Source organism: Manis javanica, chromosome 4 (assembly GCF_040802235.1).
Source record: "Manis javanica isolate MJ-LG chromosome 4, MJ_LKY, whole genome shotgun sequence".
In the NCBI taxonomy this organism is placed as follows: Eukaryota; Metazoa; Chordata; class Mammalia; order Pholidota; family Manidae; genus Manis; species Manis javanica.
The window spans coordinates 140684187-140825897 of NC_133159.1; the positions used below are offsets into that span (position 1 = coordinate 140684187).

The following is a 141711-nucleotide window of genomic DNA, read 5'->3' on the forward strand; positions in this document are numbered from 1 at the left end:
CCCGCCCAACCCTGCACAAGGGCCTGGCTTCCCTGGGTCTCCTAACTGAGGAGAGGCAGGGGTGGTGCAGGAGCTGAGCTCGGTCAGGCCAGGCACTTCTGGAGGGCCTGTAGGGGATGCAGTAGCTGAGAACCTGGCCCAGGCAATCAGACCATGTGGGCTCTAATCCCAGCTTGCTACCAGCTGGGTGACTCAGGCAAGTCCCTGAGCCTCAGTGCCCTCATCTGTGAAATGGGGGTAGTAATGGTACCTGCATCACAGGGTTGTTGTGGGACGAAATCAATTAATGCACATGAGAGCTAGGCCAGTGCCTGGAACAGAACATGCCCTTCAGTGTTGGTGGTGATTTCTGCCCTGGGCTGGGTCCTTGGTGTCCCAGTCTACCAAGTGTACAGACCACCTAGTGTGTGCAGGTCACTGGCTGGTGTGTGAAGGCTGTTAAGATCAGTCAGAGATCATCCCCGCCATGCCTTCCGGATGTGCAAACAAGTATACACAGAGGGCAGAGGGCAGGGCCGGGTTCGATGTTCTAGCTCTTCGGAGAGTCAGGGAAGGTCTAGTGGAGAGGGACAGAGATGGCCTTTGGGTCACTGGAGGATGAACAGAGTTCCTGGGTCTGGAGGGCACTGTAGGAGGGGACACTAGGATGAGCAAAGGTGTGGAGGAGGGAAAGCATGGGGTCTGGAGACAAGAGCATGAGAAAGGGTGCTGGAGCTGGTGCCATGGGTGGGGGCCTTGAATGCCTGGTGAGACTGCCTAGTCCTGTGGGCAACGGAGATCTGCAGGATCTGCAGGAGGGCAAGGTAATCAGAGCTGAGGTGTGTATCGTCTCTCTGGCTGTAATGTGATGGTGGGATTGGAGAGGGGTGAGGTGCAGAGGAGGCCCGGAGTGGCCCTGGGTCTGAGTGGGGTCATGCGGAATGGAAGGGACAGTGACCCCATGTCCTGCCAATGGGTCTCAGCCTCGGGCCAGTTCACTATGGATTCAGTGTGACCAAAGAAATGACAGTAGAATGTTCTTGGGGTGAAAGGGTTATACACAACTTTATTCTCACAGTGGCAGGTCAATCACTAAAATCCTGCTCACTCAGAGCGAGTCTGCATGCAGCAAGCCGCTCTCTGCCTCTGGGCCCCTCGGCCCGCACAGCCATCCTCTGGGCCTCTGTCCTCGGTGCTGCCACCACTCCAGCCTTTGCTCTGCTCTCCTGCAGCCTTGCAGCCCTGCCATCATGCCGTCCAGAGCACTGGGTGGAGCTCTTTATATAGAGTCAACAACAACGTATTGCCCGCACGTGTGCAGTGGGCTAGCCAACCGGAGCCAGGTGAGAATCCCGGCTATAGGAACCTTCATTTTATCCACACCCCCACATATGGCAAAGGGTGGGCCTGAGAACTGGTTTACACCACAAGGTAAAAGACAGTCCAGGCAATGAGGTGGGACACACCATGTCTCTTCTGGCAGTTCCTGTTTTCCCCTGGGGAAGGGGAACAGCTACCTCCACTCAGGAAATAGATTGTGACATTTGGAATAAAACCCTCATAAATACCCAGAATGTTAGAGTTGGACACACGCTGAGGGATCATCTAGTGCAACTTGTTTTTCATGATTGCCAACACGAGGGCCTGGCCTGGCTCCACACTGCCCTCACACACTTGTTCACAGTGGGATGGTTTTACGGGCACCTGGATGTGACTTCCTCGTGCCCCTTCCAACGCCAGCTGAGACCATGGTCCGGGAGCCGCTGGCTCCTGCCTTGAGAGCTCGAGCCCTCATCACTGATGATGCACATATGTGCCAGGCCTGTTAGAAGCTCTAGGGTCAGAGCAAGATGGACAAAACCCCTGCCTTCACAGAGCCTATGTGTGGCAAACAAATGCACACATACACCGGGACAAAGTATATGAGGTGGCCAGAGGTATTAAGGGGAACAGGCAAGAAAGTGGGGGTGAGGCCGTGGGGGGCTGACTTGCAATTCTCAGTCATGTTGCTGGGGCCACCTCTCTGAGAAGACGATATCTGAGCCAACGGTGTGATGTCCGGGGGAGGTGCCGGCAGGGGGACCCAACTGCCGAGGCCAGAGGTGGGCCTGGGCCTGCAGTGCATGGAGGCCTGGGGGCAGCAAGCACCAAGAACAAGGAGGATATGAGGTTGGGGCAGGGGTCACAGGGCCCAGGTCACTCAGGGCCCTGATGGTCATCTCAAGGTCGTGGGTTTTTGCTCTGGGCAAGTGGGCACTGGTCCCATGGAGAATCCTCCTGGGATCCAAGCTCTGAGGAGAGAGCAGCCTCATTGTTCTACCTGCCAGAGCTGCCTCCTCTCCCTCCCCCTCGTCCATCAGTTCAGGATGTTATGGACAGGGGGCGGGTTCTTTCACCGTCCTGGCCCAGTCTGCTTCCATCTAGTTCTACACTGATTCCCCCCTGCCCCCATTTCTGGGAGTGCACAGGTGTCTTGGCCTTGGAGGGGCTGCCCTGTCCACACCAGAAGGGCCAGCTCTTGGGGGAAGAGAAGAGAGGCCAGACCCCAGGTGTGTGTCTGATCTGCCAGGGCTGCTGGCTGGGTTCATGCTGGTTGGCACTGAAGGCCGTTGTCTGCTGGCTCGCATGGCCTCTGGCACTCCAGACAGACAGCATTGCTTTTTAAAGCATGAAATAATCCTGCAGACCTACTCTGACCCTTTCCAGCCTGTAGAATTTTAAAATATCGAATCCCAGGGCAGTACTGCAAAAAGCATGGGCTCTAGAGTCAGACAGCCCCCTAATCCAATGCTACCATATACCTGCTGTGTGACCTTCAACCAGCTGCTGAGTTCCTCTAGGCCTCAGTGTCCTCATATGTAGGGTGGGCATAGTGAAATGGTGCCAACCCCACAGGATTGTTGGGAAGGCTGGATGTGGTGATGCATGCAAAGGGCTTGGCCCAGAGCAAGCCCTCGACAACTCCTGGCTTCTATTCTGGCAGTAGCTAGAACAACGGGTAGAGCCTGGTCTCCCAGCCTCCCCTGGAGCGTCAGGAGGGCAGAGGCACCAGAGCCCCTGTTTCTCAGTGCTCAAGGCCCTGAATGGCACCCTGGAGGCTCTGGAGGTGGCTGTGGTTCTCATACTGCCCCCAGGCCCAGCCACCATCTCTGTTCACACAGGGACCATCCTCATCATTGTGCCAGTTGGTGCAGGAGCTGGTTTGGCTTCTGCCATCTCTCAGGTCATGCTGTTGTTCCATTACCTCCCATTTATCTCTTTAAGTGCATAGTTTCTGCAAGTCATAAAAAATGACCATCTACAGCAGAGTAAGGAAAGAAATCCAAATGAGGGGACTCAGAATACCTGGGTTCCTGTCCCACCTGTGCTGTGTGACCTTGAGCAGGTCACCTCTCCTCCCTGGGTCTGAACAATCAAGTCTGTAAAAGCTCCAGCTTGGCCCAGAGGATCCGGGGGTCCCACTGGCTGGGAAAAATCTATTCTGAGGATCAAAAAAATAAATCAAGCCCACGTTCTAGTGCCAAAGTTGAAAGCCTCTCATCTGTGAAAAGAAGGTTTAAATTACCCTGTGTTTAAAAAAGAAGAGAGAGGGGAAAAATTAATGGGGCTGAGAATGTAAAGTGCAAGGGAGACCCTGCTCTGTGGGCAAGGGGGTGAGAAGTGCAGGAATGCTGATTTCAGCATCTGAGCACTTTGAGTCTGTCGTCTCTGAAAGGTTTTGTGGGTGTGGGAGGGTGGGGCGTACCCCCAACCCTGAAAGCTTCAGATTAGGCATTAGGAAGGGTCAGGGGCAGCCTGGGGAATCTGGCCAGATAGGTCTGTCTGAGGTGGGGTTAGCTCAGTGGCTGGGCTGGTGAGGAGAAATCTCAGTCTGGAGATGGAGTGAGCTTGCTGCAGAGAAGGCTGGCATATGGTTTTTCCCAGTAAGGTTGCCTTATAGGCCTGACTGGGTCTTCAGAATTTGCATTTGCTTCTCCCCTCTTTAATTTGTTTGAACACTGGTGCTGGGCACTGGGCTCAACGTGGAGATAGACTGGTGTGAAGGATGTTGGACCCAGTGCAAGGCCGGGCAGGGCAGGATCAAACCAGGGTGTGTGGGGAAGGGCCTGGGGTGGTTCACTGCATGTGGCCCCCGTGCAAGAGATAGAGCAGGGGACCATCTCAAGGTGTTTGGGAAATGGGGCTTGTTACCCAATTAGGGGACTGGAGGAATCAAATAATTTGGTCTAGACACAGACGACAAAGATTTTTGAACAGGGTGTTCCAGGTGGAGGGGACAACATGAGCAAAGACTCAGAGGCTGGCAAGCAGAGGTCCATTTAGAACAGCAGATGGCTCAATGTCAGCCATTGCTTCTAGGCCCATCCCACTGCCCATTCTTAGAGACCCAGGATTTTTAACAGAATGGTCCTTTGTCCAAGGAACTCTGACTCTTGTTAACACAGCTGTTCGGACCAGGAGTGGACCCCTGACCTATTCTGAGCGAGTCAGAGCCCTGCTCCTGGGAATCTGGAATTTGGACCCTGAGAACTAGTTAGATGGATGGTGTGAGCTGATGAGAAGCTTATGGGAGTAGGAACTGGCATCAGACAAAGCAAAGCCAAGCCACCTGTCAGCCCTGTTCAAAGCACAACAGGTGCCCCCCCGACCTTCTTTGACACATAGTTAAAAATCCTTCCAGAGTATCCCATTAACAGAAAATCCAAACTCCCTACTTTAGCTGACAAAGTGTTTTCTGATCTGACCTCTGCTTTCCTCTCTGACCTCATCCTCCCTCCATGCTACCACCACTCACACACCAGGCTTCTGTCTGTCCCTCAAACATGACAAACTCATTCCCACCACAGGACCTTTGCACAGGCTGTGTTTTTTGCCTGGAGTAATCTTGCCCTGATTGTCACATTACTAGCTCCTCATTGCTTACATTTCAACAAAATGCCTCCTCCTTGGAGAAGTCTTGCAAGGCCATGTCATTTAAGGGTACTTTCTATTTTTGTTTCACAGCATGTATTATTATTTAAATTTACCAATGGCTGATTTACTCATTTATGATCCATCTTTCCCTCTGGAATGTAAGTCTCATGAGAGCTGGGCCTTACCTTTGTCACCACTCTGTTTCCTAGTAACTAGATGGGAAACAGGCACACAGAACTCTTCTATCTGTTGCAGGAATGAATCTTACCTTGTATGTATATGTATAGTGTACATTTACCCAAAGTGGGAACCTGCTGTAGGGTTTTTATTTTGTTTTGCTTTTCTAACTTGCTTTTCTCACTTGGGCATGTGGCAGGACCCTTTTCTACCTTCACGTTCACTGCTGGTTTACCTGTCTGTCACTACTCCAGCCTCTGTTCCTTAAGGCAGGGCTCAGCCCTGGAAAAGGGGAAAGGTCTGCTTCTTGCATGTGAGAGACCCAGCTTCCTTCCTGGCCCAGGCTGGCTCTGTGACCCCAGGCAAGTTCCCTAGGAACTGCTGCAGCCTCAGCTGGGACACTAAGGCTCCCGCTTAAAGGCTGCTGAGAGTAAGTGAGATAGCATGTGTCCCAGGCCAGGCCCAGGGCTCAGGAAGCGCTCTCTGAAGACAGGTGTTTAACTGGATTGGCGGCACCAGACTCTGGCTGTAAACACCGAGGGGGCCCTGCCCTTTGGCCTCTAAGGCGCTGGCCTGCGACTTAAAGTCGTGGCAGCCTCTGGCCTCTACCTCTATCCCCTGTAGGGTGACAGGTGGCCAGGGGCCCCAGTGGGGGAGGAAGGCTGTCTCTGAGGAGACCACACAACCTTGATCTGCCAGTCTGGCCCACTCTCTAGCATCTGACCCTCTTCTGGGAAATAAAAGAACAAAAATAAACCTTGCTGTCATCGAGCAATTAAGTGGAAATCAAATAATCCCAAGAACAGAAAAGCCAATTAATAAAGAAGCAAACAAAAACTAACAGAACGGCGGGGCCTGTGAGGAAATGCTAAGTAAGCAAACACAAATAGGGCCACTGATGCTAGAGGCTGCCAGGAGATGTCCAGGCGCGGGGCTACAGCCTCTGAGCCCGGAGGAGGCCCCTGCAGGCCCAGGCTCCCCAGCCTGAAGGTGATCTGTCGGGGGCTTCCCTAGGCTGAGGAGGGAGACACAGTCCAGCCTGAGGGAGTTCCTAGACTCACTGAAGAGACATGGTCTCTCTTCTGGAAGTTAGGGATTTACGTTCATTAAGCTGCTGTTACATAATCAGACCCGCTTCTACGTGTTTTTACAAAACATTAATCCCCGAAAAATTATTACTGTCAACTTGAACATGCTTGTTTGGCATAAAATACGAAGTGCTCCCTTGGCTCACAAGGCCCTACTTACTGCAGCCCGCATTGCCTCTCCAGAATTCTCACCTACAACTTGCTTCCTTCCACCAGCCTGGTCTCCCTGCTGCTCCTAAAAAACACTTCAGGCACACTCCTGCCTCAGGGCCTTTGCACTTACTGTTGCTGCCTTCCTGGAACACCCTTCCACAAGGTATGTGTAGGCCTTGATCCACTCACTCCTCTTCAGAGGGGTTTTCCATGACCATTTATTTGTTCCTAAACTAGCACCCTACCCCACCCTTCCAGCCTGGTATCCTTTCCCTGCTTATTTTTCTCCATAATAATTATTCCCACCACCTGACATTTTATATGTTGATTCCATGACCCTCCCACAGGAAATAATGTCCATGAGAGGAAGAGTCCTTGCTTTATCCCCCAACTTAGACCCCGCAGGAATTCCACACATAGTTGTGGAATGAATGAGACAAGTGAAACACAGAGAGGTTAAGTCACTTGCCCAGTCACCTCAGCATGAAGTGGCAGAGTAAGTGTGAGCTCAGGCCTCCTTACCCTTCCCTGGCCCATACTTTTCGCCCTCATTACACTGGCTTCTGTGGTGCCTGTGGTAGGCAGACAAGAGCTTCCCAAAGGTGTCCACACCTGAATCCCAGGAACCTGTGAATATATTAAGTGACAGGGCAAAGGGGAATTAAGGCCACAGATGGAAATGCCTGTTAATCAACAAACCCTAAGGCAGAATATCCTGTATTATCTGGGTGAGCCCAAATCCATCACAAGGATCCTTACATATGGAAGAGGGAGGCAGGAGAGTCAGACAGTGTGATGGCAAAAGCCAAGACCGAAATGCTGCAATGGGAGAATCTGCCTGCCCTTGCTGCCTTTGAAGGTAAGAGGGGCTGTGGGCTAAGGAGTGCAGGCAGCCGCTAGGTGCTGGAAAAACAAGCAAACTGATTCTCCCCTAGACTCCAGAAGGAGCCAGCCCTGCTGACACCTTGGTTGCAGCCCAGGGAGACCCATTTCAGACTGCTGACCTCCACAACTGTGGAACAATAATTAGGGATTATAGAAGCCACCATGTTTGTGTGATTTGTTACAGCATTAATAGGAAACTAATACATAATGCTGGGAAGCTGCCTGATCTCAGGGTGGGAGCCCTGCCACAGGACGGGGTAGAGGGCATGGTTGAACCTGAGGATAGTACAGCGCACAGGTCCTCAGTGAACCTGAGACCCTCAGAGCCTGGGGGAAGCAGCTGGGGGAGGGGCTGCCCCTTGCACTGCAGAGAGGCCCTCATACCTGCACCCTCGGCCTGGGGCTATGGGTGGGGGGACCCAGGTGAAGAGATTTTTTCCAGAGCACCCTGACCCACAGTCCCTCTGTCATTGCAGGGCATGCTGCCTAATGCTGCCCCTCCATGCCTCCCTTTGGCTCACGAACACACACTTACCCACGGGTACCAAGCCACATGGACCTTTGACCTTGACCTGAGTGAGGCCTAGGAGATGCACACTGTCCAAGGAAAGGGTCTGGGCTGGAATATGAGGCCAGCTAGAAAAGGAGGTGGGAAACAGCAAGGTCAGACTCCTGTACCCCTGCTAAAGTCATGCCCCATTCCGGGACTTTATGCTCTTTCACAGACCTTAAACCTTCCCAGTTTGGCCCTCAGGGGTTCGCAGGAGGGAAGGGGAGACCTGAGATGAAGGCACGGGGTAGGAAGCAAAAGGCAAAATCATCATGTGCCTGTGCCTCTGAGTGAGGGCTGGTGAGGGGTCAGGCCCTGCACGCAGCCAGGCCACAGTCCCACCTCTGACTCTACTCACACTCACTGGACATCCTTGGGCATGGTGCCTGAGCTCTCCCAGCTTCCATTGCTGTGCCCATAAAACGGGACAGGAACTCGAGTGAACTTCCCTTACCTGTCATTCAGGAAGCCAGCAATCCCTGAAAACCATAGTTTTTCAAATCTCATTTGGTGACAAGACTGAAAGACATGAGGCTGTGAACACAGTTTACTCATTTGTCTTTATGTGAACAGTCACGTGTTTCACTGCAGATACATTTATGTATTTGATTATGGGGTGCACCCCTGGAGGCTTTATGAAATAAACATTTTGTATTATAAATTACTTCTAAAAAAATCTGGTTCCAAGGGTTTTTGAAAATGGATTTGGGCCTACAGACTCCACTCCACGGGGCTGAAATGAGGCAGTCCTCCTGTGGCTCCTTGGACACTGTGGTCACTCAATAAATGCCCGGATGACCTCTGCTAGGAGGTGGCAGTTTTCTTATTTTCCACATCAGAAAACAGGCTCAGAGAGGATAAGTAACTTTCCCAGGGTCACCCAGCAGCTAAGTGGCAGAGCTGCATTCAAATACAAAATTCACAATCTTAGTCACTATATAAATCACTAAATTTGAATGTCCATTGTCAGGTGATTCCTTTTTCCCAGTCAATCCAGGATGAATTCTGTTCAGTGAATTGTGGCCTGGCCCCTCCTTACATCTGCTCACCCCACCTTGGCCCTTACCGCTAGTGGACACAGGACTCAGGGAAAGGCTGGCTGGGGTGCTGGGCTCCTTCTCTCTGCTCCGTTTGATGCAGGGGGAGTCTGGAAATCACAACCACTCTATACCTGTGGCCTGGAGCAGAGAGCTGCTAAATACTAGCACTGGGAAACCATCTGTCCCTATCACCTTTCCTTCCCTCCGGGCATTCTTACCAAGGCCCTGGGCATCAGAAGGGCAGGCCCTTGCTTAATCACAGCTGGAAAGGGGAGAGGGCAGTGCAGGTCCCTCTTTGGTTTCTGGAGCCTGTGTGGGTTCTAAGCGCATAGAGCCAGGGAACCGTGTGGTGCTCAGGGTCAGGGAGGGCGGCTGGAAGTGTTTGGGCCAAGTGGGGAGCATGTCTTGTGAAGCCAGGGTTCCTGGGGGGCTCTCTGACATGTCTAAGTGACTCCATGCAGCATGAATAGAGGGCTTGATGGCAGTGGGCAGTTCAGGAGCCAGAGCAGCCACACATGGGTCAACTCTTAAGAGGAAGGGGAGTTATGGGTGAATGACACCCAACAACACACAGATTGTCCCCAGTGCTGCTCCAGGCCCAGCACCCAGAGGCTGAAGAGAGACCAGAAGGGACTGTGAAGAAGTGGAATTACACAATCAGCATTCTGGAGGATCTCAGTTGTTTGGAGCCAAGACCAGAATCTGTCAAGATGGAGCTCCTTAGCAACCAAGGGGAGGTCCTGCTTTTGGGGGGCCTGAGCCAGGCTGCACCCAGCAGAAGTGATGATGACTTTGGGGGCTTTAGCAAATAGCCAGTGGCAGATACCCGGCAGCCGTGATTCTTTCTGGGGGAGGCATGGCCACCCAGTTTTCCTGGGTTCTTTAAATACAGGAACAGCAACCAAAACAGGGGGCAAGATGTTGTTTGGGCAAGTCCACTTCTTAGTGTAAGATTTAGGAAGGATAGTGACAAACGGGGGTGTCAATATCCAGGGGTGGGCTGGGAGGGTCCTTGTAAACTTTTAGGAAGGAGGGCCTGGGGCCAATACTGAACACTGGGGTTTAGAGTCAGGAATAGGAAACTGCCTACCTGAGAGGCTACCAGACAGCTGTAACCAAAGAAAACCTCAGGTCTAAACGCTGGAGGGTGTGAAAAAGCATGAGGAACTCAGGCTAGAGACAAAGAAGAACTTTCTGAATCCTTAGGAATTCAGTGCCAAGGTTTTGCCTCCCTCAGGCGAGTAAGACGCCCTCCACGTGGGGGTGGGCTGACTCAGGGCAGGGCAAGGGCTGAGGCGCCCACAGGGTGTCCCCCCCAGCCCCAGGCCGTGGCTGTGGGCCCCGGGGAGCCTGCAGGACCTCTCCTGCACGGTGGGGAGTGGGGTGAAGAGCCCGGGCACCTGCGCAGTCTGAGACAGCCTGGAGGCCTCAGGGCCGGGGAGGGGAGGAGGCCGGCAGGGGCTCTCCGCACACACTCTCCCTTCTAATTACCCCCCCCACGCCCCGCCCCGGCCTAATTGGTCTCCCAGCCTTCCCCCCTGGCTGTTAGGAAGAGCCTTTGTCGCTGCCTGCATGTTTACCAAGCAAATGGTTTTAAAAAGCTTTCACAGACACAGAGAACCCATTTAGGAGGCTCGGGGGATAAAATTATTTATAGAGATTAATGGTTATCGTTCTCATGCCTTTAGGAAATCAGGAGCCATATGCCCCAGCGTGGGGGTGGGGCGGCGGGCGCCCGCCGCCCTCCTCGCCTCCTCCCTCCCCGCAGCCCTCCCGCCCCCGTGCTTCCCCCTCTCTTCTGCATCTTCTTTCTGAGTTGCTTCGGCTTTCTTGGTCCCCTTCCCGCCAGCGCCTTCCCTTCCCTTCTTCCTCTTTCTGTAACTGTTGGTTCCCCTGTTTTCTCACTGTCCATCTTCCTCAAGGTCTGTATTTGAATTCGTAGCGGCAGCCCTCTCTGTGTGTGCTCTCCGTCGGGGGGAATCTCTCTATCTCTCTCCCTGTCGCCCCTTTTCTCTGCTTCTGTCTTCGTAAGTCTCCATCTCCCTGGCTGTCTCTGTGTCTCCTCTGCCGCCATCTTGCTTTGTCTCTTAAGTTCTCTCCCCATGTCTCCGTCTACCTTTCCCGCCGCCCTCGCTGTATCCTGTGCTCTGTCTGGACAGCGACACCGGCTGCCGGCAGCGGGCAGGCAGGCCCTCCCCACAGGCCTCTGACGCGGTCTCCTACTCCAGTGCCAAGCGCTGCGAGCAGTCGGTGCGGTGGGCTCCTCAGTGTCCCGCGCCTGGCTGCCTCTGCTGGGGCGGGTGCCGCGGTGGCTCCGGCTTGGGAGGGCGGGTCCCTCTGCTTCCCCTGCAGAACCAGGGCCCTTAGTGGAAGGGCCTGCGGCCCGAGGTCAGCCTGTGGAGGAGGACGGGAGCAGAGGGAGGCGATCCTGGGAGCCCGTGCACCCTTCAAGCCCTCACGTGTCCTCAGGCTGGCACTCCTGGGGACAGAGGATAGTTCCCAAGGGGTGCAGGAGGAGCTCTCAAGGGCTCCAGGGGGCGCTCTTGGGAACTGGGGGGAACTTTGAAATTTCTCTGAGGTCAGGTCCACTGGGGCTGTCCCACAACAGGCCCGCACCTGCCCAGTGAGCCTCCCAAGTGCACCCCGCTTCCCTCTGGTCCCTGATGCAGACCTAGGGGCAGCAGACTCCCTACCATGAGTCTGCTTTTAGACAGTTGTGCCTGAGGAAGCATCATCTCCACACTGAGCCACTCCCAACTGGGGACTCTGTGTGAAGGTCTGCAAGTGGAGAGGTGTCAAGCCTCTCGTCAGAAGGTGCCCGGTCTGAGGCGGAAGGCGGAGCTTCCCCATGTGCAGGAATGTGTGGTATCCCAGGAAACAGCGTCTGGAGTGTGGAGACAGGCTGGGCTCCCGGCCTGATAAATGTATCATTAGCTATGTGCCCTGGGCTAGTCACTTTGGCCCTTGGAGCCTGGTTTCTTCCTCTGGAAAATGGGGTTGGTGATTATGCAGTATAACATGATGATTAAGAGCCCAAACTTGGGGTGTGGGTGGCTAAAAAGCCCCTGTGTCATAAGTCATATTCCCAACTTCTTAGCTGTGTGCTCTTATGCATGGTACTTAACCTCTCTGAGCCATAGTTTCTTTTTCTATAAAATGGTTATAAAAATAGAGTTGTTGTGAAAATAATTCAATGAGGTCTTGCATGGGTGGTGCTTAACTTGGATAAATCACTTGACCTCTCTGTACCTTGGTTTCCTCATCTGCCAAACTCAGACAGTGATGGCTCATACTTCCAGTGGCGGTTGTGAAGACTGAGCGAAACAGCACATGTAAAGTGTTTAGCCCACTGCCTGGTAAGGAGGATGCCCCGCATGAGGGACGCCTCTCCTTACTAGCACAATAGGGTAATAGGCTCATAATGGGATGCGATCCCATCTAAGCCCTGCCCCCCACAGACCCTGGAATCCTTCACCTTTATCCCTCTCATATCCAGGAGAGGAGACAGTGGGAGTGGGCAGGAGGGGCTGGATTTTCCTGGGAACGTCCGTCTCCACTTCCTGTTCATCTATCCGGCTGTCTGCAGCTTGCAGTTGGAGCCTCCAAAGGCCCTTTAATGAGCCTTCATGAGGGCTTTTGGGTCACCTGCTTCCCAGACCTGCTTGCTGCTTCCTGCTGGCCAGTGTGGCCCAGAGCGGGGTGGGTGGGGGTGGGGTCGAGCACCCTGCGCAGAAGTCCCTGGTGGTCTCTTGCCTCCTGTGCTCGCTGGCAGGGGTGGCTGGAGCTCCAAGCTGCAGTGCAGTGCTACCTGTGTGGCCCCTTATCTATGCCAAGGTGGACACAGGACCCCTGAGGTTTTGGTGGCCCAGACCCTCTGGCTATTCTAATCCTCCTGCACCATCTGCTCATTAAATGGTCCTGTCCTTTTGCCTTCCTAGGGAATTGGTGAGGGGAATTCAAATCACAGGTAAGGGGAGTCCCTGGTTCTTGCTTCCTGGCTTTGTACTTGAACTTACATTTAGAGACATTTTGAATCTCTTTATCATCTGGACCTCAATTTGCCAGTTTATAGGATGGAATTAACAATCCTGACCCCACTTAGCCTTTTATGGGAGTGGGGGGTGGGAATATTAATAACCACAGTGATACCAGCCAGCATTTATTCAGAGCGTACTGTGTGCTGGGCACTGGGCTAAGACACTTTAGCATGGTCCTACTCAATGCTCATGAAGTGGAGGCTGTTACGGTCCTGTCTTCCATCCTGGTACAAGGTCACACAGCAAGTAATGAAGACTCGGGACTCATCTTCCCTGTCTGACACGCTGCCTGGTACTCTTGCACTGAGCCGCCCTGGGGGCTCTAAAGACCCAGGAGCTTTGGTGGGGACTGGTACTGATTTCCTGATTTCCTTTGGGGGTCAGAGGTTGAGAACTTGATGGGGTTCTTGTTTGTGGAGTCCAAGAATGAACTTAGCAAACACTCAAGGTAGGAGAGTGAGGGAGAGGCTTTTATTTAGACAAAGTGAGAGGACAGAGCTCCTGGCTCACACCAGGAGGGGATAAGAGAGCCAGTAGTTGTGCATTGTCTAGGGGTTTTATAGGCAGTTGAGGATTTGGGGGAATGTGATAAAGGGCTTAGGGGTGTGGACTTGTTAATTGGTCCCTGAATATTTAAAATTAATACAAGAAATTTACTGCTCCAATTTCTTCCTGAGATACTGGTGGCTTGGTCTGGGAGCATATCAAACAAGACCACCTGCCCATCCCCCAAGGTCAGCTGAGCTATTGTCTGTTTGCTAAAGAGTAAGTTAAGAATATTACTTCTTAACTTCCTGGGAATTAAAGTGCAATCTTATTTTTAAGATGTAATCCTTCTTAGGATGTTGTTTATGGCTGAGTTTGCTTGCCATTATTAATTGTCCAGATTTCAAATCACCTTATCAGGTCTGAAGGTGGAAAAACAGCACATAGGCCTGGGCCTTTTAGCATGCTAAAGTGAATCTTATACGTGATTACAAATGATCAGCATAATTTTAAAAATGGGGTACTTTTCTTTATCTGGGGAATATTAAGTGATCTCACTGAAGAATGACTCTAGAGCTTAATGTTTAACACAGAGTTTTGGTAGGAGGGTTTCCTTGCATGTAGTTACATTGCTCTGACTGTAATTATCCTGCCTTGTCTCTTCTGGAGGCCCCCACCCTACTCTGACTACACCCCTGGTCCCCTGCTCAAAGTCTTCCCCAGGGGGAGGGTGAGGCTGGGTGGGAACACAGGGCCTCTCTGGTTCCTTAAGGCCCCACCTGAAGCCAGGGCTAATTGGGACCTGAATGACAGCAGGGCTGAAGCCTAAGGAAGGTGTAAGTCCGGGGAGAGGAAATCCTGGTGCAAAATACCTCTAAAAACCGAAATCAGTCAAAGGGAGAAATAAAGTTTAAAATCCATTTTCCAGGCCCTTCTCTCTTTCCTGCTCCAGCAGAAGCAAAATTGGCCCTCCCCCTCACTTCTCAGGTACAGTTAAGCCCTCCTTGCCCAGGTAATTACCCAGTGATATGGAGATGAACTTCTCTGCACCTCTGAGGAATGATGCAAATGCACTAAAGCCATACTTCTCTCCACCTTTGAGTGCTTGTTGATATGCAGATGTACTAAACCCAGGCGAGATATTCTGGAAATACTACAATTTTACCCATAGGCCACCCCTCCAGAAATCTCGCCTTACAATTTACTCATTCCCCCTCTTCCGACCAATCTAATAACATACAATAGCAACAATAAAATATTGATAATCCTCAAGCCTGAGGATTCAGCCTATGCACATTAAGTAAATGTACTTTATAGCACAATCTCTCACTAAGCACAAAATATGTTTTTACACTTGTTTACTCATTCCTAACAACCATGATAGATTCCTCATAAAACTTTTACCAAACATTAGACAAAGTCAAGCCTCTCTTTAGGCAATTTTTTCTTGACAACAGCAGCACAATCATGATAATTCTCAAATCAGAGGATTCAGCTAGGTTCAAAGTCCCATGCAGATTAAGTCCAAAGCTTGTCCATTCCATCCATCACATGGAAGCTACAGCCAGGGGGTGCATCCAGGACACAAGTACTCTAGAAGCAAATAACTGATTGTGCAGGACCACTTTACTATTATTCCAGGAATACACAGGAGGCCAGCTTCCAGGCCTTTTCCCCAAGGTGCCAGAAGAGCCAGCCATTGCCGGTCCATGTGTCTAAATGTCCAATTGCTGCAATTGCTGCACCCATCCTTGCAACGCATGTCCAATAAAGGTGCTTTGATTGCTCTTAATGACCTGTGGCTGGCCATAGGCTGCAAAGAGACCCTCTAGGCCCCTCTTGGTGGTTAGCTGATCTGCACAAAGTGCAGAGCACTCCTTCCAGGCCCAGCTGACTTCTTCAAAGATCAATGGCAAGCCCCACCAATGCGCCCACATTGTCTTTGGCCCCATGTGCAACAAACGCTGATGTAGCCATTGGGCCACATCAGAGGCAGGCTTTCCTTTTAGCCAGTGCACCTGAGCCAATGTGTCTGCTGCATCATTCCCTGGGGATGCCAAAGGCAAATGGCCAGTCACATGATAGATGGTAGGTGTTGGTGCCACACCACTCTGTGGCCTTTGGGTTCAGTCTCTCACCCACCCTGTCATGGCATAGTTGGTTATTACCTTGGTCGGAGCTTTTCTGGTGATGGGCTCCGTAGCCAGCAAGGCGTGGTACACAGCAGCCAGTTGCTTCTCTATCAAGGTGACCCGGACATCTGCTCCTTTCCATAGTTGTTACAAAGCTCCAGCTGGCAGTAGGAGCAGCAGCAGTGGCAGAAGCAGTAGCCTTAGGCTTGGGCCACGGGCCAGGGTTGGCACAGCCAGCAGTGGTGGTGGTGCCTCCACTACCACATGTGTGTAGAAACACGTCCCTCAGCACGAGTGCCACTTCTCCCCATCGTTTCTAGGGGTGGCCCTCCCTAAGGTCGCACCCATTTTGACAGATTTGGGGTTCAGGGGAGTCCTGCTGACTATGCCAGATGTAAGTCCAGGGAGAGGAAATCCCGGGGCAAAATATCTCTAAAAACCAAAATCAGTCAAAGGGAGAAATAAAGTTTAAAACCCGTTTATTGCTTACAAACTGCAGTCTGGGGCCTTCTCTCTCTCCTGCTCCAGCAGAAGGAAAACTGGCCCTCCCCCCTCACTTCTCAGGTAACAATAAGGCCTTGGTTGCCCAAGTAATTATCCACTGATATGGAGATGAACTTCTCTCCACCTCTGAGGAATGATGCAAATGCACTAAAGCAGTACTTCTCTCCACCCTTGAGCGCCTGTTGATATGCAGATGTACTAAAGCCAGGTGAGATATTCTGGATATGATACAATTTTACCCACAGAAGGTAAGAGAGATCAGAAGGGGTGCCCTTTTGGTTCGCTCTCAGAGCACTTGGCACACAGTAGGTGCTCAGTTAATGCTGCTTGAATGAATGACTGATGGAGGAGCCCAGCAGAAGATCCTGAGCTCCCTGTTGTCCAGAGCCCTCCTCTGCGAGAGCCATGGACTGAGCATGCCTGGGAACAGGAAGGCTCCTTCCTGCTCAGAACATGGGCTGCGGCCTCCCTTTGGGAGGGAACAGTAAAGTCTTTCCAGGCTCCTGTTAGCAAAAGCTTAGTGCAACAGCTGGGAGCATTGGGAGTGATCACCTCAAGCCCCCCACCCCTTCAACCTTGTCCAATGGCACGGGAATAACTAGCCAGGGGCAGGAGTACTGGGTCAGTCAGACATTTGGGGGTGATCACTCCAGCCAGCAGAGGGTGGAGGGCTTGCCCTGAACCCCCCACTATCCTGATTTCCAGATAAGAAACTGGTAGGCATCTTGGGAGCATTAAAGGATAATTCATTTTGAAAAAGGACCATCATGACTCTCATATAGAAATAAAATGAACATGTGTCAAAGATTGTATTTAACTCATTAATTAGTGAGGGACCCCATGAGATGTTACAACCTGTTCAAAGGAGAATTCAAAGTGCCTCTCATATATAGTCAAATAAGGAATGCTGAAATGAATTTACAAATAGATGCAAAAACTGACAAATCTAGTCAGTACCCACAGAACAACAGTCAATTGGATTCTTCTGAAAGCAATTTGCATTTCTATGGGCAAGAAATATTTGCATTAGTATCAGTTGGAACATGAATGGCTACAGGGCAAGGGTCTAGGTGAGAGACCAGAAGGCCTGACTCTTCATGCTGGCACTGGGCAGCCTCCGTCCAGGCCTGGCTGGGCCACTCCTGAAACAGGGTGGCCCGCAGGTGCTGTATGGGGGGCACCTGTACACAACCTGGAAGCAAGCTGCCCTGGGCAGCTGATGGGAGACCTGCATCTTCCCTGTTGGTGAGTAGTCTGTGGCCTGAGCACTCTGTGCAGAATAATGAAATGACTCCTGTGACCTCTGCTCTAGGGACAAAGCACACTAGGTGGGATGGGGGCAGCAAATGGAGGTTTGGTCCCAGGCCAGGTCTGGGAGAGGGTGCAGAGGAAAAGGGAGAAGGAGGAGGAGCCCTGGTTGGGACAGAAGGGAGGGACGAGGGAAGGTTGCAGGGAGTGAGGGGGAGGCAGAGAGAAAGGGAGAAGCTGACAGGGAGCTTGATACGGGAGCAGAAGTCCCAGCCTGGACAGCGGCTGAGATCCATGCTCTGCCCGGGCTGCCTGGCCCTGGTAGGTGGAGCCCTTCCAGGCTTCAGCCTCTCAGTAGTTAAGAAGGGGTGACACACGAGGATACATGTGGCCCCATTTATTTGAATTTCTCTCTGGGTCTGACCATACTTATGAGCTCGATGTTCCCCTGTCATGTACTTCCATGCCTCTGCGCCTTGTCTGTGATGTTCCCTTTGCCTGTAATACCTTTTCTTCCTTGTCTGCATGGCAAAGTCCTATTCATCCTCCATGGGCCATCTTTGTCAGAAAGCCACCTCCCTTAGCATTTCGGACCCCCCAGGTATACCTACCTGGCTCCTCTCCTGTTGGCTGTGGTTGTGTCACAAGGTAGTAGGTGAAGAGCAAGGGAACTAAAGTCAGACAGACTGGGTCTAAACCCTGGCTCTGCCACTTTAGACATACTACCCTGAGCAAATATAGCCTCTCTACGCCTCAGTGTTCATGCCTCTAAAATGGCAATGAGACCATTTCATTCTGCTAATAGCATCCACCTCACAGTGCTGTGACGTTTCCAGGGGATAACGCTGGTGAATCCCTCAAGCCTGTCCCCGGCACCTGCTGTGCCCTCAGTGTCAGCTGTCACACACCTATGAGATGGCACATCATCCTCGAGTCCCTGGGCTCAGTTCTGCCCATAAGCCACTGAGCAGGGCTGGGCCTCTTTTACTTGTGTGTCCACATGCCAAGTCCAGTGCCTGGATTTCAGCAGGCTCACAGTGAATCCCTATGGGATGCAGTGATTTTGGAAAGAAGATGACAGAGTGGAGGGACAGGGGAAAGACTGGTAAGAAGGGAGAGACCAGCTAGGCAGGGTGGGGAGGTCTGAGCTGCTAGGGACCCAATACTTAGCTGGAGGGAGGGGCTGCTGGTGGGAAGGCTGGCATCTGGTCGGGGACTTATCTCTCAGGACAGGAGCCCTCTGGACTTCCTCCAGGACACAGGAACTCCCCCTGGACATCACTCCGGTGGGTGGACATGGGTATGTGTGAGAATGAAATTGCAGCTTTCTCCAGGGGAAAGAAAGACAAGTTGATGTGCATCCCAGGCTGCTCCCATTCAGAGATGCTGTCTCCTTCTCCTTGAGATGAGGATGTTGGGGGGTTGTGGGGGTGTGCTATGCTAGCTTCTTCTCCAGTCAGTCTCATGTAAACCGAGGCACAGAGGAGGGCAGCAACCTGGTCAGGATCACACAGCAAATTGACCCGTGTGTAAAAACGTGTAAATGCACTCTCTCACGTGGTCTTGTATCATAATCACAGGGTTGTGGGAGGTAGGAGGGAGCTTATTCTTTTCATTTCATAGAGGAGAAAATGGTCATTTAGAGAAGGGACGCAGAGCCAGGTCAAAGGATGAGTCAGTGATGGAGCAGTGAGTTCAAGACCAGGATTCCAGCCTTTTCTGTGTAGGGGAGTGGCTGTCTCTGGGTCTGGGGTGGGACTTGTTCTAGGAGAACTCATAATCTTTTTGGAGCCAGGGCTTGGTGATGGGATGTGTGGGGGCTGAACCCCCAGGGCTCAGGCAGGGACACTTTAGCTCACTAGAGGCTGGTTTGGCAAAGGGCCAGGTGCCCTGGCTGCTCTGGATTCAGAGGGGCAGGGGGCAGGAGACTTGAGAGGCAGCGTTGGGCGGTGTTTCCGCATCCTGGGTTTGCTCCTGGCAGTGCCCACCTGTATCTCAGCTGCTCTGGGCCTGTCTTGCCACCACACAGAGTCCACTCTGGATGCTGCCTAGAGAGGCCACCTGTTGCCTACCCGTAGCCTCACGTTACAGATGGGAATCATTCCTCCGATGGCTTTGCGGCCCAGGGAAGCAAGGGGCCCTGAGCCTGCAGGCTGCCTCTGCCCCTTCACTCTCCAGTCTGTCCTGACAGGCCTGGGTGCAGAGGCTACCTGGCCAGGTGTGAGAGTGGTTTACTCTTCCATGGGGTCCAGTGCCTCCCAAACAAGGTGGGAGGAATGTAGGGGTGTAAAGACTAACATTTACTCAGCATGTATGTGCCCATAGACATAATAAACCCTCAGAAAGACTCAATGAAATAACTGTTACTGTTCCCATTGTACAGACCAGGAAACAGACTCAGGCAATAATTCACCTGGACAAAATCATAGAGCTTGTAGGTGGTGGGACCAGGACTCATTTATGGCCCTCAAGCACATCACTTCTTCCTCCCAGACCCCGCCCCCCGCCCTCCGATTGCATGCACAGAAGTGAGAGGAAGCTGCCCTGGGAACTCAGGGGAAGGTCTGAAAATTCAGATGGGGGACACCAGGGAAGGTTTCTCATGGGGAGGATTTGGAGCCCTCTCTTGCTGAATGGGTAGCGACTTCTGTAGGTGGAACAGCAAGCGAGAAGGGCTTCTCCAGCAGAGAGAGCGGCAGGAATAAAGGCTTGAATGCTTGTCTGGAAAGTTTGGGCTGGATCCTGTAGGCTTGATTCCCTTGGGTGTGTGACTATTTGATTAAGATCTCTCCTACCAATTGGTAAGCTCCATGAGGGCAGAGGGGACGTCTCTTATTTATGTTTTCCCCATTAAAGCTCTAAAACCTAGTGCACAGTGGACGTACATTAGCTGCTCAGTAAGTATTGGTCGGTTGGATTCAGTTGAATGAATAGTGTCTGTTTCCACTTGGTACACCAGGACCCCTTGCTCTCCTTCTGCCTTCACTGGTCTCTGGCCTCCCCTGAGCTTTCCGACAGGGCCTCCTTTATAGGGGATTTCCCCGCTGGCTCCTAAGCAGCTGGCAGAGCCTCACCAAGGCAGCCTTGAGGTTGAGTCCCACCCCGAGCCCTCCCAGCCCTGGCAGCTCTCCTGCAGCCCTGGCCTGGATTCTCGCTCCTCCTTGGCCCTCCCATGCCTACCATCTGTGGGGCCCAAGGCAACAGCACAAATACTCCATGTCTGTGTACCTAAATGTCATTGATATCAGACTGGCAAATGAAATATGTTTTATCTCCCTTTCTTGGCAAATATACCTTCATAATGACAAAATTGAAAAGAATATATAAAGCTACGCTATGTACCAAAACATTTAATTATTACTGTGCATGTCCTGTTGGTGGGCTGCTGAAGTCTAGATGAGTAATAAAATAGACATGTAAAAGATGCCAGATGCAGAAGAGTAGATACTGCATATTCAATTTATGTGAAGTTCAAGGACAGGCAAAATGAATCTATGATAGAAATTAGAAAAAGAAAAAAAGAAATCAGAAATTCAGTTGCCTCTGGGAGGTGGGTTTAACTGAATAGGAGTACAAGGGACCTTTCTAGGGTAATGGAGTTGTCTTTTAGCTAGATCGGGTATTGTCAGAGCAGGTGTCTGCACTGATGGAAACCCATCCAGCTCTGTACTTAAAAATAAGGGCATTGCACTGTGTGTAAGCTATACCTCAAATACAACGACGAGAAACTTAACATCAGAGTCATGAGAAATTTAGAACAAATCAGTGTTAAAAATCACACAAAAATAGATGGGCATAATTCTTAAACTGTCACATACTCCTTAAAATATTATTTTCTTGCTGTCCTGTCAGCAAAATTATCAATTTTGTTATAGTAGGGTTTTCACATAATCTGTATCCTGTTTATAGGGAGGATCTAAAGCGACCCTGTCCAGTAGAAATACTTGAGACACAGATGTGAGTCCATATATGATTTTTGAGTTGTCACATTTTTAAAAAGTAAAAATAAACAGGTGAAATTAATTTTAACAATATATTTTATTCAATCCAAGATACCTAAAATGTTTTTTTAACAGGTAACCAATATAAAAAATTATTAATGACATATTTTATGTTCTGTTTTTCCTATTAGGTCCCTGGAATTCAGTGTGCATTTTACACTTAGAGTGTATCTCAACTCAAAATGGTCACATTTCAAGTGCTCAAGTGTCATATGAGTGGCTACTCTATAAGAATGATCAGCTAAAGGATTAAAAAACAAAATGCAATTTTATTCGAAGTATGCAAAATATAGTTTCAGTAAGCATTTAAGTTCAATTGATAGTAACATTTTGAGAACTACCCTTTTTTTATAATCCATTTTAAATAGTATTCTAAATGATCTATTAAAATTAAAGGTGTAATTCACATTATAATTAATGCATGTAAAAAATCTAAATCAATTATTTAAATAAAGCTGAAATTTTAGTTTAATTTTTTTGGAAAAGATATTTAAATATTTTTAAATATCTTTATAAAAAATAAAACTTCATAACTCTAGCATTCAATGTCTAATTTTTTGTTAATGTGATGAATCAGTATCATGCTGTTTACATCTAGACCTACATATATACCATATGATTAATATGCATTATTTAATGTAGCAAAATATTTCTTAGCTGTCAGTCAACTGTAGCCAATACTATGGATAATAATTAATAATTGTGAGTACTTCCAGACCCATCAATTGGAACAGTCAGACAGCTAGAAAAGGACACTTGACATTACTTGGAAGCTATACTTTGTTTTTCAAGAATCTATTACATTCATGCTATGTAAGAGCAAGGACTTGAAAAGATCATTAATTTATCTTCTTTCTTACCCAAGGGCTTCTGCTCCTCGTATGCGGTCCACGTTCTCCATTTCATCAGGTGGAGCCTGAGGTCAGCGGAAGCAACCTAGGAAACTTCTCGGCATTCTGACTCTGTTGTCTTTTATTCTGCAAACCTACAGCAAAAGATATGAAGACCTATTTCCTGGGGCCTGAATAGTGTTAATCATGAGAGCAGATGTTTAGGCTTACGGGTTATACTGTGCCAGGGCCGAGCATAATAACCCTGGGTGACAAGTGGTGCCCATGTGTTCTTTAAAGTGTGTATATGTGTGTGTGTGTGTGTGTGTGTGTGCATGATATTTGAATTCCAGCAGACAGCTGCTTGGTTTTGTACATAAAATTGCTTTGCGGCACATTACCCCCATTTGCTCAGGTATTTTCTGTGGCAGCTTTTGAGCTGTAAGAGCAGAGTAGTTTTAGCAGAGACAGCCCATGTAGCCTGCAAGCCTGAACTATTGCTATCTGGGGCTTTAAGAAAATGTGGCCACCAAGCACAGGGTTTTGCCTGGGTCTGAGTGGTTCTCCTCCTTGGGTCCCCTTGTGCTGGGACCTCACATTACAGTGAGTCCCGACTTCTGCAGTAGTTTCAAGCCCCTTAAAAAGAAGGAGATCTAGGAGCCTAGGAAGGTCTCTGAACTCAGGTTCTCCAAGTTCAATTCAGAGGGGTTTGGGTGTTTTCTGCAGTGAGTTTACTGTCCCCATGGCATTTAGGATAATATTTTCTCACTGTGAGGGCAAAGTAAGCAAGTGGTGAGGCTGACCAAGGGAATGGCCCTCTTCCCTTCCCCCATCCTTTATAAGAATAGCCATGAAGCAATTTCCCACAACCTTCCATTCTCTTGCCAAGGAACAGCTGGCACTAAGCTCTCTCTTCTGACCCCAGTGTCCTGGACACTGGTGGTAATGGCCAAGGGAGCTTGGCCAGCTGAGACCCTTTCTGTCTGGGGAGGCCTGACTCAGCTCAATGGAGTGCCGGTGTGGCCAGGTAAGTAATAAAGGGCATAGTGCTGGGGTGGGGATGGCTCACCCCTATTTTGGCAATGGCCACAGCAGCATTTCGTTTGATTTGCACCTGTCTCCTTTCCTATGTGTGTGGTTCTTGCTCAGCCCCTTTGGACCTACATGGCACTGGGCACATGGTGGACCCACAGTTGGCAGACGTGGTCAGCCATCTTGGCATGCGCTCTATGCTGGGCACAGTAGGGGTTACAAAGATGAATCCAAAGGGTTGTGCCCTTAAGTAGCACACTGCCCAGGGAGAGGGACAGAGAGGCTCGCAGCTCCAGCCCTCACCCTGAGCACAGAAGCCTCAAGGAAGCACTCGCAGGAAGCAGGACTCCATGATTCAGCCTGGAGGGATCAAAGGCTTCAGCAAAGAGGGGACAAATTGAACTACTCATTGAAGGAAAGCGTGAACAATGAGGTGCTGGGGCCTAATGCTGGGGCTGTGAACTTTAAAAATGTGGAAAGGGATTGCTTCTGAAGTTTTAAATTGAATCCATTTAAAATGTCCCTGGGCTGCAAGTGGGACAGGAGGAGAGGGCTACAGGGAGAGGCCGAGCAGAGCCCAGGCTGCTATGGGCAGGAGGCCGAGGCCAAGGCCAAGGAGATGAGCTCTCAGCCTCCTGTGCAGGCACCCACCCCCCAGCCCCCCAGTTGTCTCTGCTGGTGAGAGAGAGATGAGCTGTCTCAGCTCGAGGACAGATCCCTTTTAATTTTGCTCTTCAGAGGAAGGGATGGGATCGGGCCAGTGTTGGAGTGAGAGATGAGCCCAGTGAGCAATGGCATGCTGGGTCTACTAATAGCCCCAGTGAGGGGCGATGGGAGAAACGCCTCCTCTCCTTGCCTTTTCTGGGGTTTGCTGCCAGAGTTCAGGAGGGGCTGCTCCCTCCCAGCCTCTGCCTAGGTATGTGGAAACAGCATCTCAGAGCGCTAAAGTTGAAGTGTCCTTAGGGCCAGTCTTACAGGGCTTCCGATGTGGTCTCCGTGCGATTTGAAGGGGGAACACCTCCTGGATTCTGCCCTCTTGCCTAACAGATGGGGAGGGGCAGGGCCTTTGTCCAATGTCACATGCAGGTGTGTGGATCTGGGGGCTGGGCTGGGCCGTGTTGGTCTTCATCTCAGCACCGAGGCTGCAGAGACCGCGGGGAGGCCCTTCAGAGAGGGGCCCTGGGCGAGAGCACTCGGGTGTCCTGAGCCTCCCTTGCAGATGCTTCTTCCTTATAAACCAGAGGGGCTGACAGGCTGGGGATAAGATCTGGGGGTGAGACCAGGGGGTTCAAGCAAAATCTGCTGTGTGTAGCCATGTGGATGAGCTGCTCTCCCTGCTTCCCATGGGGAGGGGTTCTGGTGCTCAGGAGGCAGCCCAAGAGCACCCACAAGGAGCCCTTGCCTCGGGTAGCAGAGGCCTTTATCTGCACCCTGCCAAGGACACCTGCGCAGGGCAGGGGAAAGGAGTAGGGTGGCCCCACTGAGGGTGGTAGGTTCAGACACAGAGGCCAAAGGCAGCAGTGGGGGAATCTGGGCAGAGAGGCCAGGGGGCAGAGTATTTAGTGGCCCTGGTGAGAACTTGGGGGTGGGAGGACAGAGGGAAGGGGCACTGGAGTTGGTCCTGTCCCTGCTGGTGACAAAGGAGTCAGAGGGGGCTTCACTCTGTCCTGGAAGCCAAGGAAACAGATCCTGGTGCTTCCCTCAGCCCCCCAGCCCTGCGGGAAGCCTGCTGCACTGGGCTCCCAGCCAGGTTGTTCTCTGTGAGGCTCGCCTGTTTACCACTTTGCTGCAGAGCAGATGGATGACATGGAGGCCACATTTTTCTCCCCCAGCAGCAGGAAAATGAATCTCACCAAGTGTTGCCGACACCATCCTACCAGGTTCACATCTATCGCCAACCAGGCCGCTGGCAGCGCACAGGCCCATCCTTCAGCCCTACTCTAGGGCCTGGGGGAGAGAGTGAGACAAGAACATTTCAGACCTCTCCCTTCCTGTGCGGCTCCTACTCTGCCCCCACATCCACCCCGCCCCCCAACCCTGGGCGGCCCCTGCCCCGCCTCCCAGCCTGGGCCCTGATGGTACTCAGAAGCAGACACTCCCAAGACAGAGAGATGGGGCTGCGATCAGGGAGAGGCAGTGAGAATGCGTTGATTCAGACCTGATGATCTGGCACAATTTTCCAGCATGATGAAGGGTGGTCGTCGCTTGCCCAAAATGCCCAATCTCCAGTCAGCTCGGGAGAGAGGTGGCTGGGAAGTGCAACAGTGGTCAAGAGACTTGGGTTTGAATCCCAGCTCCTTCTGGATTCGAATCAGTGAAACTCTAGAACTTGGGGCAAATCATTCCGTGACTCTGGGTCTTGTTTTCTTCCCGAATTGGAATGGATTCCTTCTAGTGCTGGTGATGGGTGACATGCTGGGAGTTTAAAGATATGGTACTAATGGTCCTCCATTTACTGAGCACTTAACCAAGTGCCTAGGCTGTATGGAAAAGATCATTGACCTTCACAAGAACCTTGGGAAGAGGCCAGCATCAGCTCCGTTTTACAGATTGGGTAACTGAGATATGGATTTGAAGGGACTTATAAGAAGTAAATGGCAGAACCATGATTCAAACTCAGCCCCACTGACTCCAAGTCCTTTCTTACTAGATGATGTGACTGTCCTAGGGCACAGAGTCTCTTGGGGGCCTGGACCTTAGGGAAGCTCTTCTGTTCCTAGACTCAGGTAATGCGTAGCATAGCTCTGGGTCTCTTCAGAGCCCCATCCTCCCTGGTCCCCTGCATCACAGCCGTCTTTCTAAAACCTAACCCTCTCAGGTCACCCCGCGTCAGCTTCCACTGGGGCACACCGGTCTCAGGATCTAGGCCAGACACCCGCTCCACCTTGCCTACCCTCCCTGTTTGCTCACTGAGCTCGGGTGGGGTCGGGGGGAGCCCTTTGAGTCTCCAGAATCCCCAGGCCCTCTCTTGCTCCTGCGCCTTTGCTGGAGGCCGGCTTCCCTCCCTTGCCGAGGTGAATTCTCCTTATTTGTTTCCAGGAGAAAGTTTTGACCTTCCTAATGCCTTCTCTGTTTGGCCATTGGACTTCATTCTTTCTCGCACCCCCAGCCGTGGGGAAGCCATCCGTGTGAGAAGGTAAGAGCCTCTTTTTACAGGAGACTGAGCAATGGAGGGTAGGGGTGCTTCCAATCTGGTCTCTGAGTGCAGCTCCCTCCATGCCTGCCTGGTGGTTGTGAGTTGTGGGAGAGGGTCAGGAAATACAGGAGTCTTCTCCCGCGTCAGCTGGGGACCAGCGGGGGCTGCCTCCCAGCTCCGTGGCCTCTGTTGCCGCACATTCATTCCCTTCCAGCACAGGGACCCCGAGCACAGAGAAGCCCAGATGGAATTCTGCTGCAGTTCATACCCCTTTAGTCTGGGAATGCATTGTGGGCTAGTTGTGAGCAAGTTGGGCTGGAGATTTTGTTTCTTTTATTTTGGTCGTGGTTTCCACTCACTGACTATTGGAAAGAGCCCCCTTCTGGTGTGAACTGGGGAGGGGTCTCTGCTGGGACCCTGAGGAGGGAAGGAGGGATGAGCAGGGCCTGGATGGATGATTTAAACTCTTTCCCACACCCTTCCTCAAGTTCTTACCTGCTATTTCAGAAGGCTGCAGGCTCCCTGAAGCCCTCCCGCAAACCTCCAGCTAAGAAGTCCTGCTCTCAGTTTCCAATTCAGACCGCACACCTGGCCTGCCTCCCCTGAGCCGTGCCGTCCCCCACCCTGCATGCCCCACCCCTGCCCTGGCTGACCCCATTAAGATCCTCGGCCCTTCTGGTGCTGGGCCCTACCCACTTGGGAGTGTCCTCACCTGCCTCCCCTGTACAGGCCACCCCAGGGTGAAGCTGCCTCTGTGTGAAGCCGGGCGGCTGGATTGGAGGCTGTGAGGCCCCAAAACCTGCTATATTGGGTTCCCTTTCCGCCCTGTGAGGTGGACCCTGATGGTGCACACCAGCCACAGGAAAGCTCATGGGACCTTCTGCCTCCCTCTGTCTCAGTGGGAGGAGGCAGGGGCCCTGCACCTGCTCATGCCACAGCCAACCCAGTGTGGGCCTCATTCATCTCACGTCCTCATGTAACCCCTCCTGTGGGTCTGGCCCTGCTCCAGTTGGGGGGATCTGGTGTGAATACAGCACTGTCCCTGCCCTCATGGAGCCCTCCCTCTGGTGTGGCGACAGACAGGACACTGGCAGAATACAGGGTCTGGTGGTGGTGGTGCTGTGAAGAATACTGAAGCCATCTAGAGGGAGACAGGGTGGCCACAGTTGCTATTTTGGGTAGAGGGGTCAGAGAAGGCCCCTCTGAGGAGGTGACAGCTGAGCAGAAGCCACTGACTTCCCAGTGGGCCTGAGGTGCTGGAACAGCAACTCTAGGTGAGTTTTCACAGAACCGATGTCAGGGTTGTCTGGGTCTGAGGGGGGCAAGCAGAACACAGCTTGCTGGATCTGCCTTGGGATCTGGGGACCTGGGCCCAAGTCTGTACATCTCGTTGGACATACGGGTGGTTACCTCCAAGCCCGGAGGTCTCAGCCCAGCCAGGAGGCTCATGCCAAGAGAGCATTTGTGGATGAGGCTTGGCAAGGGAGACACTGGAGGACCTGGAGTGTCCCAGTGTTCGCTGGGCAGCTTCTCCTTCCTCCCCCGACTCTTGCCCTGACTGCCCCAGCTGCAAAAACTCATCTCCCAAGAAGGCCCAGGCCAATGTGCCCAAACCACTCCTCTCCTGGGGCACAGTCTCATCAGGGGGACTGACGGTCAGGCCTTGGAAGAAGGGAATGGGAGGAAGGAGCGGGGAGTGGTGGCAGCTGGCCAGCCAGCTCTGTCCTCACCAGCCTGTGAACGTAACCCAGAGCAAGGCTGGCGTGAGAGAAGCCCCCTCCTGTTGGGCTGGGCCTGATCTCCACCCTGCAGATAGACATCTGTACCTGGCTGGATGCTGACGGCCCACAGCGGGCCTGTGAGCCCTGCACCAGGTGGAGGAGTGGGGGCAGGGCTCTGAATGGCCTGGCACCCCCCTTCCTGGTCTGCCTTAGCTGAGGGCCTGCTCCTGGGAGCTGAGTGACCCTGGCCTCAGCACCAGGGCCCTGCCCTCTTGCAGCATTCCTGTCCCTTATGATGTCACCTAGATGAAGACCAGTTTCCTGCACACCTCCCCTCCCAGCACACAAAAAAATAATTCAGCTCAGGCCTCCTAATTTTAGAATGGCTCAAGGAACATCAGTAGAGGGTCTGTCTTGGAAAATGTTTTAAACGTAGGTATCACGACACCAGCTTGGATTCAGATCTCTTTTCGGTTGTCCAACTACTTGCTTGAGCCCTTCTTGCCCCAAATTAGCAAAACACCAAATATGTTTCTTTTAGAGACTACTAGCCTTGCCTCAAAATTGTTGTAGTATCCCAGAAGGCTGACGCAGAATAGAGGGAAGTCCCATAGCTGAACACCAAGCCAAAAAAAAGAACTTGGAGTATCAGATGGAGAATTAGCCCAGCTCTCCACGTCCTATCACTTTAGAAAAATTCATCTTTCCTTGGAAAATGACAGAATAATAGCTAGCATTTGCTAAGGTGAGTTCTGCCCTGGACATTTTCTGTTATTCACATGCAATAATTCATTTAGCCCTCCCAAGAACCTGACGAAGTGGTTGCTATTTTATTCCCATTTCATAGGGAACTGAGCTCAGGGAGAAATCAATTCCACTGCCTTCCACAGTGAGGCCAAATTAGCTAGAGTGACCCCCCAAGTCCCCTGGGGTGTCCTTTCCTTCCAGCCATACTCAACTGGGGCTCTCAGATCCATCCGTAGGAGAGGTTTTAATAACCTCTCCAGGATTTCTGTCCCTTTCCTCCCAGAAGTCTTCTTGGCTTCCAAGCAGAGAATGGCAGCCCAGAGAACCAGGTCATACCCCCTGGATGAGGCCTGGCCCCAGGTTCTGTCTCACTCGGCACCAGTCCAAAATAAATCATTTCATTAGAGTTAATAACATAGTCCCTTTAACAGCAAAGTGTTTCCAAATAGAGGGCCCTCCAGTCTGCTTTAATGAACAGATAAGAATCTTTGTAATTAACTCAGTGATGGCTTGCATGTAAATGGGTATTCTGAGTGCTGTGAGACTGTTTATTGTTTTAGGTGTGGGGTAAATATGCTCCTGACCATTCCCCTCTCCAGCAGGCTCCTATCCAATCAACCACCCCTGAAGGTTATTTATGCAGTCCGGCAGCAGCCCCCTCTGTAGAGACCCCAGTGGGTAGGCTAGAGTGTGCGCATGCATACATGTGTGCACTTAGAGAGTTTTTGTGAGTGTGCATGTGTGTGTGCAGGAGGTGCATGCCTCCGTTCGTGCATGCCTGTGAGGTTGGGCACCCACCAGAGCGACTTCTTTTGACAAAGGCAGTACTTTAACCACTGGGTACATTTGGTGATTTGTTTTGTTGTGTCTGTTCCTAGAGTGGCATTTCCTGGGGTGGAGGGTCATCTCGTGGCTCTGGCATCTCTGGAGATTTTCTCGAAAAGCTGCAGCTGCTGGAATGCGCTTTGCTCCCCTTCTCCCATGGCTCCCCTTCCTGGGGCATGTGGTCCCTGCCAGAGGGCTAACCACAGGCCAGCTCCTCTCCCCAGGGCCTGCCCCTTCCCTTGATAGACAGCCATCCCACAGCAGGTCTGGAATCTGGAACTGTGCCTGGAGTGGGAGGGGAACAGACTGCAGATGGAGGACCCACAGGCAAGTGTGTGTAAAAGAGGAGGCTGGAACAGTGACCTGGCTCCCCTAAGCCTTGATGAACTGCATCCCACCAGGGGAGGGGTGGGCTCCAGGGGCTGCCTCTTGGAGGGGTGGAGTGTATGTGGAGGTAGAGGTGAGGAGTAAATGATAAGAAGGGGCAGAGGGAGCTGTTAAGCAAGAAGGTGCTTCACTCGCCATCTCACTCAGCCAGCAGCTCTCCACCCTCTCTGCTCCCTGCAGGCCTGGGGTGTGGTCTGCAGGTGGAGTCCACTCTTAGGGCAGGTGCTGGGCCCAGAGGTCCTGGGCAGGGAGCTGCTCGCTTTCCCTTTGCTCCCTGTCAACTCTCCTCTCAGGCAGGGCCACCTGGTGGGAAGCTGCAGGGAGCAGCCCAGTGACCCTGACTGTGAGTGTCAGGGGGCCTGGTGTTGTTTGCAATGGAGAAGAAAATCATTCTTGAATTTCAGGGCGTCAGAAAGGAAGGGCACTTCTAGCTCCACAGTGGGGCTCAGCGGGCAGCCTAAGGTCACACAGGAAGGCCGCAGTGGAGCCGGGGCTCAGGCCCTGCCGGCCTCACTCTTCATGGGGCCCATTCTGCCCTCCAGCCCACCAAGCTATCAGAAGGGGGTTGTCAGAACCCCTGTGCTTGAATCCACACTGCGTGCATGGGGCACAGAGGGTCCGTCTGGGGGGACCCTCAGACAACATCTAGTTCAGACGCTCGTCACACAGAGGAGGCCCAGAGACTCATGCCAGGCCACACTGCAAGTGGGGGTGCCCCCAGGACTGGAAGCCAAGCCCCTTAGCCCCAATCCAGGCCCCCTCCCTGTGCTCCAGGCCCGTCTTCCTCCCTGAGAGGTGAGAAGGGTTGAGTCCCTCTCCCCCCTCTCCCACCTGCTCCATAGCAGTGCCTCCCCCGCAGCCCAGGGCTTCTCCAGGGTCCCCTGACAAGGGTCACTTCCTCCCCTCCCCACACCCGCTGGGCTAGGCCAGGCCCCTGCAGGGCTCCATCCCTCACAGGGACAAATCCATCCTATCTCCTAACCCTCAAGTGTTTGTTTTTGACTTCCCAGCCATGCTCTAGACCCTTCCTAATGGCTCTCCTCAACCCCACCTGCCACCCTGTCCGTGCTGGGTTTCCGGATCAACTGGCTTGCTCCCCCATTTACTTTATTCCACCTGCTCCATGGGCCAAGTGCCCGCGTAGATTACTTTGCACTTATTCGGACCTGTTTGTGTGCACGATGTTTCTCCGGGGTGTGCCGAGGCTCCCTCAGCAGACTAGGGTTTGTTAGGGGCAGGTAGCTTGCTCCCCTCAGCCAGGGAGCTGCTGGAGGACAGGTCTGCACCTCTGCTGTAAGGCTGGGGGTGCCCGTGGAACAGAATCTGGGTCTCTTCCATCAGGCTAGGAGCTCCCTGTGGGCAGGGGATGGGCAGCTTGAACTTCCAAGCCCTTCGCCAGGGACTCGCTGTCTCTCTGGCCACCCAGGGAGAGCTCCCGCTGACATCCCACTCCTGCCCCCTCACTGTGCTCCTCCCCGCGCACGGAGTGGCAAGTCCCGAGCCCAGGGCACCTGCCTGTGGCGGCAGCATGTCAGGTGGCAGAGCTGGCAAAGCTTTGCAGACAGCAGAGGGCCCCTGAAGCCTGGTACCGCCCCCCACCAGCAGCTCTAACAGGGTGGAGGGTGGGGGGTGTGAACTGGCAGGGCTGGGTGGTGCCCAGGGCTTCACACTTTAAGTCTTGAGAACCATCAAGACTGAAGGCACTAGAGAGACAGTCTGGCCCTGGATTCCAACGGAAGGTCCTGGCTTGTTCTAGGTACAGGCAGTGCCAGGCTCACGGCCACGCGGCAGAGGACCCCCACCAAGCCCCTGGACTCCCAGCTGGGTGCTCGTGCCACTCCTCCAGGTCCCCCTGAGGAGTGTAGTATGGGCAGTGAGAGGACATGGAACCAGGAGCCACTGCAACTTGAATTTGAATCCTGCCTCTGCTGTTGAGTTGCTGTGGGGCATGAGACAAATTATATAACTTGTCTGAGCCCCAACTTTGTTATCTGTAGAATAGATACAATAGTAGCACCTACCTTATGTGGTTATTGTGAAGAGTCCATGAATGATGGCTATAAAGTTGTTAGTACATAGTGAGCTCTTAATATTAGCGATTGTTACTTAATACTCTTACTTCCCCTGTGCTTGGCACTCTGTCACATTTTTGGCAAGGATGCAACTGACACTCACCAAGCTACTGTGGTAGGGGTGGGCGCTTAGTGGATGGCCTCAGCTTTCCAGTTTCTCTTGCTTAGGCCCCAGAGGCTGAAGGGAGAGGGCAGGTGCATGCTCACCCCCACCTTCCTCTGCTGGGCATCTGTCAATGTGCAGTGAGTTGTCCTTACAAGCCCAGCTCAGCGCCTTGCTCAGCAGAGCCCTGCTGCCTCTCTGCTTGCAGAGGGCCGGGTGGTGGTTGTGACAGTCAGCTGGGGGTGGAGTTCCCAGTAGAGGAGGGACTGGTCCCTCTAGCAATGGCAGAGAGGCCATAGTGTTCACGATATTCCATCTGCCCCTGCACACCGTCCATGATCTATGCCTTCAACAGGGGTCTCACAGCCTGTCCCCATCACTGAGCACATCAAATCTTTAGAGACCATTCTCCATTCCTCTCACCTCCAAATCTCTCCAACCTCATCCCCTTTGATGTCCAATGTTGCTTCAGGATGCAGCAAAAAGAGGGTAGATTTGTAGCTGCCCCCCAGGTCACTTCTAAGCCAGAGACCAAGGGCAAGTTACTTGCCTTCTCTGTGTTTCTGTCTCTTCATCTATAGAATGGGAGTAATATTTCTTATCTGTCTAGATTCTTGTTATCAATAAAGGTGTTTAAAACAGTAGGGCCTCTTCAGGAAAGTCAGTGGACACCACCTACTAGTGGTATTTCCATGCTTGTACAAATGGGGAAGCAAGGGCCCAGAGCTGGTGATGTACTGACTGAAGATCATACAGCTAATGCATTGTCAGACCCCAGAAGTTTCTGCCAACTTCTGAGGAAGGTTCATCTATCCAAGGATTTTCCTTTCTCTGGCCTATTTGTTATATTTTCCACTTTCTCTATTTTACTCCAAGACCTCTCCCTCTCATTCTGAAGACCTCCTTTAAGGGAAGCACAGTGCCTCCTTTAAGGGAAGCACATTGTCAATATTTGTTGAAGACAGGCATGGAGGTGCATCCAGGGCTGGTGTGGAGAGGGGAGCTGGTGGTGTGGGGGAGGGGCAGGGAGCTGAGTGCTGGGGTGGGGACAGATTCCAGGTGGTGTCTCTGTCTCTCTGGCTCTGCTGTCACCGGCCCTGGCTGAGAAATCTCATTTTGCTAGCAAGCTGATTCATGGGCCTGGTTCCATGGAGCTCCCTGAGCAGCTCTCTGTCAATAACTATTCTTTACAAGGTCCCTCGATCCATTTCCAGGGTTGAAGACAAATTTTTAAAGAGGAGTTCAGTGCCAGGGCCATTCCAGAAGGGCTGTTAACTTAATGTCCCGCCTCGTTCCCTCTGTACCTGCTCCCTCTTGAATGCATGGGGGTCAGGCTTGCAGTTCTAGCAATTGCCTCTGAGTTCTCCCATTTGGACTGGGGATGAAGAATGAAGAGAAAGGGATACAAATTACAGGGCAGGGCTCTGGCTCTGTTACCAGGTTTGCTGTGTGTTTTGGCCAACAGCTCCCCTTCTCTGGGTCCTAGTTTCCCTGTTGGTGATGGCACGGCTGCTGACAAGCACCATTACGATAGCTTCTGCCTCCTTTCCTGGAGGGGCCTGGTCTCTGAGGTCGTCTTGGGAAGGAAGTTGGTCTCAGGGTCAAGCAGTGGCTCATGTCTCCTGCCCCTCATCCCCATGCGGGATAATGCAGCTGGTAGATTCTGCAGGTGAATGCTGGCATACCCACCCAGCTCCCTGTTCCCTCTGGCCTGGCCCTCATGCTTTCTGCTCCAGCGTCCTTCTAACTGCTCCTCTTGTCCCTCTGATCCTTCCTTTCTTTACCCAGTGAGAGGAAATGATCTGAACCTCAAGTTTGAGCCTGACTCCCAAATCCATGCTGACCCCACCACCCTCCCCCTGGCCTGCACACCTTTGCGTATATATATTTTGTGTTTCCCTTATTACCAGGGACTCATATGCTGGGTGTAGAGAAAGCATGTGCAGAGACATAGTAGCAAAAGAAAGCATGAGGCGTTGGGTATGCAGCCTCAGGGCCTTTCTGCTCACTAGCCTCCCTGGAATGCCCCTGGCCCTGTCCTCAGCTGACTCAGATCAAGTATGTCTCTCCTCCTCCTTTGTGCCCCACCAGCCCAGGGTAAAACTATCACAGAGAGCATCAATCATCCTGTGGGGCTGGGGCTCCTCGGGGCAGGCTCATGGTTGTGCCTCCACACACCCTGGGAGGGCCCAGTGCAAAGTAGGAGCTTAATGTGTTGAATGAACAAATAGATCCATGTTCCAACTTTAGCACCCCCTTCCCACCCTCACACCCAAGCTGGGATATCTTCCCTGACTCACACCTATGTCCTCAAAACTTGTGATTTTCTGCACTGACAAGGTGGTAAGGGGGCAGAGTATATACAATCCCCAAACACGGGATAATGTGAAAGCCCTTTATAGTCGGCCTGGGGACTTAAGTCAGCAAACGTGTTGAGGCCTTGCCAGCTCCAGGCACCAGGGGTTAAGGAAAATGGAGCCGCCCCCCCCCACATTCTCCCCAGCCCTGAAGGAGGTCACTGTCAGGGCACATGGAAGAGCAGGTAGTTGGTGTTCTGGGGCTTCAGGAGAAGCCCTCACATAAGCCCGCCTGTGGTTCTGCCTTGGGCACAGCTTCTGGCGACTCCCCACTTGCTGCTGAGCGACACCTGTTCTTTGCTGCAGAGCACACCCTGGGTGGGGTTGGTCCATCTCTAGTCTTCCTTTTAGGCCCACACCTTACCTGAAAATTCAGACCTAGGTGCAACAAACTGCATTCGCTGAGACCTCAAAGCACCAGGGTCCGTGCTAGGAGCGCCGTCTGCTGCCGGGCACTGTACGCAGCGCTCCACATACATGATCTCATTAAATCCTCAAAACAACCCCAGGGCTGCTGCCTCTCAAGCAAGTGATCACAGAAGGCAGGCGTCTTCCCGAGGTGGGCAATGGCATGTCGGGGTGGGTGCCAGTGCAGCTCCAGTCCTGCCCCTGGTCCCTTTCAGGACAGATGCTTGTTGCTCTAGCGATCATCGGGGTATAGGAGGCTGGCCAGGCAGGCTTGGCCAATCTCCTGCTTCCCCTTGGACTACGCTCTCCTGTGCCCCCCAGGGCTGCTGCCTGGGCAGCTATGGGCCAGCCCACAGCACACAAGGGGGAGGAGCACACCTAATAACCTTTGCTCTCTTTCAACTAGCTCTCTGACCTGGGGCCCCCCTGACTTCCCCCATCAATCCATGGAGAAGGTAGGCCTCCCTGAGAGGTAGTGATGATAGTGGCAGGGTGGGGGTGCTGAGAGGTGGACTGAAGGCAGAGAAGGAAACTAGAGTGAACTCAGATGTGCACTCCAAGCCTCTCTCAGCTCTCTTCATATTTTCTGTGCCCTCCCAACCACCTAAGGCATTTCTCTGGAGGCCCTGAGGCTTGCCTCATCCTCCTCTGAGCCAATCATGGCAGACTCTTAGGAGGAGGCACTCTTTGTAAGGTTGCATTTCTGGGCCAGTGGATCCTTCATCCCTGATGGAGGCATGCCCCCAGCACCAGAGGGACTGAGGCGCTTGAATGCAGGAGGAGGAAAAGCAGGATGGCAGCCTGGTTCAGCCACATTTTGATCTTAGTGATTTAGTGTGTCCACAGTGTGCATGTGTGCACGTGCGCAAGTATGAGACACAGAGCCAGCCATCATGTACTGTCTGCTCTCTGGGGAGCTGCTACCCCCGCCCCCAGTCTGGTTGTCCCCATTTATTTAAGAAAAATCCAACACAGTGGTGGGTAGAACCCAAGAGAGAAGTGGCTATGGGGTGGGGGAGGGAGATTCCTGGCTCCCTTCTGCCTTTGCCTGTCCCAAGGTCCTTCACAGCATCCCTGTGCCCTCTCCCTCTTCCACCAGATTCTGTTCTGGGGCAGATGGGTGGCTGCCCCTGCAGAGGGGAAGGAGGGGTCGGCAGCACGGGAGGGGGGGCTAAGGCTTGGTGTTGACCTTGCAGTGGGCTAGGCAGGACGCAGCCAGGACTCCCTGGGCCCACCCAGACCACAGTGCTCTGGGGTGTGGCTTGGCTAGGGGTGGACCTGGGACTCCTGCCACTTTAGGTCCCTGCCCACAGCCTGAGGGGGCAGAGGAGGGAGTCCTGAGATCTCAGTCAGGTGCCCAGCTTGGTCCCAGGCCCCTCTATAGAGTCAGCTTCCAGGTCCTGGGAAGGGACTGGTGGAGCACCTGCAAGCCAGCAGGCACTACAAGTGTCCCCCCACTCCCCAAATGTTTTGTCCATAGCAAGCTCCTTGGCAGGGTAGGCAGCTGCTGCCACCCCCCACCCTGCAGGACAGAAATCCCTGAATAGTGGTTTGAGAGAAGTCTTTGTGCATCTGTGACACAAGACCCCCCAGGATCCCCCAGCTCCTGCACAAGGGGAAGACAGGGGGCATGGGGGGCAGGGGTGGGGCACAGTGTGGGCCCACCTCACCCCAAGCTTGGCCTCTGTGCCTCACTCTTGGGGCAGGGGGTTTGTCTAAGATGGGAGGAGGTTTGGAAGGGAAGAACTGCTTTCTCCCTAGCAAGGCGGAAGGAGCACCCCACCTGCAGGAGCAGAGGACGGTAAAGTGAGTGCTGCCTAGCAGGGAAGGACCGGCCAGGGGAGGCGACTGCCAGGCACAGAGCAAAGCTGCAGGGGCAGGGAGTATAAAATCCGTTTCAGCCCGCCTGCATCAGTGTGAGCAGGGGTCCCATCTGCGTCCCCTCTGCATAGAGGCAGACGGCGCCTCTATGCAATCTCTTTGATTCTGTGCATGTAATTGTGCAGGTCTGGGGGTGCACTGGGCCGCGTGGTGCTGGCCACATCGGGGCAGGCCCAACCCAGGTCCTCTTCATCCTCCTCATCCTCTTCCCCGGCGGGCACAGAGTCATAGGCCAGATCCTCTGTGGGCAGCGTGGTGAAGGTGGTAAATTTGACCCGCTTGCGCTTGGAAGTGGGCGAGCTGGCGGGGTCCTCAGCCTGGTCCCGGGCTGAGCCGCCAGAGGAGCCATCCCCCCGCCCGTGCACCTGGCTCTGGACGCTGGTCTGCGAGCTGCCGCTGCTGTGGTGGTCACCGTGGCAGCAGGCGGGCACGGTCTCCAGCGGGTTGCCAGTGGGCGGCGACAGCTCCCCCTGGACGCGCAGCGGCTGCCCGTTGCCCAGGAACACCCAGTGGTGAGAGTGGTCCATGCTGGTCTGGCCCTCGGGCGGGATGCGCTTGTGCCGGTAGCGCAGCACGAAGACGACGCAGTTGATGAGGAAGACGAGGATGGCGAGGCAGAAGACGCCCAGCAGCGCGTACATGCCGATCTCCAGGTCGGTCAGCCCCCGCGGCATCTGCAGGAAGCCGGTGGGCAGCGGCAGGAAATCTTCTGTGGGTGGCGCGGTGGGGCTGGCGGTGCCCGGGCGTGGGGCTCCTGGCGGGTACCCCGCAGTGCCTGGTGGGCCAGCTCCGCGGGCCTCATCCTCGCCCCCGCCGGGTCCTGGCTGGCTGGGGCCCGGATAGTCGTAAGTGGGGTCCTCCTCATCCCGCCCAAAGTGCACCCGCAGGCCCACGGGGGTTGTAGCCAACACACTCTTGCGCTTGGTTTTCTGGCAGCTTTCAGCGATGCTGAGCTCTGCACGGAGCAGGTCCCCTGCACCCTCGGCCTCAGCGACCACCAGCGGGAAAGAGCGGTCCTGGGTCACTGTGGCAACCCGATCATCCAGGCTGCTCACCAGCAGCCCGTAGTCCCGGGGGCTGTAGAGGGAGAGTGGGGCTGTGGTGCCATCACTGTAGGAGAGCCAGAGACTCAGGAGGGCTTCCTGGAGGAAGAGGAAAAGGGGACAGGACTCAGAGAGCTAGTCCTGCCTGGCTTCCCTGTTCGGTGCTGAGCTCTGTGAGACCAAAGCACTCTGGCTCCCCACTTTATTTCAGCGCTGGAACTGTGCCTGTCAGGTGGCCGTGCTCAGGGATGATCTGAACAGGAGTTCTTCTCTGGAGGTTATGGGGAGGCTGCAGAGCATGTTATGGCCTTCTACTGTCCTGAACAGGCTTGCTTCACCCTTCTCCCTTTGATGGGCTGAAGGTAAGGTCTGCCTTGGGTTTAACTCAAGTCCCTTTTGCTGCAGAAGTAACCCCTTATCTCCACGTCTGACCTTGGGGTCAGTACCATCGGACCCTTGGACTCTGAGAATACATACCTGACCCCCAGCCTTCTCCACTGTTTGTTAAAACCTTCTGAGAATTGCCCTCACTGCAGATGAGGAAGCAGGGCCCAGAGAGAAGGGATGGGTCAGGGGTCATGGAGCAAGTTAAGGGCGGACAGCTCCTGTATCCTAACGCCTGGCTCCATGCTCATTGCCCACCTTCTCACTCTGTGCTTCTGCCTGTTACCTTTCCACCTTTAACCTGTAGCCAGTGTCCTGGTGTGTCTGGGGGGCTACAGTTGGGTCTCCAGAGATGGTGGAGGGTAATTCCTAGGTTTGGAGGCAGACGCAATGGGCCCTCTGAGAAAATAGGAGGGCAACCCTCAGCAGGAACATCTCAGGGTGGCAGGGGCAGGAAGCAAGGTCTTGGCCAGACACTCTGAGGAAGGCAGGGGCATGTGGTGGGAGGCATGCAGGACATGAGGGGCAGATAGATCTTCCATCACTTAAAGTGCTAATTTGGGGGACTCATGGTACATGGGCAAGGCCACCTTCCATATCCTGAGCCCCCAGGTTGGCAGACTGGGCATCCAGTTACCTGCTTGAGGAAGCTGAGGGTCTGCTGGGCAGCCGTGGTGGCCAGGATGGTATGGCTACTCCCAGGGCTGGGCCGTAGGGAGAGGGTGAGGCTGGCCACCACCTGGGCCTGAAGCTGTGTGATGCTGACCTTCTCCTCTGTCACTGTCAGCAGCGTCTCCCCCAGCACAGACTCTGTCAGCGGGGACACCACCTGAGGAAGAGCAGGGCAGGGGTGGGAGAGGGCCAGGAAGGCAGCACTCCAAGGTCCACAACCAGAGAGGAATCCCAGAGCTGCTGGAAGAGAGGTGCGGGGGGCAGGCTGGGAGGCAGGGCTCTTGGGCTCTGCCTTAGGTCTGCACTGGGAATCAGGGTCTGGAGGCCAAGTGAGGGCCAGAGGCTCAAGGGAGACAGACAGGAGCACAGATAAGACAGGAGGGCAGATTTTAAAGAAAATAACAGCTCTGCATAATGATAAACAGCAATTGATATTTGGCCTCAGGGAAATAAAAGGGAATGGTGTGGACTATGGCAAATGGGAGAATTTACGCACTTGTGAAGGAGGTACCAGCACTGACTCCAGCTGATTGTTGCCAGGTGGGAATGCAGGCCAAATGATGCCAGATTCATTTTTTGTAAAACCAGAAATCTAGATTTTTTAAAAATGAGAAACCTCCCAATTTTTAAATGTTGGATCAATTGTTTTATGTCTGCAGACAGATTCTAGCCCTTAGATCACTACAATCTCTTAGGTAGATGATTTCTACCCAGGTACACAGTTATCAAGGAGAAAGGTCAGAGTTGAATCCTTAGGTCCCTGAACTCCCTTTCCTGGCCTCTAGGCTGGCTGAGCCTTCTCATCTGCTTCCTTTGTCATCCATACCTGCTCCCAGGGACCACACTAAGCTATGCCAGGTTGATAAAGGTTGATAAGGTTTGGAGGGGGATCCTTCATCAAGATGAAGCTAAAGGACCTTGACCTCAGATGGTAGAATTTCAGGCAGAGGAGCAGGTCGGGAAGAAAGTGTGTTCTGGGGACCAGCTGGGGTTGATCCCAGAGGCTGAGTTCCTGAAAATCCTGCCTTAGGAATGTCTATGTTCTCCACCCACAGGTCAACAAGGCTCCTGGCCCTGCCCTCATGCCTACCTTGAAGGGGGTTGTGCCCGGCTCCAGGCCAGCCAGCGTGCTGCTGTCTACCATGCGTGCCACACGGGGGTCACCCACTCGCATGAAGTCGCTGACCAGGTCGGTGACCTCCACCAGCCAGTCCGGACCCAGCATGGTGACCACCTGGTCGGTTCCCTCGGACGAGGTGGTGTGGAACTGGGTGAAGACCTGCAGAGTGGCGTGCTGGTACTGCAGGGCGCAGCCACGGCTCGTGCTCTGCCGCCGCGCCTCCTCCTCCTCCTCCTCACCCTCGCTCTCCCGGACTGACCTAGCGGGAGAGGCATGGGGTCAGGGTACCTCACCCCAGCCCTGACCTGCAGCAGTCACCCTGCTGGCTCCTCCCCAGCTCACATGGGTGGAAGCTGTGTACGTGGCAAGCCTCCTCCCTGGCTCACGTTTTCTCCCTGACGAGCTTGGGCCCAGGGGTCCCAGCCTTCTCTCTGCTAGAAGGGCACCTTCTTGGCTCTCCCTTATCCCTCTCTGCCTCTGCTTGGCATAGCTAGTGTCAAACTCTAACAAGCTGCTCTTTTTCAGTGCTCAGAGTGAGCCCGGCACTGTTCTCAGCTCCAAATGAAGCAAAGGCAGTCCTTGTTCCGGAGTGCCAGAAAGCCTGGCTGACTTGTGTCCATATGGCTGTGTGGCAAGCAGAACTTGTAAGTGATGAACTTGGATATTTAGTGGAAGAGATTTCCAAGCAAAGTGTGGAAAGTGTAGTCTGGGTTCCTCTTTCTGCTTCTAGTAAAATGAGAGATGAGAGAGACATTGAGGGAAGAACTAGGAAGCAAAAGGAAACCAGGACTTGATGATCTGCAAAATTCAGTCTAACCAGATCAGCAAAGGTGCCACAATCAGGAGACTCACTGATGGGGAAGCATGCTCTGGAGAGAAGGCAAAGGATATGCCTAGTGTTTCGCTAGTGCTCCAGACGGATCAAACAACCAGAATATTCATTGACACGGAGGGCTTTTACCTGTGTTAACTAATTTAATCCTCACAATCCTATGTGGGAAGTGTTACTGTGCCCATTTTATAGATGGGGAAACCGAGGCCCCCAGAAGTTATATAAGTAGCCCAAGGTTACCTGGCTAGTAAAGAGCAGAGTCAGGACTTAAACCTGGGAGCCAGTCCAAAACGCAGAACCACAGTCCCTACCCCAGAGTCTGCATTCTAACAGGATCCTCAGGCGCTTCATATGTACATTAAAGTTTGAAAGGCTTTGGTCCACACTGCCTTGCTTTTCCAAATCTGCACAGAAATGAACTGTGCTCAGCTCTCATTTGGGGGCTTATTTCTCTCCCCAGCCCAACCCTTCCAGCTCTAGCTGCCCACCACTCTCCTCTCTTCTCTTCCCCGCCGGCTTTTCTCTCCAGCAGCAATGAGTGGTGAGGAGGGTGTGCTGAGCATGCATGTACACGCCCCACGGATGGGCACTCAGGTGTGTGAGCTGCCCCCCAGTGAGGGAGTCCATGTGGTGGGTCACTGTGTGCTTGGGCTGAGGCACTCATGAATGTGTGGCATGCACAGTCTGGGGCATGTGTGTACAAGTGTGCCTGCTCCTGTGGCTGGTGAATCTGCTCCATTTGGTCTGCTGCCTGCCTGCTCTCTCACCCTGCCTTCCCAGCCAGCTCCTTTCCAGTCATCCTCTAAGATTTAACTCAAGAGTCACCTCTTCCAGGAAGCCTGCCTTGGCTTCTGGAGGAAGAGGAGGAAGAGGCGGTCGTCTCCTTGGTGCAGCATGATTCCCTGCACACAGAGCTTCCTGTGTCCCCAAAGCTCTGTGGCATGTACATGACAGCCTCCATGCTGGACCTAGAGCTTGGTGGGATCAGGCACGGGCCACAGTCACCCCACATCTTAAGCACCCTGTATGCCTGACATACAGTAGCTGCTCAATAAATTTTGTTGGTTGCATACCTGCCCTGTGGACTGTGTATACCTAGAGCCTTATCCACACATGCAGACCAGACTGTGTGCTGGGGTTTGTGTCCACCCACAATATCCCAGGTACCCACTGTGTGTGGAGGGGCTGTACCTCCGGTCGGGAAGGATGGGCACCCTCCAGCCCTTCACTTGGCTGAGGTGGGCGTCCGAGAGCTCGATGTGCAGGGGCAGCTTGGGGACCCAGACTGTCATTTCCAGGGGAGCACTGAGGATGTCATAACGGAAGGTGACCCTGGCGTTCATGGACCCACGAGACTCCTTTCCGCTCACAAACACATAGTCGCAGCTGCTGGATACCTGGGGGAGGGGAGGGGCATTGGTTGGCATTTCTTGCCCTATAGGTCATCCTGTGGGTGGTGCAGGTGACTTCAGTCTGACAGCAGGGCCAGAAGGCCATTGGAGAGTGGAAGTGCCAGTCACAAAGGCTAAGGGAGGGGCGAGGCAGGAGAAAGCACCACATTTAATTCCTCTGGGAGGCGTCAGCTTTGGGCACCCCTGATTCTACCCCATTTCTCCATAGACTATTAGTGGCTACCCTGGGAGGTTTTGGCTCCCCGCAAAAATCCCACTGCAAATTTTTTTACAAGGGGCTGCTTCTGATGTGGCAGCTCACACCTCAGAGGAGCCTTCAGGCTAACGGCTCCTCCACAGCCCCTGTGGCCAGGTGGTCCCAGGAAATGGGCAGCTGGTTAATTTCAGGTAAGGGGGCTGCTCTAGCCAAGGGTGGAGGTGACAGAGGGAGGACCTGAGCCCCAAACACAGACAGGATGTCGCTGTTGCCACTGGGTGCAGCTTTTGCAAACGCATTCCCGCCTGCATACTGACTTGCATTCCTGGAGGTTCCCTGGATGAGCTCATGCTGAACACATCTTGGTGGACGCTTGTGCCCACCCACAGAGGTGTTGCTGCCAGCAGTGCACGGCAGATGCAGACGGATGTAGTGTCAGAGGTGCCCACGCACACACCTCGCACACCCAGAGTGAATCCTGTGTGCAGTGCATGTAGGTGTTCCTGCTGGCCGTGCCTGTGGGTGCACAGCCATGAGTTTGCAGGAGGGTCTGTCGTTCAGCTTGTGTGCTGATGACACTCTGAAGGCCCTTTTGGTGGGGGGGGAGGTGCTGGGACTATGACTCATCTGTGGAGATGAGGCCCTGCACTGTCCCAAACCCCTATACCAAATCCCTTAATCATCACAAGGGAGGGTGGGGGGACAGCAGCCCTGCCAGAAAGGCTCATCTCCCACGTCAGAAGGCAGAGAATGCCATCTGAAGGCTGGCAAATTCCATTCAGAATGTTGGCAGCTCTATAATGAACCTGAGTGTGTTTCATTGAGGATGGAAATAAATTCCATTTAGAATCTTCACTAATTCTCTTTGGTATCTAATAAGCCATCACCACTTTGTTCTCTCTGCTCTGGGGCTGGGGTGGGGGTGTCTGGGTGACAGAGGAAGATGCTGGGTGGGGCTTGGGAACAGGCCTATCTCTTCTCAAGCCAGCCTGCTAAGGGAAAGCCCCACAGACCTGGGCAAGGTTTCTACTCAGCAGGAGGTGATGGGGGTGTGGTAGCAAGCCATCAGGTCTGGCTCACTTTGGGAGGCATTCTTCCTGGATGAGGGAATGGGGTGAGCCTTGGGCTCCCCAGACCCAGAGGGAGGCAGGGCAGAGGGTGGGGAGCGAGAGAGAACGTACGCTCCAGGCTAGCCCCAGGAGCCAGGAGGAGGGAGGAGGACACCCACAGCCCCACTCATCCCACTCTTCTTCAAGCTGAAGTATTTCCAGGAACAGGGAAAGCCTCAGCTCCCTAAACCATTTGATTTTGGCGCCTGTTGGAGGCTGGCATGGCAGATAGTCACCCACGCTGCAGGCAGGAGGGCTGGACACCTTCCTGCATCACTTCCTGCTCTGCTCCCTCTGCCTCCGTCCAAAGCCAGGGGAAGGGGCGGGTCTGGAGGACCCCCTGCAGAGGCAGCAAAGTGGGCCATCAGGGTAGCTCAGTGTCCTGCTTGCTGGGCTGTGGGGGCCCAGGGTCTGCGTGGGTCTCTGGGAGGGGCCTTCAGGAGCTGGGGGAGTTCGGCGTGTGTGCCTGGAGCAGGGCTTTCCTTACACAACCTTCACTCCAGGCCTGACTCGCATGCTGGGGGCTTCCTGCCTGAGGCGATGTCCTCCCCTTGGTCACCCACACCTGGGTTCGGGGTCTTTCCTTGAGGGGCCCTATGCCCTGCTACCTTTGCCCGTGTCATCACAAGTGGAGGCTCCACAACGACTTGCTTACTTAGATTGAGTTCAAGTTGCGGGAGCTGCCCCTCCCCTTGGCCTGCCCAGAGGTCTCTTCCACGTTCCTGTAGGGAGCCCTCCAGGACTGACAGAGCAGTACCCAGAGCCTTCCCTCACCACGCTCAGGGTAGACATGGGGTGCCCCACACCCCCCATTTGCCCTCCTCCTGACTAATAAGGGGACCTGTCTGTGATGGGAATTCTCTGGCTTGGGGTCCCACTCCCCTTGAAGGTCTGCGGCCTCTTTCCCAGGGGCCCCACCTCCAGGAAGCCCACCTTGATGATGTCCTCATTGTCAGACTCGCATTCGGCCAGGGCAGAGACATCCAGCACAAGGCCGGTCACTTCGACAGCGATGACCTTGACAGGGATAGCCACTGTCCGGCCAGTCAGGATGGCCGTGTTGATGATCTCTGTGTCCTGTGGGGAGGGTGGAGCCCTGCTGAGCAGGGGTGATTGGGGGCCTCTGCTCTTGCAGGACATGCCTGCCAAGTCCCCAGCTCCTGGCTACCCCCACCGCTCAGATGTCCATCCTGTCCCTGGGGGCACCTGTACATATGTGCAGAGAGGCGCATCCACCAGCCTCAGGTACCACCTCAGCGGCGCCGCTCGCTCCACCTGCCGCAGTGGTCTTCAGGTTCTGCCTCACGCTGCTGCTGGGAAACAACCCTTCCCCAGTCCCTGCTCTGCACTCTCACCTCCTACTTGCTCCTCAGGACCCACAGAGTCGCGTCCGACACATTGGCCTGGGCATCCAAGGTGCTCCTGGGCTGGTCCCCGCCTCCCCTTGGCTAGTTCCAGACATCATTCCAGACTCACCACCCCTGCATTCTTCCTGAGTCCATTGCTCCTTTGAACAAACTGCTCACATTCCCATCGCCACACCTTTGCCCACATGATCCCCTGCCTGGAGCACCCTCCTCATCTTCTCTGGCTGTATGAGCCTTTCCTCCCATGGGACCTTCAAGGTTCAACTGTGAGGTTACCTCCTCTAGGAAACCCCCCCGACCCCCCAAGGGGCCTGTTCATGGCTGACTTCTCCTACCTCTGGCCCCCTCGGTATCTGCTGTCTTACTCCAGCCCCAGAAACAGAGCCCCACCTGTCTCCTATGAATGCACACTTATATGCCTTTCCACGTGGGCACACCTGGGTGCAGGAGGCAGCCACACACACAGGTGCTGGCTCACACACACACACATGCATTGATCTATATGTACACTCAGTCATGCACATCCTGTTACACACATACAGCCATGATAGGCACATGTATCCACCAGCCTGGTCACCTGCCCTGCTCACCATGGCCAGGGGCAGGATGGCTTGCACATCCCGCTGGATGACTGTCAACTCAGTGACCGCCCGCTCCAGGTCAGGTAAGGCACTGTGGCCACGGTAGTCAATGTGCCACATGATCCTGCGCTTGACCGACTGGCTGGTGAAGTTCTCCATCTCAAAGTCCAGCTGCAGGATCTCCAGGGGCTCTTGGTCCTCCCTGCAGATGGAGGAAGGAAGGAGAGGCAAGAAGAACTCACTGGGAGCAGCTCAGGAGTTCTGAAACCCCCAGCTGGGACCCCAGCCCTCCTTGGCACCCTGCCCGCTGGGACCCACCGAGCCTTTTCCAGCCACCCAAGATATGCCAGCCAGGACCCCAGAGTCCCCTTAATCTAAGCTCCAGCCTTTCTACAGGCTTGGTCTCCTCCATCAAGAATCCCCCCACCCCTCCCAGGGACTGTCTTGAAAAGAGGCAGACAGAAGTGCCACCTCAGCTCACCAGGGGGGTAGGGGTGTGCCCTGGGCCCAGGCCACATCCACTGTGGCTGTTGAGTGCTTTGCCCCAGTCAGCAGCTCTGAGGTCACATGCCACTGGCCACTCCGTGACTTGGTGCCAAGAAGGGTCACACCCTTTTTGGCCTTCACCCTGGGATAAAAATGGGACGAAGAAGAGAAAGAAGGTGAGCCTAGGGCCCAGTGGCTGCCTACCTGGCCACCACTTCTAGGCTGGGGCTAGGAGCATGATGAGCAGGTGACTAAGTTACCCTGAGTCCTAGACTCAGTGTTTGAGACTAATTTGGGGAATCTGGTGTCATGTTTGCTGAAACTTCCGACCTGCAGTGGAAGCTGCAATCACTTCTACCATATCTCTGCCAAGTCTTTATCTAACCTCTACTTGTATATCTTAGTGACAGGGGACTCACTATTTCTGCACACATTCCATTCCATTTTCAGAAAGCCCCTAAGGACTACATACTTCTTCCCTGTGTTTAGCTGAAATATAACAGTCATGGGTTATTCTGGGGCAAGAAAGCATGAACAACTCTACTCCATCTTAATTATAACAGTTCTTCAGACAGCTGGGGGTTGAGTAGGTGTTCCCTGAGTCTTCTTGTCTCCAGGCCTAAAATTTCTAGTTCTTCCAATTATTACTTTTTACTATAGTTTCATGTCAGCCTAGTGACTAGGATTAGTCACCCTCCTCTAGACAATCTGAATACATAAGTCAGTAGTGTCCTACATTAAATACAGCACTTTAGCTGGGCTCTAATTAACACTGACTAAAGCAGAGAAATTATCACCTCCATAATTCTACATGTTGTACTCCTATTAATGCAGCCCGAAATATCTGATGGCTGATTTAACTCATGTTTACATTCAGATATCAGTCATTAAATCAGTTCTGACCTTTTCTAGAAATATCTGAGCTTAATGAAAGCACACTCAGGAGAGAGGGCAATGCTTAACTCAAAGAAGTTGGAGGTCCCGTGCATAGTGCTTGGGGTAGGAGGTACATTTTAGTAGGGCCTTTCCTATGTTCTTAGAATCACCCAGCACGGCTTAAACCACAGATTCTTACTGTGAGACATCCTTATATTTTGTGGGGATATGATCTAATTTAAGGCATTTCTGAATTTGTGGATTATATCCTGCTCCGGGTATAGAAAGAGTTGAGACTCCTGAAAATTTTTCTTCTAACTCCAGGATTGGGCAAACGTCCTGACACACAGACATACTGCTGTTCAACCTGGGGTGTGACACCTGTTTCTGCCCTTTGGTCTTGGTCTCCAAACCTGTAAAATAGAAGAGTGGCACCAGCTAATGTCTAAGAGCCCTTCCAGCCCCAATTCTATCATTCTGGATATCTATGCTTGGGAAAATAAGTATTTCTCCTTTATCATGACACTGTTTCTGTGAGATACAGAGGTAGGGGCAGAAATTTTTGTTGCCATAGGCAGATGAGAACACTGAGGCTCAGAGAGGTAAGGCGTTTTCCTGAGGTTGCTCAAGTGCTGAATGGAAGAGCTGGAATTAGGATGTTGTGCCGGCAGGTCTGGGCAAACCCCTACCACAGGCCAGCAGCACGTTTGACCTCGGAAGGGAAGCCAGACCCTCAGCTCACAGCCGCATACCTGAGCGTGAAATGCTGCACGCTGGGGCTGGACGGAGAGGAGGAGTTGGGCGCCAGGTAGAGCAGGATGCTGAGCACTTCCCCTGGTTTGAGGGGCCGGTCCGGCAGGCGGATCATCAGGTTGCTGTCCAGCCTGTGCTCCTGCAGCATCATCCTGGCGGGCGGGTGGAACAGGCTGATGCTCCCAATGCGCAGCAGGGGATGCTGAGTAGGGCTCTCGGCCCGGGTGCCCACACCCTGCCCGGCCCCCTGGCGGGTGCCCCCGCAGCCTCCCGACGCATCCGGGGCATGGAGAGTGTAGTAGAGCTCAGCCTGCTGACTCTCCCCCGCCGCCTCGGGCTCCAGCCCATCCGGGGACTTGCGGCGGGTGGCGGGTGGTGCTGCTGGGGCAGGGGTCCCAAACCAGGTCAGGGGCAGCTCAGCCCGCACGACACAGGTGGCCAGGCCTCCGCTAAGGCGGCAGGAGCTCTTGACCTCCTGGGCATCCCGGAAGGCATGCAGGCGGACACAGGGCAGCCGCTCCGTGACACCGAAGTCGTCCCAGTCCCGGCCGGCCACGTAGAACAGCACCTGGGCCACAGGCTGTGAGGCGGGTACGCGGGCGCGGACGATGAAGGCCCGCACCTTCCAGTTGACCGTCAGGCGCTCAGGGATGTCCAGGGTGCTGGACGGCTGCAGGAGCTCCCGGGCCACCACCTGGCTAGTGCTGAAGGGCCCCAGGGAGACGTTGAGGACAGGCAGCTCCTTGGTCTGGAACACCACGAAGGGCTCAGAGCGCTGCAGGGAGCCATTGGTGACCACCGGCGGAGGGGGCCGCGCCTCCCGCAGGAAGAAGGCCAGCCGCGTGTGGGACAGGCGGTAGCTGACTGGCAGCACCGGGCTGGCCTGCGGCCCTGGCGGGCTGGGGCTGGCTGGGTGGGAGCGGCTGGTGGCTGGGGACGGACAGATAAAAGTGGTCAGACAGAGTGGCAGGAGGGGCTGTGCTGGGACCCCAGGGCACCCAGCCTCTCACCCTCGCAGAAGGCCCTCCACTCCAAGTTAGGCAGTGCTCAGCCTGGTCCTCCATCCTTAGTGGGCCCTGGGGCCAGGATGTCGGGCCTCTGAGCCTTGCCCCACTAGTGCCGGTGTGTGAACTGCCCTCCCACAGCCACCGCATTTCTTTATTTGCAACGTAGGGGCAAAACTAACACCAGCACAAAGCGTTGTGAAGCTTTAAAGGGGTTTTATCCCATGGCATCCTCATCTGTGAAATGAGTATAAAAATTGTATCTGCCTCCAAGTGCCACCGTGAGGACTTACAGCGTAGTGTGCATAAAGGGCTGAGAATGGAGTGTGGCACTGAGGAATGCTAACTCTTACCATTATCACTGTGCTTGCCACTCAACAGCCATTAGCTTATTTGATCCTCAGATAGATCCTTTGAGCTAGGTATTATACTGTCCATTGATCCAACCAGTTTTCTATCAATAACTACTTACAGATAAAGGTGCAGAATTAAGTAACTTATCCAAGTCACATGAGCAAGAGGGGCCAACAGTGGCATTCAAACCTGGGGCCCCCTGACTCTCAAATCCAAGTCCTTTACTGATCCAGCTGCCTCAGATGGTGCAGCGCCCCCACAGATCCCTTATTTCCCCTACTCTCTCTTGCTGTATACTATATAAACAGGGAATTTGATGCTTAGCCTCCCAAACCCAAACGGGGACCTTGGATTTGACTTCTCCTCTTGTCCCCTCCCCACAGGATCCACCAAATTCTTGTAATTCCCCCTCTTGACTTGATGGTAAGTCCTGGGCTGCCCCCGTCCTCCTTCCCCAGGCCCCTGGCCCCATTCTGGCCTCACTCCATTGCCGCTAGCACAATGTAATACCACCTGACTTGGTCTCCCCTCTCCCCATCTCATCCCTCCCTGGCATCCCTCCCCTACATAGCAGCCACAGTGATTATTTCTCAGTCCCAGCTCAACACCTCCTGGACATTGCCAAGGGATAGGAAGGATCAAGATGTGGGAGTTAAGAGTTCTGGATCTTCCTGAGTCACATTCCTCACCTTTAAAATAAGGGCAATAATAATAATGCTGGTCTTGCTGGATGATGTATTGTCGTTTGTTTTGTTTTTGAGAATCAAAGAAGAGAGCGCTCTATAAAATGTGTAACAATGCAAATATGCATAAGTATTGTTAAAGGATCTCTCCTTTCTGCTTACAAAATAATATGCACCTCACCTTGTGCCTGAGCATCGCATTCAGGGCCCTCTGCAATGGGGTTCCAGGCTCCCTTTCCCCAGGACTCCTCTTCCCAAGCCCTTGCCACCAGCATAACTAGACAACTTCTGGCTTTAGCGCTTGCTGATGCTGCCTTATCTCTCCTCTTTTGCTCATGTTGTGCCTTTTAAGTCCATTTTTCTCCTTTCCTATCTGCCCATATCTAACTCTGAATCTTCCTCTAAAGTCCAGCACAAAGCCACCTCCTCCATGAAGTCCACCAGGATGTTACTTCAACTCCTGGGATGTTCCTCTGAGAGGCCCTCTCATCTTGCCTTGCATGGGATTAGTTATCTATGAGGCTTTGCACTGAGCAAGGCTTCAACAAATCACGGTTGATCTACATTGAGTGGCTCTTGGAGGCCTGTGTCCCAAGGAGGAGATTCCTAATCAGTGTTACAGTGATTCCTTGCAGTTTATGCTCATTTATCATTTTACTACCATCAATGAAACCTTGATGTTCTGCGAACATTCACACCCAATTCCTCACAAACAATGAACTAAAAATTCCCTGTTCTTGAAGTTCTGGTGTCTACTTTCTAAACCTATGGTCAAATTTTCTCATTCAAAAAATAAGACAGTGGGTTTGGGGTACACGAAGGCCTTTGGGGTGAGGTGTTCTAAGAGAAATGACACCTGGTCTCACTGCACCTCCTTAGGAGTCCTTCTGAGCAGCCCTTAGGGCCAGCTGGGAAACCACTAGTCGCCGGTCCTCTGGGCAGTCCATGCCGTAACCACCAGACCGCTTCCTCCATTCCCAGGAGAACTCAGTTCCCAGACCCCTGCCCCACCTGATGCTCTGCAGCCCTGCAGGGTATGCCAGCCATCCAGGGGGGCTGGAGGTGGGCAGCCAAGTCCAAGATGAGGATGGGAAAATGCATGGAGAGATGGTGCCTGGCATCCCTGCCCCAAAGTTACCCTGGAGTCCCTGCCACCCGGGGAGAGGCTGGCCCCAAGTCATGCATGTGGGAGTCCAGGATACCAGCCTGAGCCAGAGCACCAGAGCCAGCCAGTGCTTCGGAAGCAGCAGGAAGCAGGCAAACAGACAGGCTTCGGGACTCAAATTCAAGGCTTCTCCCTGTCATACTCACTGGATGAGTTGCTTCCCATTTTGGGCCTCAGTTTCCACCCTTAAAATTGAGGTGGTGACATCAGCTCCCTTATAGGGGTGTTGAGTGTAACTGAAAGACCAAGGGGAGGAGGGGGGCACTGTTGCATGTGGCCTGGGTCCTGGGTCAAGATGGGGAGGGGCCACTGTGCTTGTCCTCCTTGGTTGGAGAAGGGCAGCTGTGGTCAGCGAGCTGTACATGCTCACCATCCAGTCTGGGGTGGACAAGGTTGGGGCATGCACCCCAGCCTCACTTAGCACCCCCAGGAGAACCCAGAGGCTGCTAAGTGGCACTTAGTCCCCTTTGAGCCTCTCACTGTCCCAATCTCATGACTGACCATCTGGACCCCTGGGAGGCACACTGGGGGCAGGGCCATGAGTTGGGCAGCAGATTCAGTGGAAGAAGGGGTTGGAGAGAAGGTGTTTGCATGCACCTCCCACCATCTGTAGATTTTTGTTGAATGAATGGAATTCCTGAGCAAGCTGCCCAGTTGGGACTGGGATGCCATGTGGGGTTTGAGTACCCCTCAGTGAAGCAGCCAGGAGACTGGACACCCACTGAGGGGAGGGTCCCTGGCCCTGGCTGCAGGCCCATACCTCTCTCAGCAGCCCTGCAGGACTTCTGCAGGGGGAAGTATTAAGCCTGTACTAAAACAGGCTGCTTTCAGAAAGGGCAGCCAGAGAAGTTAGGGTACGACAATGCACTGACATCATCGTCATTAGCAGTACCCTCCCATCACCACCATGAATTGTTCTCTCCTCTGAAGCCAAGGCCTCCTCTATGGTGAAGTGGTGTGTGTGTGTGTTGGGGGGAGGGTTGGGGGGTGTCCCTGAGACCCTGGCACTAATCTCTGCCTTCCCACTCTGGAGCTGCTTGACCTCTGGGCCTCAGTTTCCCAGAGAGGTGGGCTAGGCCCTGGAAGCATTCTGCTTTGGCAGGGGCTGGAGGGGGGAAGGTGAGACCAGAGGCGTGGCCAGCAGATCACTTTCAGGGACATTGTGTGAGTGTGTGTGTGTGCACATGGGCGTGTGTGCTTGTGTGCACACTGGCCTGCATCTCAGCACGGAGCTCTGACCTCCAGATGTCGTGGAGCAGGGCAAGGGCTTGGGAAGGAAAAGCTGCTGGAAGGTTCCCCGAAGGAAGGCATGTGAGGCAGGGCAGGATCGCAGAGCCCAGGCAGGCCAGGCCCAGAGGAGACCAACCTTGCCGACACCTGGACCCTGGCCTTCCAGCCTCTGTGGCTGAGAAGTAAGGTTCTGTTGTTCAGCACCCTGTCTGTGGTGCTTTGCTGTGGCAGCCGAGCTAACGAATACATGGGGATCAGCTAGTTCTGCTCCTCGCACCTTAGTTTCTCCAGGAAGGTGTGGAGACACCACATCAGGGGAGGAAGACAGGCTTGATGATGCAGCTTGTGTACCTGGGTTTAACAGCAGCATTCCCGGTCCCTCTCCCAGACTATGCCTAGCATGTGACCCTTCCCAGCAGAGCTGAGGTGGCTCCTTCTTCAACCCTGGAAGGCACATCCAGTCTTCACAGCTTGGTAACCAAAGATGGAGTGTCTATAGATGGAATTTGCCTGAGCTCCCCCCTGCCCCCAAATCTCTCCTACTACCTTCCTTGGCACTGAACCTGCCCTGCCCCACGGACCCTTGATGGGCCACTTTGGGGCCATACTCAGCTGAGAAGTGGCAGCCTTCATTCTTCCCTTCTAGATCCAGAAAGAGACTAAGGCGTCAGTCAATAGAGGCATCACAAGCCCCGGGGAAGGACATGGGACACACCAGCACCCAAGAGAAGAAAGACTAGCACAGGGGGTGGGATGGGGTGTCCCGTCCCCCTCCCATGCCCAGTCCAGGCATTTCCTCTTCCCGGAAGCCTTCCCTGACAGCGCTGCCACCACTGGGGGGCGTTTTGCTGCTGCTGTGCTCTGCCCTGCCCTGGCTCTGGCTGATCCAGAGCTTGGCCCTGGTGTGAATGTGAGATGCGAATTACCAAGAAACTGTCCCATCAGTCAGTTCCGTGAACACTCCCATGTGCCCCTTCACCTGGGCAGAGGTCTCTCAGCCGTGTCCCAAACCGGAACGCATGCACTTGTTTAGGCTTTCGCCTTTCCAGGTGCACTGGGGTATGGGCAGACACTGGATTTGGACCAGCTCTGCCCACTGCAAGGTGTGGCACACAGTAGGTGCTTGATCAGTATCAATTCTACCCTCTTATGAGGCTTGAGACACCTGCTCAGGGTCAGTGGCTGGACAAAGGCCGTCTCTTTTCCTCTCAGGCTGGCCCTAAGTGTCTGGGAGCACAGCAGGGGCCTCTGGCCACCCCCAGACAACCTTTCCACCTCCTCCCCAGGCACAGAAGCCCATGCTGTCCCCCACCCCATGAATTGAATGTATAAATTAATCTACAACATGGAGGCTAGGGCCAGGCAGGTTGGGGGTGGGGGTGCCTCTGGCCATTTCCCTGCTTCTAATCAAAATCAGATGCCTCCTGCTTCTACCTCTAATTGTCCCCAAATTAAAACTAATCGCTTGCAAATCAGAAAAAAAGACTGTCATTAGGTTTGGTGAGTTCGAGGCTGAGGGGCACAGCAGGGCATACCAGCAGGGCCTGAGGGTGCTGTGCTGTGCTGTGGGAGGGCTTGACCTGCTCACCTGTGCATGTGTGTGTGCACGTGTGTGCGTAAGGGCCACACCAACTGTCAGCGCTTGGGGATCCTTCAGCATTCCCTCCTAAACTTGCGTGAATGTGAGAAACACCCAAAGCAAGCAAAGAAACATTATTGGAAAGAATCTCCGGCTAGGCCCAGCTTACACTATCAGAATTTCCAGGGGAGTGACCTAGCAATCCGAACAGTTATCTAGCCTCCCAGGTGTTGTTATCAAGGAAGTTTGGAAAACTTAGTGTGAAGCAGGAAGGGTTTGGCGACACTGAAGGGACTGTGTGTCACGTGGCATAAATGGCGATGCTGATAGTGAATGAGTAAGTCCCCAGAGCCTAGAGCAGTCCTAGCACACACGGGTGCCATATCGATGCGTGAATGATTGAATGAAAGAATGAGAGGGAGCGAGGGACAGGGGTGATGCAGGTGGCGAGGATCTTAGGGGCCGTGTGGTCCATGACCAAGGGGCCAGAGACGGGCATGCCTTGTGATCCCTCACAGCCCAGGCCTCCAGGCTAACAGGAGGGGTGTGGCGATGGGGAAACGCCCCACCCCTGGCCTGGGAGAGCTGCAGGGGAGGGAGGTCCCCATGGAGGGTGGGTGGAAGAGGGCTCTGACTGGGAGGACGATGCCTGGGGTCCAGTCCTGCTCTCCTTTGGCCAGTGGGTGGATCTGACCTAGGGTGATCATTTCATTTCTGATCTCTGGGGCCCTATTTCTCCATCAACAAAACAGGGAATTATCAACCAATATATCAGGCTGCTGAAGTGGGAAAAACCTATGTCTTGAGAAAGCTTTCTTGGAACTGTTCATGCTCCCTGCCCCTGTAACTCCCTCTGTGGGAATCCAATAAGCAGAAATCGGCTCAAAGATTTATGTAAAAAGATATTCACAGCAATGTTATGTTTATTAGTAAAAAATTAGGAACAACCTAATGTGTAAAAGCAGGGTATGGTTAAATAAAAGCAATGCCTATGAATGGATGTAGGCAGCCATTATAGATCACATTTTCAAAAAAATATATACTCAGATAGGAAAACGCTCACAAAGTAGTTTGAGCTAAACAAGCAGGGTGCAAAACTGGCTACACGGCATGATACCAATTTTATATAAAAATATGTAGACACTGGGCAAAAATGCATCAAAATGCTAATGGTGGTTATCTCTGGGGGATGGGGATTATGGGTGATTGTTGTATTTTTACTTTATGCTTTTATGTATTTTCTGGTTGCCTGCAAGGAATATGTATTGCTGGTAAAATTAGAAAGATAACAATAAATGCCATTAAAAATGAAGTAAAATATTTGAAGTTATTCCAAGAATAATAATAATAATAAAAAAAAGGACAAAAGAACCTGTGTGGTTGGGAACCACACAAACTCACATTCAAATCCCAGCTCTGACCTTGGGCAAGTTCCTGAACCTCTCTAAGCCTAGATTTCCACTACTATAAAAGGAGGCTAGTAGAAGGTACGTCATAGAATTATCATGACCAAATAAGCAAATTGTTTGGTGTAGTCCCTGGTACACAGTCAGTGTTCACTCATTCAATACTAATCGGTTATTTAATTCAGACAGGAGGTAAGGGCTGACCTGCTTTTCTCTAGCACTTGATGCATTGCTTAGCTCATAGCAGGTCCTCTTTCAACATCTGAGTTAAAGAGAACAGGCAGTCCCATGAAGCAGAATGTCTCAAGGACCTCAAAGGCTGCTCCAAGGCTGGAAAGAGTGGTAGTTGTTGGGGGTCCTGGCATCCGGTCCAAGAGGCTCTGCCATGACCTGCTGTGTGGCCTTGGACAGTCTCTGCCCTTCCCAGGGTCTCAGTGCTTCTGGGAGTGAGCAGGCAAGAGGGGCTTTAGGGCAGATGGAGAAGAGGCTAGTCTCTCCCTGCCTGCCATATGGGCAGCCTAGGGGTGGACGGGGGCCAGTGGGCCCAAACATTGCCCTCCCCTGCCTGCTAGGACAGGGCCTCTGTGACTGCTTCACAGTTTGGATGCCGCCCTATGATGTTGAGCCAGGGAGCAGCAGGGGCTAAAGCCCAGCCCCCGCCCTGCTCACCAAGCCAGGTGCTTACTGTGCAGTGGGGGCTCTCCACCCTGGGAAGGAGGAGTGCAGCAGGGGAATGGGTGCCTCCGTGAGTCCTGGAGCCTGACAGAGCTGTCCACCCCAACCCTGAGCCCCCCTGCACCTCCTTCTTCCTCCGTGCTCTGCCCCTTCCCTGAGCAGCTCCCTCGGGCAGGGCTGTGTCTCCCCTGTCAACCTGGAGGCTTCTCTTTTCTCTGGCTCCTGTGTCCCTAACACGGAAGACCCCTGTGTGCCTGGGCTGGGCTGGGAGGAGGACTGGCAGCTGGTGTATATGGGGGCGGTGGGTGGGGGGAACTGAAGCATCTGGTAGCCCAGAGTCCCCAGGCAGCTCTAGCTCACCTCCTGGGAGGCTGTAAACTCTGGGGAGGCAGCTTCCTGATGCTGTGGTCACCCCCACCTGGCTGGAACACAGTTGGAGTAAGTAAGCTGGGGGAGGGACCAGCAGGAGGAAGGGACACCTCTCCTCCATCTGCCCTAAAGTCCCTCTTGCCTGCTCACTCCCAGAAGCACTTGGTTAACCGTGTCATTTCCTGCCATCTGCCTGGGAACTCTCTCTTAGGTGAAGGGAAGGCAGGGTCCCTACCCCACATTTTATAGATGAGGAAGCTGAGGGCAGGGAAGGCTCCCATCAGTCGGCTGCACCATTTATTAGCTGTGTGACCTTGGGCAAGCAGCTTAGCATCCTTCTGCATCAATTTCCTAAACTGCAAAATAGGGTGATAGCAGCCCCTTTCACTGGGTTGCTTTGAAAAGGAAATGCAGATATTATAAGATTACCTGCAAAACACTTGAACCAAATGCCTGGCACACAGTTAGCCCTCTTTGAATGTTAGCTGTTATTTGGCATTGTTATCATCATCATTAAATGGATCCCCACACAGCCTCCTGAGACAGGGCCCAGAGACCCTCTGAAACCTAGTTACTGCCCCCAAGTACGGACCCAACCCCAGTCTTCTCATGCCTCGACTGGTGGTTGACTTGCTGGCCACTAAGGGCAGGGACCCTGTGGCTTTCTTTAGCCCTGGCACCCAGCACAGAGTCATGAATGAATGAAAGAACAATGGGGGTGACTCTGGGAGGTTGTGACTGCTCACACACACACACACACACACACACACACACACACACACACACACACTTCCTGGCACACGCATGCATGCTTGTCCCAGTCTTCCTCTTGCAGATGCCCTGCCCTACCTACCTAGGACAGCCATCCTGACCTGGCCACTCCTGCTCCCTCAGCCTAAAGTCTTTCCTGCTGCCTCTCAGCTGTCATCTCTTATTTCAAGAATAAGGGAAGAAATCAGAGCCGCAGGTTGGGAAATAGAGGAGGGAAGGATATTCACTGTATTGGCAAATGACAGAGGAAACAACTCAGCTAACTTGGGGGCTAAGAGTGCTTCCTGAGGGTCCCTAGGAGGGCCAGGGCTTGGGAAGGCCAGGCAGCTGCAGGCCCCAAGGAGCTGCTGCTGAGTAAGCCCCTGCATGGTGGGACTGCCCACCTAGTGCAGTCCTGGGTACCTGGGAGGCTACCTGAGGCCCTGGGAGGGAAGCCTCACTCCGGCACACAGCGAGGTAGACTGGAGACCCATGGGAATCACGGCTCTCGCTTCCTGGCTCCCTGCTAGTCTCACGGGCACCTTCTTGTCAGCTGTGGAGCCTCACCAGAGGGCAGCAATCCCAAGGGAGACAGGAAAGGCTTCCTGGCCCTGAGAGACTGGTGGGGCCAGTGTTACTGCCTTCCCTTCCAGCCTCAGCTATCATGGGCGCTCTAAGCTGCACATGGCACTGGGGTGCAGAGCCTTGGAGTCCATGACAGTGGAGGAGGGTGAGGGGGTGATGGTGGCAGGAACCTTAAGAGGTATGAGTGTGGATGGTGCTCCTGGGCTGGGGGTGTCCCTGGGCTGAGCATGGAGGCAGGGTTCCCGGGAGGGGTGAGGAAGAAGCCCAGGAGAGGGGTGGTGCCAGCTTTGGGACAGAGCCCTGCCCTTCCAGATGCACAGTGACCCTGGCCTCCCCCTGTGCCTGCTCCGTGAGCCTTCCCTCGTGAGTTGTGAGCACATGCCTGTCTGTTAATCTGTCTGCATCTGTGATATCAGGATGGGGACCAGAAGCCCGAACTGGTTTATGAGGACAAGGAGGCCTTCTATTTTTAGGTGAGCATTCCTCACTATATAGGGAAGAGCTCTTTTATTTATTTCTGAAAACCTGGAGGGGTGCCTAGCAACAATATCAGGGCCAGGGAAACCCTTGGCCCTAGAACTCAGTCTGCCTAGCTGTAATGGGCCAGTGAAAGGTCTCTTTTGGATTGGAAAGGGCTGGGATGGGGCTCAGGACTGGAGGAAGAGGGGTCAGGGGTTTCATTTGTGTCCAGGCCTGGAGTCTGCCAGTGGCTCTGGGATTCAGGACAAAAGGAAACTGTTAGAATAGCTCCTTGTTCCTGGTGGGCTAATGGACACTCCCAACCCAGGCCCTGTGAGGTGGAGGGCTCCAGACAGCCCTGGGGTAGCCCCCACCTTCACCCCCAAACACCAGCTCCTGGGTTCCTGGATTTTAGGAGTGAATGGGGTACTGGGGCAATGGAGTCACACTGATGTGCTCAGGGTTTTGGAGACAAAGGCCTGCCTTTGCTGGTAGAGACCTGGTCCAGTTCTTGGGCTAACATATGCTAGGGTCCTGGGGCAGGAAAGGGGGTGGACAGCAAGGCAGGCACCCTCCAAGGGGCAGGACTGAGGGAGGCACCCAGACGCTCCCTCCGTTGTCAGAAATGTGAGAACTCCTTCCCCCGCCCCGCCCCACCCCGGGCTGGAAACCAGGCTTGACCTCCTCTGCCGCCCTCCCTATCCCAGCGCTGGTTCAGGCTCCGAGGGAGGGGCTGTGGAGGGAGAGGAAAAAGCAGAAATAAGTCAAGAGTGAGGAGGCTGGGAGTAGGGAGTGCTGAGAAAAGGAGGGAGAAAGCTAGAACCAGGAAAGAAGAGGGGAGCGGGAGGGAGAGAAAGAGAGGACGGAGAGGAAGCAACCAGAGGAGGGAGAGAGACGCCAAGAGAGGGAGGCCCGGGAGCTGGGCAGGCTGGGCAGGCGGCGCAGCACAGCCCGGGAGCTGAGCGAGCTGCCGCAGGAGCAGTGGGGGAGGGGAGCGCGCGGACTGCTGCTCTCTGAGTTACACTAAATGACTAATGTGCATTATCCTAATTATAGCGGAGCAAGCTGAGCCTTCCCACTGGCGCAGCCGCCTGCATCTCCTAATAAACAATTAGCCACAAACAACAGAAAAAGAACGTGTGTGTGTTTGAGAGTGCTCGAGTGTGCACTTGTGGTGGGTGGGGTGGGTTTAGAGCTGGGCCTTGGGAGGGGAGGCTCTGGGGGGGATCAGGTGAACCACATCACCCCTCCAGTCATTATGCAGCAAACAGTAAGGGCCCCAGAGGTGTAGGGCGGGCCAGTGGGGGCCCAGCCCACATTCAGAGGCTGCTTATGGAATCTAGGCACAGGGCTCAGTGTCATGCCATCCTCCCTGTAACCCTACAAATAGCATCCCGGTTTTTTGCCAATGAAGGAACCAAAGCTCAGAGAGGTTAAGAGGCTTGCCCAAGGACACACAGCTGGGGCTAGGCCCCATTGGCCCTCCTGATTCCCCTGGCCCAGGGCCCATTGCCTGAGAGCACTGGAGCCTGAAAGTTGGGGACCAGGTGTCTGATCCACTGAACTGTGTTCCTAGACTTGTGCTGGAGGTTGGCATGATCACGAAGCACGGCTTTCTCACTGGTTCACGGTGCTCTTTCATGCGAAGCATTTCTGATGTTTTGACAAAAATCCTGAGAGGTGAGCCTTCTTCCAATCCCCCTTTTAAACTGAGACCCAGAGACAGAAAGATACCAGCTTGAGGTCCCAGAGGCTTAGTGGCAGAGCCTGGTTTGGAATTCAGATTCCTGACCGCTGAGATGGGATGGGGTGGGGTGTCCGCTGGGGCTGCACAGTGGGGTGCTGGGAGCCAACCCGCTAAGGAGCAGAGCGTGTTCCCAGCCTGCCTAGGCAGCCGGGCCTGGAGGAGGAGCCGCAGCCCCCCTAAGACTTTGAGGCTTGGCTTGGTTTCCCTGACTGAGTTATAAGCAGTCTAGCTTTTTCGCTGGAGTTCTCGGGGGCCGGGTCATAGGGAGCCTTGAGAACTGGGTGCTGGAAAAGCCCCCTGCCAGAGCTGGCATCCAGCCTGGAATGCTTGTGTGCGTTGGGGGTGGGCAAACTTGAGGACTTGCCACCTCTGGGAATGAGTACCTGTGGGAATGCACCACCTGTGCCATGAGTAGTGTGACCAGCTTGTCTTGGTTTGCTCAGGTCTTGGATTTAATACTGACAGTGCCTCAGTCCTGGGCAACCTGGCATAATGGTCGCCCCAGGAAGGAGGTTAACCCTCCCTCCTCTCTCTGGCCTGCAGGGCTGATGGGCTATGGGGTCTGGCCAGTTTCCCATGTAGGGGATGGGAGCCCCTGCAAGAGGAGATCTGCCTGCCATCTGGGGAGACACTCAGAGGATCATTTCCTGCTCTACAAAACGGGGCTAACAACACCCACCTACACATGGGCGTTGTGAAGAGTAGGTACGAGAATCCATGCAGAGTGCTTCCCACAGACCCTGGCTCACAGGTACCCCCTTCTCCCCCACAGAGCCCTCCCTACCAGCCCTGCCCTGCCCTAACCACCCTACTGCTCCTGGTTTTTCTTCTCACCATACTGACTGATTTACAGTTGTCCAGCTGATGCTCCACTGGCATTTTGGACTCAGATCTGGACAGGGATCTTCAAGACTCTGGTTCAAACTACCCCCTTTACAGACTGAGGTTCAGAAAGAAGAACCCTGCCAAAGGGCTCCCAGTTCCCTCCTGCCCCATGTACCACTCTGCCTCCTTGCAGTGCATTCCTGCTCCCTGAGGGATGCTTCTCTTCCTGCTCCCAGGCCAGCATTCCCAGGAGCGTTCCCTTCTTCCCACAGTGTTCGGCATTATCTGCCCCACCTGCTCCTGAGTTGCCTCCTCCCCCTCCCCAACCCACATACCTGGATCTGGGCCACTCCAGCCATGCTCTTTCTGCCTTCTGTGCCTTTCCCCACGCTGTTCCCTCTGCCTGCTGTGATGTTCCCACATACTCCTCCTGGTAGGTGTCATTGCCCTTTGACTTCCCCCAGGTTTCACCTCCTCTATGAAGCCTTCCTTAACCACCCCCAAGGATGGGTTAGGCAATGATTTCTGAGCTGCTTCTATCCATCATTCTGAACTTCCCTCTCTGTGCTGCCACTCTCGATTTACAGGTTTTGCTTTCTCTTAGATGGAAGCCTTGGAGGGCTGGGACTGGACCTTTCACCATGCAGCCTGGTACAATAGCAGAGCCTGTACCCAACACTCAGTAGAGCTATTCAACAAATAAATATTTATTCAGCCCCTTCTCTGCTCAAGACCCTGCTGGGAATTGTCAGGGAGACGGAGGTAAAGAAGATAGTTTCTGCCTTTAAGGAATTTGCCGGCTACCAGGGAGACCAGACAAGTACATAAATAACCATGCTAAAAGGTAGGAAGTGCTGCAGGGCTTTGCAGCCGCACAGAGCTCCCTGGGTGTTCTGAGAAGAGCCAGATGCCTACACGAGAGATGCTGGAAGAGGAGTGATTTGAGTAGTCGGGTCTTGAAGAATGGGTGGAGATTCAACAACTGCCTGGGTGTGATGGGCCATAGGTGGGGCACTGGGGCCTTTTAGGGGGAGAGAACGGGGTGGCATGTGGGGCCAGGGATTAAAGGCAGCTTTGGCCTGAGTGGCATGGAACAGGGAGGCTGGGACTGGTTGAGCAGGGGGTGCCAGGTGGCAAAGGACTTCTAATGCCAGGAGAAAGAGTCGGTATTCCATCCCAGGGGTTTTCTTTCAAACTGTATCCCTTGGAGCCTGGGGTTCTATGGAAGGGTCCCCAGCCCTAAGAGGGGAGGGTCCTCAGGGATCCTGACGTAGGCACAGATTTTCACATAGGTCTTTTACATGAATAATAGCTCATATGCCTTTAAAAGTTTGCCAATTATGTCATGGGCGATGGGGTGCCACTGGTGTTCTTGAGCAGGGCAGTGAAACCAGGAGGTGGTGCCTGGCCTTGCCCCCCTGCCCTCCTCCCAAGCACACATCACATACACTCAAGACAGCAGGGTAAAAGCAGGGGAGGTGGGTGACGCTGCCACTCTGAGGGGCTGACACATGTGAGGAGCAAGTGCTGTAATTACTTTCCAGAGCTATGTTATCTCAGCAACCTGGCTGGTGGGCCTAGCGCCAGCATCCAGAGGTAGAGGGACAGAGACCCCTGACAGGTACTGCCCACGACGGCCCTTTGTGCTCACAGCTGCCCTCAGCTCCGTCTGCCTCCCATCCCCATCCACTCCACTCGGGTCATCTGGTCTCCTCACACACACCGGCTCCTCTGGCCTTACCCAGGCACCTCCTGGGAGGGCAGGAGTGGGCAGGCGGGCGAGGGAGGAGGCTTTTCCCCCAGCCCACATGTACAGCTGAGCACGGCCCTCTCCAGACACCCCCAAACTCCACACGTGGAACATGCTCTCTCTACTTCTGCTTACTGTGGTTCACCCACCATTTCAAAATACCCAGAAATCCCAGCTCCTCTAGGAAGCCTGTTTGGGCCACTGTAAAGCAATGCTATACATGCCATGTAGTCTGAGCTGAGGATGGCTCTGGATCGGAGTCCACGCTCAGGGGGAAATAAGAGCCAGAACCCGTGAGTGATGTCTGCTGGGAGGGCCGCAGGGGGAGACGGGCTTCTGTGTCACATCTTCCCGTCCTTACCCTGATTCCAAGCATCAGAAGGGGCATTTAACAGGACATTTCTGAGTTTCCCTATAACCCTCAGATTCCGGAAGAGGCTGCACTAGAGTAGTTGCTATCCTTTTCAGTGCTAAGGCCCACCTGCTACCCGGTTTCTAATAAAGATATGCTCGAACCTTCTGGGATCTGGATGGTCACAGCTGGGTCTTGTTGCTGAGCGACTCAGTCCTCATTTCAGAGGAAGTGACAAGAAGGCCGGGAACAGAGTCACATCTCCGACAGTTCTGTGCTCACTCCAACTTGTGGACAAGTGTAAAGTCCCACCCAGAAGTTAAAAGTTTCAACTTCATGAGCACAGATGTGCTAACTGCTAATTCCGTGTTGGGCTGCATAATTAACAACAATAACAGCAATACCGGTCATGGAGCTCTTCCATGTGCCAAGGGCTTTCCATACTCCACCTTCCATTCTCCCATGAGAGCATGTATCCATTGTCCTGATTTTATACAGAAGGGTGCTGCAGCCTAGCTGTGCCCAAGGTCATAGCTACTAGGTGACAGATCGGGAATTCAAACCCAGGCTTGACTAGCATGCAAGCAGTTGCAAGCTGTCCTGGGGAGGAGATCTGTCTACTGCCCCAGGGCTGTTAGGTGGTCTCCCCAGGAGAGCCACAGTTCCCCTACCTGAGCACCTGTCACCTTGAACCTTGTCTCTCTCCCCTATGGTCTGTGGCCCCTTGAGCATGTGACAGTGACTCTCATTTCTGTATCCCCAGTCCCAGTTGACATACAGTAAGTTTTCCCTAAATACTGTTTGAACTAAAATTAGTGAATAGAATTTGGGGGGAAGCAGATTGGGAACTGAAAAAGAATTGGTAATTTCTTGGGGTCAGAGCTGCCAAGCACAAGCAATAGAAGGGGCTGCCTTGTGGGGCTAGTGAGCTCCCGGTCCCTGAGAGGATCCCAGCCACCTGAAGCTGGTGGTCTCCATTAGGGACGCTGCACAGAGGCTCCTGCACAGGCAGAGGGTTGGCCTGGATGACCTTCCAACCATGAGATTCTGTGGTTCTTAGGATCTGCTGTCAGCTGTCTAGAAGGTGGAGGAGGTAAGGAAGGAGTCAAGGAAAGGAGCCGAAAGGGCAGGGGTGAGTGGGAGATGCCGAGTGGGGAGAAGAGGGCCCCTCTGCTGTCCTCCAGGAAGGGCAGGTGCAGCCACAGTGGTCAGATGAGACAGAAGCTAGAAAAACTTAGATGGCCTTGACTCTGCCTGTTAGGAAGGTCAGGAGATTGGGGTGGCTCACCGCCAGCAGCCCCAGCCCACCTTCCTTTCACCGGGGAACACAAACACAGACTAAGGGTATGAGGCTGGGTTCCTTGCTTCCCCAGGCATGCTCCTCCCAGGGCCTGGGCCTCACTGAAGTTTCTGAGGTAAAGGCGATGCAGGGCTGTGAGGCAGGACTGATTTCAGGCCCTGAGCATGTGCTCTCCACACAGCTCTGCCCAGCCCTTGCTGGATGATGTGGGCATAACCTGTCTCCTCCCTGGGTCTCAGTTTCTGTGCCTGTAACCCCTCAGGCCCTTTCAGTTTTGACTCTGGACCACTCTCCCACTGTGTGGTACACAGAATTATTAGTCTCCATTTTCCATGGCCCTGCAGTAGTAGGACGCAGCCACACCCTGCCATGGACTGATGGGGGTGGGGTATATTTCCCTACCTCCTGATTGGGCACTTTGCCACGGGACTTGCTTCAGCTAATTTGAATCCAGCAAAGTTCCCTGTTTGATTTTTGCAAACATACAGAGGCTTTCAAGGCACTTGCCCAGCTGGGCCTCCTCACCCTGAGAAGAATAAGCCTCAAGCAGACCTGGTCCAAAGAGGATGTGAGAAACACAGACAGATCAGGACCCAACCAGCAGCTTGGAGTCCAGCCAGCCAAGCACAGTCCAGAACAGCAAAACCCCAGACACCCGGCAGTCTCATGAGAAGTATATGTACATTGCTTTGTGCCATGGAATTTTGGGACAGTTTGTTATGTGGTATAATCATAGCAATAGCTGACTAATAAATACTTCCTAGATGCACAGAATCCTGGTCTGATGAGGGGCTTTGAAGGCTCATTTCAGCCCTTCTGCCCATAGACAAGGGCACAGCTTACTGAAGGCACAGGGCAGTTCCCTGTCCATCTGCAGCCCAGGTGGGACAACAGGACAGGATCAGCTTGCTCTGAGGATGGCAGTGTATTTGGAGGAGGCTGGCTGAATGGGGTCTGTTTTGGATGACGAAGGAAGGACATCCTAGGAGCTGGCCTAGAAGGGGCAGCCCCTCCTGCCTGACCCCACCCACTGAGGTACACCTGACCCAGATTTTCCAAAAGGATACCCCTTTGCTGGGCCTGGCTTTGAAGAGTCAGGCGGCTACGGAGCTGTGCTGAGCCTCACTCATCATACGTTCATGCTCTGAGGTCCCCAATTGCCCGTGTGACAGTCAGGGATGGGGGACGTGAGTGGCTCACTTAGGACTTTATGGCTGATTACATACGGAAATACAAGTGGCTCTTTAGGTAGTGGAGGACAGGCATGTCCCTCTGTCCCCCTCAATGCCACCCACACCTCTGCTGGCCCTCCAGGTTTATCCCCTTATTCTGGGCAGTGGGGCTGTGGGGAGTGGAGGGCTATAGCTTAGACTCTGGACTCATAAACCGGGCTTTGAATTCCAGTCCTTCTTTCCAGTGGTGCGACCTTGAGCAAGCTGCTCAGCCTCACTGAGCCTCAGCCACCTCTTCCTTAAAGTGCTGACAACAGTTGTAGACCCTGGGGCTGTCGGGAAGATGAAACCCCAGTGCTGTGCATGGGGCCTGGCAGAGAGTATGTGCTCCATAATAAATGCCGGCAATTGCTAGTACTAATACATTGCTCTCATTAGGCTTAGGACTTTATCTTCCTCAAAATGCATTCATATCTTTATTCAGTCCCTGGAAGGCTCTCCATGTGTAGGTGGAGTACAGGGAGGTCACAGTTGGTCTCTGAGGGGGCAGACCCATGGGCAGCTAACTAAGAGGCTGTGGGCATGGGGCAGGGAGGGGTGGTGTCCACCTGGGGTGTTCGGCAGAGCCATCAGCTGGGAGAGGGAGGAGCTGCCTGGAAGAGCAGGGGGTGGGGGGCTCAGCAGGGCAACACGGGGGGCCTCCAGGGCTGGCACGTTCAGGTGATAAGGGCCATCTGGCTGGGGAGCACTCTGAGTGTGCGTGTTTGGAGCAGTGACACAGCAGAACAAGAAAGGCTAGCCCACAGGGGCCTCAGATGCCACTGGAGGAGCGTGGAGGACACACCCTATGCGTCGGCCGTGGGAGGCAGAAGCTCTTAAGGCTGGAAGCGTGGAGGTGATGTGGCCAGATTTTCACTGTGAAAGGTCTCCCGGAGGGTGGTCCCAGGATCGTCCGTGGGACCAGGCAGAGCACCGGATGCAGGTGCCGCAGTCAGGGGAGAGATTCAGGGGCCTGAGGGGGTGGTGACAGAGAGGAGAGACGTCATTCTGACAGGCAGACTCGAGGGTCTGTTGGCCTGCACCCTGTCCCGACTCCACACCCAGCAACCACTGTGTGGCTTTGGGCAAAGTTACCACCCTCTCTAGGCCTGCTTCCTTGTCTGCTAAGTGGAGACTGTGCTGGTACCTCGGTCAGAGGGTCCCTGTGGGGATTAAACGAGTTAGTAAGTGCAAAGCCTGTAGTGGGTGAAATGCTTGTAGTGGGTAGGCTCCAGGAGGCGACACCTGCTCTCGCTGTTGCTCTAAAGCAGCACAGCCACCTATGAGGCCAGGAGAGGGGGCAGGGTAGGAGGGGGAGAGGTCCAGAGGGGCAGGAGGGCAGCTCCAGAGAGGGAGGTCCCTTCCAGCCCTGACAGCCTCTGCCCCAGGGCCGTCTGTGAGTCTGTCAACCCCCACCCCCACCCATCCTCCACCCTCCCGGTACCCACAGGCTGGGCAAGCTGAGATCACACACAGCTGAGATGCAGCACTGGCTTATCCTTGAAGAGAATGACCAGGAGAAGATGAGTGGGGTGTAGGGGTCTCCTCCATTTGACCTATCCTGCACCCTGACCCTCACCCATCCCACTTTCTGTCAGCCAGGATGAGCCACAGAGATAAACTTAATACTAGGAAACTACCTCTGGGCCTGCACAGGCCATCAGGTCCAGCTGCATCCCACACAAGCCAGGCCTAGGCTAGGGGGCTCATCTCACAGGAAGTCCTCCTCAGGAGGCAATGCTACCCCCCGGTCCTGAGCAGCTGGCTCTGGTTTTTTTCACCAGCACTTCTGAGACCTCCTGAGAGGTGAGTCTCACGTCTCTCTGCAGACAGTTCTCTTTCTTCATCCCACTCAGACCTACTTCCCCCTCTTCTGTCCTGGGTGTAAATGCTGCTGGTCACAAGATGGGTTAAAGATGCCATCTGGTAGGGTCGGAGAGGAAAGCTCAGCTAATCCTACGGTGGACGCCACCCCGGCTCGTGCACAGCCCCTTGATTCTCTTCTCCCGCTGACCTTTCCCAGGAACCACTGCCCTGGGCAATGCCCTCCCTCTGCTCTGGGCGTTAGGCCCTGGTGGGTCTTTGGGGCTGAAACCTGAGCTTTGGCTGCCTCTGGGGACACCACAAAGCTCTGCATCTTCCTTGACCCTGCCAGCCTCTCGGTGTGGCCAAGGGTCTCACCTGCTCTCACGGGCTCAGAATGGAGATGGAGAGGGAGCACTCCATTTCCCAGGTGAGGGGGAGAGGAGAGCCCCTTCCCCACACCCGACCACCTGCAGGGCAGCTCATCCAATGGGAAAGCCCTAGGGTCCTAGCCCAGCTTCCTCCTCAGGCCCTGCCATGCTAGGGCTAGGCAAGCCGAGGGGCTTGTCTCAGCTCACACAAGAGCATAGACGTTGCTCTGTGCTCGTCTGGGGACTGGGACTCTGGCCCTGTGCTGTCCCTAAAATGCTGCTGGGCTCCGTTTGTGGGCAAGGCCTGCCAGGGCACAGCCTCCCTATGCTTTCTCTTGAGACAGACAGGCCCATGCCTCACATGGCCCAGCTTCCAGGCACTACCACTGCCCCTTCTAGAAGACGGCCCCTCTCCCACTGCGAGGCGAAGCAGAGGTAGCTGGCTCTTCTCTGCAGACGCCCATTTTTGTCTGCTCTCCCCTTTTCTTGTAGAAGGCGGAGCCTGATGGAGTGGGGAAGGGATTCCCACGCTGTGTTCCTTGGACCCCTCAGAGCTCAGGCAGCAGGGCACCTCTGGGGACCGACCACAGACCCAGCACCTTGAGGAGATCGTGGAGTTCAAATGGTGTGGCGCGAGGAGCCCCGGGCCAGGGCTCCTCCAAATGCCGGGTTTAGATCCCTCTTATTCTGCTGTCTTGCAGCCAGCATCTCCCCAGAGAACCCCTGATTGCTGTGAAATGGGGATTAACCCTGCCTGACCTGCCATACAGCACAGCTGCAGGGAAGATGGTGGTGGAGGCCCTCGGGCAGTGCCGTCAGAGGGGTCACAGGGCTCCCGAAGGTCCCAGAGCCTGGCCTCTGGGATGGGGGAGGGAGAGAGGCAGTCTTCTGGCCAGGACACTGCCTGCTCCCTCCTTCCTTCCTCAGAGGCCCCAGAGGGGCCAGAGCCATTACAGAGAAGGGACTTGAGTCGACAAAGACAAATTGGCTTAATTGACCCAAATTAGCAGCAGGGAGGGCTCCATTGGCCCAGCTGCTGATACACTTAATCACTGTCACCCTGTGTGGTCAGGGACAGCTCCCCTCCCCCAAGGCCATCGGGGTCATCTCCTCTTTGAATGGCCACCTCTCTGGAGTCTTCCATCAGCAGGAAGTAGGGTTGCAACACTAGGGACAAAGAGAGCTTTCGCCAGAGGTCAGAGTGCCTAGCAAAGCTGAGCATGGCTTCAGGAGAGACGGCCTGGTCTGGGAGGGGGACAGCCCTGAGAGCTGGAGGTCTTTCCCAAGCTCCTCATTTTGAGCTCCTTGGAGAGGGAGGCACTCACTCGGGCTGACTGGCCAGCTGGCTCACCATCGTTCCTTTTTGGAGATGCTGCCCAACTCCTTTACTTTACAGAGGCTTATGGAAGAGAAGATGGCATCTGGATGGGCTTCTGCCTCTCATCTTCCTATCACATTCCTTAACTGCTGGGGCAATGGTCAAATCAGGGTCTCCTGCAAACCTTCGAAGGCTACGAACCAGATCCCTCCTTGTCCCTGGCTGACACTCTCCCAGGATTCCTGCTGGCTGTTAGTGTGAAAGTCCTGCAGTTTGAGAAGGTAGGAAGGATGTTCTTCCCTACCCCAGTTGCCTCTTGGTTTCTGCTGCTCCCGGGTGGGATGGTCCCTTCTCCCTTCCCAGGCAAACAATGCCAGAGCGCCCACTGTGAGCTGGGCCCAGGAGCTCCAGGTCAGCTGGTCCCGTGACCTCAGGGCTCCCCCTCCCAGCTCCCCCCCCCACCAGCAGCATCTGTCCTTTTCCTGCTGGGAATCTTTGATCTGCCATTGCTTTCCTTGCACGCCCAGCTGGACACGACCATGTGAAAAGTGCCCTGACATTCCATGTACGTCCAAGATCCATCCTGGGCCCCAGCCCTGCCCCAGCCATACCCTAACTCCTGCCCCTCTGACCCAGGGTTCTGCTGCCCTAGATGCATCAGCCCTGCTCTGGCTTTTCTCTGCTGCTTCTCTCCTCAATCAACCAGCTCTCAGGCCCTCCTGCCTCTGACCACGTTCCTGTCTGCCATTTCCGTAAAAGCTCCACTGGGTTCAATCCAGGTGCCAATATTATACCTCAGTGAATATCCCCAAGGGTGGAGTCCAAGTAGAGTCACTGAGTGCAGAACGTTCTCTCTCTCTGTCTTACACACACACTCCAACCTATAAATGGGCTTGTTATTAAAAGTTCACTGGAAATTGGCCATTAGAGCCTGGAAACACTTTTCAATACCTTTCCCTATATAGACAAATTTTCAATAGCCGTTACATTTCCAGCCTAGCCCACCCAAGTGATTTTTATCTATAATTCATTCAGGAAATATTTATTGAGCACCTACTATGGATATGATGGGACTGAATGGTGGTTTAAGAGTGTTACCTTGAGTTCTGGTCCAGGAACAGAAGACTAAGTGAGAGAAAGAAAGAGCAAGAGATAGAAAATGAAAACAGCTTCTCTTCAACTCATTTAAAAACAGGACAGGGCTCATCAACAGTTTCTCTGTACTCTTCCTACCCAGGGCCCCTCTCCTCTGTCCCTGGGGGCTCCCAGTCTCCTTCCCCACCAGGACCCCCAGCATTGGGGAAGTTCCCCTAGGCTCATCCCAATTTTAGGAAGCTTTATAAAATGCAGGTTCCCAGGCCCCTGCCCATACTAATTCGGAAGGCCTGGGTGGGTCCTGAGAGGGTGACCTTGCCCTCCTCCCACCCCCTCGCCCACATTTGGGGACTCTTACTCTAGCAGTGGGTCTCAGTGACGGATTCCCCTTGATCACCCGGGAGCGTACGCCACACCCCAGACTGGTGCCTGCACAATCTCCAGGGCTGGGATCCAGGGCACTGGCATTAAAAAAGAAAAACTCCCGAACATGCAGCTGAGACGGAGAAGTGCTGCCTGAGTTGTTCTGTTTCTTACAGAAGTTTTCCCATCCCTACACCTGAATCCACAGACACGGAAACTCATACCTGCCCTCTACCCGACTCCCCTCCCCACCTTGTTTCTCCTTGGGACTCATGTCCGTACCTCCGCTGGGACGCTTATTTCCCCCCACCTGGATTCTGACCAAGCAAGTATCTGGGATGGCGAGTCCATTTTCGGGTCAGTCAAGTTTGGCTGACTGTGAATATTAGAAGCTGTGTTCCAGCAGCAGGGCCTGGACCAGCTCACACTGCATCTTTTGCAGCTGAGGGTGGTGGGGGGGCCAGTTTTGTAGATCATCACTTCCCCACCCTGAGGACACCCTAAACTTCTGGGCCAGGGCCAGGTCCCAGCCTGGGTCCCAAAGGCTCACGCTGAGTGCAAGCTCACATCCCCAAGCTGGTGGAAGGTGATTTCACATTTGTAACAATTATTCACTTAATTGGGTTCCAATTAAATCAGAGAGGATGCAGAGGGCTGTATCTGTGTTTATTCTCCTCCTTCCTCCTTCTGCACATCAAAGAGCATGCAAGCAGGGTGACAAAGGGGCTTTCTCTCCTTATCTCATCTGAAACAATCCCGCCTTCTGTCGAGGCCCTGCAGGGCTGTCCTAGGTCGGTCCCATCTGTGCTTCTGCATTTCTCAGGCCCACGTATCTAACTGGGGGTTGGATTCATTCGAGGTCCTAGCGGGTGCTGGGGCCCAGGCAGCAGACAATTCTTCTCATGGGCTTCAGCTCCACTAGGAAACTGAGTGGGTCCCAGCAGATCAGGAACAGAAAGGTGAAGGGACTGCACCCCTCCACCCCCACCGCGACAAACACCACTACTCAGACCTGCCAATGGCAGAGTGGAAGGGGCCTCGGGAAGGATTAAGTGGACCCAGGGCTTGCCAGCTGGGCTCATGGGGGTGTCTCCAGGGCTGCTTTGGGGCAACAGGGGAGGGTGGGACAGATGGGACTTTAGGGAGACCCCTCCACTCTCCATTCAACCAGCAGCTCTGCTTTGATCTGTGCCATACAGCAACTGGGTTATACATCATTTATGTATTATAGATAATAGATATCAGAATGTATTATGTATTATATGTTACATATTTTCCTGGCCAAAAAAAGAAAAAAAGAAAAGCACTGATTGAGTCCAGTCCCATCACATCCCCAGAAGGGAAAGTGAGGCCCAGAAGGCTCAAGACTGCTCCACCAGGAGGAGTTAGGGTGCTAGGATCCAGGTCTCCTGGCTCCGATCTCAGCCTCCAGTGGCCAGGAGATGCTGTTGCTCATGGGCAGGAAGTGAGGGGGTATGTGGGTGGAGATAGTGGATGGAAGGTAGACCAGGCCAGGGTCTCCTAGGAAGCACCTCATTCCCACCTCTGGCCTCCGCTCCCCAAGAGGGGTCCTTCTCTGATCCATCCTGAAAAGAGGCCAGGAGGTCATGGCAGTCACCAGGAACTGAGGCAGAGTTCATGTCCAGGGGCTATGTTGCCCCAGCGGCCCTTTGACCGGATGCATCTTCCCCCAGGAAAACCAAGCTCAGGTCTGGGGCCCTGGTCTTAGGAGCACCTCAAAGGGGCCAAATCTGCAGAAGGACACATGTCCAGTCAGTGTCTGGTGCACAGCAGCATTCAGGAAAGCTCTGTAGAAGGATGAAAGATTGATTGAATGAATGGGTGGATGGATGAATGCTTGACTGAATCAATGAAATAGACCATTCTAGGAATCAGGACCCCGATCTCTAATGTGGGGCGAAGGAAATGAGAAACAAGGAAAGCCCTGCACAGAGAGATGCCCCTGTCTGACGGGGCAGGCATAGCCTCTCCTGGGGAAACCCCTCGTCTGGTGGGAGAGGCACCATTTTCTCTGGAGGAGCCCCTGACTGATGAGGGAGGCACAGCTCTCCCCAGGGGGGCCCCCAGCCTGGGTGGGGGGCAGGGGAAAGGCAGGATGTTGCTGTACTGAGGAGCTCTCTGTCTGATGGCGGACGCACCGACTCGGGCAAGGCTCCCAGAGGCGATGCTCTCCCTTCCTGGGTCTGGAGCCGAGGGGCCATGTGCCTGGATGCCTGGATGCCTGGTGGAAGGGAGCTGGGAGCGGCGGCCAGGCAGGAGAGCCATCGACATTCCGGTCAGGCAGCCAGTCGCTGAGTTATTATTATTTCTTTTTTTTTGAGCTACTTAGAGCAATTTACAGAAATCATTTAGGGGCCGTTTAGGGAGAAGGGAAAAGATGAAGACTTTTAAAGGCAGGGCCTAGGGATGGTTTTATGCAGATCAGCTTTGCAGGGAAATGGAGAAGGAGAATCAGGATTCTGAGGGGTGTAGGGAGTTGGGGGAGGGCCTGCAGGATCTGGTCGGACGGACCTGGCCAGGACACCCAGAGGCAGCAGCCTGGGACCAAGGTAAAGGGATGGGTGGGGAGCATATGTTAGGCAGAGGGCATGAGGAGGGAGGCCGGCACCAGTGGATGAGCTGGCCACCCTGTGCCTCGGTTTCCCCTTTTACAATTGGGCACCTGCATGGGTGAGTTGGTGGCACTGGGACCAAGATGAATGGGTGTGACACTTCCTCTATGATATGGAGGGCCTGGGGGGCAGGCCTTGGACCTAGTGCCACAGTCAGGAGACAGGGCCCAGGGGGAGTGGAAGACAGTCTCTGGAGCCAGTCCCACTCTGCCTTTTCCTCTTCTGTGGCCTGGGCCAGTCACATCCCCTCTTTGAGCCTCAGTTTCTTCATCCATATAATGGGGATCATAAGTACCAGTTTCACAGATGAGGTTTACTTATGATAAGGCGGAAGTGTGTGGTAGCCACTTTTGAACACCAAGGGCTCCACACTCCTCGGTAGTGGTGGGGAGCAGTGGGGACTTCATGGGCGAGAACCTGACCTTCACATACCCCCTCCTCCTGCCCCACCCCGCTGACAGGAGGTATCACTCTTCTAGGGCTGGACAAGGACCTAACTGGACTTCACCAGGCTGGGATCACAGGCCTGAACCAGATGCCCAGGGAGTGCAGGTTGCATGCGTGCATGCGCCTGTGTGTGTGTGTGTGTGTGTGTGTGTGTGTGTGTGTGTGTGTGTATACCTGTGCATGTGTGGCAAGGAGAGAAGTAGGGGGTCCTAGGGAGGGGAGTAGAGGAAAAGTAAGAAAACCAGCCACACATTTAACAAAGCCTTCCTCACAGTTCATATTTCATGTTGTTTGTGATGTGATTATTGGAGGTGGAATCTTGTTGCTCTGTGTAAACATCATGCTTGCTGAGGCATGTCCCCCAGATACAGCTGGAGGTGGGGGAGGCGCCCTGGCCTGGAACCAACCTGCTGCCTCCAGCAGTTGGTGGGCAGGCTGTCCCCCACAACACCTTCATGCAAAACCCCTGAATATCCAGTAATAATCCCCCTGGGCAGGGTGGCAGGGACCTGGGTCTCAGGCCTGGCTTTGCTGTGCCCTACCACCGTGTGAGCTGGGGAACTATCCTTCTCCTCTCTGGACCTTAAGTCTTCTCACCCTTCCAACAAGGCTGGTTCAAGGATGAAAGGGGCCTGGAGCTCTCTTCTGGCTCCCCTGACCCAAGGCCTTTGACTTTAAGTATCTCACTCCACTGAAGGAGTCCTTTGTGCCACAGTCCAGAGAGGATTTCAGAGTGCCAATCAGCTTTTAGCGCCTTCAGCAAGCCCTGATGGAGAGCCAGCTGCAGGCAGCGCACCGTGCAGGGAGATTCACAGTGTCTCTCTTCCTTTTGGCCAGTATTATTACCGAGGGTAATAATAACACTAACTCCTCAAATCCCCATCATCTAACATGTAGATGATGTTTGATATTAGCCCTCTTTACAGATAAGAAGACTGAGGCTTAGGGACAGAAGCGACTCCCTCCAGGGTGGTGGCAGAGTGCAGGTTTCCTAACTGCTGGGCTGCACACTGCAGGGGCTGGGTGGGCAAAGCTCCGGGCAAAATGGTTACCCCATGTTGCTGCTGGAACTCAACTCACCAGATCGTGTAGATTTTGGTAATGGTTGCTGGAAAATGACAGGAAGCCGTACTTGCCCCTCTCCAAAGTCCAGGTGAGGACTTTGTACCTCTGCCACCCTGGCATCAATTACACTGCACTGAAATAGTTTGCATCCTTGTCCCACATCAGCCGGGAACCAGGTCTTCACTGCTGCGTGACCAGTGTTTGTTACAGCACTTGGCATGGAGGTGATCAAACACAAGTGCTGAATAAAAGTGTAGCTACTACCAGCCAGGCACCGCTCCAAGCATATTACGTGCATTAATTTGTTTACTTATTGCAACAACCCTATGAGGAAGGTGCTCTCAGTATCCCATTTTATAAATGTAGAAACTGAGTCCCAGGACAGTGTAGTAATTTTCCTAAGACCACAAAGCTAGGATATGGCAGATGAGTATGTAAAAGAAGGAAGGAATAAATGAGCCCCTCTGGTCCCTGTTACCCATTTAGCTCCAGATTTCTCTTTCCTAGGGCTCCCTGGGTAGAAAGGGTGAGGATGGAAAGGAGCAACATTTTCTTTCATTCATTCATTCATTCATCCATCCATTCATTCCACAAACATGTATTGAGCATCTCCTCTGGGCTGGTACCAATCTAGGTGTTGGGAACACAGCAATGAGCAAAACAGATGTGGCCCCTGTGGCCCCTGCTCTCAGGAGCTTCTGTTCTAAGGGCAGGTGTCAGTCTGTGAGCAAGCAGACACCTAACTATACAGCATGTCAGGTGAAGGAGAATGGAGCAGGGTGAGGGGGCAGAGTGAGGTGTGGGAGGAGCTCTTTTTGATAGGGGGTGGTCAGGGAGGGCCCTCTGGCAAGGTGCATTTGAGTGGAGACCTGAGGGAGGAAGTGGGGTGAGTCACTCTTATTTTCAGGAAAAGGCCAGGCGAGGGGCTGTCCCTGAGGCTCAGTGCAGGCATATGAGTGCAGCAAAGAGGACAGCGTGGCTGCAGCTGAGTGGGTGAGAAGAAGATACCGTCAGAGAGGTATTATCGGAAAAGGGACAGATCATGCTGGCCCTGTTAGGCCCGGACGGACTCTGGCATTCACTCTCAGTGCCGTGCAGGGTTCTGAGCAGGAGGGTGACTTGTCTGGCCTGTGGTTTACAGGATCTTACTGCAGAGGGGGAGAGAAAGTGGCCTGGGAGCATGAATGGGAGTCACAGTGGCCAGCATGAATCATGCCAGGGCTGGGGAGAGGCTGAGCAGGCTCCACGCAGGGCATGGAATCTCCTGCTGAAAGGACAGTGGACTGGTTCACTGGTACCCAGAGCTCCGACTCCAGGTCCCGGAAACATCTCTGAGGGGAGAACTTGGTTGGGAGGCACCTAGCCCTGCATTGTTCAGGATGACAGCCACTTGCCATGCCTGGCTATTGAGCAGCTGAACTGGGGCTAGCTGGAATTGTGTGATGTGCTGCTGTAAAAATAAAATGCACCAGGGATTTAAAAAATTTAACATAAATTTTAAAAAAAGTAAAATATCTCATTAATAATTTTCATAAGTTTGCATTTTGAAATGATCTGTTGGATATACTGGTTAAAATATATTAACATTGATTTCACCTGTTTCTTTTCACTTTTTCTCATGTGATAACTAGAAAAATTTAAATTACATATGTGGCTCATAGTGTATTTGCATTGGACAACACTGATCCAGGCAGTGACTCTGAGTTCAAAGACAGGGACACTGAGCTCCAGCAGGAGGGAGATGAGGAGCCCTGCGGGTGGATCGGGTTTTCTGCAGGGACTCCTAAGGGCTCCCAATGAATAATAAATGTTTGCAGAGAGCTGTACTGAGTTCTGACTGTGCCAGCAGGTTGCATGACCTCAGTTACTCTCCACAACACCCCTGCAGGATGGGGTTGCTTTTCTTCCTATTGTTTGCAGATGAGGAATCTGAGACGAAGAGTGAGAGGAGTCTGCTCTGGAACCAGCATTCTTTACGTGCTTTCAGGCTGCAGGACGCTTTGGAATAAGCGTTTCAGGGTTGTCTGGGCTCTGTGTCAGAAACTCCCTGTAATCCCAGACCTGATTTCCGGCAATGGCTAGGGCTGCCTATCCTGGCAGTGTATAAGCAGCTTTTAATAGCCTGCCTTGGGGGGCTGCTGTGGGGAGAGGCAAATATTGGGATGCACGGCCTCGCCAGCCAGGTGCAACCCTGGCATTGCAGTGGGGCCAGCTGCCAGCCCCAGCAATGCCTCGTCCACCCTGGTTGGAGAGGCACTGGGAAGGTGCTGATGCCTGTGGGTACTTTCCTGGGAAGGGAAGGAGGGAGGAAGGGAGGAGGGAGAGGTGCCAGCAGCTGGCCACTGCTGTTTTTAAAACAAGCAGCAAGTTGCTAGGAGGCATCAAGGGTAAGAAAAACAAGACCCCAAACAAAACAAAACAAGAAAACCGGGAAACAGCTCTCCGAGAAGTCCTTGGCTCTCTCTTAAGCGTGCTTCCCAGAAGCGAGGCCTGGTTCTGGACAAAAAAGGAAGGAAACAAACCTGAACCGAGCGCCTCCAGTAGGCTGATGGCTTTTGCTCTGGGCACTTCCGCGCACACTGTGGTGTCTCGTCCTTGCAGCAGCTCAGCCCAAGAGAAAGATGATGCCATTACTCCCATTCTACAGATGGGGAAGCTGAGGCTCAGGAAGTCAAGCAGGCAAGTGCTCCCGGGTCACTCACCACAATGAAGTGGGGCTGGGATTCACACCTACATTTGTGTGACTTGAGAACCCACCACTGTTCTCTGACATGACCTGCTTCTTTTGAGACTTTCTTGCAGCCCAGACACTGACAGTGAACCCTGGGCGGATCTGACTCTCAGCCTCTGGCTGCAGCGGGGATGAGCAATGAGGAGGGAGGCTTGGCCTCTATTAAAAACAGTAAGGGCGATATTATCTCTCTCAGTTCTCCTACTGACCACTTTGCCCAGGACTCTTGGCTGGACAGTAAAGATCCCGAGGGGGTCAGAACTGGCTGTGAGCCGTAAGTAAGACCCTTTTGCTGTCTAGGCTTTAGCTGCTGAAATATAAAGACAGATCCAAATGCTGAGCTTTATGCTGCAGGCCTGCACCTCACCTTTGCCACCCAATCGTACAGAGGCAGAACCAAGGGGTAGAAAAGAGAAGTGGGGCTGTGGGAAGGTGGCAGTGCCAGCATTCAGTCCATCTCCCTGGTTCTAAGGGTGGGCTCTTTGCCATGTGGTGGTGCCTCTGATGATTTCTAGTGGTCGTTTCTCATCCCAAGAGCTTGCACTCCCAGATCAGCCACAGCAGCAGCTTCCTTCAACATTGCTCCAATCTGCAAATCGCCCCCCGCCAAGTCATGGTTGAGACCCCTGCCCTGATGGCGCCACTCCCTCAATCCATAAAGCTCAATGGCTGCCCAGCACTCAATGGAACACAGGCCAGTTTGGAGAGGGCTTAAGAGATCATCCACGCCAATTACCAATGACGTGCCTTGCGTACAGCCCCCTATCCTGCTTCTCCTTCCCAGGCAGCCTTGGATTTCACCCAGTGGACTCAGAGTGGGTAGGTCAGTGGCCATTTTGGCACCATGTTTCTGTCCTTCCCAGGGTATCAGACCCCTAGCAGATGTTGAATGATTAGTCTTCAGAGGCAGAATTCTTGAACCTAGTTGAGGAAGGCCTCTTAAGGTGTTACCTCCTCTATGAAGCCTCCCCTGATTCCTCCAACAGTTGGTCCACAACACTCCATGCCTCCCAACACATCCATGATTGCATTTTATCACTATCTGTGCAGACATGGCTCATCTCCCCAGGACGCCACCTTAGAAGGTCCTGTGGGACAGGTACTGTGTTTTCTTCATTTTATATTTAAACACAGTGCCTGGCATGTATTAATATATTAATAGCAATAATATTGACAGCCATAATTTTTGGACACTGAGTACATGCCAGGCACTATTATCAATATTCGACATGGAACAATGATTTCAATTAATCATCACAACAGCCCTGTAAGTTGGGTACTTTTATAATCATTTGCAGATAAGGAAACTGAGGTACAGAGTGGTTAAGTAAAGTGCCCTAAATCACATAGGGAGTAATGAAGCCAGCCAGTTTAGTTTTAAAGCCAAGTGTAAGGAGAGGGTGAGGGTGAAGGATGAGGGTGATAAGCATCAGCACCAAGCCAAAACAGAACAGAGTCGACTGCTGGCTCCAAAGGTACATTTCCTGGTGCCTAGCATGGGGCACGGCACATAGTAGGTGCTCAGTTAATAGAAATGACTATTAGGATAACTAGATAATTTAAGAGCTGCTCAGACACAGGTGTGTGTTCGATGGGGCCTGGGATGGGGAGGGCTTCCCGGGAGGTAGGGCTGCAGTTCCTGAGTGGGGTGCCCAGCTCTCTGCACTATGCCAGACTCCCTGCTTCTCACCCCATCACCTATCCCAGCAATGGCCTCTTTCCCCAGCATTTCAGACCTCTCATGCAATGGGCTGGCGCTGGCAGTTTTTCTCCTGCTGGGAACAGCCACAGAAAATTGAGATCATTTCTCTGCTGTGTTGGCAGCTGAGAAATGGCAATTTTTCCTATTTCCAATCAAGAGTTCCTTCCTATTGGACAAAGGCCTGATATGCCTATTTTACCCCAGGAAGGACAGGGTAGGGTAGAGTGTGGGTTGCCCTGGGGTGGGCCACATCCTTGACTAGGAGGCATGGGCTGCAGTGGTCATGTGCTAATAGGGGGCCACCACCTGAGCACTTGCAGACATAAAAGAGGGACTAGTCAGAGGTCAAAGCAAGAGGTAAGCTGGAGTCACTGCAGGGCACTCAGGAACCCAGGAAGACTGGGTTTTACATTTCTGCACAAGAGTCTACAGACATCCTGGCTGCTATGTGCCCCAAATCAGTGGTGAAAGGCCACTGTCCAAACAAATGCATGCAACCCCCTCACTCCTGGAGTGCATTTTTTGTAAAGGTAGAAAAATTGGTTAAAAATCAGAATCTACGAGAGAAGGATTGCTTAGCACCCCAAGTGCCCCGGTGGTGATAAGAACACTAGCATCTTCCCTCATCATGGAGGTTTGAGTGGGAAGAGGTTGTGGAAGCAGCCGGGGCTGGTGCTGCAGACAGAGGCCCGGGCCCACAGAAGAGACCTGAACAGCCACATGGTTAGCTTGGCCAGGTGGGTCTGGACACTGGCCTTGCCAATCCTTGAGTGGTCTCTGCTGCAGTCTGCCCCCTGCACACCCTGGTCCTGCCCCCAGTAGGTGGCTATGGGGTGGCAGGAAAGCCAGCCACAGCCAGACCTGTGAGAGGCAGGAGGCTATAGAGAGCGGACAGGGTCCTTCCTGGGGCACTGGGGGTCAGTCCCCTCCCCACAGGGTCTGCATCTCTGCAAGCCTGTAGCTGTTGGTCAGCTCAGGTCACTCCTGCTCCAACCCTGTATGGCTCCCCATTTCACTCAGCCTACAAGTCAGTGTTCCTATAAGGGCCTCCCTCTCCCATCACGTCTCCCTAGAACCTCCGTACCCCACACTGTGCCCCGGCCCCTCTGGCTCCTCGCTGTACCTTGAACGATCAGGTCCCCTCCTGCCCTAGGGCTTGCCCTCCATAACAGTCAGATCCTCACCTAGTCTGCTCCCTCATCTCCTTCAAGCCTGCTTAACGCTTGAGCAAATGAGCATACATTTTAATACTGCACAACCCCTCCCAACACGTACATGCACACGCACACACTGGAGTTCCCAATTCCCCTAACCTTACCTTTTAAAGTTTTCCATAGCACCTTTGCTTTCTATCATATTATATAATTTACTTACTTAATATCTTTACTATCTACTGTCTGCCTTCTCCTGTCCCCATGAGAATATAGGCTCCGTGAGTGCAGGGATTTTTGTTGGATTCTTTGGTTAAGATCAAGTGCCTAGATCAGTGCCTGGCCCACAGTGAACACTGAATGCTTGTTGAGTGACAGAGGTGTATGGACACAGTACGCATTCACTGACTCCTCTGTTGAATCATGAAATGCCTACTTTCCTCCAGACATCCCAGGGGACCCTGAGAATACAGAGGCTTCCAGGCTCACTCGAGCTTAAGGCCAGCAGGGAGGCCAGACAGTGTTGCTATAAACAGGGCAAATTGGCAATGAGGTGCAGTGGGTAGTGAGTCTTTGTTCACCTGAGAATCAGGGTGGGCATCCTAGAAGAAGTGTGGTTGCAGTCCAGCCTAAAGTCTGAGTAGGAGACAGGGGTGCAAGAGTGCTCTGCTCAGACAGAGCAGCATGCACAGCGGCTCTGGCATGGAAAAGAGCATGACTCATTCAAAGGACTGGCAGAAGACTAGAGAGCAAGGGGGAGAGGGGCCCAAGATGATATGGAGAGATCAGGGGGCCAGATGCAGTGGGCCTCCCCCAGCTGTATGGGTCCATGAGGCTGTCTGTCCATGTCTGTGCTATTCCCTGTATGTGTGAGACAGAGAGGTAAGGCAAGAACAATTCTGTATCCAGGTCAGATAACCTGACCTCAACAGCTGGTGTGGCCAGGACCCCAGAGAGCCTCAGCTTTGCCCTCTGTCAAATTGGAGTTATGATCACTGCCTTCCCCTATCAGCTGCCTGAGGATCAAACGAGATACAGATCTGAACTCCAAAGGAGCATGAGACCCCACAAGTGTACTGGTGTGCCCGTGACTCTGTGGGTGCCCCTGTGGGCATGCATCTGTGTTGCCAGCGCCCCCCGACCCTGTACTCCTGCTGGCATGAGTCTGCGGCATCATCTGTACCAAGCCACCAAAAATACACTTGCTTCTGGCCCAGGGCCAGGCTCCCCAGCAGCCCCCAGGGCTGTGGTAAGGCCTGCAAGGTGAGTTCTACAACCTCTGGGCAGAAGTGGCCATCCTGCCTCTCACATCAGACCCTGGGGGAGTGTCTCCTTCCTCAGAAAGGGGCCACTGAAGGTGAGACTGCTCTCCCTTGTCATACAGGTCACTCCCCCAGGCGCTTCTCTCTGTCAGAAAAGCTGGGAGGTTGTCACTCAAAGTAACTGTGGTGGATTCTGTTTAAGGGTTGGCCACTTCTGAGGCTGTGTCCCTTGGGAGGGCCTGTGGTGAAGGGTGTCCTGGCTGCCTGTTCTCTTGCAGGTCCAGGGGCCTGTCCTGTAGGGTTTGATGCTGTTCAGACCTGGATTCTTAGATGGAATCTGGACCCTTTTGAGTGTCATACCATTTATCTGGGTGACCTTAGGCCTAACACTCTGTCAACCCTAAGGACCCTGAGAGATGTGCCCAGGAAACAGAGGTAAGCTGAGGAATTCTGCCAGCAAGCACACACCCTGCCCACTACCTCCCATGGGAACAGAACAGGAAAAGTCATTCAAGAGAAGAGAGTGACCAGTTTCCCATCCTCACAGGCCAAAAGGGTGGGCGAGAATGCAGATGCAGCAAGAAGGCTGTGAGTTTGAAAAGAAGCAGAACTTTCCAAAGGCAGATAATAATCTGGATAATTTAGTCAAAAAGGGATTTTCTTCAATTACCTTTTCTTCCCCTTTTCACATTGAATTATTCATTTTTGCCTTCATTCATTCGGACAACAAGCATTGAGTAATCCAGGTAATTGCTTCCATTTTCCACTTCATCCTGCTGGGTCGTCTGCCAGCCATCAGGGCCTGGGGTGGAGGGGTGTGTGTGTGTTGGGGCAGGGGAGGAATGAGAGGGGCAAACACCACAGGGACGGGAGATAACGACCTTGGGACTCTCAGCCTGTGTTCTGAGAGGGGCTTGTCCTGGCCTCACCTGTCTCAGCACCCCCTCCCCGAGGTCTGCTTGGTGCAGGGGCTAGCAGAGTGTTGGCACTCTCTGATTACACCACCCCATCCTTGGGGAATCCATGGCCAGCTGAATTGATGATAAGGAGGCCCATTTTTCATTTAAAAAGACAGAGAAGGAAAACAGAAAAAGAAATTAATTTTCTTTAAAAAAAAACCCACAACTGGTTCTTTAATCTCTTATTAAAATTCCGTACTGATTACTGGCAAGGAAGAAGTAAGGAGACTCTGGAGAGGGAGAATTGTATCCACTTGTTGGCATCTGCTGTGGGCATCGGTGAAGGGAGGCGTGGGGCGGAGAACATAAGGGAGGAACCCAGGGCTTCTCCATCATAAAACAGGAGAGCTGGAGGGGGCTTGGCGAGCATCACCGTCTCTCACTCGGCAGAGGAGGAAAAGACTTAGAGAGGGAGGTGGCATTACTGTGGCTGTGCAGCAAGCCAAAGACAAAGTCAGGATTTAGAGTCCCCAGGATACAGGAGATGGGAGTCCAAATCCTGCATCCTGGGGACTCTGATTCAAACTGCCTTGAATTTCAGAATCTGGGCCTTTTTCTCATCTCCTGAACTAGACTTGAGTACATGAGAGGGAGCTGAAGATCAGGTCCTGAACCCCCTCCACAGTCTCTCTGTAGTGCTTGGCAAGGTTTATTCGTGCTAGTGGTGATTGATTGTCTTGACAGCCAGGGACCCAAGGCTAGTGTTAAGCCAGAAGCACACTTCTGGATGAAGCCATAATGACAGCAGGTAACAGACCTGGTGAATCTCTGCCGAGGGCCCTGCAGCAGACTGCCAACCAGGAACCCCCTTTGGGCGCTGGTGCTGGTTCTGGCTCCAGAACCAAGTGGCAGGATGACCGTGGCCCATCCCTTTCCCTCTCTGAGTGTCCATTTCCTTCTCCCCACGAAGGCTGGATTTGGTGATCTGTGATCTCTTTCAGTTTCAGCACTGTGGGTGGACATCATTTTCTGTAAGGCAGCCAAGCAAGCACATTCCCGCAACACACAATCACCTTCCTGGTGATCGGAACTGGTGCCTCTCAGGGTCTCCATTTCTGCAGCATTGCCAGCACTCACTACCAGTCTCAAGCCTGGGGTCTGTCATTTCCAGACAGGCTCCCAGCAAGGGCCTTGGGGACACCCAGGTTCACCTCTGGTATTCCAAAGTGGCCTTATCTCCTACATGCAAGCATCGAGTGATCCTTTGAATGGATTCCAATAAAGCTCATTTGCTGCCACCAAGTTTATAACACATCCCCACCTACTGGTCTTAAACTTGAACAAGGCTGTGTTGTGGCGAAGGGCTCCATGTGGCCAGGAAGGAGATGGGTGTGTGTGTTGGGGGTGGATGGAAAGCACCACTGCTTGTTCCTAGCAGCGAGGGAGTCTCCTAAGGCCAGCTGTCCTCTTGTTCTTCTGCGCCCCTCTGCCTCTCCAAGGGAGCCCAGAGCTTGCATACTCAGTGGTGTGGGGGAGGGCATGGATACTGTCCAGAGGGGAAGCCCCAGGTTGTCAGGCTGGTGACCACAAAGGTGAGGACATGTGCATTTGAGAGTGCCATGGGACACTATATTCACATCCTATGGAGCTGTTCTCACTTGTTTCCCAGACACGTGTATCCTGTATGTGCCACTCAAAGGGTGTGGTATGCCCCATCCCCTTGCCCTCTTCCTGGGGGCTCTACCTGTTTACCCCATTCTGCCTCACATTCCAGAGCTCCCTTTCAATTGAAACTGAGAGGGCCCCCCCGCAATATAGAATTGCATTCCCACCCCATTCATTTCTCCTAAGCACTTATTATGTGTCAGGCAGTGAGGAGGGGGACAAAATCAAGAAGACATGGCTTTTGCCCTAAATGCAAGAAGGTGGGGATCAGGAGAGATGCACATATAAATGTGCCATGCAAACCCTTCATACACATACACTACAGACCATGAGGTGTGCTTGAAAGGCAGCATGAAGGGCCAAGGTAGCACCGAAAGGAAATCAATTACTTCTATCAGAGGCTGGAGGCTGGTGAGAGGCCAAGGGTTAATCTAGGCAGACTCCCTGGAGGAGGTGGTGTTTGGGTTGGGCTTTGAAGGCTGGGTAAGGATTTCTGGAGGCCAGCAATTCCAGATGGAGGGGCTGGTAGGTGCTGAAGCAGAAAGGCACGAAAATGAGACAAGCAGTACCTCACAAGATGCATGGAGGATGGAGGGAGGGCAGTACCACAGAAGTGAAGATACAGATTAAGACAAGATCATAAAGGGCCTTTGGCACTGGGGAGTAGAGGGTGCATCCTTGATCCTATAGGCAATGGGGAGCCAGTTGTGACCTAATAGGTGACTAGAGAGTTGACATAATCAACTCTCCAACAGATTAACCACCCACCTCTGAAACTCCTATATAAAATAAAAATGCAGCAGAAAGCCTCCCCAAAGATGACATGCAGGAAGGTGGTCTTCTGCAGTGTTCTCTGGCAGAAGCCTCAAGACTGGGAGCAGTGCAGGGGCTGCCATCCCACAGGCTGTGCTGGGACCTGCAGTGGAGTGGGGTTCTGTTCACACATGGTATCTGCTGGCAGTCTTGGCAGAAAGTGAGAAGGGGTGGGATGGGCCAGAGACCACACTGCTTGTGGAAGACAGGGAACAAGAGGGAGGGAGCCCAAGGTCACCCTGCCCGATGGCGCTGGAGTCAGATAGAAATCCAGGCTATTTGGCTTCCAGTCTGGCTGTGTGGTCGGAACCTGTGGCCTCAGGAGCCTGCCAGGCATAAAAAACGGCAACTGCTCCCCCATGCCAGCATCTTCAAAGAGCCCAGAAATCCCAACCAGGAGTTAGCTGGCAGTGGGCCTAAACCATGTACCCTTTCCTTGATAGAGGGAGGGTGGGTGTTGGCAGCTCTGAAGGAGGAAGGTCTAGGAGAGATGGGGCTTTGGGGGGAGGAATTTCTGTGATTCTGGCCTTATCCATCTTGGGGGTGGCAGGGGAGTGGTGGTTTCCTAAGTTTTGAGCATCTGTTGGTACCCTTTCCTGGAGAAGGGGAGACTGAGGCATGGGATGGGGGCTCAGGGAAGGATCCTGGAAAGGGTGCCAGAGGGACAATCAGGAGGGGAAATGCCTGCTCAGTGGGCATGATGACCTCAAATAGCTTCTTTCTGATCACCAGCCAACCCTGGGCCGTGCATGTACTGGGAGCTGTGCTAATCACAGGCTGTGTACAGGGACAGTGATGAATAAGCCCACGGTTCTGTCTCCACCACTCCAGGCCTAACAGGGCACAGAGAAGACACTGACATCTAAGAAGAGAAGGAGGCAGATTGCTAACCCTCTAGAGAAGCAGTGCCAGGACAGCAAGGCCTGACCAGAGCTGGGTCGTAGGAAGCAGGCAGGATTCTAGCAGGTGAAGGAGGAGAAAGGATGTTTAATACCAGGCTAAGGGGTCAGGAAGCTGGGCAGTGGAAAGCTAATGAGAGCATCTGAGCTGCCCGGAGGTGGGGCCATTGGGCTTTCAGAATGGAATTCTGGCAGCAAAGTGCAGGAGTGGCAGAACCCCGCCTAGACTCAGCCAGGCTGGGTTTCCTCCTGCTAGGTGCCCAAACTCCCTGCTCACCAGGGCTGGGTCACAAATGCAGAGACCCTGACGTTCCAGGGCACACATGTACACAGCTCATCTCCCCACACCCTCCCTGCCCTCAGTGCCCTTGCACAGGCAGGGGAGATTTCTGGTTCCCAGCGGCACTCCTCTGTCCCCCCACCACCCTGCCCTGTCCATTCTTCTGATAAAGAACAGAAAGCAAACAGACCCCTCCACCTTCTGCCCCTCGGGAGTCGCCCCCAGCTGGGAAGAACCAGTATACCCTAGAGGGAGGCCTGCCCATTTCCCACACCATCCTAGTCTCAGGACCCCCGATTCCCAGAGCAGATCCCTTTACTTATTCTTTCAACCTGGAGAAGGCGCCTTGGTCAGGGTGAGAGAGGCTTCTGGTTAGAGACCAAGGGTGCGCCCTTGGTGGGCCTGGGTAGGTCCCAGGGACTGTGCAGATGTGGGCAAAAGCTGAGCACGACACATCACGGGACCTCCACCCGTGCGGAGAGAGCAGCCGCCCCTCCACCTAAGCCCCTCACCAGACTGTCCAGGCTCACCCCTCAGTGTGGGACAACGAAGCCGACCCACCCTTTGCTGGGAAAATGTGTCCCAGGCCTGCGGGTTCCATGTTGTGCGCGGGGCAGAAGACCTCTCTTCTCCATTCTCCCCGCCACGCAGCTCTCTCCCATCCCCTCCATCAGGGCCCCTCGCCTCCTGGAGCTTGCGGGAGGCCTGCTGCAGCCTCCTTCAGTCGGATCTGATATCCCAGTCTGGGGGGCTGTTTAGAGACCCTCTGTCCACCGCCCCATCCCTGCTGTTGCACTGCCTAAGCGCGCCAGCCCGGGCCCCTCCCTCTCCTACCCTTTTTGCAGCGGAGCTCGGGGCGAGCCTAGGGAGCAGACGCAACAGATTGCAGAACGCTAGAGCGCGGAGCCCGCTTCCTCCGCTCGCCGCCCGTCGCCCGGCCTGCGCCCGCTGCCCAGACCCCCGCCCTCCGGGCTCGGCTAAGCCGGCCATTTAGATGCAGCTCACAGGACGGCGGGCGGGCGAGCCGCCGGCTCCCCAGGCCCCTGTCAGTCCACTTCCCTTCTGGAGGACCTCCTCAGGAAGCGAGGCAGCAGGCGGCGCGGCCCCGCACGGAATTGCGCGCCAGGGGCGGGGAAAGACCCGATCCCAGTGGACCCCAACAGCCCCCAGCCCCGCCGGTTACTGGGGTGGGAGTGGCAGAAGGAGCGGCCGGACGCGATCTAGGGGATCTCTCGTATCCTTATAGATTTCCTGGGTGGTTACGCCCCCAGACTGGGCTTTGGACCCTTTCTAACCAGGAGAGGATAGAAGCCCCCCCAACCTCCCCCACCCGTCGCCCTTTTCCTGGGCTGCTCTAGGTCCCCAGGGCGGGGCTCGCAGGCTCTGCCCCCTCCAAAGGGCTTGGGGGCTGGAGCTAACTCACGCTGCAGCCAGAGATGCCAAGCTGGGAGCGGGGGCTGCGAGTCGGGGGGTTGGGGGTTCGCCTTTCTTCAGTCTCCTCTGTGCCCCCTCCAGCGGCGCCCGCCGCATCTTCACTCTCGAGTCCGCGCCGCGACACTTACCGTGGGCGAACAGTGCTGAGAGGCAGAGCAGGACGGCGCCACCGCGGCCCGACATCCCGGGGGCCATGGCCGAGGCGCGAGCGGGTTGGGGCCGAGGGGCAACAGTCGACGTCGACTTGGCCCCAGGTTGGGCTTGGTCACATCCAACTCAGGGTGGCCGTGGCACCCGGCTTCTCTGCTGAGGCTCTGGGTGCCAGAGAGTGCAATTCGGGGACACTTTGAGGGGAGGGGGCGTCCCAGGCGTCGCCGGTTACACCCTCGGAGCTGGCGGGGGCGCAGCTCCGGGCGGGAGGAGCCTCCACCACCCCCGACTGGTGCCCCCTGCAGGATCTGTGCAGCCAGCGGGAGCCGCACGTGCGGTCCTGGGACCCGGCGGCCACCCGTGTCTCGGGGGCTGCCTAGAGCCAAGTGCTGTGTCTTCCAGCTACGGGGCCCAGCTCGAATCCGAACTCGCTCTAGGGTGCAGATTTCCAACACAAGCCTCAATTTCTTCGGTTTCGGTAGCAACCCCACAGGGACAGCGCGGCTTCGTTCTTGCAAGAGTCCTGCAGCAGCTCCAGCATAAAAGTCCCAGGTTCGGTGCAAATGAATAATTTCGTTTGCATAGAAAGAGAAAATCCAGGCAACTTTAATCCATCCAGAGTAGGAAAAGTTTCCGTGCAGTGCTGAAACCGGCGACGCGGGTCGCCACCACCCTAGGCGACGCCTGGACGGAATGCCCGAGGCGGGCGGCCCGCGGCTTGTCCCCTCGCAGAGCTGGCTGTTCGGCTCCAGTGCTCTCTCTCCAGTCTCGACCAGGGCCGGGGCTCCGCACAGGCCAGCTCAGCGCCGCTTGCCCGAGCAGCGGCTCTGCTGCTGGGGCTAGCACGGTGCGGCCGGCAGGGGCTGCCCCGTGCACATGGGGCTTGGAGAAGCAAGGTGACTGAAAAGCCGCTAATGCGCCTGACGCGAGCCTTTCCTGCCCCGGGCGTCGTCTCCAGCCTCCGGTCTTAAGCGTATAGGACGGAGAGGAGCTCGGCCAGCCTGCCGTGGCTCCGTGCTGGCCCCCTCTCTTACGAGGTCTCGCTGTCTCAGCAGAGGTGCCCGCTGTTCTGCCTCGCACCTCTCCTCCGGGGGGGCCCGCACAAACCTTGAACTTTCCCGGGGTTCAGTCTCCGACGTCTCCTTCTTCCAGCGGACCTGCGCCCTGCCCTCGGTGCAGCCGGGCATCGGCTCTCTCTGTCTCTCTGTCTCTGTCTCTCTCTCGGAGTCAGTTTGGGCGAGTGGAGCCCTGCGCCAGCCCGGGCTGCGGGCGGCGAGACCCGGGCGCCAAGCCAGGGGCCGCGGCACCCGGCGCCCGCGCAGCCCGCGGCCAGGGAGGCGGCAGCTGGTGCCTACGGGGCCGAGACGAGTGGAGGTGCCGGCAGGGGAGCCGGCTCCCCATGGGCATATGTGGAGGGAGAAGAATAATCCAAGAGCAAAAGGAAGAGGAGGTGGGGGGAGCCACAGTTGCACGAAGCAGCCGCCGCCGCTGCCGCCGCCTCCTCGGCGCTCGCGCCGGCTGCTCCGTCGTAAATGACTCGAGAAAGACACACACACACTCGCGCTCGCCCGCCCTCCTCCCCCGTCCGGGATTCAGCGCCCACCCCAGCAGTAGCGGGCTCTGAGCCTGGCGCGCTCACTCCCTTCCCCTCCCTTCCCAGTTTCCCCATGGTCACGTGGTCCCGGAGCGCGCGGCCCACGACTCGCGCGCCACGGAGACCCCTCGCCCCCGCCCAGCGCCCCAGCTCCACAGCATCCCTCTCCTGTCCACGTGTCCATTCCGCATTCCCAGCCTGGGGGCGCGCGTGGCTCCTTAATGAGACTCGGGCAAGGGCCGACCTCGCGATTCTGCTCGCCCGTGTTTTATGTTTTATTTTTCCATCCCAGTGCAGGCTAGCGCCGGGGCCCGAGTGCGGACGGCCCGGTGCAGCGGCTGCAGCGGCTGCATTTTCCTTGGGCAGACGCCACCGCAGCCACCGATATCCCTTTTCAAAGGATGCACGCTCCCCGCTGGGCTCTGCTTTACAACCGCTCTGCCAGAGGCGCGGGTAGGGGGTACCCTATTCCCAGACCCATAGTCTGCGGGGGGCTCTAGGGGAGGGGGGCACTGTGTGGGAATCAGCCTAGCCGGCGTACCCAGCCGCTCTCGCGCCGCGGCGAAGCTCGCCAGCTCAAGCTTCGTTTGGGGATTTGTCCTGGCGCTGCTGGGGTAAAACTCGCCTGCTGCTGAGGTTTGGGGATGGAGAGGAAGCGACTTTTCTTCCTACAGGTTGTTTTGTAAGCCTTTAAAGGGACCTGGGTGGGGGGTGGGGAACTGCCCCTCTTGCACACCCACCCAGGCACCTGCTGACGAGGGGGCGGGGTGGCTGGGCGGCGTTCTTCCCCACCGTCAGGCCGGTTCCATTAGAGCGCAACCTAGATCAGACCCGACAAGTCAACCGTCAGCCAGGCATTCGATCAATGGCAATGATTTTATAGCATTCTTGGGTAGGAATCACGCTCCAGCCCCCCTGGTATGGCTCTCAATCCCATTCTACTCTGGAGGGACAGGGTCTTCAATCCTATGGACATAGCTGTTATGGGGTGGGGTAGGGGCTATGGATCTGGAGGGCCACCCTGCACTGATACCTCTGTACTCAACCAGAGGGAAAGTGTGGGGGCAAGGTAGGTCAGAGCAAGGCCAGCTGGGGTGCTCAGTCTCCATCCCCCATTTGCCTGACTTGGTCCTAGACCTCTTGACCCTGTGGATTTCTATTTGTCCAGAAAAGTGACATTTTCTCCTTGGAAAATGGGTTTAGACCATTCCTGGAAGCCTCCCTTCCCCCATGGCTGCTGGCTGTAGCTGCCTCAGCTTGATGCTGGGGCCTGCAGAGAGTGGCTCTCACCCTTCCCCCACCGCCACATCTGTCTGGAGCTGGGAGGTGCAGTGGAGAGGGCTGGCCTAGCTGAGTTCTTGGAGGCCCTGGGGACGGAAGGTGCTGGAGTCGTCAAGGAAGATGATTCTCATTAGGCTTCTAATGCCTGATGGCAATTAATGTCACCCAAGGGCTTATTAACCATCCCATTGAGAGGCAAGCCAGCAATTAGGCCCTGTGTATGTGGGAGAAACGGGGCAGGGAAGAAGCCACCTCCCGAAACAGGAGGGATCCAAGAAGAGGAGGAAGGAAGTCTTCTACCCCTGTCCACCTCCCCAGATGGAAGGCACATAGGGCTTGTAAAGAGGTAAAGCCAGAGGAGAGACTCAGTTTGCTTTTCATAGCTGAGGACCCACTGCCCCAGTGATGTGGACCAAACTGCCCTGCTCCACAGATGTTTGCAGCTGACATGGACCAGCATCCCAGCCCACTCTCGGAGCCGTCTCTGGAAACTGAACATAGAATTCTAGTTCTTCTCCCACTGCCCTTCCCACTACCACCCCATTCCTCTTAAGTGGTAGGAAAATGAGCCTACCTTTGCCCATTCAGTTGTCCTCCTAACCCCCTTCCTCCTTCTCTCTCACACAAGTATAAGCCACTGCTCACAACAGTGAGCAAGACAGACCTCACCTGTCTTCATGGCACTTACATTCTAGAGAGGAAGACAGGCACTGAGCTTATGACTGACTACAGTTGTGATAGGTTATGTAGGATCACGTATTTTTGCTAATCTTATGGAGAAGATGGAGGTCCAGGTTCTGGAATGGGATATGGTCTGCTATCTTTAAAGAATGTCATTTCAGCCTCAGGTTCTTCTGGTACCTACCCTTCATGGACCCAGAGCCTTCCACTGGGTTGGCATGTCTGATCATCCTCTGCTCCTCCAAATGGCAGATCTCTCTCCATGCCCCAAGGAGGCAAAGGGCTGCTGATTAGGGAATAAAATGCCCAAGTTGCTCCAACTCCATTGCCCCATGGGCTTGTTCCTCTTGGCAGTACCAGTTCCAGGGCTTGGGGAGATAGCAAATGGCATGAGGTAGACAGCCAGCTGTTCCAACATTCCAATTCGCATGTCATTTACTGACATACGTTCCCTCGGGCCTTTCCTACCATACCCAAAGACTGCCCTGACCTCACCTGTGAGGCCTAGGCATGGACTCCAACTAGCAATGCGAGATGGGACCTGGCTATGAGGTCAGAGGAGCAAGCGCAGGGCCAGCCCGGACTGGAGAGAGGATCTGGCATGTGTATACTCTACTGCTCCAAACAGGCATCTTATTCACTAAAGTAGTGGCATCTCCTTTCTGTCATTTTCATTTTGTTTAGGACCAAGTGTCTTTCTAGGTAGGACACTGGCAATGGTTGGGGGTTCTTTTGATCTCCAGCTGGGTGATGCCTGGAATAGCCCATCCTCCTGCCAGGCAAAGTTGGGGGCAAGTTGGGCTCTGTTGCAGGCCCCTGTGCCCTACATGGATGCCCATAAAGGACACACACTTCTTCTGCCGGACCCTGCCACCATGGTGGACATGGTGACATCTGCTCTGTCAGCATGTCCCTGTTTTTCAGGATGCCTGTCAACAGGAGAAGATAGGACAGGCCAATGTGGGCTTCACTAAGGGGAGTTCACCGTTTGGGGGGCTCCTGGGATTCCCTTGGAATCCTAGTCTGGCTTGGCTGGAAGGGACTCAAGAGATATCCTAAGCTAGCCTTCTCATTTCACAGCTGTAAAAACTGAGGCCTATTAATTCAGCTATTTTATTAGGTACTTTGACTTTTTTTTTTAACTTTAATTTTTTTTAACTCTAATTACATGTAAAGCTAGGTACTAAAATACAGAGGTTTGAATAAGACAGACAAGACTCTGATGGGAAAGTTCAAGAGCTTAGTTCCTCAATCCCCTATTGAGTGCCTAGTAATATTAATAGCTGACATTTATTGAGTGCTTTTCATGTGCCAGGCACTGTGCTGGGCATTTTGCATGCCTTATCTGCATCCCCACTACATTCCTGTTAAATAGATACTATTATTATTACTATTTTCTAGATGAGAAAATTGAGGTTCAGAGAAAGTAAGTTTCTTGCCTAGGATCACATAGCTAGAAAGTAGCAGACCGCCACTCAGTGTCTAACCTACTTGACCACTTTTACTATGAGATGTAAGTTCTCAGGATTACACATGACAAAGCTACTGTCTCTGGCTGGAGAAGCTCATGGTCAGTGGGGGCACCAGGCATAAACAGGTCATTCAGTGCAGGGAGGGCAATGCTGTGGAGGCCAGTGCAGGGGACCTGGGGGCACAGGCCTCTGATGAGAGGGTAGTGTTTTCTCTGCAGCACCATCCTGAGCAGCTCAGTCTTTTGCCTCCCCTTCCTCAGCCTCCAGATTCACACCTACGTGATATTAGTTATACACCCAGACTAATACAGAGTTATGCATACATGCAGCTATTACAATAGCCACCAGTCTCCACCCTGAGCTGGACCACTTTGCTCCCCCTGCAGGCTGATCACCCAGCTCAGATTCCAGGATCAGTACTGCTTCTCAAGCCAGGAGAATGTCAGCAGTAAAGGGCAGGTGCTCAGGGCCTCACTTCTTCGAGCCTCAGTTGCTTCATCTGTTAAATGTGGATAATTGCACCAACCTCTTGGTCCCTTTTAAAATACCCATTAATGTATACTGATTGTCCAATAGTACTGGGCACAAATGCGTGCTTTGTAGTATTGATTGTTACTGTTATTGAAACCAAACTGCTCACTGTGATATACCAGGTCCTTACATGATTTGACCCCTAGCTGTATTTCCAAACTAATTTTTTTTTTATCATTTCCTTCTATTTGACTTCACTGGAGACACAAAGTCCTCTCTGTAGTAATATGTCAAACATGTCCCTACTTTTGGGCTTTTGTATTTGCTGTTCCCTCCACTTGGCGTGCTTTTCCCCTAGACTGTGAGTCTTGTTCCTTTACTTCATTCAGGTCACTGTACCACCTACCTGACCACCTGATTTAACTTAATACAACTATCCCTGCCCCATTGCCTAATTTAATTTCATTCATAGCAGTTGACGTTGAATTTTATAATTTCCGTTTAATCTGTCTCCATTGATAGAATGTAAGATTCCTAGAGGCCAGGATTCTTCTATATGAACCATTCCCCAGAGTGTCCTCAGTGCCCAGAATGGTGCCTGGCACATGTGCTCCATAAAATAGACTCACAGGATTATCTGTCCATATTCATTTAAGTCGGTGATTGGGTCATTGATTTTACCCAGTCCTTTATAATCAGGTCTTGAGTCTGAGTTCACATAAAGGCCCTACCTGGTACCTCACTGCCCTGAGCTCCCAGAGTCTGGGAGGCCACTGCTGAGGCCACCTTCACCCCTGATGCTTGTCTTGGTTGTCTCAGTTCTTACTGGGCCCTATTCCTCACGGAGGCTTGAGCTCCTTCAGCTGCCATGCCAACCTCACCCTAACTGGCAGGACTTGGGCTGGGACCCAACAGCCTGCAGGACAGAGCCACCAGTACTCTGACTCTTCCCTAGTGTGAATCCTCTGCACCAAGCAAGCCAGGCCAGCCACCCCATCCCTGGGGTGTCCCCCTTCATGCTAGGCTCATTCTTCTCCTGATACCTTTGCTCATATTCTACCCCTGCTTCATTAATGTTCTTCACCACCATTAAAATCCTGCTCAAGGAACTTCTCCATGAAGTCTTCCCAGGTCTCTTCAATATGATACGGTTACCTGGCCTCATGGAAGAAAAGACCCAGCTGAAATAAGGGAATAAGTCAGGGTTCACATGAGCCTCTTCTCAGTTTCTCTCTGCATCTTGAACATGCAGTCATCACTACACAGTAAATCCCCGCTGGGATGGGGTCATGTTCTCAATTAGGGTTACATATCAGAATCCATTCTATTCATATTGCATAGATAAGAAACCCAAGGCCCAGGGACAGCTAGAGACTGGCCCAGGGTCACACAGTCAGTTACTGGCACAGACAAGAATATAACCCCATGTAGTGATGGGCCTGGCTCCTGGCCCCACAGTATGCCCATCTCCAAAATTTCACCATCTGGCTCAGTCCTACAGTGAACTTGGAACCAATTTTCTCTTTGATGAAGGGAATGAGGCTCCCCAGGTCATCAATTTGGGGTTCAGCCCTAATTTGGTGTGCCAAGTGGTTCAGCTCAGACCTTGGACTTCAGTTTGAGTCCATTCACGCATGTACTTTATGTACTCATTCACTCATTCTGTTTCACTTTGGACACTTCTTCCTTTCTGAAGCCTTCCCCAACAGTGTCCGTACCCTGTCCCTGTCCTGTGCACCTGTAAGACCCTGTTTCCTGCATCTAAGAGTGCATCCAATTGTGATTTGCTGTCTCCTACTAAAAAGGGGAGATGCAGGAAGGCAGGCACTATCTGTGTTGTTCCCACTGTATGCCCCTTGCCTGACATCTGTTGGGTGCTCAGTTAATGGTTATTGAATAAATGAATTATTAATCACCTGCTATGTGTCTGGAGCTATGCTAGCACAATAAAATAGTTTCTGCCCTCAAGGAGCTCCTGATTGTGTGGAAGAGGTAAGTGGGCAGACACATGGAACTATGATATAGGGTGTGAGTGCTGACATAGAGGGGCTGTGGGGGATGGAAAGAGGGGCACCTAGTTCAGTCTAGGTCATGGGTGTTACAGGAAAAAGGAACACTTCCTGGAGGAGGTGAGCTTTGAGCTGCACAGAATGAAAGACAAGATGGTATGGGCCAGGGAAGTGTGGAGAAGAGAGAGGAGAGGATGCTGTTACAGGAAGAGGGAGCAGCTTTTAAAAAGGCCTGGAGCCAGCGGGGCTAGAGTGTGATCAGGAAAGAGTGTGGCTGGAGCCCCGAGAGCTGGGGTGGTGCTGGGAAGGGAGGCTGGAGAGGCCAGCAGGCATCTACCCCTACACACACACAGGTATATATGCCTGTGGTGACATCCGCTCCCAGGGTTATTATACTCAGTTACACACAGCTTCACATGTGCATGATCAAAGACACTGAGATTCTTATTAAGAATCTTATCAGTGTATGTGTATGCACAGTCACACACATGCACACACACGTGCACACACACACCTGCTCTCTGCAAAATGAGTTGCCCCCTGAACCATCTGTTTACCGTCTCCCCACTCTCATTTTCCTAGAGCAGTTCACCTTTAATTCCTCATCAGGCAGCACACTCCCTCCCACCCCCACCCTCTGCCAACCCTGACTCTAGCTGTTCTCCCTCCCTTCCTCCCTCTGGCACACCCCCAGAAGAGAGGAGAGTGAGCTAGGAACCTCCCCCCCCACCCCCTCCCGGCACCCAGCCAAGGGAGGATTTGGACTCGGGCCATGCAGGCTGGTGCTGGGCTCTACTCTCCAGTCTTTTCTTCCCCAGCCCCCACACAGCTTCACTTAATTCCAGGGCAAAGCTCTGGTCAAATGCAAAGCAAGGGAATAGAGAGCTAGAGCCAGGGAAATGCAGAGCAAACAAGGATGCTCCCATTGCCACAGCCCAGCGGCTCAGTGACAGTAAACTCTTGATCCTACGACTTACTCAACTTTTTTTTTGTTAGCCAGCTTGGCTCCCAGGTGCAGGTGGAGGGGAAGAGCTTGGAGCCCAACTTCTCCCCAGAGCCTCCCAGCTGCCGCCTGTGACCCCAGAGGTGTCCAGCCAGCTCTGCCTGGCTCCTGGGGTTGGCAATGCCTGGGATTCCCGCTTTGGGAAGATGGCGTGAGGGGTAAGCCAGGGATGCTAAGGCCCGGGAAGCCCTTACAACATGCACTTGTATGACCATAAGAGGCCATCTGGGAAATCCATGAGTGGTATAGGTGGGAATGCGAGACCCAGAGCAGCGGGCAATTTGACTGATTGCAAACAGGGAGCTCATTTCCCAGCTGGAATCAAAACCCATCTTCTCCTTCCTTAGTTTTCCACCCACCTCCCAAATCTGATTGTCAGCTTTCTGAGGTCTCACTCTTGCTATAAACCATCTATGGTGCCCCACTGCCTACAGGATTAATTCCAAATTTCCCAGACTGGCATTTAGTGCTTGACATACTTTCTCCCCCCACCTTAAGCCACTCTCCGCCTAACAGGCTGTACAATTCTCTGCCGTGGTGCCTTTTGCCTGCTGTTCTCTCTGCTTGCAAGACTTGTTCCTCTTTCCCCACCTCCATGTGAAGCCTTCTCTGCGAAACCTTATTCATCACTCTAGATGGAATCAATCACTGCCTGCCTTCTAGCTAGAATTCACCTGATCTTTTAGCTGCCCCTATTCACTTATAATCCTTAAGAACAAAGATTATATCTTATTCATCTTTAAATCTCCTTCAACACTGAACACAGTTCTGTATGTGCATTTTAGTGTTCAATAACCGTTAGTTGAACAAATGAATGAATGACTGAAGGACAGAGGAGGCCATTGTTTGGACACCAGGTCTCAAGTACTTCGTATCTATTACCTTTTTCAATCTTCACTATAATCCTGAGTGGTATTTACATATGATCTCCACTTAGTGATGTGGAAGCTGAGGCTCAGAGAGGCAAAGTAATTTGCTTTTAAGTTACACAGCTAGAAAGTGGTAGAGCTGGGATTCGACTCCAGGTCTGTCTGCCTCTAAAGCCTTCATTCATTTCACTTGCCCAGAGAACCTTTGAGTATACATTCCCTTTGAGACTGATCTTCCCAAGATTTCTCATGCCCACCTCCAAGTCCCTCAGCAGAGGATACTCAGAGAGTCTGGGGTGACTGCAGTGTCTTCCTCACCTGGAGATCCCTCTCCCCTCCTCACCATAAGTGGACACATCCTTGTTTCCACCTCACCACCTGTCTCTCAGACCCTCACAAGCAGTTACCAAGGGCTGTCCAGTGGGTGGTTTGGAATCTAATTCCTGGAGCCAGACTGCCTGAGTTCAAATCCCAGCTCTGCTATCTACTATCTGTGTGATCTTGGGCAGCTTACTTAACCTCTCTATGCCCAGTTCCTCTTGTGTAAAATGTGGCTACCAGTTGTACCTACCTCAAATTGTTGCAAAGCACTTTGGGGCAGTGACTGGTGCATGGTACATACCCTGTGTGAGTTTGCTCTCATTATCCACATCATGCTTCTCTTCTGACATGCAAGCCCCAAAGGGGTGGCCTTCCCCCTTCTCTCTCTGAGAAGGGTGGTCTCCAAGTTGTTCTGTTGGTTTCTGATGGGCCTTCTACCCTCTCTAGGCCTCCTGTGTAAGATAAGGAAGCAAAATTGGGCAGGGGGAACAGCTCCAAGGAAAGCTGAATCCAAGTTACTTCTGTGGTGACAAATGCTTAATAATAACTTTACAAATCCAGTTGAATTACTATGAATAACAGCACTCTTTTTTTCTTTTGGTATGGATACTGCTCCCATCTCCCAGAGAGCTCATAGCTACAACCCTGAAATCCACCCAGAAGAATCATTACTGGGAAAACAAGCTAAAAATAACCCCAAAGGAAGCAGTGCCCACTCAGAAGCAGTTCTTTGGAGGTGGGGGATCCAAGGAACCTCTTCTGTTGTTCTGGGGCCATTGATTATAGTTTTTAAAGTTGGAGTTGCTTTGGGAGGTGGGTCTCGTCCCCTGTCCCCACAGTCTAGGCCCCTAGTTCATCTGCAGTATGCCCCCTGCAGTATCTGGTCTGGTGCCATCTTCTGGTCACCCAAGAAGGGCTGGGGCAGCCTGAAGTGCCCCTCCTGGCCCCCCTGCCGGCTTGGTTATCACCCTGTGCGACCTGAGCTTCCTTTTGCCTCGTGAGGGCTAGGATCCCTGAGCTGGCGGGGCTACCCCTCTGCCCCATCCTGTGAGTCAGCCTGACTGGGAAGCCGCTGCCCTCCACTGGGGGTCTCTGTGTGCCAGACGCTCTGCTAGGTGCTTCACATGCATACCCTCACTGCTTCCTCCTTCAGGAAGGTCCCATTTTCCAGGTAAAGGAAGGAGGTGCCGAGAGACTAAGTCACTGGTTCAAGGACACTCAGGAAGAAAGCAAGCGCAGGAATTTGAACTCAGGTCAGGTCTGCCTGATACTCAAGGTTACAGACATTCCTTTAGGAAGCCCTGAGTTGAGGGGTCTTTCTTCCCCCAGGACTGGTATGGCGAGGGTGCGGGGGGGATGCTCAGCATGTGATGGAGGCCAGGGTCGCTCTTCAGATGACATTTCCCAAGGTGCGGTGTCTCTGCCGGCAGGGAGGGGCTGACTCCCCGTTAAGCCCTGGGGGTTAGGCAGGGACTGTGCCTCTCAGACTGGACTTCATCCAAGTCAGGGCTGTGTCTCCTCCATTAGAAAGGGGGTTCCCAAGGACAAGAACCCCCTCAGCCTGGGACTTTCCCCAAGTAAGACGACCTCTCCCCACAATCTGGAAGAGGCCCCTTTCTCTCCTCTAAGACTGGGGGCTTCCTCACAGAAGGGCTAACACTGTTCCACTAGACGAGGGCTTCCTCGACTAAGGCCCTCACCCTCCTCAGATCCAATCTCAGCAGACCCTGCCATTGATCTCCCTTTCCCCCTGCTTGCTGTTTCCCTGGGATTCCAGAGTTCCTGGCTGGCCACACAGCTGACTAATGGGAAGGGCAGAGGCATAAACAGGGGGCTCCCCTTGGCGGGACCAAGGCTGTGTTTCTCCTCCCGTGGAGATGAATGCTTGTCCCTGGGAAGGCTGATGGCTTTTCTTCCTGAGTGCCGCAGTTGCTCTTGATTGAAATGGGTCCCTGTAGTGAGGAGGCCGACTCGGGTGATGGGGGGCTTCTGGTCCCCCACCCACCTGGCCTGTAGGCTCCGTCCATCTGGGGAAGATAGATGACATTATTCCAAGCCCAGATGATGCAAGCAAGATCAGAAAAAGTGTTTAATTGGAATGTTCGGGGCTGGGGCCTGGCTCTGCTGGGGTGATTGATTCCCCCGTGGAGCTTGTCCAAGCACAGCCTGGTGGGGAGGAGGTGTGCGGGAGACGCTGAGTGACCCTGGGGAGGCCAGCGGATTGGAAGGCTGGCAGCCTTTGTCCACTTCTGCAGTGCGAGTACCCAACGGGCCTCTGTAGCTATCAGTGGCTATGCCTACTGCTGTGGAAACTGAGGCACAAGGAGGGAGAGTGCTGTGATGAGAGGCATTGCTGGGATGAGTTTGGGACGCCAGAGCCGTGTCTTCAATTCTGGCTGACAGCTCTGTTTCCCACCCGCTCTCAAACCCTTGGCTTCCTGTTACCAGCCCTGACTCCTCTCCATGTTGAGAGGAGGGCTGTGGAAGAGGGTGCGGTTGCCCCATGAAACAGACAGGAAATGGCCCAGGCTCTGGGCTCCCTTCTGCCTCCGGCTTTAGCCTGCTGAGGGCGGGCAAGTAGCAATATAGTTTAGAAGTCACTTACCCTTATCTGTGCTGAGCAGGAAACTTTTCCCATAGTCTCCAGTGCCTAAGAGGTCACTACCATGTGGGGGAAACTGAGGCAGAGAGCTATGCTTGGTGCCATGCCATGAGCAGCCCTCTTACCTTCCACAGTGGTCCTGTCCTAGGAGTTGAGGAAGACTGGGGGTGGGTGAGCAGGGAGGGCCCCATCCATCCTCCTGTTGTAGAAAGCCGACTGCAGCGCAGTGCTGGGTAGAAGGTGGCCAAGGCAGGGGAATGTGAGGTGTTCCTGGGTATACATCGCTCTGGTGAGTGTGCTCACGCTCCTTGCCTGGCTGTGGAGTGAGTTGAGGGAAAGAACAGGCTGGGAAGGTGGCTGGCAAAGGGAGCTAAGGATGCAGAGAGAGGTGTGACACATGGACTTGGGATAGGGTGACAGCTGCAGGGGAAGGGCTGGAGGAAATGGGGGGTCTGAAGCGTGGATCTGGGGTTTGGAGTAACTTGAAGGGGAAGGCTGGCAGAGGGGGGAGAGAAGTCCCCGGGGCCGCTGTCTCCAAGGTATATCCACTGTTCTACATCAGCCTCAGAAGGCTACACCCAGGGCTTTCCATTTTGCTACTGTGAACACAATCACAGCATCACCATCACCACCACTATCATCATTTTCATTACCATCATTGTCACCACTCTCACCACCAACAACAACACTGCCACCATCACCATCACCATCATCACCACTATCACCACCACCATAACCATCATCATCACCACCATCACCATCATCACCACTTTCACCATCGCTGTCATCACCACCATCACCAGCATTACCACCATAACCATCATCTTCACCACCATCACCATTACCATCATTACCACCATCACCACCACCATCAGTACCACCATCACCATCATCATCAAGGTCATCATTATCACCAGTCATCAGTCATTGTCCTCGTCCTGCCCTCCATTCCTGCCTGATGTCTTACAATTTATTCCAAAGCAGTTCCATATCCATTGTCTAATATATTAATCAGAGTCTTGTGAAGCAGGTGGGGTTGCTCTGATTATCTCCATTTCATAGCAGAGGAAACTGAGGCTCCACGATGGTAAGTGACAAGCCCTAGGTTAAACAGCTGCTCATGGACCAGCTATTACTACGGCTGAGCTTTTGTCCCCTGTCCCGAAGCTCTTCCTCCACAGCAGTCACCATTCCTCCCTGTCTCCTGCTTCTCTTCTTCCACTTGCCACCAGCATGAACTGGCTCTAGCTTTAATAAACCAAGGAGGCTTTAGCCATAGAAGTGCAAGCCTCGATGTATGCCCAGGGGCACATCCCTTCCCTTTGTTAGGCTCCAATCTCCTTATTTCCACAAGTACATTTTGGGCCTGATGCAATCTAAGGGTTCTTTCTAGTCTGTTAGTCTGTGATGCTGTCACAGTAAAAGTTATGGAAATGGAGGAGATAGAAAAAGATAGGACATGGAGACAGACACACACAGACTAAGAGAGAGACCCAGAGAGACCTAGGAAGACCTAGCTGAAAGTCTCAGGAAGATCCAGGAAGATACCAGAAATAGGGACAGAGACAGAAAGCAGAAAAGGGACTGAGAAAGTGTCAGAGGAGACTTAAGAGGCCAAAACCTGGTTGCAGAGCAGGATAAAGTGGCTACTGCTCTGCTGGTGGTCTCTCCCAGGGCCCCTGACCTGCATCAGAGGCACAGCTGCCTAAAGAAGAGACAGTCCGTGCAGCCTCGGCAGCTCCTGGGTGTTGTGTGTTTGTGTGTGTGTCTCGTTGCATTGAGTTGCAGGTTTCAGAATTCTTTTGTTTGGACACCGGGAAGGATGTTGGGACTCTTCTTGGGGCTTTCTACCTCCTTACAGTCTGGCCCTTGCGGCAGTAGGATTGCTGGTTTGGCTGCCTCTACCTGGCACAGAAAGCCCAGAAAAATGGATATGGTGGAAGTGGGGTTATAGGTTTAGCTTATGTTCATAAGGGAGCTGGGGTGGGGGCCTACTGGGGCTCCCCACTCCCTTGCAGAGAATTGGAGATGGCTTCTTTCCTCCTGCAAGGCTTCCATGTCAGCTCTCAGCCACAGAGGCTCTGCAGCAGTGGACTGGAGGTTGGGCTCAAGCACCAATCCACACAATGACCTCCAGCAAGACCCTGGCTCCTTATGTACATGAAGAGGTGGGAATGGGTGAGCTTTACCTCCTGTGAGTCTGGGAAATGGACCTCCTCAACAACTGGCTCCCATTGGTGCTCTCTGTGCCCCAAACCCCCTGCCTTATGTGCAGGTAGGCCAGGTTCGCCTCCCTGCTGGGTGTCCCAGCAGGCCCTGCAGGGCCAAGCGCTCAGGGTGCCATCACTCGCCTCCTCCAATCATCTGTTTAATTCACAAATCCAACATGATCACTTCCCTCTTTAGGGCCCTCTGTGGCTTCCCATTCCTCTGAATAGAGTCCAGGTGCTTCCACAAAGGCCCCATGGAGCTGCTTCAGCACTAGACCTGAAGGTGCTGGGCTACTCACATCACCCCCCACCCACCCGCAGCCCATATCCACCTCATCCCAGCAAAGTCCCTGCTGAAGAGGCAGCCACAGGCAACCCCCTAGGTTTCTGCTGGCTGAACCTGGGGTGGGCCTAACATAAGGGCAGACAAACCAAGGCTACAGAGGCCTAGAGTACATGAAAGAGTCCAGAAAAATGAGGCAGGGTCAGAGCCATAAGGGGTCATGGCAAGCACAAGCTACGAGGAAGCATGAAGCCAGGAGGGAGCAGAGGCTGCAGGTGGGAGGCCTGGTTGGACCCGGGCTCTGCTAGGGGAGCTCCCCAGATCTCTAGCTCCCAGGCAAGACAACCTGTCTCTCATGTTTTCCTACTAAGAACACCTCCATTGGTGGAGGGAGGGACCCAGCAGAGCAACTGTGAAACACATGTCCCCTGCTGGTTTTGCACCCTCGTTTCCCTCCCTCACTCCTTTCCTCCAGGTTTGACCTTATGCTTTATCCACAGAGGGCTGTGTTCTCTGAACACATCATGCTGTTTAACTGCTTTTCACTTGCTGCGCCCTTTGCCTGGAACGGCCCTTCCCAGCTATTCCCAGGGCACTCACCCCTCAAACTGCCTCCTCTGGGAAGTGTTCCTGACCACCCCCTGCCTCACTTGCAAAGCTGGTCACTCCCTCTTGTTTTCCTATGCCCCTGCAAATGCCTGGCAGTGCCTGGTTTCTGTTGCCTTCACCTTAGACAGAGAACTCGCCAAGGGTGAGACCAAGTCTTTCATCTCAGCATCCCTGGTTCCTGGCACAGGGCCTGGCGTGCGGGCAGCATTAAAGTTGGGTTGTATAAGTGAATGGCTTCAAAAGTTCCTGCATTGACCTAAGGAATATGAGAGGAAGACCAGGTTGGGGCGGACTGGGGAGAGAAGGGGAGTGAGGTTTGGCAGGCTGAACTTGGGCTGTCAGTGGATTTGGACATGGAAGTGCCCAGGATGAAAGGGGCCTGTGGGCCTGGAGCAGGTCAGGAGCAGTGAGAGACCTGGGAGCCGCACACTTACGGGCGGTAGCTGCACATATATGTGGGGTGCATGCAAGTGCTCCGGGATTAAGAATCGAGAAGCTGAGGAAGCCGAGCAAGGGCAGGCCTGAGGAGGACAGTCTCCCCCTTCTCTAGCTACCAGAGCTAGGGCCGCCTGCCAGTCCTTCCGGGGCCAGAGATAGCCATACTTTGTGGAGGACAGAGATGCTCAGGATGACAGTGTCTGTGCCATTGGAACATGTCTTTCTCACCCTCCAGCCCCTAGTTTCAGCTACTCATGAAGGAGCATGCAGATGAGCCCCTAAGATTTCGCTCTGCCAGGTAGCCAGCACCTCCCTTTTTCCATAGCGTGGGCACCACTGGCATGATGAGACTGCAGAAACCCAATGACAGCAGGAGGCAGACAGTGGGGGAAAGTCTAAGGAGGGATCATGGCCAGGCTCCAAGGCTGGAGCCCGGGTAGAGGATGGGTCTCTTCAGTGCCTTAGCCCACTGGGGGAAACAGTCCCTGTTTATGTAGTGCCCTCTGTGTGCCATGCATGGTAGCAGCACAATATAGGTACTTTCTCCATGACTTCTTTTCTGGCAGAGAGTTTACCCTGTTTTACAGATTAGGAAATTGAGGCTCAGAGAGGCTATGACTGTTCCATTGTTACACAGCATTGAGTTGCAGAGCTAAGTGGTCGAAACCAGGCTTCTGGGACTCCATACTCCATATCATTCTGGAAAGTCACACTGGGAGGGAATGTTCCACAGGACTGGACATGCCTGCCACAGAGGCTACAGCCTCCCAGGAGCTGTGGCTGCGGGGCGCAGTGCACTCTTGTGTCATGGCTGCCGCTTCATTCTTTTGTTCTGTGGTCATCATTAGTAGTGCAGTCCAGTTATTTCCAGCTGTCCCCACCTATTCTTTGCTATATGGAGGATTGCAATGCCTAGTCCCCTTAAGTGGGGCTGTGTTCATTCTGACTCCTGACTTGTGACCAAAATTGACACCTGTCATTTCCAGCCCAGGCACTTAATTGCCAAAGTGAGACTCTCCAGGGTAAAGTGACAGGCAACAGGAAAGATGTTAGTTGCTCCATCAGCCTGGGACCCAGTGATGGCTGGGAGCAGAGCTCTTGACTGGTGACGGATTTCAGTGTGAGCAAGAAGGAGCTGGTTTTCAGCCACTGAGATTTGGGGGTTATTTGCAACTGCAGTGTAATGTAGCTGATCCTGACTGAGACATACCTTTTCCTCATTGCTATAAAAAGGCATGTAGGCCAGTTTGCTTCCAAGGCTGTTCTCCTGCTGGCCCTGGGACCATCACTCCCTGAGCTCTTCTATAGAAGGGCCTCATGGTATGCGGCTATTCCCACCAAAGCTGTGGTCTTGATGCTGCTCTGAATGCAGAATCTGAGCGCCCAGGTTTCTGGGAGCTTCCTAGCTCCCTGCTGCTGCCATCATTGTTTGTAGATATTTCTGTAGTTTACAAAGACTATTCATGCTTATGAATATGCCCTCTCTCTCTGAGGACACACAGTTATTCCCATTTCACAGATGGGCAGACTGGAAACCCGAGAGGCTAAGGAGCTTGGCCAGGCCATGGCTTATTTGAGTCACAGACCTGGGAGTGGAATCCAGTTTCAGCTCCAGTGACCCCTGTGTTTCCCACACCCTAGTTAGACCAAGAGTAAGGCCTAGATTCCCAGGAGAGAGTGCAAACCAGAGAAGAGGTCTTAATAGTCAGTGAGGAAAGCCCCAACAGCTGGGGCAAGTTGGAATCACAGGGAGAAACCCAAATATCACTCAAGAGTCCTGGAGTTCAAGTAGAGGGTGGCTGGGGAGTAAGTGGGCCAAGATGGCAGGGCAGGGCCTACTTAACCTTGCAACAAATCTGTGCCTACCTCCTGCTTTACCCTTACTGTGTAACTTTTCGTGCCTCAGTTTCTTCAGCTGTAAAGTGGAGATGTAACAGGGCCTTTCTCATATGGTTGTTATGAGGGTTAAATGAGATAATATATAACAAAAAACACATACAACAGCACCTGACTTTCATAAGTGCAAAGTAAGTCTCTGATTTTATAGCACCATCATCACCCACACCACTGCTGTCTTTATGATCATTCTTATGACTTTGGACAAGTCACTTCCACTCTTTGGGCCTCAACTTCCATACTTATGAAATGGTGACAGTAAATATATGGAAACTGTGATAATTGTAGATAGTTTATTGAGGGTTTACCAAGTGTTTGCTACCATTCATTCTAAGTTCATCATCTCATTTAATTCTTACATGCCCTCTTCCCCCACCTGCAAAATCAGCTTGCAAATTGCAGAACTGGGACTCTAATCTAGGCCTTCTGACTCCAGAGTGAGTCTTTGACCAGCACCTGATAAACTTTATGCATACAGTATAAAGTCTCCTTTGTGGTGGTGAGTTGCCTATGCAAGACAGCATGTGGTGCTGCAGAAAGTATCTTGGGCCCTTAATAAATGAACTGCACTGTGCTGATGTGTGAGCTCTGTGAGTCCACAAGAGTTGATGCCTATGGGTTTATGCATGAAGCTCTGTCCTTGGCCCTGAACCCTCACACCTCCAAGGCCCTTTCCCCCCTCAATCTTGGGACATTGGTGGAAACTCTAATCCAAAAGTTTCAGGAATTCTGAACTGGCTGAAAATAGTCAGTAGTAGGAGAAATAAGGTGACTATTTGTATATGTGTGCACACAGACTATTTTTAAGAGGTAAGTGTAAATGACATGCTATTTAAAGTATAATTTGGTCCCTGTGAGAGACCATATATTTGTGGGTCCACCTGTGACATTGTTTTATCTATGATTATTGGTGTGTTTAAGTCATATGTACATTTGTGGGTGTGATGCCTTGTGAACCAAGTGTGTGAATATGTTATGTGTGAGTATATGGCCATTGTGGATGTTTTTGTAATGATATGTGAACAATGCTGTCTGATAGTATATGTGATACAGTATGCTGTGTGTGGTGTGTGTGTGTGCGCACTCACACATGCTTCCCATATGCAGAGTGCTGGTGTATACTAGCATGTGTGCCAGTGGGCTGAGTGCCCTGTGTGTGTCTCTGAGAGCCAGAAGGGCCGGTGCAACGTGGGTTGGGGAAGCTGTGCGTTAGAGGGTTTAAACAGGCTTCTGGCTGGCCTGGGTCCAGCTCTCCCCTCTCAGCCTTTGCTAACACTGCCTACCAGACAGGCTGAGTTTTTATACATGTGGAAACAGTCCTCTAAATATTTATTCACCAGCCTGGTGGAATGGCCAGCTTCCTTTTCCTGCCTTTCCTTCATAAGCAGAGCCCTGAGTGTGAGCTTGGTTCTGAGCATGAACTCAGCTCACCTGCCACTCCACCCCTCCCTGGGGCTGAGCCCCATGACCCCTGCTGCCTCCCAGGAAAAAATGAGGAGGGACACAGGAAGGCTGAAAGCAGCCCAGTTCTAATTCAGGCTTGCACCCATTTGCTCCTCCGTCACACCTGCCTTCACATCCACCCGAATGAACAGACATGCTTTTCCACTGTCTCACGGGCATCACGTCTCTGCTCACCTCACCCTTATGCTCGGGTACACCTGAACTCACAGCCCCACCCCTTTACACTCACTGCCACTGCCTATCATACGTCTGCCCTCCACCTCACTGTCCCTTTATCCTCGCTCTGCTCTCAGCCCCACACATTCCCACGGACTCAGGCTCCTCCTCTTCCGTCCACTGCAGCTCCAGGAGCTCCTTCCCATACTGCTCAGCCTCCTTCCCTCCTGCCCACCTTGACCCAGGACCCTGGGGGCAGCCAGCAGGGAACTCTGTCCTTGGCCCTGAGCCGTCACACCTCGAAGGCCCTTTCCCCACTCAATCTCGGGATGTTGGTGGAAACTCTTATTAAAAAATTTTCAGGAATTCTGAGCTGGCTGAAAAGAGTCAATAATAGAAGAAATAAGGTGGCTATTCATACATGTGTGCACACAGACTATCTCTGTATCTCTGAGAGATAAAAGAGAGAAAAAGAGGAACAGAGACAGAAAAGGACACTGGACAGAGAGGAACACACACACACACACACAGGCAGGCAGATAGCAGAAGCCACTGGAGAGTCAGAAATGCCAAAAGATTTCCAGAGAGGGAGAAAGGCTTTTGTTTTGACATTACTTTAAAATATTCCACTTAATAAGAAGTCATATTATTTTCCTTTGGGAAGTTGAGGGAATACATGCCTCCTGATGATGTAATTAAGGGCAACCCTCAGATACTGCAACTCCCTGCCATGGCTGAGATTCATTTAAAAGGAGAGGCTGCTATCATTTTGTGCCCAAATTTAGGACTCATTATGGGACCTCAGTGCCCTCCTTAATCCAGGACTGGCATTCTGGCAGGCACTGTGTTCACGTGCTGCCCAGGTCTGCTGGTCCCTTGCCTCTCCCACCTGCCCTGGCTAAACAGAATTTGAGGGTCAGACATCATCTGTGGAAACAGCTGGAAACAGGGAGAGCCTCTGCTTGCTACCTGTCCAGGTCTGAGTTCAAGGTGTGTCACTGGACTCATGTTCCTCCTCCCGATCATGCTGGCTTCTCCCCCACTCTGAGGGGGCTCTCTGGACCCCTGTCCTCCTGCCTTGATTCTCAGGCATCTTTCACGTGCTGGGCACTCTGCTAGGCATGGTGATCACATTTAAGCATTACAATCACATTGGGAGGTGGTGGTGATTCCCATTTTACGGAGGAGGCAGCAAAGGCATAGAGAGGTCAGGAATGTGCCCAAGGTCCCACAGTTAGCAAATGGCTGAGCCGGGAGGCTGGCATCCCCTTTGAAGAGGTTCTCCTTGAGGGCTGGGTGTAACATCCTCCCTTGGCAGTTCTCTAAGGGTGGTGCTGTGTGGTTGTGAGACAGCATGGGCTTCAAAGTTAGGTATCCTGGAGGTGACCTGGGGTCCCCACGTGTTCCGGTGGGTTCCAGGTAGGGTCTGGTCAGCATGGCGGCCCGGGCTGGGTCCTGGGGAAGTCAGGGCGGGGGTGGCAGTAACAGCCCAGCCTGGGGAGGCTGAGTGGGTTCTGCCAACCTCAAAATACCATAGCCTCCGGCTGCAGGCACGGATGCCTCTGTCCATAGCATCATAGCCTGCCCAGCAGGGCTGGAGCCCAGCTAATGGCCATGTTTATAGCTCAAAGCATTATTAGCTCTTAGGAGTGCTCAGCCCTCACTTGTTGTCAACAGCTGAGCTTATTGATTGAGCGACTTGATGTTTTTGCTTATTAAGTCCCTGAGAGTGTCGGCCGATTTGGGGCAGCTTTGACTGGGGGGAGGAAATGAGTAGCGGGAGGCCGTCTGCCAGTGGGCATCCACCAGCCTTGCTCACTCATTCAGGCGCATGTGCTGGGGTGATGGGTGCATATGTGCTCCTGCATGCTTGTGTTTCGGAGAGCAGTTTTAGGAGAAAGAACCTTGGTTTCTAAGTGCAGCAATCACAGAGCGGGGAGACATTGGGATTTGGATTTGCAAGTCCAGGCTTTGAATCCCGGCCTTATCTCTCCAAGCTGTGAGCTTGGACAAATCCCTTACCGTCTCTGAGTCTTGGCTTCCTTATCTGCAAAATGGGGATTAAAATAATACCAGCTTTGAGTACCTTTGAGATGGAGAGTAAATGAGATACAGCAGTTTGTAAACTGTAAAGTGCCTCAAACCTGCCAGGGAGTGTAACTATTACAACTATTGTTAGCTGAGCTGTGATGCCATAATTATGTTTGTGTTTAGGAGACAGTTTGGTGGAGTGGAAAATGAGCCAGAAGGGGGCCCTGGGGACTGTTGGGAACCCCAGCTCAGAAGGAACTGCACCAGCCTTAGTAGCTCATATTTTGGGAGAACACTGAAATTAGGCACCAGGAGACCTGAGTTCTAGGTCTAGCTCTGGCGTGAACATGCTGTGCAGCCTCAGGAAAGTTGCTTTCCTTCTCTGAGCTTTTCCCTTTATCAAAAGAGGGGCTGTAAGCTCAGTGGTCTCTAAGGCCTTTTTCAGCTCTGCCTTTTTGTGCATATAGGAATCACTGAGTCTTTTCCATCCACTGGTGAGATTCCCAATGCTCTGTGTTCAAAATACCCTGTGTGAGCTTCATTGTGCATGTCGACAGGGTTCAGATGCCCCTGAGCTAGTGCGTGTTGGCAAGTTAACAGCCCCCTGTGCCCTCCAATATCTCAACACATATGCACCAGCCAATTTGTTCCTTGTTAAGGCAGAGGGGCTGGGTAACCAGCTGCCTCTGTGGACTCCAGCAGCTAATGGGGAGAGCCCATTTTAATAACTGATAACAAGATGGGTCCATTAAAAGAACACATTAACTGCAAACCCAAAGGTTACTTCTCTTCTGCTGGTGAAGGGCTGTGGTATGTCAGCTCCATTCATTAAATGAGCTCTCCAGCCCCTTCCCCAGGCAGGGCTGCTGTGGGGACAAGCCTGCCTGGCTGTCCCCATCTCCTGTCTTCTCCTGGGAAAGTGCTTCACGCCCCCCACCCAGCGGGTCCTTCTGCCCCTGGCTGGAGGACACCTTGAGCCCCTCCCCACTTGCTCTGAGGGCCCCAGGGCTCGGAATGAGGCAGAGGCCAGCTTTCTCTGACTCACATGTCAGCTCTGAGTGTTTTCCTCTTTTGATTTGGCTGTTAGGACTGAGGGTTTTTTTTTGTTTTTTAAAAAAAATCACTTGGTTGTTCATTCATTCACATTTAACCAATGTGTTTGGAAGACCTACTGTGTGCCATATGGTGTGCTAGGCCCAGTCTCTGCCCTAGAAGAAAGGGAAGCTAGAGGGGAATCCCTCATGCTGTGCAGAGGGTCCTGCTGGGTGGGAGGAGAGCAGAGGAGGGTGTGATAAGTCCCACTCGGAGCGCTCACAGTAGTTGCATCCAAGGAGCATCTTGAAACATCCGTGGAGTTTTTCAGTTGGTGAAGAACTCTATGCAGCGGGACCAGCATGAGCATGATGTGTATAGAACTTATTTAAGACTAGGACCTGGCAGAGGGCCTTGTAAAAAGTAGATGCTCAATTAATGTTTATGGAAATTATGAAATGTTTAGTAAGTATCCATCACAGGCCATACATTTGCAGGTGCTGGAATGGTAGCCTCAGTTTCTTCATGTGTAAAATGCGAATAATTATGTTACCTCACAGGAGAGAAGATAACAGATGAGATGTGCTTGGCACAGTGCCTGGCACATAGTATTATTAAGAGGGAACCCGGACCTTCATCTTCTGCCCCCTGAGGAAAGCTGGTCCTCCCTTTCCAGAGCAGGAGGGAAGAAACCAATCTGTCTGAGGCGAGATAGCCGTGCTGGGTAGGCAGCGGATGGAATCTGCCACTATCTCCCAGGCTTCCTAGGATGCTAGAGGGAGTACCATGCCCCATAGGCTCAGCCTTTGAAGGCCAAGTGGAAGTAGGTCCTAGTAGCAAATAACTTGTAAGAAAGGAGAAAAAAAACATTTTTGTGATGTTTGGCTTCCAGATTCATCCTGTCCTGCTAAATCCATCTTGCTTTTCTGTGCGGTTTGATATGGGGTTCATGAGAGGCAGGAGGTAAGTACAGACTCCTCTGTGGCTATCATCTGCCTCCAAAACAATGTCCATATCCCCTAGAGGAGCAATTGAGGACCTTCCTAACTGGCCTCCCAGTCTCATCTCCCAAATCTTCCTCTCCAGGCAGAGCAGACTGTGGGGCCCTTGCAATGGACAAATACTGTTCCAGACCTCTGTGCCTTTGCACATTGCTGTTTTCTCTGCCTGGAATGCCCTTTCTACAATCTCACTGCAGAAAATGCTCACTCATTCCTTAAAGCTCTTCAGAATATGCTCTGCATGGGGAAGTTTCCACCAAGTCTCCTTGGGGAGGATAAATCCCTGCCTTTCTGAGTTCTTGTACATTTCCTCAACTGTAAGATGCCATCAATTGTGAGATGCAGCATCGATTTAATAATAGCTTTGGGGGGAAAATAAACTTTGCTTTAAATGTATATATCTACACTTCAGAATTGTGCAGATGTTCTTGAGAAATGCCTTTAAGAAACAGCGAAATGTAGTAGGTGTTTCTCTTATGGCACAAGGGCCTCAAGGATTTCATTCATTCATTCATTCATTCATTTATTCAATATTTATGGAGCTCTGTTCTAGGCACTGAGATGGAACAGTGACAAAAACCAAGACCCTAACCTCATGTAGCTCATGTTCCATTGAGAGAAACAAATAGTAAACAAATAAACAAATAAAAATCTAGTCTGAATAATATTAAAAGAGGGTCATGATAAGAGCTTTAAAGAAAAATAAGACAGGGTAAGAGAATAGGGAAGGATCAGGGATTGTTCTTTTAGGTAGGGTGATGGGGAAAGTCCTCCCTGAGGGGGGCCATATGTGCAGAGACTTGAATGAAGGGAGGAAGTGAAACATTTAAGTATCTGGGGAGAAGCATTCCAGGCAGAGGGAATGGCAGGTGCAAAGGCCGTGCAATGGGACCGTTCCTGGCATGTTCTTGAAGAAAAGGGGAGTGTGTGGGTGTCTGGAGTGGCGTGAGTGAGGAGCAGTGCTGGCACCTGTGGTCAATGTGGTCAACAGGGCCCCGAGACCAGGGAAGCTTTGGGCTTTTCCTCCTCAGTGTGATGGGAAGCATGATTTGTTTGCAGATGGGACCCTGTGCACCTCAGGCCTATCAGACTGTAAGTTCCCTAAGGGCACAGAGCCCAGCCGTTAGCATGATGCCTGGCATATAATAAAGAATTGTTGGATGAATGTTGTACAGCCTGTGAGCTCTCCCTCCCTGAGGATGATGGATCTGGTTGCAATCTCAGGGTCCTGTAGGGAGTGTGAGTGAGTCTGGGGCAGCAAGGGGGGCCCTGGCAGGAAGGACCCACCTGCGGAAATGTACCAGTCCCCAGAGCCCAGAGCCAGTGGAGAGGGCAGTTCCCACTGTTGACCCTTGTCTTTTTCGCCTCTGCATCCCCTGTGGTGTATAGAGGCAATCTAGAATTTATCAGGTACGAGATAAATATTTGTTAAAGTAATGGTGAAAAGACAAAGCTGCTATCTAACTGTGGTGCTGTATAGCTCAAAAGATCTTTCCCATGTGTGTTCTTATTCAAGCCATACCTCCAACCCATCTGGTTCTCTTCTTATAGCTGAGAAACTGAGGCTCAGAGAGGATCAGGAAGTTGCACAGCAAGAGGAGCAAACACTGTAAAACATCTCTGCTTAGAGTCAGAACTCAGAGCCTGGATTCTGTTCTTGGCTCTGCTGGGTGACTTTGGGCAAATCGCCAGCTTTCCTGGACCTCAGCTTCCAGGATTGTCGAATGAAGGGATTGTTCTAGATGTGGATCTAGATCTTGATCTGGATAGATGCCCACTCCAGTTTGGACACCATAGGATTCATGACTTTGCCCCCCAGGGAGGAACATGACAAATAATTGCAGCAGGCTGGACTTAAGGCAGACTTGCAGAAGCATGTCCTCCTTTTGAAGTTGCAGGCACTGTGGCAAGTGGCCTTAAGCTCTGGAATTAGCTTATGCTTCACTCACAAAGTCAGTGTGAATTCTTGCTCAGGGTGGTGGCCTTATGTTGAAGGCTCTCTTGGTCTGGGTGGCTCAGCTGTGTCCCAGCTTTCTTCCCAGAGGTTGCAGGCACTGGGACCAGTGGCTACTTTGTCCCTGAGAGAGCCATGTCTCGGTAGGCGCGCTGCCTGTCTGCCTGCAGTGCTGCTACCATCTGCCCACCCACCCAAATACCTGCGAGTCACCCCTGTGCCTCACCCCTGCATTCTGTTGCCATGGCCCTTTGCCTTCCTGCCCTGACTCTCCCCAGAGGATATGCCAGGACCCTCCGTTTCCCTGCTCCTGCCTAGTCCGGATGTCACTCTCCCTAGCCAGGATCACTGCAGCCACCTCCTAACGGGTCTGCCTGGCCCTGGGCTCCCTCACCTCTAATCCATTCTCCACACTTCAGCCAGAGTGATCCCTCCAAACTGCAGTTCTGGTCATGTCATCCACTGACTTAAAGCCCTTTAATAACTTGCCTTTGCCCTCAGAATAAAGTCCAAGCTCTTTAGCATGCATTCACAACCCTTCAGGACCTGACCCCTGCCAACAACCACCCTCGGCCCTCCCTCCCTCCTCATCTCCCAGCCCAGATTCTGTTCTCCAGTCTCACTGAGCTTCCCTCAGTTCCCTAAGTTTGCCACAGCCTCTTGCTCCCCCTCCTTTGCACATGCTGTTCCCTTTGTCTGAAATACTAGGTTAGTATCACCCCCTAATCTTGACACCGCCCCCCAGCAACCTTACCCTTAACACTTACTTGCCTTTCCAGACTCAGTTTCAAGAAACCTCCTCCTGGAAGCCCTAGTTAATCCTGCCTTTCACCCTGGTCTGGCCAACCCCTTCAGGCGTGCTCTTGCAGCAGGCATCACAGACGGGACTCATCTATCTGTTTATCTGTTTCTTTGGCAGGGACCTTATTCATCTCTGTTCCCAGGTCCTCAACAGATAGGTGCTCAACAGATATTTAAGGGGGAGAAAATTCGAAGAATGAATGAATGTGAAAGCATTCATTCACATTCATTCATTCATTCATTTAACAAATGTTGGCTGATCACATATTAGATGCCATTGGCTGGGGATACACAACTGAATATGACAGGTATGGTCCCTGCTTGTGTGCCTGCAGCAGGGGAATGGATATTGTCTCTTGCATGGCTCTGAGGTTTGGGAACTTAGGTATTTTCTCTGCCTGGACCACTGAAGAAATCCTCTGGGGTTAAACATGCGCTAAGGCTGAGGTTGATGCTGGGGCCAGGCCAGGACCTGCGTGGTTCCTTGCGGCCACCTCCCTGCCCCTCCGAGGGCATCCTTGCTCCCCTCCTGGCCCACCCTTCCTTCCTCCCTGTCCTCTCCCTCAGCTCTTCCTTCCCTAACTAGGCAGCTTAACTTAGGCCTCCCAGTTGGGCTTTTCATTTGGATTTATTGCTGGCCGTGATTGTATGTTAAACAAACTCCAGGCGATTATTAAAAACATGATTATCATGGTTTATTGTCTCACTAGGCCCTCGGTGGGTGTTCGGGTGTTGAGATCTGGCCAAGCCTCTCGGATAGGAGGCTGAAGACCCCCAGGGAGGGTCTGCTCTCATTTCTGGCCTTGCTGCACCTTCTAGAGGGTAAGGTGTCAGTAGGGGCTGATGGGCACTCTGGGGAGGGGAGTGACGTGGCAGAGGAGCACTGGCCCGGCCCCAGTGGGAGGACTGGTGTCCATGGGACCCATGACGGCTTTGGGTCTCAGCTTCTGCTCTTGGAAACTAGAAAGCAGGCCCGGATGACCCAGTGCTCGGAGGGCTGAACTCCATTATCATCTGGGGCTGCGGGGACTTCACTTTTTCCCACAGAAAGAATTCGTGCCAGGGACACTTAGAAGGCTTACCCCATCCAGGCCCTTCATCATGCATGTCCGATGAAGATCCACCCAACCCAGTCACGCTGCCCCAGGGGATGTCCTCCCGTGGTCAGCAAGCTGTCTGCTCCCTGCAAGTTCACGCCTGGTCTGGGAGACCAGGGCCACACCCGTACAGAGGCACTGGCAAGGTGAGGCCGGTGGAGAAGAGGGAAGGCTTCCGGCCTGGGTGCCAGGACCCTGGGCTCTAGTCCCAGCTCTGTCCCTGACTGGCTGAATGGCCTGGAGCAAGTCACTTGTCCATGCAGGGCCTTGGTTTCCTCTTCTGCAAAATGAAGGGGAAGACTGATCAATGCTTTGCAAACTTTAAAAAACTTGATGGTGACCACACCACCCCCTTTTTTTTTCTAAACAGAAGCCAAACAAGACAGATAAGGGAAGGAGCTTCTTGGAAGCTGGAGTAGAGAGCCTGGCCCACTGCCCACTCTCCTGCATCTACTCAGTCAGGAACACGAGACCATCCCAGGAGCTCTTAAATGCCTTCCTAATGCCCTTCCCATAGAGACTGGGACCTCACCCACTGCCTCAGTGATCCTCCCCACTTCCCATGAAATAGGAGGGCACACAGGCTGTGCTCCCACTTTGGGGAAGGTGAGGCTCAGACTGCTGGAGGGAGGTCTTCCAGAGCTGAGATCAAGCGTCTGCAGCCCCTTTCCACCCAGCAAGGGGGCAGACGCCCCAGGGCCCCCAGGGCAGCACTGGTGCTCACACGCTGCCTAGCGGGCTGACCTCCTGGCTTCCTCCCTCATTTCACCTCCACTTCTCTCCTCAGGCAAATGCCGGGGCCAATCCCAAGCCTGATGAATCTTTGATGAATTCTGAGTAAAGCACTTTTTAAAAATTCAGAAAGGTAGGGAGGTGTTGGGATGGAGGGAAGTGAGATGATTCTGCTCCCCTCCTGTCCTCCCCATGTCAGTTGGCTAAATAGGCCTGAGACTGGGTGCTTGGGGCTAGGGGAGAAGGTGGGACATAGCTGAGCCACCCAAACCCAGGGAATCTGCAAAACAAGGCCACCTCCTGGAGAAGACCTCCCATTATCCTTTCTGATTGAAGCAAAGGCAAATTCTAGAACCAAAGGATATTAGAGAAATGGCAAAATCTTAGAAATATCATCTAAGTTAATGTTCCTGCATTGTATGGAAGTAAGGAAACTGAGTCTCAGAAAGGGGAGACACATGGCCCAAGTCAGGCCCACGGCAGCCAAGGCAGGATTGGAATTCAGAGCCCTGCTTCCCAGTGTAGTGCTGAGCTCATGGGCTACTTCAGGATCCAAATGCCTGAGACAGGCTTCCTGATCCACATTCAGAGCTTTGCTTAGTAGAGTCATCTCCAGGATGAGCAGGACCCAGGGGACAGCCTGGTCATCCATCAGTGACAGCTGGAAAGGCAGAGACTCCAGGAAGTGGGGACAGAATGGGACAGCTCCCCCCCACTCCAGTTTTTACTGAAGCTGATAAACAGTCACCCCTGACTTTTGTACCCCAACCCCCAAGGCTTAGAGGTACTGGGTCTCTTCCTCACCCTGTTTGTCCCCAAACCCTTCTGGTTGCCTTTCTGTGGCTTAATTTCCTCTCTGCATCTGTGCCCAATGGCTCTTTTAGCCCAGCTTTGCCTACACAAATCCATGTCCAGGCTGGTTCTTAGTCTTCTCAGCTGCAGTTGGATAGTAAGGGGCTGATGTGGAATTACTGTTCTGGGTTCCAATTCCAGCTTTACCACTCACTAGCTGTGTGACCAATGGAAAGCTGTAGAACCTCTCTGAGCATCCTATCATTAAAATGGCAGATGCTGAGGATCAAATGAGGCACACTGGGTGAAAGCCTAGCATGGTGGCAGCACACAGTGGGTTCCATACAGGCTGCTGCTAAACCTCTCACCTACTAAAATCTGAGCTCTAAGTTCTAAGAAAGTTAGGACATTGCCCACATCTTCCATCACCATCCTCCTTGAATCACCACAGCATTTGATATCCTCAGAAATCCTCCTAACTTGGAGGCAGAGAGGGCTGCCCCAACTTAAGGGGGTGCCGTTCATATTATCAAATGTGCAGGCGGCACACTTGGACTTGTGCATGGTCTCTATGGCTCTAGGTGGTGGTGCTCTTGGCAGGGAGCAGGCAGGGAAAATCTGAGTCCTGGTCTCAGGTAGAGAATGCTATTCAGTTTGTTTTTCTCCTGCTGAAGCCCCACTCTCTTCTCTTGGCTGTGATACCTGTTATCTTGTCTGGTTCTCTGTATTTTGAACTTGACTCCCAGAACTGAGATTTCGACTTGATTCCCATAATTTAGACTTCAGCTTTTGGAACAACCTCTCCCTTCACCAGTGCATCCTGCTTTGATTTCCAGGCACACAAGATTCTAGAGACGCATTTTTTGGTCTATTTCAATGCACATTCATAGGACTTGTAAATATAAAAGAGGCCCATAAACTGAGAGATGTTGGGTAATGGCCTCAAAAACAATACATTTTATATCAGAACCTGAAGAGTAGGCCCTAAATCGGGCATCCAGGTTTTCACCCTCCAAGTTTTCAAACCCAAGGTGAGATTCTGCATGTGCTTCAAGGCGTATCTGGAGCATCACAGTGCATGGAACACAGCACTCAGTTTTGAACTCATACTTATATTTGGAACCCTACCCGTCTCTCCCCAGCTGTGTGACCTAGAACCCATCATACTACCTCTCTGAGTCTCAATTTCCTCTCCAGCAAAATGAGGCTAATGATTCCCACCCACCTCACAGGGTTGTGGAACCATGACTTGCGGGGACATCTGAAATGACTGCCTTGTCAACACCCGAGAAGTTAGTTCTTGCCCTCCCCCATCTCACAGAAGAGAACGTAGAGGATCAGACAGATCAAGTTATATTTGCCAGAGGTCCCTCAGACAGCTGGGATTCACGCCCAGACCTGTCTGACTCTGAAGTTCATGGTTCATCTAGCCTGGCTTTACAGTATAAGCATTTTGTTGTTGTGGAGCTAGAATGTACCTAACGTAAAATTCACCACTTGAACATTTTTAAGTGTACAGTTCAGTGGCATTAAGTCCATTCACATTGTTGTGCAGCCATCTTCCCAAACTGAAAGTCCGCACCCATGAAGCACTAACTCTCCATTCCCCCTCCCTCCAGCTCCTGGGAACCACCATCTGACTTTCTGTCCCTGTGAATCCAATGGCTCTAGGAACCTCACGAAAGCAGAATCATACAGTGTTTGCCCTTTTGTGTCTCACTTATTTCACTTAGCATAAGGTCTTCAAGGTTCATCCATACTGTAGCATGGGTCAACATGCTGAACACTGTTAAGGCTGAACACTATTCCACTCTATGCAATACCACATTATGTTTATATTAGGGTGTGTTTTAATGCATGTAATGAACTTGGTACAGGGGCTACAAGGACTGTGATATTATCATTGTTGCTACTTATTTTTCATTACTTGACAGTTATAAACACTTGCTAAAAAATTCTCCAATCATTTAGTAACAGTCATGACCATTATAAATACCTTCTTTTACCCCATCTCAAGATTTCCCTGGTCTAGTGGGCTCAAACTCTGGGGTGCATCAGAGCCCCCGGGGGAACTTGTTAGCCATCTTGGTGTCTGTATTGTCAACAGCCCCTGAGCTCTGCTGTGCACAGAAGTCTGAGCACTGTGATCCTGGCCTTTGCCTCTTTCGCTGGCAGTATCTGGAAACATGCCAGCACACCAGGGTCAGGAGGGGATGAAGGCCAAGGAGAGGGAGCCCTGGAGCTCCTGGGCAGCTTCTCCGAGACCACAGGCTCTGGCCTGTGACTGCCCTGTTCTGACTTTTCTGTGTTGGACAAGCATTCCAGCCCTTTCTGGGGAAATGCCCAACACAAGAAATGACCTATTCAGACCCGTGATTGGAACTCACACAGACAGCTGTGTCCCTGTCACCTCCATCCTGCCGTGGGGTGAGGATGAGATTTTGGGCTCGAGCCTGGCATAATGAAGAGCTTTGGCAAGTAGGCTGGAGGGTGCTCTTTTGTCTATAACTCCCTGCCATGGACTAATGTTTGTGTTTCCTCCCTCCTGCCCTCGCCGATTCATACGTCGAAGTCTGATCCCTGGTGTGATATAAGGAGGTGGGGCCTTTGAGAGGTAGTTAGGTCACAAGGGGAGAGGCCTTATGATGGAATTAGAGCCCTTAATGAGATGAGACAGATGACCGCGCTCTCTTGGCCGCATGAGGGTACTGTGCAAAGTTCAGGCAGTAGGTCAGTCCTGGCTGAGAAGGGAATAGCACTCTAGCATTTTCAGCATCTCCTTGGCCAAACTCAGTACAGCCAAGGGGCCCAGAGCAGTGGGGAGAGGGAGCATTTAAGGGGCAAATGAAGGTATCTGGTGCCCTGGCTTCTGCCTTTCCATTGGCCTGGAAGTCCTCCGCTCACTGACTCCCGTTGGATTGGCACCTTCCTATTGATCCCTGAAGACTCAGCTCAAAGTCACCTCTTCTGGGAAGGCTTCCCTGATCTCTGTAGGCAGAGCTCAATATCTCTGCTCTGGGAAGTTTGCTGTTGTAGTGATGCATCAATAGTGTATTGTGATTGAGACCTTTGTTATCCCATTATTCAGGGTCTTTTTCTTTTTTGCAAAGGGTGAGTGGGAGACTCTGGAAATCTCAGGTAAACATATTCATATAATAAAGATAGAGCTAAACAGTACACTGCAGCGTTTTTATAAAATGATTGCATTTTCATTCTGGGAATCATGTTCCGATTAAGAATGCTGCCATTTATTGTGAGGCACAGTCCCAGACTTAGGCTGTAGTTTGTTGAATTGCTCTAGAGATCAATGAGAGATTTTGAATGTAATAAGATTTCGAGAGACTAAAATAAGGCAGTCAGTATGTTACAAAATTCAGAATAGAGTGTAACATCTTTCCTATGGCCTCCTAATTTCCTTCTCACTATCTTGTTTTCCTTGTAGCCTTAAGGTCAGGTGTCCTGGGTAATGTTTTGGCCATTGGCAGCTATATTCTTACTGAAAAAATAGTTATTGTGTCACTTTAAAGTTAACAGTTTTGAAAAAGAGAAGAAAAAAGATCCAGTTGAAGTCCACTTTCTTATTCAAAATGATGGTTCTCCCAAATCTTGGCGTGTTCTGCTAGTCCCCTTCTAAATTCTACTCTGTGACTTTGTTACTGTCCAGGGACGTGACACAGACAGAAACCAATAAACATAGACCAAAAAATATTAAATTCCTGGTGCCTATTGATGTAGCTTAAAATGCCCCTGAAACACCTGGGATTATCTGTTGAGTACTCCCTCGTTTCAGGATCCATATGTTACAGATGATCGCTTCTAGATGCCCCTCGGATGCCCATTTTTACCACTCAAGTATTACTTCAGCAGACGCTTTATAGAGAACCCACCATGTGTCAGGCACTGCGTAGATGTGTGTGGCGCTCCTGGAGTTACAAACAGGAAGAGCACCGACTCCCATCCAAGTTGGCCTGCAGTGTGGAGGGAATTGGCAGCAACAGTTGGGCCCTACCTGTGGTCTTTTTTAAAAAATAAACTTTTAATTTTGGAATAATTTTAGATGTATGGGAAATTTGAAAATATTGTATAGAAAGTTCTCATATATTCTCCCCTAGTTTTAGGGACTCTTCTTGAGAACTACCCTGAGGGACAATTCTCTGAGGTCCCAGCATCAGGGCTGCTTATGCAGCTCCAAGTTATTCCCGGGCCTTAGGCCTGCACAGCTTGGAGGGTTTCTCCTTTTGCATTGACATTTGCCAGGCACAGGGGAAGCTCAGAGGCAAATACGTGACTCAGTTCTAGCAGGAGTGTGGTGCAACTTTCCCCTTGTTTTTCCTACGTTATTTTTCTTGCCTTGTTTACTTGATTTTCGCTTTGTTTTTCTGTCTTAAGTTTTGCTGGCCGCTTCAAATCAGTTTTGGAACAAGGCAGACGCATATGTAAGTGGGCAGACAGACCATTTCCTCTGTTTTCCCAAGGTGGCTGATGCAGGCTTCTCTTCCAGCATTTATCAGGTTTTATTATAATCATTCATGTGGTTGACTCCCCCACTGTATTTCTACTGCCACCTGGCTTCCCTGCAGCTGGATTCCTCTGCATGACTAAGAACTCTGGGATGGGCTGTTGACTGAATCGCTTTTCAGACCCTGAGCCTACCATGGCCATCCCACCCTGCCCTACATGGACTCCGCCACCCCCAGACATGCACACAGACTTAGAGCAGCCTTAACATTTCACAGCATCTCTTCTGCCCTGGCGGATATCCAGTATGTGCCACTTTGAGGCATGGGAAGACAGAGCCGGGCAATACCTGGAGGGAAAGAGAATCAAGAACCAGTGTGCGCCACGGTCAGAAGATTGTGGCCTGAGAAGATGGAGAGGGAGGGTAGGGTGTGGACCATTTCGCCCTCCTGCTTAGCCCTTGGATATCACCTCTTCCCTCCCCTCTCCCTTGGCCAGTCTGCTGATGGGGTGGAGAGGCCATGTGTTACCCGTAGAATCATAGGACCGCAAGGTTGTGGACACAGTGAATATTGGCCATGAAATTTCCATTTTTCCTACACCACCTCTTTTTTTTTTTTTTTTGTCAATGAAGTTTTATTGGAACACAGCCATGTGTTCCAGATTAGGTTCAGGATTATTCATGTCTCACCTAAGAACTCACCTTGGGCCACTCTCTTACCCAGTGTCCCCTTGTTGTCCCCTTTCCTTCATTGTGTGGAGGGACAGCTGAGGCCCAGAAAGGGAGAGTGATCTCTTCAAGTTCCCGCAGTGAACTGCAGACAGGCCTGTTCTCTCCCTGGGGAGTGAGCTTTGTGCTCTGTGAGCATCAGGCACAAACTGAGCTGGTGGGGAGCATTTCTGGGGTCAGAGGAGCTTCCCCTGTGCCCTGGAGGCAGCTGCCCAAGGAGCTAGGGTGCAGCCAATCTTTCTGCCCTTCTTTCTGTCCCCCTTCCCACTGCATAGTTCTTCCTGGAATTGGGTACACTCTGGAGATTTGTTTTGAAGGAGGAAAAAGAATGATAAAGGGGCAGTCTGGGGGTACATGGAGGCGGGAATGACTCAAGCGACTTCCTGTGTGAGGTGTGAGAGAGAAAATACAAAGTCTAGAGTAGGCACCACAAATTCTAATGCCTGCAGGGACTGTGCTGCAGGGGTGACCGTGTGTGTGTGGGGGTGCTGGGCACAGGGGAACACAGTCCTCATCCCAGGTGGGTGCTGGCTGCCCAGTGCAACTGCTGCCCCAGGAGGAGGCTGCCAAGTGGCAAATCTTTCCATTATTTTCCCAAGAGAAGTAGAAAATCTGATGTTTATGTGAAATTCAGATTTTCATATGTTGACAATTCAAAAATTTAAAAGCTGTGAGAATACAATGTGTAAACCTTACTTGGATCTTGAGTCAGACCAACCACCTGTAAAAAGACATTTTTGAGACGATTAGGGAAATTTAAATACACATGAGGTATTAGATGCTAATAAGGAATTATTCTTCATTCTGTTAGGGTGATAATGGTTGTGTGATTATGTTTCTAAAAAGTCCTTGTCTGCTGGAGAGATGTAGTGAAGTATTTATGGGTGAGATGTGATGTCTGGATTTGCTTTAAAATACTTCAGAAAATAAAATGTGTGTGGGGGGATAGATGACATGAGATTGGCAAAGCAGTGATAGCTGCTGAAGCTGGGCGTTGGGTTCATGTGGGTTCATTGTACTAGTCTCTGCTTTGGGGTATGTTTAAAATGTCCTTAATCTGTCTGGGATGAACAAAACCAGTTAGTGGGTGGATGTGGCTTAGAACTCCATTGTTCAACCTCTAGCCTGGGTCTTCCTCACATAAGCCACAGAATAGGTTATCAGGGTGTGAAAAAAACCCAAGAGAACACACAGGTGAGGGGTTGGCAAACTGCAACCTGGGGGCTATAGCTGGCTCACCACCCATAGCTCTGGGAGGAGGGGATTCCCAGCTCTGGGCAAGTTCACTATGAATTTGCTGAGACTGAATTACAACAGAACATTGCGGGTGAAAGGGGGCTCCTGTTAAGCTCTATTTTCATGGTGGTCACTCATTTGTCTACAAGTAGCAAGCCCATCTCTGCCTCTGGCCCTGGCTCTAGTCTCTGCCCCAGGCACTACTTCTGCTCCAGGCTCCCCAGTCCTTGCCCTCTTCTTCAGGCTTCTTTCTCTTTCTAGCACGGGGCCATGCCTCTTCCCTTTGCTCTAGGCTTGGCTTTCTTCTAGCACTGAGTTGGAACTGTTCTAAAAACAATATCGGCCATAAACTGCTTACTGCCAATAGGTATGCAAGTAGGCGCCTGTGCAGCAGGCTAAGTATACGGTGGGCAAGAGTAGGAGCAGGTGGGAATCCTAGCCATGAAATTTACATTTTTCCTGCACCTCCTCTTTTTTTTTTGTTGATAAAGTTTTATTGGAACACAGCCATCATCATTTGTTTTCATATTGTCTACTACCGCTTTGGTGCTGTGATAGCAGAGGTAAGTAAATGTCATGGAAACCACATATCTTGGACAGCCTAAAATATTTACTATTTTATACTTTATAGAAGAAGTCTGCTGATTCCTCTTCCAGACCAATAGTATCCATCTTTAACATGAGACACTTGTGCCACATTTTCTGAGTCCAGGGCTACCCTGGTACTGGAGGAAAAGTGGGTTCTGCTGATGGAGGGGAGAAGGAGACCCAGGAACAGGTCTCAGGGATGGAATGAGGGCAGTTGGGCCAAATGAGAATTTTCAGCACATGCACTGGCGTCATTGACATTCAGGGTGAAGCAAGGTCCACTCCTTGGTTCTGTGGGGCAGAGGCACTGTGGGGAAGGTAGGGAACTTGGACTTTGGAGCCACGAGGTCTCATGTCCAATCCCAACTCCATCACTTGGTGCCATGGCCCAGTCTATGCTTTTGTATCTTCTTCTGACAAATGGGACTAAAGAATAAACTTGTGTGGCAGATTAAAGGTATTGATGTAAAGCACACTGCAAATAGTAGGTGTTTAATAAATGATAGATATTATTGTTATTATAGCCCTGTGCTGCAGTCATGGAGCTTTTGGACCCTAATGTCTCAATGTTACTAAATTTTATTGTTAACCTTAGATGCATCCTCTTAATAAAGGGAAATGAATGAGGATTTTAGAGAATTCACACCACTTTCTTGCAGGCAAAATAAGATGTTCATTGATCTTTTAAGAGAAAATTTCATTCTTTGCACATATAAAAATGATGTGCCCCTTCTTGAGTGAGAAACTAGAAGTTAGCATCAGATGCCAACTGTAAATAAGGTTTTACATACAAGCATATGTATGAAACTCTGTTCTTAGTAGGAAGATTCAGGAAAGCTTCCAGATGTATGATAGGAAGTCCATGGTTTGGCATGGTCTTTCAGACTTTGCCCGTCTAAGCATCAGTAACCTACCACCTAGGGTTTTTTTTTTTTAGAGATAAATGAGTTAATCTATGCAGAGTGTCTAGCATGGTGCCCAGCATATGTCAGATGTTGGACAAACCCGAATTCCCCTGATCTTCCCATCCTGCCATCATCTGCTGGTAGGCTGTCTTCTGTGTTCCCCAACCCTAATGCCCTACATTTAGCCCATATGGTTAAGTTTGGTTTGCTGGCTATGTTTTCCCTATGCATATTTTTTCAGCTTTCCAACTTTAATATGTATACAGATTCTTATTCAGTAGACCTATGAAGTCTGCTCCCAGGTGATGCTGGATCTTAGTCACACTTCCTGTATCAAGAGTGAGGGTATGGGCAGGGTCTCAACCTTGGCACTGTTGACATTTTGAGCTGGGTACCTCTCTGTTATGGGGCTGTCCTGGGCATTATATGATGTCTAACAGCATCCCTGGCCTTTGCCCACTAGTTGTGACAAGCCCCCAGGTTGGGACAACCAAAAATGTCTCTAGACATTGCCAAATGTTCCCTGGGGGGCAATATCACCCCCAGTTGAGAATCATTGGCATAGAGAATAAATTTATCTCCAGGCAAGTGCAAGATTTACATAATTATCTACAAATAGTCCCATCAAATTGCACACAAATTTATCTATGCAATCAGATATTTACTCTCAATGTTTTGATGATGATGATGGTGATGAGAATGCCGATGATGATAGCTCCCACCGATGCCTGTGCCCAGAGCCTGGTCTTAGCTTTCCCACCTCCTTAGGACCCCAAAGCTCCTCCATCATGCTTCCCCTCTGCTGGTATTCCTACCAGGGCATCTTTGCGAACTATCATTTAGAGTGTACACAATGCCGTCGCTGCACAGAGCCCACACAGAAGGGCAGGTGTTTTTCCTTTGCTCTGCAGATAAGAAACCTGAAGCTCTTCAGAGTGAAGTGAGCTGTCTAGGATCGCAGGACATCTCAGAGCCAGTGCTGGGGTGCTGGCGAAGCTGGGAGAAGGCTGCTCTAATCATTCTCCCCCGGAGCATGAGAAGTTGCCATCCCTTCCCCTTCCTTCTTGTCTCCTCTGTCAAGGGTCACTACAATAGTCACATATGACATTTTTGGAGTACGGTTTAAAGCTTTCTACAAGTATTGTTCTACTAGTCCTTCATGACATTTCCTTGATGGTAATATTATGGACAAGGCAACTGAGGCACAAAGAAAGTTAAATAACTTCCCCAAGGTTATAGAGCTCATAAGCAGGAGAGTTAGGATTCAAATCCAGGTAGTCTGGCTCCAGAACCCACATGCTGTCTTGCCTGTTGAGACTTGGAAATAGAATCTGAAGTCCCTGCCTCCAAGGCCATCATTTTGTCAGCATAGAGTGTGAGGAGATGGTCACCAGTTGCTAGAGATGCCCAGGATGAGGCCTTCTGTGGGAGCATGGCTGCTGCTGCATCAGACAAGGACTGTCCACGTTGGAGCACCTCCTGTGCCCCTGCTCGGTGGCAGACAGCCTTCTGCACAGGTCCTCAGTGCTTACTCAGGGGCTGGGACTGGGTGCAGCTGTGCAGGCTGGTTAGCTCTGTCATGAATGTCCCAGCCTTCCTCCAGCCTGCCCACGGATGATGGGGAACAGAGAGAGGCAGAGCAGCTCCCTTCACAGGCCTTCAGTCATTGTCACAAAGTGAAGAGAACACACCTGTGCAGGCAGCTTGAGCATGGACGCCAGCTGGCCATGGGGCTGCCACTAAAGAGAGGGAACTTGGAGAGAGAGCGTTCGATTTGACGTAGAACTTGAATCCATCTCAACCACTTTCTGGCTGTGTGCCTTTGGGCAACTGACTTGACCTCTTTGAGCCTCAGTTCTTTGTCTGTAAGATGGGGGTGGGGGAAGCATTTACACCCAGTTGAAGAGCTGCTGTGAAGATTAGAGAAAGCCCATGGGAGGGGTCCTGGGCATTCAGAAAGAGGTTATAATCCCGTTTGAGCCTCAGGGTGGGCATATGCCTGCCTACAGAAAATGGCCAAGAGACTGGCATGTGGCTCAAGCTCCACCTACCAGAGTCCACTCCTGGGATTTTATATACTGACAGTAAGGGAGACTAGTTCTCTGTCCTCTGAGGTTACTAAACTGGGTTTATTTAAGCCTAGAAATATCTGAGGCATGGTACCTATTCCCACTTCTCTGTCCCACCCACCCAGCCCCGCAGACAAACCTGTTCCTGGTGAACAGGTCACACACAGAGACACACATATTTATATAAAAGAGAGAATGCCAACCTGTTGATCTCATTTAAGGTGCTCCCCCTGTCCCCCACCCAGACTTCTCCATTAAATGAGCCAATAAAGTCCCCTTTTAGCTTCAGTGATCTTGAGTTGGGTCTTCATAACTTTCAACTATAAGAAACCGAGCTATTACAAAGGAGGTATTCTAAGAGATTTAGGGTGAGCTGTAGTGGGCATCCAGCTAAAGGTGTAGGGGCTCAGAGTCAGGAAAGGCTATCTTGGGATAAATTTCCCATTTCATTGTTCTCTTGCTTGTATTGACTTCTCGCATCTTGCATGTCCTTTTTTCTTAGAGCATTTTACAGGCTCTGATTGTGTTGGAGGCAGCCTTAGATAGTCGGGGCTGGAATTCTGTACCTGGCCGGGCCTTGTTCAGTGTGCCTTATCTACAGATACGGGCTATTGGGCAGGAAACATGTAGTCTGAGTTGTAACCCCGGTACCAAGCAATCAGCAGATTCTTGATTTGGCTGTGGCTTCCAAGTGCTCCTGGGTAGGGCAGTTGCCCAAGATGCCAGAATGAACAGTAGTCACCAAGTGCTGCTAAGCCCAGGACCAGCCCCTCCCATTATGTTGGGCGGATGAGCGCGTGAGGAGCTGGGGCTCAGAGAATGCCCCCTGGGGGCATGGGGTGAATTTGGTTAGAACAACAGTTATCACACCAGTGTGGTATAAACTGGGGGGAGGAATTCTGCTTTGGATTCAGAACAGGATGGGTAAGGTGAGTTTAGATTAAGCTTCGCAAAAGTTGGAGGTGTTCAGGACACTGACACATTAATAAAGGGAAAAGAAATTAGGTCACGAAATATTTTTTTTCTACTATTTACCAGACACCACAGTTGATAATTTATAAACATCCCCTTAGTTCAACTTTATAAGAACAACAATGGGCCTCCTAACATTGCTCAGCATGGGTTTGTAAGGCAGTGCAACTGCTTTGGAGAACAGTCTGGCAGCTTTTCAAATGGTTAAAGAGAGAGGTACCATATGACCCAGCAATTCCACACCTAGCTTCTTACCCAAGGGAAATGAAATTATATGCCTAAAGACTTGTACACAAATGTTCATTCTGCAGTACTCATGATAGCTAAAAAATGGAAACAACCCAAATGTTCAACAATGGATGAATGGATAAATAAAAGGTGGTATGTCCATACAATGGAATATTATTAGGCAATGAAAGGAATGAAGTACTGACATATATCTACAGCATGGGCAGACCTTGAAAACATTATGCTAAGTGAAAAAAGACTGTCACAAAAGACCACATATTGTATGATGCCATTTATATGAAATATCCAGACAGGCAACTCTACAGAGACTCAAAGTAGATTGATCAGTGGGTGCCCAGGTCTGGGGCTGAGGAGTCAGAGTCGATTGATGGCTAAGAGGCATGGGGCTTTTGTGGGGAGGCAATGAAAATGTTCTAAAATTAAAAAGAATTAATGGTGGTGATGGATGCACAACTCAGAATACACTAAAAGCCATTGGTTGTACAAGATAAAAAGTTTTGTATAATGATTTAATGCTTTAACTATGAGCACATATTACTTAGAATAAAACAAAACTTAAATTAAAAATTACTAATCCTAAAAAAAGCGACAATCCTTAATGTATTGTTTTTATTTTACAGAGAAAGAAGCTGAGATTCAGGAAGGGATAAATAATTTACTTGTGGTTAAATTGCTAATAAGCGGAGGAGCCAGAATTAGAACTCATGCGATTTGATCCCTGCTGTTTACCCTTGGCTGGCGGCCAGCAGAAGTCAGGATGCTGCTCTTGAAAATCATCCTTTCTGGGGGATTCTGCATGGGCCATGGATGCGTGTGGATGAGCTCATCCCCTCTGCCAAGCCACATGAGCTAAGAAATGCCGCCTCTCTGGATAAAGGGCTCCACACTTCCAAGGCTGGGGTAGGAAAGAGGGGCTGACAAGGAAGCAGGCCCAACTGGGACTTCTGCTTCAATGCAGAAAGCTCCCCTTCCTGATTTCTGCTGCTGTCTTGGGGGTTGCTGAGCCTTTGGCGATACTGGCCAGAATGGACAAGCCGCCTTTCCCTTTATGCCCCATGGTAGAGCTGAGGAGAGAGCACATGATCTTTAGTAAAGGCTATAGAGGGCCTTGTGTCTAGAGGGTGGAAAGCAGGGGCAAAGAGGAGGCAGACACAGGTACCTGAACCCGAGCAAGTCACTCCACTGGTCCAAGCCTCAGTTTCTCATCTGTACAGGGGGGCTAAGAATGCCCAGATTATAGGATCACAAAGACTTAACAAAAGCTTAGGCAAAGCCCTGTAAGGTTGTGGGCACCTGATGTCCTTATGTCCTGTGCCTTCAGGGATGGATTCTGGGGGATAAGGGATGGATGTCAGGGCAGTTCCACATTTTGGTCCCTAAACTCATCCTCTTCCCATGTCTAATCTCACTTTTGGAGGAGTAACTCCTGTGTATCATTTCCCAGATATGGTTTGGATACCATCTTGCCTGGGCTTGAGAGAGGTCCCTCAGGACGCTTAGCTGGCTCCTGCCTGTAAGGACTGACCAGCTGCTGCTTTTAAGGGGGATACCACACTGCGTCTTCCATGCACCAAGACTGAGGTCTTGATGAGCAGGCATGGGGCTTACCCACCAGTCCATCCCTGCTGGTCAGCTTTGTGTCTACCTTGCAGTAGGCATTGAAGACATAGCTTCAAGGATGGGAAGGAGAATATCAAAACGGAAAGAAGCCTCAGAGGACATTCAATACCAGTAATTCTCAGTTTATTTTTAACCTCAAAACCATTTCTTCAAAGGGAAATTTTGCTATGCAGAGGCCAGTCTATCTATAGATAAAAGCTGAGATGATCTGACTGTGGTGAGGATAGGGCCAGCCCTCCCCCTTCTCTCCTTTCCAGCCAGCTTTGTGGAACCCTTACAGTTGCAGGGAGCAGAGTTTGAAAGCCACTGGTTTCACGTCAACTGCCCATTTTTCAGATGAGAAAACTATGGCTCAGAAAGGAGTGTGTTGTGACTTGCTTAACATCAAGGACGGCCCAGCGCTGGGTTTGCACGTGGGATTCTAGCTCTCAGGCTTATTCCCCTGCTATGCAAATCTCCAGGACCCTGGGCTTTGAGAGCTGCAGGTGTCTTTAAATGCCTTTTTCTTTCCAGCAGCGCTGACTGCCCTGGATTCACACAGAACAGTGTTGCTATCATGATCATGTTAATCATTAACGGGGGGAGGCACTGGGGTGGAGGAGAAAGGCAGAGGTTTGGGAACTTGCCAGAATAAGTCAGGCTTTATTATCATCATAATAAACTGACACAACTCCCACCTCCTCAAAGGAGCAATTTCTCCTGGGTGAAAGGGATCTATTCCTCCTGCATTTTCTTTAATCCCTTTCTCCTTTGCTCCCTTCCTTCTTACCTTTCTCCCTTTATTCAGCTGTTCACCAATGCAAGATGCAATGGGCCTTTGGTACTTAAGTTGTTTTCTTGATTTTAAAAGCAGCCCCTGTATCCCAGTCCCTGGGCACAGCCTTCCAGGAGTACCCGGCCTAGACCCAGAGGGAGACAGGTGAGCCCTCAGGGATGCTGTGCCGTGCTGGGTGCTCCAACCACGGCAGTGGGAGTGCCTGAGTACCCATCACTGTTACGGCAGCCACCTTCTCCTAACTCCAAACCAGGACACCTGCTCTGGCAAGAACTCATACCTATGGAGTCAACAGAATATAGAATATTTGAAATTGTGATGGTTATCAAAATCTGGGCTACTTGGGTGCCTTAATTATAGCATTGATCTAAGTTTACCTGCCATCAGAGGTATATATGTGGGGAGTATATTTCTAGGGGTATGCTCAGATATCTTTGATGCCTCTGCCTTTTAATCAGACTTCACTCAGTCTCTTTATTTATTTTCTTCTTTAATAAACATTTGGGAAATTTTAACCCTTTTCTAAAGCAAATAGAATTGGGTTTTAGTCTTTACAATACCCACAGCTGATTTCATGCATGGTAACAGTTGTTTTTATGTCATCCCCCTCTGGGGAGCAGAGCTCTCTATGGGTGTCTTGCTTCTTCGCACCGAAGACAGGAAGTTCCTTGAGAGTAAGAATGGAGTCTTATTTATCTTTATTTTTCTATCCCCTTCAGTGCCCAGTACAGCCCTTAGAATGAAGTAAGGCTTAACCAGGGCTTGTTGAATTGAATTATTGAACAGACAGGCTTACAATGGGAAATAAACAAATAAAAGAACCAACCCCCTCTGATTCAGTGTTGTTCAACCTGTCACTTGCAGACTAACCCTCAGCTCCTCAGATGGATGGGAAGGGGATGCACAGACAGACATGGGGAGAGAATGATGTGCCAGGCACTGCTCCGGGCACACATGACCTCACTTACCTTTCCCTGCAGCCCTCGGAGGGAAGTGCTCTTACTGTCTTGTCACAGATGAGGAAATGAGCTCAGGGAGGTGCAGGGCTCCCAGCGAGAGAGGACACGGAGAGCTGGCATGGGGCTCCTGGCCTGCCTGTCCCCAGTGTGTGCCTTGCCTACCAGACAGTGCTGTCCAGGTCAGTGTTGTCATGACTTCTCTCGTCCCCTGCCCCTCACAGTTCTTGGAAGCAGGCTGCAACCTCCTGACCTCGCTCATGTGAAAGCAGTGGCTATGGAAACAACAACCACTATGATCTCTGTAATTGTAATGGCTTTTATCTTCCCATTGGCTCAAGTTTCTGAAAGATGGTGTTGTAAAGATGTGACCCAGAGCCTTTCAGCCATCAAAACCTCTTTCATTGGAAAATGCTTTTGGTTACAGGAGGGGATTTTGTTTCTTTGGCCGTCTCTCTGTGTGTAGTGTCTGGCACATAGTGTGTCCTCAATTCCTGTGCGTTGAAAGATGAAGGAGGGAGTCCTGGACTTAATCTCTATTGTCTTGGCTTTTTCTCAGCTCTCTATTCTTTGGACAGTGGGGCTCCAGCCTGTGAAGGCCTGACTGCAAGTCAACCCTAAGGCCAAAAAGAAGGAGAGAAAGAGAAAGAGAGAAAGCAAGGAATGAAGGAAGGAAGGAAGAGGAAAAAATCCCCACCCCCACCTTTCTTCTGTCTTCCCTTCTATGTACATTTTCTAAGAATAAATGGTTACCTTGTGGGCTACACTTTGCTACTCAAAGTGTGACCCATGGACCAGCAGCATCGGCATCATGTGGGAGCCCTTTAGACATGCAGACTCTCAGGCCCTGCCTTACACCTACTGAAAACCAGAATTTGTACTTAGCAAGGTGTTCTGAAACTTTGTGTGCACATTAATGGTTGAGAAGTCTTGGGCTAGAGGACAAGGCTGCCTTTACAAGGGTAGTGAGGTTGCTTCCATATCATGGAGAAGATGCTGGAGAGGGTTTAAGTGCACACACTTTAGGAACAGAGAGAGAAAACATCTTGGGAGAAGACGGATAGTGATTATCATCACATCATCACTAAAGTTTAGTGAGCATTCACTATATGCCGGACACTTGACGTGCACCATGTCATTTTATCCCACATCAATTCCATCAAAGATCTATTATCATTATTCCCATTGCAGAGATGAGAACACTCAGGCCAGGGTAATGAAGCACCTTTGCAAGATCACTTAGGGAGATTTGAGTCCTGACTCTAACTCTGGCTTCCCTTTGTTCTGTGACCTTGGCCAAAGGACTCTGGTCTCCAGGCTAGGCTGCTCCCTGCTTGACTTCAAACCAGAAATCACAATGCATGGAGCCTCCGGGGAAGTAGGCAAGGAGAGGAATAGAAAACACACCATCTGTAAGGTGCTTTGGAGCTGAGATGTCCTATTTCTAATGCAATAGAGTCATTTAACCGATAAACATGGAAGCAATGTCAAGATGGCAGTAAATTGCCTCTCTGTCAAGCTAGGCCTTTGTGCAGTGTTCAAAAGAAACTAATTAAAAAAATTTTTCTTTTAAGTATATTTGACCCAGACATTTCCACATCAGCCTAAGAAACCAATCCAGTTTGAGAACTTGGTGTGAAGCTTGAATTATTAACATGCCCATGAAAAATGATATTGCATATTTGCCTTAGAACATTTTGAGAATGAGGGAGGATTAAATGTATCTCTTGAGGATTTGACCAGGGATGGGGGGTGGAGGATGAGGTAAAAAACAGAGGAGGCTGTGTGTATGCATGCTTGTAAAACATACATCATAAAACTTGGAGCTTTATCAGAACTCCAGCATTCAGATGACTGAGACAAATTCTAAAGAGAATTTTTCACAGCTAATACATAAAACATGATCCCCACAGTCTCCCCCTTTAAACAGCTTTGTTAAATAGTCAGTTGAATGACATCTCCCTTGCTGCCATGAATCTGTTAGGGAATCGTATTTATATAGGAAATTTCACCTGATCATCTCCAACTGCTTGGAAAACATCAGTCCGTTCAGCCGCTTGGTGCCCTTGTCGGATCTGTGTGGACACTCCTGGCTTGTCTCTCCTCCCTCGGCACTGTGACAGTGGCTCCATGAAAAGTGGACTTGGCAGAGCTAGTGTCCCAGGTAGTGCTTCCAGGACAGCTGGCACAAGGCTGCCCTGGCACTCCTGCTGGCCAAGTTGCTGGGTCCTAGGGGATGGGTGTGGGAATGGGGCTGCTGCAGCTCCTGCCACCACTCATACTCACCACTCAAGTGTATGCGGAGCTGATATGGAAAACTCCAAAAGGGTGAGAAGCTGACATCTAAATAACGGTGGTAATAATAGGAGTAGCTAGTGTGTGTTGCTTCATGTGTGACATGTGCCACGTGAAACATGTGGCATGGGGTAGCCTGGTAAATCCTGTGAGCTTTTGAGGTGTTTCCAGTGTTATAGCACTGAGGACATTGAGGTGTAGAGAGGTTAAAGGACAGGCTCAGCCCCACCTTTGCCTGGTTCAGTCCACACTGTGTTCATAATCATGATAGGCCAAATGACACCATACTTAGGGAGTTCATAGAGGCAAAGATGGAGTCTGAGAGGTTTTATATGTGCAGATACATATATGTATTCAACATGCGTATTCAGTAAATACCACCAGTCTTGCTCCCTTTCATTCAATCTCAACATGAAAGTGAAAAGAATGTTCATTTTTCCCTTAAAATAATCTGTATCTGGTCGTGTGAAGCAGCTGGCATGGCAGCCAGCCTGCGTTAGATGATCAGTGATGTTACTTCCCCTTGCCGCTTACAGTCTGCACACACATGCTGACACTCCTTGATTTCATGAATTAATATATTTCTTAAAATCATGCTTGAAGGAGAATCTGGAAAGCAAGGATTGAGCAGGACGATTGCAGTCATCAGTTTAGACGTGGTTAGCTGTATCAGCAGAAAACACTGAAAGCTGAGGGAAGGCATAACGGAAGGAAGTAGAGCGGCCCATTAGGGGGAGTGGAGCCGACAGTGGCGGGTGGGCAGCAGAGTGGCGAAAGTGAGGACTAATCTGATATTCTGCTGCGGGAATGCTGGCGAAGCTGATGCTAGGAAGAAAAATTACTCGTGGCCCCAGAGTGTCCATGTACTGCTGTGCAGGCTGCTCACTGCAGAACTCCAGGGGTGCTGTTCTCACCTACCCTCCTGCGAAGGGCAGCCCTCAGCAGCTTGCTGCTGTCAATATGGCTGCAGCCAAGGGCCTTGCAAACATCACTTACTGAACTCCAATAAGAGTAGAAGCATGTGTGGGGCAAAGCAGGGCAAACACAGGGCACATTGGGACCAGTTTAGGTTAAGGGGATAAAGGAGGGGTTTTTCAGCTTTGCATTGGAAAATAGGGAAGGGGAAGTGCAGGTGGATCCTCTTCATCCTGTAAGACTGAGCTCATACCTCTTGCTCTGGGGTGCCCCTGCTGTCCCCCTTTTTCTCCAACAGCACTGGGCTCACCGTATCCTAGCCATCACCACAATTCTTGGAAACGGTTCATTCATGAGTGTGTGGACTCCCATGGTGCCCACTACACTGTGAGCTCCCCAGAATCGGGAGCTCTGTCTTTCCCTCTGGTATGCAGGGCCTAGCATAGGTGGTGGCACACAGTAGATCCTGGCCCTAGCAGGCATTGAGTGAACCAAGTAAGAAATATATGAGTGAGTGAAGCTGGTGCAGAAGGGATGATAATGGAGGCAGGGTGGCCAGGTGTAGCTTAGATGCCAACATCCCCAGGAGGGGCAGTGGACCAGGGTAAGAATGGGCAGACCTTGGGGATGGCATAGCTGTGGGCAGCGGGGAGGATCAAGAGGAGACCAGTTGATGTCACTTACTCGGTGTGGAGCTGGGGCTTCTGCTCATGAACCTGACACAGTGTGGGGCTCAGATCCAGGTGACAAGCTCCCATCCTGTGCCCTGAGCCTCACTTGTAGGCTGCTGGTTTTTTAACAGCACTGGTTTCCCTGAGGGTCAGATTCAGATGTGCCCCTCTCCAGAAGGGCAGAAAAGTGGGAGACAAACAGCTTTGATCAGATTGTAAAATGAGTATATGAAGCAAAGGCAGGGCTGCATCACCAGATGTGTAGAGACCAGGGGCCTAATGATGTGGGATGATTGACTGGTAGGCACAGCAGGCGGTCCCCCAGGGCCAAAGGCAGGGGCCTCCCTGCTCTGCAGCTCCTGCCCGGTGGGGGGTGGGGGCTTTCCTGAGGCTGGAGAGGCGCTGACACCTGCATGCCTCTCTGCTCTGTGGGAACTCTGACCCTCAGGACCCTGCTCCTCCTAGGTCTCCCTTGCCTGTACCTAAATCTCATCCATCCTAGATCTGGACAGGATCTTGAATAGGTGCTTTGAGAAGCAGTGTAGGCAGTGGCATTGGGAGCAGACACACCTCTGTTTCAATCCCAGCTGGCCAGTTCCTAGCTGTGTGACCACAGGCAAGTCACTTAACCTCTCTGGGTGCCTGTCATAAAGGGATGATGAGTCCTTTTCATAGAGCTGTGTGGACACAGTGGGATACATTTCACTGGGCAAATGCCTGACACATTTGGTTCCCAATAAATTATAGCTGTTATAAACAGCTAATAGTCTCTCAGCCTAGTCCCCCCTGTTCACTGCCTGTGATTGCCTTTGCACCCCGCCCCACCCCAGGGGCTAGCCTGCACCCATACCTGCCTCATCCTCCCAGGCCTAGCCAGAGGGCTGCTTACTTCTGGAGCCCTGATCTGCCATCCCTCCGAGGTCTGACTGCTCCTGGTTCTCTCTGCCGGCCCAGTGATCTGCTCTGGAACCCTGGGTGACTAGTAGCTGAGAACATGAGCTCTGGAGTCACATGGACATTTTGATTTCTCCATGCCTCAGTTTCCTTAGTCTGTAGGAGGCAGAGAGCCATGTGGCTGGCAGCATGTCATGAACCCCCACTGAGTGCCCTCCTTTCTCTGAGACCCAGAGGTTCTAGGGGCTGTGCAGGCCCATGGGGTGAGCAAGAGGGGGCATGGGGCTGGGTCTGTGTGATGCCCCACTATGGTCCCTTCCTCCCCATGTCCCAGGTCCTCAGAAGGTCAGGACCCAGTCAGAGATGCCCAATTGGCAGGTGTTCTCCTGGTCTTACCTCCCCTCTGCTCTCACCCGCCCTCTGGGCCTCTCCACAGGAAGCCCCATTTGGAGCCCAAGGGCCCTATGGAGACATCAGGGGTAGCCCCACTTCTGCCCCCTCTGGGGTGGCTGGTGCTCTTGCCCCTGCTATCTGGGTAAAAGTCCTCCGGATGCTCTCTGTCCTCCTTTGCGGGCATTATCGCCCTTACCTGCTCTCTCCCTGGAAGGCTGGATGCTTTGCTGGGTCCTGCTTCCCTTGAAGTACAGATGATGCCTTATGTGGGCAGAATCCTCCGTTAATCCAGTGCTCCTCTGAGGAGCCCACGGTGCGTGGTGGGCTTTGTCTCAGCTCTCCCCACAGGGGTCTTCAGGGGAGGATGCGAGGGCAGGAGGAGCACCCTCACATTTCACAATGGAGAAACTGAGGCAAGAGGCACCTGGGCTCTCCTCCCCTGCCAGGTGGCAGGGCTCTCTCCAGGAGCCATGGGCCTGCTCCCCCAGCACCCACTCACTGGCCTCTCTTGCCCTCACTACAGCTTTAAGTCTCTGGCCAAAGACTTTTAACTCGTCCCCCAAGGCTTCTGCCCTGCCTTCAGGCCAACTTTGAATGAGTTTGCCCAGTCCCCGCACTCCTGCCAACCCTTATTTTGATGCTTTGCCATCTGTCCCACTGGATACTAGTGACCCTGGAATCAGGGGATCCCACACATCGTCCAAGGGGCTGCTTAATACTTTAGTACTTAACTGGGGGTGCGATGCGGGGAGCTCCTGAAGTTATAGTCAGTGTGTCAGTGCGTGTGCACATGGGAACATTTCAAAGGGAGGTCTGTACTCTAACAGAATCTCAGAGCAGTCTGTTACTGCAAAAAGTTTGAAGTTATTGTACCAGCCTGGGAGTGATGGAGGCCACCTTGGCCCTCTGAAGAACTGGTTCCCTGCATGCCAGTACAGACAGAGCAGCCTTGTCTTGTCTGAGGAGGGCGCTCCGTCAGGCCCTTCTATCTCTGGGGCTCCAGCTCCAGCATGAGTGCTGCTCCTCCCCTCCTCTAAGTAGCTGCCATCTGCATTCTCTCAGGGCCTAGATGCTGGCACACAGGTTGGCTTCTCCCCTATGAAGTCAACTTCTCCTTCTCTAGATGCCCTGGCACTGAGCTATTTCTGGGCCCTGGTCTTTCCTCTGAAACCAGTGCTACTCAAAGTGTGGGCCTTGGGCCAGCATGTGGAGCTGCACTGTTTTAGATTTTATTCAGGCCTTTTGTTTCCCTGACTGTCCTATCCCCTCTACATATATCTGTTGGAGTTCTGTCCATCCTGCTGGGCCCAGTGCCAGTGCCACTTCCTCCAGGAGGTCTCCCTGGATGGGAGCTGTCCTTCCAGCTGCCCTCGTACTGGCTTCCTCCTCAATCACAGGACTGGCCAGACTTACTGCATATCAGAGGTGCACGGGTGTTCTCGGCACTGGGCATGTTTGGTGTGTACGAGGGGCTCGGGAAAGACCTGGCGTGCACTTGGTCATTTGCAGTGGGGAAAAACTCATTCCTACCCTCCACTGTGCATTTCTTCAACAAGTATGCACCAGGCATTGTGCTGCCGACAAAATGGGGAAAGAGACTAAGTTGTTGCCCTTACAGGTCTCCAGGTGGAGGGAGGGGAACAGCCTTGGGGACAGGCACCCGCTAGAGAGCACAGACTGCCAGGGTGGGGGTGGAGGGTGTCCTGACAGCTCAGAAGGACTGCCTGAGGGAAATGGAGTGGGGCCCTGGCGGTGGAGCTAGCCAAGGGCGTCAGGAGGCACAGTGCTGGGCAAAGGGAGAGCACGTGGGGAGTGAGGGAGCAAGCCACGCTCCAGGGTCAAGGCACTGCCACCTGGCAGAAGCAACAGAGGCTGTGAGAGAAGGGGGAAGACTGAGTGGAGCAGGGTAAGAGGCTGGGCAGGTCGTGGAGGGCCACGTTACTGCAAAGAACCTGCACTTCATGAGAGCAGACAACGGGGAGCTGTTCTAGTTACTCCGCCTGTGTAACAAATTGCACCAAAGCGTAGTGGAGTCAAGCAACCATTTATTATGTCACAGATTCTGTGGATTAGGAGTTGGGTCAGGGCACAGTGGGGATGACTTCTCTCTGCTCCATGACATCTGGGCCTCAGCTGGAAACTCAAAAGCCGGGAGCTGAAATCTTTCTGACAGTTAATGCTGGCTGCTGCCTAGGGGGCCTCAGCTCCTCACCCCATGGGCTGGTGACTGAAATTGCTTGACAGGGTGGACTTGAACCCAGGCTACGGTCCTTTTGCATGGTCTTGGGTCTAACTGTGTCTGGGGTTCCCCTACTGTGGGTTATTGCCTGTCCTGACCTCCTCCTCCTGTAAATTCTGATAGTTGCCTCCCCTGGGAAGCCCTCCCTAATTTCTCTGGGTGAGGCTGACCACTGGCTGTCTGTGCCTGAAGTCATTTGTCTCCTTTCCTGTCTCCTCCCACTAGCCTGGGACCTCCTCAAGGACAGGATGACATCTTACTTATGTCTGATTCCCCGCTGCCTGGTATATAGAGGAAACTTGATCAAAGCTTGTTGAATTGTAAATGAAACCTGAGAAGGTTGGTCTAGCCACTTCTTGGCAGGATTGGAGTGCTGTTGGCTTTTTGGCTTTGCTGAATCTTCCTTTTCAAAGCCACATTCTACCTGCCTCCTTTTGAAGCTCATTTGGACTAAATATTCATATCAGGGGCCCCCTTCCTTACCAAGTGTTTCCATTCCTGTCTTCTCCAGCTTACCCTCTGCAAAGCAGCTAAAGGAACCTATATCCAATTTAAGTCAGATCATGGCCCTTCTCATCCCAGAACCTTCTAGTGCTTCCCATTATGAGGAAAATCCATACTCCTCTCCATGGTCCACAAGGCCCTGTGTGACCTGTCCTCTGCTTTCTCTAATTTCATTTCCTACCACCCCCATCGCTCACCCCCAGACCCATATTCCAACACGGGCTTCCTTTCTGCCTGAACATGCTAAGCTCCTTCCCACCTCAGGACTTTGCTTTTGCTGTTCCTTCTGCCTGGAATGCTTTTCCTCCTTAATTTGACTGCTCCTCTTTATCAGTGAGACCTCAGCTCACATGCTGCTTCCTCAGACTTCCCTGAAACCCTTAGCTTAAGTGGTGACCTCATCCCAGTCACTCTCTCTTCCAGCACCTTTCAATATTTTCTTCATAGCTGTTATTGTCTGAAATAACCTGTTTCTTGATGCATGTACCTTAATATTGCTGGTCTCCTTCACCAGAATGCAAGCTTATTCAGGGCAGGTCTTGTCTTACTGATAACTAGATGCATTGAAAACAAAACCTGACATGTAAATATTTGTTGAAAAAAATGAATGGAAACATACTGCACAGGTGGGAAAATCTAGGCACAAGCAAGCTGCCAGCTGAGGAGTCTGTGGCTCTGGGCCTCCACTCTTGCCCACCTCCTTGCTGGGCATCCCCTCCTTGCCTTCCTACCCACCCCCACAGCTTCCTGTCCTCAGCAGTCTGGGCTGGGAAGGCAGGAAGGGCTGATGAGCTGGAGAACACAGGCAGTCAGCCACTGAACTGCTCCAAGAAGCAAGGGAGGTCCTGGTCTAGGGGGAGAATTAAACTCCCAGCTTCAGGGGGAGGTGAAAAACAGGTGGGTGTCTCAGTCAGCGTGGAAGCTCCTCTCCTGGGGTTCCTGATGGCTCAGATGCAGAACTGCAGATTATGCTCCGCTGGGTCCCCCGTGCCAGCTGAGCGCAGAGCAGCTGGCCTGGGGGAAAGGCGCTCACCAGGGAGTGGTTGGCTCGCTTGCTTGCTCGTTCCCTCCCGGGGATTTATGGTGCTGCCCTTGAGCAGGAGTCTGACGGGAGATTTATCGGCCTGCTTATCTTCCAGGAGTGGGCCCTCCCGATGAATCTCAGCAGCTACTGTTGCAGCCACGCGCGGGAGGCAGCGGGAGATCTACAGTCCTCTTTCCTGGCCCAGATTCCTTTACTCTTCTGTCCCTGGGATGACAACGACTTAACTGGGAGAATAAGGCCCCAGCCTGCCTGGTCTCTCAGCAGTAACAACACTTGGTAGCTGAGAAGGAGGGCACTACCCAGTACTCCCCCACTGAGCTCCTGGGAAGACAGTTGGCTGCCATCAGTGGTGGCCCTGAGTGGCTGAACACTATCAATAGTCAGTCTTTTGATGGACCAAATGTAGAACTCCATGCCTGCAGAGGGTTGGGGTGGGCCTGGGGCCTCATGTCTAGAGGGCCCCTTGTAAGTGCCAGGCACGTGCCACATGCCCCACATGCCAATCTCCTTTGTGCCCTTGGCAACCTGGAGAAGTGGGCACTGCGAGCTGCCTTTCAGAGATGCAGACACTGAGATCAGAGGCAGGGAGGGAGCCCCACTTACTGATGCCCCCTGGATATCATTGCTGCCTCTTAGAGGTTAGGAGCTTGAGCCTCAAAGAGGGACAGTAATGAGAAGAAGACGGTGGCTGTCAGTTGCACCCCTCCCATGAGCAGACACTCAGTTAAATTTTTCACCTGGACCTGTCATCATCACAGCCAGCAGAGAAGGGAGGGAGAGAGATTCTGCTATTCCCACTGGATTAGTGAAATACTGGGGTCTGGGAAATGTGGGAACAGTGCGGACGACATGGGGTGCAAGTCCCTCATGTTTCAGACTGAAATGCATCTCTGGGGCCACACCGGAATCATTTCCTGGTTCAATATTGGAGATTGGCTTGTGGGGGCGGGGGCGAGGTCTTCATTTTAAAGATCATGAACCCAGCACCCTCGTCCCTACCCTTCCTTGCTGTGTCCTGCTGGCACCTCCTCCCTGCCGAGACCCCATCCCCTCAGCTAGGGCCTGAGCCGAGCCAGCAGTCAGCCTCTGGAAGGCCTCCCGGGGATTTCTCTCTCCCAAGCTGGAGCCTCAGACTGTCTCCGCCCCTCTTCCAGGCTGTGCCAGCCCTGTGAGCCTTACCGTAAAGGCACTTTGATCACAGAAGCCCTGGGAAGCTGAAGCAGGCAGGAAGGAGAGAGAGCATGTGTGTGAGATTTATATCCAAAGCCAGATCAGAGACCCCCGTTCTGCTGCAGTTATGTGGGACTTGTCCCTGGCAGGCAGCAGTGACCAAGCAGGTAAAGCCAGGACCAGCAGGTGTGAGAGTGTTGTTAGGAGAGGTGATGAGGCCGCCAGGTAGGCCTCTCATGGCCGGGTTGTCATCCTTCTGACATAGCCATTGCCTTTTGGGTAGAGAACGGTACCTTCCCTTCACTCCTACTCATTAGAATCAGAGGACATGAGAGCCAGATGGCTCTTAAGGGATCCCCCACCCCCTGTTATGGGTGGGGGCCTTGAGGCTTGGGAGGAGAGTAACGTGCTCAGGTCACACAGTTTACCCACGGCAGAGCTGAGGCTAGAGTCTGGGACTCCGGGCATGTCCCACGACAGCAGAGGAAGTGCAGGGAGTAGTTAAGAGCACAAGCTTTGGGGCCAGACAGACCTTGGTTCACATGCGGGACAGGCCCAGGCTGGCTGCTGTGTGACCTGGAGCAAATGTCTTAACATCTCTGCTTCTTTATAGAAGGCCTGCTATGAGGCCTAAATGAGGCACGCACCTGGAATTCAGTAATGCTTGCTGTTAGCTTGTCGCTGCTGGGGCTTCACAGAGGTAGGTGTAAAGGCAGAGTATGGAAGAATGCCTGGTCCCTATTTGAGGGCCTGGACTTCTTGGCAGTGCAGAGCTCCTACGAGAATCAGGTACCTGACATAGATGATCTCACTTAATCCTCCCACCAACCCTGTGACCTGAGAGGAATTATCCCCATTTTGCAGATGAAATGAGAAAATTGAGGTTCAGAAGGGTTAAGCAACTTGCCCTGTTATCCAATTGGTGAGAAGTAGGGCAGGGTGTGAACCCTGGGATCTTTGGTTCTTCCCGTTTTGCCAGGGGAGCTGAGGCCAGCCTCACTTTATAGGGGTGCCTGTGTTTGCAGGGCATGGGCTGGACAGCTGAGTCCCGTCAGAACCTTCTAAGAAGCTGTACACAACCCCCCCTGGCCTGGATGGGGCCCCTGTCCCCAGGGCTCCCTCCTGGTTAAGCCGTGTTCGGCTTCACTAGACAGGGAGCCGGTGCCCTGGTTCTCTGGC

General features: G+C 52.4%; 1 protein-coding gene and 1 long non-coding RNA gene across 2 annotated transcripts; one reads left to right on the forward strand and one right to left on the reverse strand.

The window, feature by feature from the left end:
- The first annotated feature begins 21995 nt into the window (after positions 1-21995).
- On the forward strand, positions 21996-33095 carry LOC108390462 (uncharacterized). Its single transcript, XR_001851503.3, has 4 exons — positions 21996-23051; positions 25707-25782; positions 26096-26192; positions 26700-33095. It is a non-coding gene; the product is annotated as an uncharacterized lncRNA (long non-coding RNA).
- A 5-nt stretch (positions 33096-33100) lies between these two features.
- Positions 33101-88642, reverse strand: TMEM132E (transmembrane protein 132E). Its single transcript, XM_073235174.1, has 9 exons — positions 87028-88642; positions 47524-48454; positions 45891-46037; positions 45419-45611; positions 44395-44538; positions 41936-42141; positions 39883-40171; positions 38758-38949; positions 33101-37835 (listed from the first exon to the last, which is right to left on the reverse strand). Exons 1-9 carry the CDS (start codon positions 87092-87094, stop codon positions 36780-36782), a joined length of 3225 nt encoding a protein of 1074 aa, XP_073091275.1. The 5' UTR covers positions 87095-88642; the 3' UTR covers positions 33101-36779.
- Positions 88643-141711: the final 53069 nt, after the last annotated feature.

Bases quoted from the DNA above. Each gene is read 5' to 3' on its own strand.
- TMEM132E (XM_073235174.1), bottom strand. From the start codon at position 87,094: ATGGCCCCCGGGATGTCGGGCCGCGGTGGCGCCGTCCTGCTCTGCCTC. The intron at 42,142-44,394 runs GTGGGCTTCCTG...CCCCTCCCCCAG, and splicing joins ACAATGAGGACATCATCAAG to GTATCCAGCAGCTGCGACTA. The intron at 40,172-41,935 runs GTACAGCCCCTC...CTCTCCCGCTAG, and splicing joins CCCATCCTTCCCGACCGGAG to GTCAGTCCGGGAGAGCGAGG.